Source organism: Poromitra crassiceps (assembly GCF_964638095.1).
Source record: "Poromitra crassiceps genome assembly, chromosome: 11".
NCBI lineage: Eukaryota > Metazoa > Chordata > Actinopteri > Beryciformes > Melamphaidae > Poromitra > Poromitra crassiceps.
Window position 1 is genome coordinate 51,133,873 of NC_139643.1, and position 143,604 is coordinate 51,277,476.

Sequence of the window (143,604 nt, forward strand, 5' to 3'; positions counted from 1 at the left end):
CCCCCAACCCCCCTCTTCTTGTTTCAGTTTTATTATTCAAGTCGTCACAGCTAACATAGACCCTTCTCACGGGGGGCAATTTGTGTCAAAAAGGCAGGGTAAACACAGGTGCAACTTGCAAGCAAAACACTAATGAGGGTTTCAAATGTCCACAAACTGCCACAAAATGGCCCCTGTGAAAAGGGTCTATTCCCCTGTCTGACCTGCCTCTGACTAGCTGGCTCCCATACTCCTGCCTGCTAATAATATCACACTCATATTACTCATCCTTGCTACTACTAGACATTTTTCTATCAAAACGGTTATATTGTCATAGACACAATGTTTACCTGAATGAGGAGGAAAATAATGTTAGCTTAGCGCAGTGGTTCCCAACCTTGGGGTCACGACCCTGAGTGGAGGCGCCTGGAATTCAAATGGGGATCACCACACGCAATTTAAAATTATCACAGAGAATTAGGGCCACTTACACATTTTTTTAAGCTCTGAGTTTAAGTCAGGATTCTGAAAAAAGAAAGTTAAATAGCTCAATTTTCTGACAGCCATCAGGTTGTGGGGGAAGCCACCTGTCACAATGTCTCTTTTTGTCCTTTTCCCCCACGGCTTTAAAGGAAGTGACGTGGCGTTCCCACACAGACCGGCTGTATCTATACAGAAAATACATTTTCTGGGACCCCATTTTTATCCAATCAGGAGAGAGGATTCTTCAAATTTCTTTTCTGTTTACTACAGAGTGGAGGGACTGGGAGACCCACGTTACTGACCAAACACTCTATATCATGAGGCAATAAGGCAATATAGTTAAATAGGGCAAACAATGTAAACAGTGTATTTAAGGCAGTTGGGGCAAACAGTAAAATAAGAAGGGTAATAAAGGATTAATAAGGTATTAAAATAGAATAAGATATAATAAATATAAAATGTTTCCAAATGTGCAAAGAGGTGTGCAAATGTCAATAATCGAGGTGTTTGTGTTATTTATTGAGGAGTCTCGTAGCCTGCGGAAAGAAACTATCTAATCTATAAGAAACAGTTTGTGCGTGCTTTTGGGACCCTGTATCTTCTGCCTGAGGGCAACAGGGAGAACAGGCTGTTGTCCGGCTGGTTCGTGGTTCGATGATCTTCTGGGCCTTCCTGAGGCACCGCTTATTGTACAGTTCCTGCAGTTTTGGCAGCTCACCACACAGAACAGGAGCATTTTTACACAAGGAGGAAGTGACATACCAATGTAGATACCGACCATGACACTTTTGCAGTTTGTTCCTACTTTATAGACCGTTTCTAAACCATTTTGAAAATCATAATGAGTGTGCATTGTCTTTATAGGTAATGCTGGAAGAATACAGCTGAAATGAGTATCTGTGTGATGACTGGGTGGTTTGCTTGGTTTTTGGAACACAATGCAACCCAGTTTCCACACAACTGACCCAGATAGGTGACCAGTGCACCACAACATACGCCCATAATAGGGCATCCTGGCTGGCTGACTGGCTGCTTCACCACCTGGTACGGGAACTGTACCACCATGGACCGCAGGGCGCTACGGAGAGTGAGACGCGCGGCCCAGCACGTAACAGGATGTGAGTTGCCAGAACTGCATGAACTGTATAACCAGCGGTGCCTCAGGAGGTCCCTGAAGATCATCAAAGACACAAACCATCCCCACAACAGCCTGTTCTCCCTGTTACCCTCAGGGAGGAGATACAGGGTTCCAAAAGCACGCACAAATCGCTTGAGGAACAGTTTCTTCCCGCAGGCCACGAGACTCCTTAACATACACAAATAGTGTAGTAGCCGTACTGTACCGTACATAGCTGCTACCATTACGTATGTCTAATGTTTAATTGTATGTTTAATAAGGTATATGCTATTTGCACCTGTATGTCAAACACGTCAAATTTAAGATGTAGAAGCACGTCTAAAGTATGCACATGACATGTGCACCTATGCGCACTGTCTCTGACCTGTCTTACATTGTAAACGGAGTCCACAGCACAAGAATTTCACACGTGATACTTGTACCATGGAGTGACAATAAAAATCTTGAATCTTGAATCTTGAATCCGGGTAGTGCAACAGTAGATTCCCTGCCTAACACCACAAGGGTCGCAGGTTCAAGCCCCCATGTTCCAGCTTGGTCAGGCGTCCATACGGGCACAATTGGCCGTGTCTGTGGGTGGGAAGTCGGATTAAGGGTATGTGTCCTGATCGCTGATCTAGCGCCTCCTCTGGTCGGTCGGGGGACCTGTACCTGTGACCTGTAGGGGGGAATCGGGATAGCGTGATCTTCCCACACGTATGTCCTGCTGGTGAAACCCCTCGCTGTCAGGTGAAAAGAAGCGGCTGGCCACGGCAGATGTATCAGAGGCAGCATGTGCTAGTCTACAACTCTCCTCAGATCGGCAGAGGGGGTGGAGCAACGACCGGGACAGTAGGGGGAATTGGACAAGTACAATTGGGGAGAAAATTTGAGAAAAATCAGAAGAAGAAAAAATTGGTTATTTCTTAATTAATACATTTGACATTTGTTCTTTGACATGAAGTTAATCTTTTTCACTTTGTCATCTTTTTATTTCTCTATGCTCTTTTCTTGTATCTATTTGATGTAAAACACTTTGAATTGGCTCTATATGAAAAATGTTTTAGAAATAAACTTGCCTTGCCATTGTTAGTTTAGCTTGTTAGCTTCACTATTGGATATTTTTTGTGAAGTGGATCTGCTAGTATCAGTTTAAAAGCAGGTGACTAAAACAGTAGTGTCACAGAAATAGATCAATGACAGAAATAACAGGAAGTTCCAAACTTACACCCTGACAGAATAAACTGTTTGTGGTTTGTGGATTTTCTCTGGATTTGTGTGTGTGTGTGTGTGTGTGTGTGTGTGTGTGTGTGTGTGTGTGTGTGTGTGTGTGTGTGCGTGCGTGCGTGCGTGCGTGCGTGCGTGCGTGCGTGCGTGCGTGCGTGTGTGTGTGTGTGTGTGAATGCACACATCAATGAAGACAATGTGGTTGACTTTTGATGTGAAAAACCAAAGAAATTAGATTTTTGTGAATTTCTTTGGCATACATTGCTAAATAGGTGCACTCTATGACCAGGGGTGTGATCTAAACTAATTAAAAAGTGAATTTTCATTTCAGCTTGACTTTAAGTCAAAGATCTAAATACAGACTTCATATTACCTCCACCAACAGAGTTGACCACGCCAACGTGTATGTGTGCGTGCGCTGTGTGTGTGTGTGTGTGTGTGTGTGTGTGTGTGTGTGTGTGTGTGTGTCGTGTGTGTGTGTGTGTGTGTGTGTGTGTGTAGGTGTATGTGTGTAGGTGTAGGTGTATGTGTGTGTGTGTGTAAGAGACTCTCTCTCCCTCATCCTTTACTTTACTTTACTTTATTGCATTTAGCAGACGCTTTTATCCAAAGCGACTTAATATACAATTACAATTTATGAACATATCAGATAAGAACAAATTAAAGAGAGAAACATAGGTAACAGTCAAATGTAAACATTAAGATAAGTTAAAAGCAACAAATGTAGCAGTGAGATGTAACAGTAGCATTAACCATTATGGAAGACCCAGGTGTCGTCCAAAGAGGTGGCTTTTCAGCCTCCGGCGGAAAATAGGAAGGGTTTGGGCCAGCACGACCGAAGGGGGAAGCTCATTCCACCATTGTGGAGCCAATGAGGAGAACAGGCGCGAACGGGACAGACGACTACCAGGCGTCATCCTCGTCTCCACTCACTCACTCTGAGTGACATCACAGGAGTTTCCCTCCAGAGGAAACTCTTGTTTTAAAAGCTGCTCACAGACTCAGTCAGTCACTCAGAGCAGCAGAGCACCTGGAAGGAGAGGAGCGATCAGAAAGCCTTTGGATAAGTCTGATAGAAGCCTGATAGAAGCCAGACTCTTTTGCTTTTGACCAGCTTGAATCGACTGTTAGAAGCCATGGAAGGAGACTGTGTAGTGCAGCTGGAAGCCTCAGTTTCAGAGGCCGGGAAACAAACAACACACGGCATCAACAACAACAACAAAAACAACAACAAACACGTGTGGAAGCTGGCTGGAGCCCTGCTGGCCGTCACGCTCTGCCTCGCCGCTGCCATCCTCTTCAGCGGCCACGCCACAGAGTCACACGCTGACAACGCTGACGGTGAGAACTTCCTCCAAAGTCATTTCTCTCACAAGTTCAACACTGCCTCTCTCTGGAGTTCAGACCAGGGTTCAACCAGGATGGGTTTTAAACTGGATACTGATCGCACCAGAATCTGAAATAGGAAGCTTTGGGGTTACTATGATGGACTGGATGTGAAAACCAGTCTGCAAGTTCATTCACATTTTCTAATCATCTGTCTTCTCTCCTCTCCAGACCTTCACCATATGTTGAGACAAACCTCTGGGAACCTAAGTCTAAGAGCTGCCATTCATCTAGAAGGTAAATACAAACTCCACATATTCTGCATAAGAACACCTTGCTGGAAATTACTTTGTCTGACAGACTGTAAAATGCCAGGAAAAAGCAGATACTTTCTAGACTGATAGTCCAGTCAAAACCTTATGTTCATTAAGATGCCATTATTTTACTCCAGTGGTTCTTAAGGGGGATCTAGGGTTTCTTGAGGAGCTTCTATGGGTCCTTGAGAAGGTTTCCACAGCAAAATGATGAATAGTTTAATTTCACTATGTAATTAATCAGAAAGGATCCTAATTAGAAATGTATGAGAATGAATGTTATCCCTCCATAGTGTAGACAGCACTACAATTCAATACTGAATCTATAACAACTGAAATCTTTCCATATGTACAGTAGGACTAAATCAAGGGTCAAAGCAGGATCCACGGCCTAATTTATTTATATGTATTATTTTATTTATTTTAGGTTACAATGATGATGATATGAAAAGGTTTCTTATTGCTCACTGTATGTATTGTATGAACTCCACATTCACCTCCATCACCACCTCTCTCTGCTCGTCCCACAGGAGAACACAACCCTGAGCTGAAGACCTCTGTGCAGTGGAAAGATGATGTCGACCAGTCCCACTCTCAGGGAGGGCTGAAGCTCAAACACAACCAGATCGTGATCCCTCAGACCGGCCTGTACTTCGTCTACAGCCAGGCCTCGTTCAGGGTCAGCTGCCACAGCCACGCCGACGCCACCGCCACGCCCCTGGGCCACAGGTCCGAGCCCCTGGTGCACCTGGGCCACAGCGTGCAGCGGTGGTCCAGGTCATACGGGAGAGACGACGAGAAGACGTATGAGACCATTCTGCACTCTGTTCGCACCGCCTGCCAGAGGACGGCGAGCCAGGAGCCAGACGCAGAAGGAAAATGGTTTGGTGCCGTTTACATGGGAGCAGTGTTCCACCTGAAGAGAGGGGACCTGCTGAGGACCGTGATGGAGGAGGCACTGCTGGGACAACTGGAAGAGGGGGCGGGGAAGACCTTCTTTGGGGTGTTTGCCTTGTGAGAACACACAAGGTTGTAACAAAACAGCCAGTAACTGTAAAGCAAGCTACATGAACCTGTAGCAGTTTTATTAGTGGGCTCACTGTGTAATGATGTACAACCATAGAAATGTCTATAGGTCTACATTATCATGTGATGTACTATGTACTACCTTCTTAGTCTCAGTACCTTTTGCTGTACTGCAATGCACTTCTCAGCCAAACTACTGTCTTTGGAATGTTTTTAAGAATGTATTTACTGCATATTGAATGTCACTACAGTCTGACAATGTGGAGGAGCAGATATATTTAATTTTAATTTTGTCTATTTATAATACATAATTTATTTGTATCTGTGTATTTATTTATTTATTTGTTTATTTGTCTATTTGTGTATTTATTTATTTATGTATGTATGTATGTATGTATGTATGTATGTATGTATGTATGTATGTATGTATGTATGTATGTATTTATTTATTGCAATGAATGTCCTGACTAGCCTATCATTTATTGCAATTGTTTTTTGATTGTAGCCTTTGACTTTATTTGATGTTCTCAATCTGTACAGTCTTTTATACATTATTTATTCGATTATTTATGAATTTAATTAATTTATTGAAATTTGTACACTAAAAATTTGTCATGGTGCCTAATTAAAAAGAAAAAAAAAACAGTTGTACTCTCAGTATATCAAGATTAGAATTTCTCCCCTCTGGTGAAAGCCACCGCACCTCCAGGTCCCTCCTCTCATGTAGAAGCTCCTCTGTAGTGTGGGCTTTCATGTGGTTGACACAGTTGTGCGAGTGATGCACTGCTCCATTCCACTGGAACGGAAGTGAAGACTTGATGGAGTGCAGAGTCAGACCACATGGTGATAGTAGTATGCATACTTATGCATAGCTACTGTATATGCTAAGTATTATCATGGAAGCTGCTACTATCACTCAACTATTAGTATGGAGGCCACTGTCACTTAACATAGTTTATGCTAAAATGTTAGCATAGAGGCTACTGTCACTCAGTGCATGCTAAAGTGTTAGCATAGAGGCTACTGTCACTCAACATAGTGCATGCTAAAGTGTTAGTATAGAGGCTACTGTCACTCAACATAGTGCATGCTAAAGTGTTAGCATAGAGGCTACTGTCACTCAACATAGTGCATGCTAAAGTGTTAGCATGGAGGCTAAGTAGCCTATCACTCAACATACTGCCCTATATGAAACCGCCTACTAGCAGTATACTGATTTGGCACACAGTCAGGACGCTGAAGTGGTCTTGTAAGATCATGGCTGTCCCCTCCCACCCCGGACACAAACTCTTTGAAAAACTCCCCCTTGGCAAGAAACGTCTGTCAGCCCTAGTCCCGCTTGCCAGACTCCCTCTCTGCACCGGGAGAGAGTCTGGCTGGTAATACCCCCACTCTGGTATAGATATAAAAATATATATAAGATATAAAAAAGATATAAAAATGCACTGTTTACCTTTACAACCATCCACCGAAAGTATCAAGCAGGCCGGCTTCATTGCACAATCCACATTCAGCGTGTAGCAACAAGCTAGTGTTGTTGTTGTTTCACAGCGGCGCAGGCATTTCAGATAGACAGATTCAACACAGAGGAAGCGGAAAGGAAATCCATAAATGGTCGCAGCCGGTCAGTCAAAGCGGGTCGTAGCCAATGGCAGAGCTTTCAGGAGCGGAAAGGGATTTTCTTCAGTCAGTACCTAACCTCGCGTCACCAGGCTCTTCTCGGCGAGAAAGAGCCTGGCTTCCGCTCACAATTGATTTTGTCACCCTACCTGGTTCCGGCCTAGAGCCCGCCCTAGACCGGATGGGCAGCGTTTCTAGCTCGTCAACTTTTACGTTAACTTGACAATTTGACCCAAGTATCAGAACGGCAAACAACAAAACAAAAGATGGACGTACCGAACGAAGTTTTTGAAGAAATTATTTTAGAAACATTGCGGATTCACAATCTCACATCTTTTAAGCCAATACAGGAGCTTTGCATCAGACAATTAATCGAGGCAAGAGACGTCAAGCTAACGGCAACAAATACGTTTTTTGGCGCACTGCCTTCCGGTGTTCATTCTGGTTCCGTGGTTTACGCCCCATGACAAAAAGCGGGGTGAAAGGTGCCCAGACTAGTCGGTACCAATGGCAGAGCTCTTACCAGCAGCAGCCTGCTCCCATGAAGTCAGACTTATGAAGACCAGACGATCTCACCACAACAACAGCTTCTACCCAACTGCCATCGGCCTCATCACCAAGGCCCCAAAACAAACCTCTACCAAGGAGCCTCCCTACCAGTCTTTGTGTCTCCCATTTCCTGCAGGAGCTGTTGAAGCAGCTACAGATCTTAGAACACATCTATGACTATTTTAGTCCTGTTCTTATTACAGCTGCTACTGTTACTACTGTTGTAACTGTGCATCACTATTACTGTTATGCTCTTACTTATTATAGTTGTTACTGGTATCATTATTACTGCCATTACTGTGCATCTCTCTTTCTCTCTCTCTCTCTCTCTCTCTCTCTCTCTCTCTCTCTCTCTCTCTCTCTCTCTCTCTCTCTCTCAACCCACCCACTCATGGCAGATGAACGCCCACCAAGAGCCTGGTCTGCTCAAGTTGGTATTCCTCGTTAAAGGTATTTTCCGTGCCTCCGTCGCCAAGTGCTGCTTTGTTGGGTCATTGTTTCAATTGTCACATGACCTCACAGTAAAATCGCCAGCGCATAATAATAATAATATAATAATAATAATAATATAATAATATAATAATATAATAATATAATAATATAATAATAATAATAATAATAATATAATAGCAAAGGCATGTGAGAATTGTTTCAATTGTTGGGTCTAAAATAAAGAGCCTGGTCTCCTACCTGCTCTATAAAGCACCTTGGCATAACTCCTGTTATGATTTAGTTCTAGATAAATATATCAATATGAAATTGATTGATTGATAGAACACAGTTGAATCCCCTACTGACATAAGCCCCCCATAGTCAGAGTTGTGACTTTAATCTCAGAGTTTAGAATTCTGAGTTTAAAGTAGATAGGCTACTGCATAGGTGTTTCTTTGGTAGGTTAGTAGGTGGTTCCGAATGCTAAAGTGTTAGCATTGACCACCAGAGCCAACCATCTACCAAGCAGGGAGGGGCACATGGGTGTCTCTGGTGTCTCTGGAAAAAATGAAAGAACAGAAATGGAGATCAGGTGGAGTCCAAGCTGATATGACAGAGACCACCATAACCACATGAGCGGATATTCATAATCATATCCTGCAATATGAGATATTACAGAGCAGCAGTGAGAGGAGGAGGGGCATTCAATGTTCCTCTAATCTCACACTTCCCTTCCATCTCACTGTAGAATGCTCTCCTCCTACTCTACTACTACATCTCCCTCGCTGGAAAGACCATGAAGGAGAGAGGTGTGAACTTAGTCATTCTCTCTGAATGAGATGTCAAGTGAAATGCAGAACTTCATTAGCACTGAGCAATAACATTCTGCTTATGAAACATAACATATTTTTTGGACTATTTACCACCAGGAACTGAAAATACTACTAATGAGGGAAGTTTGCAGCCTTTTTCTTACTTTTAGTTCCTATTTCTACTTAACACATTCAGCTCCTGTTAACATGGTCAGTTCTGTTATTCATAGGTGTAGTGCCGGTAGAACGCGGGGGAACGGCGTTCCCATACTTCTCCAACGGGTGTTTTGTGTGTGTCAGTGTGTGTGTGCATGTCGAGCCAATAAAACGAGTGAAACTTGGCAACGTTGTCATTCGTCCTATATTTAAGGTGGGCTGAATGATTCACACAGCATCAACTCGCGGCTTGAAGAAAGAAGCAAACATTCCACCTTAACTATATTTAAGGTGGGCTGAATGATTCACACAGCATCAACTCGTGGCTTGAAGGAAAAGGAAACATTCCACCTTAACTAGCTACAGCGCGGGGGAAACCTCAGTTTAATAAAAGCTATACTGAAACAGCTACTGGCTGTTTCAGCATCAAAATATTTTTTTTCCCCCTAGTAGCCTACATCACTTTAACAAGTAAAGATGAAAAAGGCAGCCAAACATCCTTTCATTTTTCAGACAAGCTGTTAAAAAGGTACGTTTACAAACATGAAGAAACTGTTAAAAGCGTGTTTCTTTTCAACACGGTTGAATCAAAAGTTAGCGTTAATCACCCCATTGCAATTTGCATCCAGAAAATCACACAAGTTGCACAAGGCATTGATCATCATTTGGCACGGCGGCCGGCATTTTTAGAATTTTGTGGTGAATTAATTCACCACAGAATTCTGTGGAAATGTAGTGGAGTAAAATTAATTCACCACAAAATTCTAAAAATGCCGGCCGCCGTGTCAAATGATGATCAATGCCTTGAGCAACTTGTGTGATCGCTGGTTGAGAGATTGTTTAGCTGTTTGTGTTGATAACTGACTGCTGAGTCTGCTCTGCTCTGCCCATATACGTCTTTTAGTTTCAGAGCTGCAAATGTCATGGGCTACAGACACAATTAGTTAAGTCGTGTGTCAGTGAGGTGCGTTCCCCCACTTCTCTAGATAGCACTACACCTCTGGTTATGTTTAATATATATGTGTGTGTGTGTGTGTGTGTGTGTGTGTGTGTGTGTGAGAGTGTGTGTGTGTGTGTGTGTGTGTGTGTGCTATTTACTCACAGAACTGAATAGACATGGTTAGACTCGTTCATTTCTGTGGTTTTTGATGGAGGGCCAAAAATTCAGTCTCCTTATATAGGTATGCCCACTTTATGCTAATCCCATGCAGATTTGTTTTTGCATGCAGTATAAATGTGTTATTTCCACCTATTCTAGTAGAATATTTCAAATATGGTGTCACTGCAAGTTGGAGAATCAGTGGGTATTGGCTGATCCGGTCTATATTAGACTTTCCTTTGCTGCTGTGGTTGTTTGCTGCCGTATGTCCCAACCTCCCCCCGGAGATCATCTCTTATCGTTATATCCTGTCATTTCATTTTGATCGGAAAGATGAGCGGCTGACGTAAACCGTATTCTTGTTTGTTGTTTGTTGTTTACTGTTACAGCCGGAAATGTAGGAAGATGTTCCTCTTTTCGGTGTGTGGGTTAACACAGTGATGATGAACTGATGGCGTGTCAACTCAAGACCATGTTTTTATATCACATTCTATTATTAGATCAACATGTAGTCATCTCAATCTTCCTTCAAGTTGTGCTAATCCCCCCCCCCCCCTCTTCTTGTTTCAGTTTTATATTCAAGTCGTCACAGCTAACATTGCCCTGTCATCATCTCCGCTCGTCTGAGTGGTTCTCTGTCTGACCTGCCTCTGACTACCTGGCTCCCATACTCCTGCCTGCTAATAATATCACACTCATATTACTCATCCTTGCTACTACTAGACATTTTTCTATCAAAACGGTTATATTTTCATAGACACAATGTTTACCTGAATGAGGAGGAAAATATGTTAGCTTTTCGCGCAGTGGTTCACAAGCGTGGCGGCCATTTGAGTGAGTTGTATATTGTACAGTGATGAGTGGTGAAGATCCGAGTACAAATCTACAGAGGTTCATGTATGCTATATTCAAAGGTTGAAGATCAGTTTTGGATGCATTTTGATAAACAACATCAGCATAATCAAAGAAAGGTAAAATAAGTTGAACACCAAGTTTATGTCGTACAGAACGTGTAAAACAGTTTCTTGATCTAAATAGAACGCTAGTTTCAAACTTAATTTCATCAAGTACATGATCAATATGAGGTTTGAATGTAAGCTCAGAGCTCAAGCCAAAGACCAAGATATTTAATTTGATCAACTTAATGCAGAAAGGTACCATCACTATACATTATAATTAAGTTATTCGAATTTGATTTAAGGGTATGTCTTGAACCAACGACCACGGTGAAAGATTTTGTTTTGTTGAGCAATGATTTGTTCGATAAAAGCCAGTTTTGTAGTGAATTAAAATCAGATTGAAGGGCAGTTTGAATTTGTAGCAGATTAGGTTTAGAAGTATAAATGACAGTGTCGTCTGCATAAAGTTGAACAGAAGAGTTGGAGCAGATTAAAGGTTCTACAGTTCCTGCAGTTTTGGCAGAACAGGAGCATGTGGACCCACCCTTGTTGCACTTGGCCTATTTTTACACAAGGAGGAAGTGACATACCAATGTAGATACCGACCATGACACTTTTGCAGTTTGTTTCTACTTTATAGACCGTTTCAACTCTACAACATCAATATTTGAAACAGACCCTAATGCATGTTGCACTTATTTTATTTAAGATTTATTTGACAGGGACAATACACATCAATCCACACTACAGTGTAAATGTGTCAGATATAGCCAAGAGGCTAGTTTGCATCTGTAGTCCCTGGACAAGTTAACAATATGGTCAACAGGTCACAGTATAACAATAAAACAAATAAAATTAAAAACAAAACAATATCAAGTCAACAATATAGCAATTATGATTAAAAACAAAGCAATGGGTTAGAAACAATGTGGGATTAAAAATACAAAGTGAGAGCAATGTCCACACATACAGTAGATAGATGACAGTGGTGCACTGTCATCTATCTAGAAATGAGTACAACTCTGGTGTTCTTTAAGCCAATTTTTTTAAGTATTTTTAAATAGTCCAAATGTTGGGCAGCTCCTTAAATTGAGAGGCAGACTGTTCCAGTACTGTGTGGCTCGGACAGAGAAAGCTGAACGACTAAAAGTGCTCCCTCTAAATGGAACCACACATTCCCCTCTTGAGACTGACCTCGTGAGTCTGGTGTTATTTTTTATTACGACAAACTGATTCATTGGTGGAGGGGCAAGTCCATGCAGGATTTTAAAAACAAGACAGGCATCATTGTATATTTTAAGACTGTCCAGGGTGAGTAAGTTATACTTTTTAATGATGTGACAGTGGTGGTAACGGCGGGGCTTCTTGTCCAAGATCTTTATTGCTTGCTTATAGAGGGACTGGAGTTGGTGGGAGGTTGATGATCCTGCTTGTGACCAGCTAGTTATACAGTATGATAGGTGGGAAATAATCATTGCATTCATGTAAAGCAGGGCTGCTTCTGTTGACAGGAAAGGACGGATGAATCGGAAGTTGGCGAGGCCAAACTTCACTGTATGGGTGATCTTTTTTATGTGTTTTTTAAATGTTAAGTTGGAGTCCAGAGTGATGCCGAGGTATTTAAAATCAGATACTACTTTAAGTTTTTCACCATCGATGAACACATCCGGCTGATGGACCTCTGTCGTTCTTTTGGAGAAAAACATGCAAACGGTTTTGTTGACATTCAGGTGCAAGTGTGATTGGTGCAGCCAGTTGGAGACGTTAATCAGTGCTTCAGAGAGTTTGCATGCAGCCTGTTGACGATTTTTTGCGTGAGTATAGAGAACGGTGTCATCGGCATACATTTGGAGACTGACAGATGGGCATGAAGATGGGAGATCGTTTATGTATAAACTGAAAAGGAGCGGGCCCAGTATGGATCCTTGGGGAACACCTGTATCCACAGTGAGGGCCGCTGACAGAGTGTCTCCTATGCGGACAGCTTGTTTTCTTTTGAATAAATACGAGGTCATCCAATTAATGGCAGCAGGAGAGATATTAAAGGATGATAGTTTGGATAGGAGGACCTTATGATTCACTGTGTCAAAGGCTTTCCTGAGGTCTAAAAAGACAGCGCAGACTACTCCTCCTTTGTCCATTTTAGATTTAATACATTCCAGGAGATAGCAGTTTGCTGTGTCTGTCGAGTGGTTGGACCTAAACCCAAATTGCATAGGGTGCAGGGGGTTGTGGCCCTGACTCAGGTGTACTGTGAGTTGTTCTGTCACCCACTTTTCTGCCACCTTGGACAAGATTGGCAGGATACTGATGGGCCTGAAGTTCCCAACGTCAGTTGGGTCTCCGGACTTAAATATGGGAGTGATGGCACCAAACTTCCAGGCATCAGGAAAGATTCCCTGCTTGATGGAGAGATTTACCAAATGAGCAATTGGACGGACGAGGGTGTTTTTATGTGTTTTCAGGAATGCAACATCTAGGCCATGGACATCCTTTGATTTTGAATTCCTCAGTGAGTTGATGATTTTCTCCACTGCTGTGTCAGATATTTCGGGGATTGAGAAGACTGGTTTTGTAGTGTCAATAGGTGTTGGTTCAGTGGCTGTGGTGGTTTGAAAGCTTTGGGCCAGTTCCTGAACAGACTCTATAAAAAAATGATTAAATGTATCTGAAATAATAGTAGGGTCTTGGGTTAAAGTTCCATTGATTTTGATTTCTAACTGTTTTGTGGACTGAGACTGATCTTTCCCAGTTAGTTTTTGAAGGTTTTCCCAGATCACTTTCCCATTTCCTTTTCCCTCGTTAATCACTTTTATGAAAAACCCAGCTTTGGCTTTTCTGATGTTTCGAATGACCTTGTTACGTAGGGATGTAAATACAAGTCTATCGGTGCTGAGCCCTGACTTAATTGCGCTTTTCAGGGCAAGATCTCGTTCTTTCATTTGCCTCCAGAGGTCCTCGTTGAGCCAGGGTAAAGAGGCCTTTTGTCTGGGTGCTTTTTTGGATTTTCTGCTGAAAGAGTTAAAAATATTGTCTATGGTTTTCAGAAATGTGTTGCTGCCTTTGTCTACATCTGCAAGGGATAAGACATTGGACCAGTCAATTTCCATGATAGTGTTATTAAAATTATGTAATTGATTTTTGGGAATATTTTGCTGATAGCATTTCTTGGTGGGGTTGCTGAAACGTTTTTTGTTGAGTTTCCTTATCAGCAGTGTAGTATTGTGGTCAGATAGTCCTGTCAGCAGGTTATGGGACTTAATGATTCGCTCTGGTCTGTTTGTGAACATTAAATCAATTTGGGTCTTGGATGACTTTGCTATTCTTGTTGGGCCTTGGACGATCTGGGTCAGGTTAAAGTGATCAGTGATCTCCTTTAGTTTTTTCCTAGATGGTTTATGTTCCCAGTTTATATTAAAATCTCCCATAAGGAGGAGCTCTTTCTTACCGTCACATGATTTGAGGATACTATTTAACTGTTCATAAAATAGGCTGTCAGATGAAGGGGGGCGGTATAATCCAATAAGAATAAAAGACATATGAGGGGACAGTGTAACATTAAGCCCAATACATTCAAGCATGGTTTCTTCTGGCCATTCAATGAGACTGCATTTAATGCTGTCTTTGATATAGATCAACACCCCTCCACCCCTGCCTTTGTCTCTGTCCTTTCTGAAGATCTTGTATCCAGGAACATTAAGGACAGACACAGGAGAATATTCAGTCAACCATGTCTCTGATAGACAGAAAAAATCAAGGTTTGAGTCATTCATCAAGTGTTCAATTTGATCACTTTTGGAGAGAATGCTCCTTATATTTAAATGCCCACCCAATAATCCCTTTGGTTTAGAGCGTGGGTCCCAGATAAGTTTAGCATGGTTTAGTGTTTGAAAGTAATTCCATTTACGGTGTTTCTTTATTGCTGGGTTGAGAGAAGCAAGTTTTTGTTTGATCGGCTGCATGTAAGCAGATGATTTGAGTAATGGAGTTAACACTCTGTGATCGACACGGCGTGTGTCATACAGACGGGGTGCCCTGTGTCGAATGACAGTCTCTATGGAGAAGGTGTTAGGTGTAAGGGTAGATAACAGATGTGGCCGGTAGGGGGAGCTGGCGGGAAAGGCTGTGCTCTGAGGTGACTGGGAGGAAGTGGTTAGTGGTCAATGATGTGGAGCAGAATGGGCAGCAGCGTACTGCATGTTAGCCGCTAGCATGCTACTCCCTAACCTATTTGGGTGAAGACCGTCACGGGCAAATAATGAAGGACGGTCCCAGAATAGATTAAAGTTGTTCATGAAATTAATGTAGTGGAGGCTACACTCTGACTGGAGCCAGGTGTGAAGACTGAGGATCCGACTGAACCGTGCGTCCGAGCGGCCCAGCGTGGGGATAGGGCCAGAGAGGAAGACGGACTTTCCGCTACAGTTCAACAGGGCAAAAAGGCGGAGAAAGTGGGCTTTCGTCAACTCCGACTGCTGGAGGACAGTATCATTGGTGCCGACATGCACGACTATTTTGGTGATGGTTTTCGGGAGTGTGGACAAGAGACCTGGAAGTTTTTCAATGATGTTAAATGTTGTGGCACCAGAAAAGCAATGTGTGACCGCGTTGACGAAGCGGATGTTTCGCACGATGGAATCCCCAACTATTAATGTAGTTGGGGGAACGAGTGGGGGCAGAGTGCGTGGACGTGGGTGATGCCGTATTTGAGGGCTTGGGGGCTTTGAGGACCGGGCGGCGGACTGATTGCGGATGGACCGCGATTCTGGAGACTGGGCCGGGGGACTGTTTTGAGGACGAGGGGTAAACCATACCTGACCAGAACGTGTGGGGGGTACGTGATGATGGCGGTCAGCTGGAGAGACGGCGGACAGTGTGTGCGGACCACCCGAGGGGGGTGCAGGCGACGGCGGGGGGACATCAGAGTGCGGGGGGGCGCCCTGCTCCTGCAGGATGGAGTATTTGTTGGTGGTGGTCAGTTGGGGGGCATGGGATGGACTGGGGCGAGAGAGGAGTTTACCCCCATGCTTTCCCCTACGGGCAGCAGTCCATTGCTCCCTACAGTCAGGGGTGGAGGTGGCCAGGACCTTGGGCTTGGCTCCTAGCTTTGGCCAGTGGTCATTAGCCTGGGCAGAGTTGACATTTAAACACGGGGCAGTCACGTCCTGATCCCCATTGGCTGAAGTGGCTGCACCACGGCCCACGATGACCACCATGGAGTCCGTTGAATCCAACTCGGTGGCTGCGGTGCGGACTGGGGCGCATCTGGAGACCATCGAGTCCATGATCTGCTCCTCGTCCCTGAGTTGGTGGAGGATGGAGATCCTCTCTTGCAGATCGGACACTCTCTGGGTGAGGCGATGACAGTTGTTACAGGCGGATGGTGAGGTAAGTGAAGGCATGATTTAACGGGAGTCCGGTGGTGGTTGCTGAGGAGAGATAGACAACTATGGCCAGTAACGGAGTTGGGACTGGGTAGCCTCAATAATAATCTGTAGTGTAACGTTATAGATCTAACGTTAGGCAGGTAGCAGCAGCACAGAACAAAACTTACACGCGAGGGCTACACAAGGTAGCCCACAGCGGTTGATTGGTACACACGGGAGGTCCAACAGGGAGAGAGACTTACCGGCACAGGCCCAAAGACTGGGCCTGCTGCGATGTATCAGCCTTCGGTAAGAGCCCGTGGTTTCCTCCCGGTAGATGATGTTGGTGGTAGTAGCGATCGTGTGTGTGAATGGTGTTTGTGAATTGTGTGTGTGTGTGTGTGTGTGTGTGAAAGGTGCGTGTGTGTGTGTGTGTGTGTGGGGGGGGGGGGGGGGTAGCTGGGTTAGATTGTGATTTCTGGGGAAAAGAAACAGAAAGTAGTGGCCAGTACGGGTATCTTGTAGACAGCAAAACACTAGAGTAATATTAATGATGTGTGATAGCAGGACAGTGCTAGGGCTAGACAGGAATTCAGGCAGGGATTGATCACTTACCGGCAGAGGCCCGTATAACCGGGCCTGCTGCGATGATATTGCTTCGGCAAGTGATCATGCATCCTCATCCAGGTCATGCAATCCTCCCAGTTGGTGTTGTTCAGCTAGACTGTGGCCTGGTGGAAAGCTAGGCTGTAGCTTGGTGGTAGCTGGGCTGTAGCGTGGTGCTAGGCTGTAGCCTAGAGGTGGCTGGGCTCTAGCCTGCTGGTAGCTGGGCTGAGACCTGGTGGTGGCTAGGCTGTAGCCTGTGGGTAGCTGGGCCGTAGCTTGATGGAAGCTGGGCTGGAACCTGGTGGTAGCTGGGCTGTAGCCTGGAGGTAGCTGAGCTGGAGCCTGGTGGGCTGTAGCCTGGTGACAGCCGGGCTAGTAGCTGGGCTAGCCAAATGATGGCTAGGCTGCTGGGGCCACAGCCGAGGCAGTAGGCCGGGGTTTGGTAAATCCACCAGATATCAAATGCGACGAACACCATCCAACACTTTTGGTTGAATTTCACAAAGACTGTCAGATGATGTTGAGTAGCACTCTGAGATTACAAACTAGTAAGATTTAAAACTGTAGAAAAAAGTTAAAACAGACTAGAGTGTCAGGAGCTCTCTCTGTGTGCTGCTGCTCCAAATTAACCAAATTGCTCTTGATAGCGGACATTGAAAATAAATTACTGTAATAACGCCAATGAAAACGTAACACCCTTGTTGCAGTGTTTGCTAATACAATAGCTGACAGGAAATAAAATAGGGTCCAAAAATCATAATGAGTGTGCATTGTCTAAAAGCATTGTCAATATGACTAATTATAGGTAATGCTGGAAGAATACAGCTGAAATGAGTATCTGTGTGATGACTGGGGGGCTGTTTGCTCGGCTTTTGGAGCACAATGTAACCCAGTTTCCACACAACTGACCCAGGTAGGTGACCAGTGCACCACAACATACGCCCATAATAGGGCATCCGGGTAGTGCAACAGTGTGGTGCCTACCACCACAAGGGTTGCAGGTTCAAGCCCCCATGTTCCAGTTTGGTCAGGCGTCCATGCGGGCACAATTGGTGGGTGGTAAGTTGGATTAAGGGTATGTGTCCTGATCGCTGCACTAGCGCCTCCTCTGGTCGGTCGGGCGACCTGTTCGGGGGGTAGGGGGGATAGCGTGATCCGCACGCGCTATGTCCTGCTGGTGAAACCCCTCGCTGTCAGGTGAAAAGAAGCGGCTGGCATATGTATCGCCGGAACATGTGCTAATCTACAACTCTCCCCAGATCGGCAGAGGGGGTGGAGCAATGACCGGGACAGCAGGGAGAATTGGACAGGTACAATTGGGGAGAAAATTTCAGAAAAATCTGAAGATTTTTTTAGGCTATTTTCTTAATACATTTTGCTTGTTCTTTTACATTAAGTTGATCTTTTTGTCATCTTTTTATTTCTCTATGCTCTTTTCTTGTATCAATTTTATGTAAAACACTTAGACACAGTAGTGTCACAGGTTCAGAATACATGCTACAGCATGTGCTGGGACGCGTCATCAGTGATGTTGACTGGGGTCGTGGGGTGTTTCGGGTCTGACAACATCATACACCCTCGCCCAGTAGACCCAGCCGAGGCCGATTACGACCCCGACCCGCGTCCCAGAAGCAGCCGCTCACGGATCAGCCTTCCTACTCTGTCTGCAACGTTGCCCGCGGAAGGGTTGATCACGCCCAATCCGCTGCAATAGAGTTTAGTGCTACACCGCAGTATTGAGAGACCTTCGGTGCATGGAGGGTCTAAGGCCCTGTGGGGTCATTCCAGGCCGGGCACCTCCTTCGTCTCATCAGAACCTCCGGCGGAAAAAGGCAATCCTACCATGCCGAAATTGATCAATGACAGAAATACAGTAACAGGAAGTTCCAGACTTGCACCCTGACAGAATAAACTGCTTGTGGTTTGTGGATTTTCTCTGGATTTGTGTGTGTGTGTGTGTGTGTGTGTGTGTGTGTGTGTGTGTGTGCGTGTGTGTGCGTGCGTGCGTGCGTGCGTGCGTGCGTGCGTGCGTGAATGCAGACATAAATGAAAACAATGTGGTTGACTTTTGATGTGAAAAACTAGGGATGTCCGATATTGGCTTTTTTGACGATATCCGATATGCCGATATTGTCCAACTCCTAATTTCCGATTCCGATATCAACCGATACCGATATATGCGGGCTTTTTTTCACATCACATATCTCCTGTTGTGGAATTAACACATAATGCCTACTGTTATTGTGATGCCCCACTGGATGCATTCATAAATGCAACAATGCTTTCCAAATGTAAACATTCTCCGTGCAAAATAAGAAAACTACTCCAAACAAACATTAATATCTCAAAAACTATACATCACATCGCTTATATTTTGACATTTTGAGTGAGAGCAGAAGTAGCTCAAGAGTTTGATGGCGTGTTTAAGTTGTGTGTCATTATCTCTCTTCCTCATCCTCGTATCCTCACTCACTCTGAGTGACATCACAGGAGTTTCCCTCCAGAGGAAACTCTTGTTTTAAAAGCTGCTCACAGACTCAGTCAGTCACTCAGAGCAGCAGAGCACCTGGAAGGAGAGGAGCGATCAGAAAGCCTTTGGATAAGTCTGATAGAAGCCTGATAGAAGCCAGACTCTTTTGCTTTTGACCAGCTTGAATCGACTGTTAGAAGCCATGGAAGGAGACTGTGTAGTGCAGCTGGAAGCCTCAGTTTCAGAGGCCGGGAAACAAGCAACACACGGCATCAACAACAACAACAAAAACAACAACAAACACGTGTGGAAGCTGGCTGGAGCCCTGCTGGCCGTCACGCTCTGCCTCGCCGCTGCCATCCTCTTCAGCGGCCACGCCACAGAGTCACACGCTGACAACGCTGATGGTGAGAACTTCCTCCAAAGTCATTTCTCTCACAAGTTCAACACTGCCTCTCTCTGGAGTTCAGACCAGGGTTCAACCAGGATGGGTTTTAAACTGGATACTGATTACACCAGAATCTGAAATAGGAAGCTTTGGGGTTGCTGTGATGGACTGGATGTGAAAACCAGTCTGCAAGTTCATTCACATTTTCTAACCATCTGTCTTCTCTCCTCTCCAGACCTTCACCATATGTTGAGACAAATCTCTGGGAACCTAAGTCTAAGAGCTGCCATTCATCTAGAAGGTAAATACAAACTCCACATATTCTGCATAAGAACACCTTGCTGGAAATTACTTTGTCTGACAGACATGGAAATGGAAATGAGGTCTTGAGCACATGAAACGCAGATACTTTCTAGACTGATAGTCCAGTCAAAACCTTCTGTTCATTAAGATGCCATTCCTTTAGTCCTTTAGGGTTTCTTGAGGAGCTTCTATGGGTCCTTGAGAAGGTTTCCACAGCAAAATGATGAATAGTTTAATTTCACTATGTAATTAATCATAAATGATCCTAATTAGAAATGTATGAGAATGAATGTTATCCCTCCATAGTTTAGACAGCACTACAATTCAATACTGAATCTAGAACAACTGAAATCTTTACATATGTACAGTAGGACTAAATCGAGGGTCAAAGCAGGATCCACAGCCTAATTTATTTATATGTATTATTTTATTTATTTTAGGTTACGATGATGATGATATGAAAGGGTTTCTTATTGCTCACTGTATGTATTGTATGAACTCCACATTCACCTCCATCACCGCCTCTCTCTGCTCGTCCCACAGGAGAACACAACCCTGAGCTGAAGACCTCTGTGGAGTGGAAAGATGATGTCGACCAGTCCCACTCTCAGGGAGGGCTGAAGCTCAAACACAACCAGATCGTGATCCCTCAGACCGGCCTGTACTTCGTCTACAGCCAGGCCTCGTTCAGGGTCAGCTGCCACAGCCACGCCGACGCCACCGCCACGCCCCTGGGCCACAGGTCCGAGCCCCTGGTGCACCTGGGCCACCGCGTGGAGCGGTGGTCCAGGTCGTACGGGAGAGACGACGAGTATGTGCCCATTCTGCACTCTGTTCGCACTGCCTGCCAGAGGACGGCGAGCCAGGAGCCAGACGCAGAAGGAAAATGGTTTGGTGCCGTTTACATGGGAGCGGTGTTCCACCTGGAGAGAGGGGACCTGCTGAGGACCATGATGGAGGAGGCACTGCTGGGACAGCTGGAAGAGGGGGCGGGGAAGACCTTCTTTGGGGTGTTTGCCTTGTGAGAACACACAAGGTTGTAACAAAACAGCCAGTAACTGTAAAGCAAGCTACATGAACCTGTAGCAGTTTTATTAGTGGGCTCAATGTGTAATGATGTACAACCATAGAAATGTCTATGGGTCTACATTATCATGTGATGTACTATGTACTACCTTCTTAGTCTCAGTACCTTTTGCTGTACTGCAATGCACTTCTCAGCCAAACTACTGTCTTTGGAATGTTTTTAAGAATGTATTTACTGCATATTGAATGTCACTACAGTCTGACAAAGTGGAGGAGCAGATATATTTAATTTTAATTGTGTCTATTTATAATACATAATTTATTTGTATCTATGTATTTATTTATTTGTGTATTTATGAATTTAATATTTATTTATGTATTTATTTATTGACTAGCCTACCCATTTATTGCAATTGTTTTTTGATTGTAGCCTTTGATTTTATTTGATGTTCTCAATCTTTTATACATTATTTATTTGATTATTTATGAATGTATTTAATTAATCTATTGAAATTTGTACACTAAAGATTTGTCATGGTGCCTAATTAAAAAGAATATAAAAAAAATAACAGTTGTACTCAGTATATCAAGACTAGAATTTAGGAAACGATTATTTTTGCAAACTCCTGCCAGGAAGTGTTTTGTAAGAGCCAACAACTAAACCACAGGCTCAATTTAAAAATGAAAATAAAAAAAGTAACAGCCAGAATGAGGGAGGAAGTGTTATCTGCTACTGGTGGGGAGGAAGTTGCAGTTCAGAATGAACTTGTGCACTGTGAAAGAGGCTAGCTATATAGGCACAAGACTAACATGTTGGTTTTAAATGCAGCAAATAATAAACTGCGTATCAGAAATGTTTTAAGCTACAAGATAACTTTACCCAGAAATCCTGAGCATGCAATATGAGGCTAAGTTCAAATCCTGCCCTAATTCAAAGTGTTTGAGGAACATCATCTAATGCAAGTGAAGATCATCCCAGATGAGATCAGTCCACAGTTGATGAGCTCTGAAAGGCAGCAGGCCGTGGCAGTGGACCTGTCAGCACACTATGCACACTGTTGTAACCCTAACCCTAACCCTAACCCTAACCCTAACCCTACTAACCCTAACCCTAACCCTAACCCTAACCCTACTAACCCTAACCCTAACCCTAACCCTATAACAATGTCATGATGGAATAATCTGATTGTGTCAGTGGCAAAAACGAGCTTGTTTAGTGCAGGAGGGGCATGCGTGCAAAGCAGCTGCTAATTGGTCAATACTGCACTCATAAAAACCCCCCTGCTCAAATGAGTTAGTTATAGGCTACATTAAAAATGATGAAAGTAGTGTCCAGGTTGAAAAATAGCTAAATTCTCCTTTAAAGGTCAAGGTCACTGTGACCTTACCTTTATATCCAAAAGTTCAAAGGTCAACTTCACTGTGACATCATAATGTTTTGCTTATATTGTAGTTGAAAAGATATTCTACAAAAACAGTGGAAGTGCTGTCACTTACTTTTGCAGACACCAACAGGTGTTACAATACATCATGACGTTTCAAAACATTGTGATACTCAGTGAAAACCATGCTACTCTGTCTGTCTGTCCCTTCCGTCCCCTTGACAAGTTTGCTTGCAGTGCCACCATGTGGTCAAACTGGCCAGTACTAGATCCAGTATGCAATCATTCTCATCTAGTCCAGCCACAGTTTCGCATTAGATTATATTTTGCCCCAGAACCAAATCTGAGAATATTTCTCCCGTTAGATATGATTTGTGCAGAATTCCATGACTATTTGTATTGTAGGTGGAAAGATAACTGTGAAACTATCATCAAAACTATGGTTATTCTTCTACATTCTCTACTGTGTGCAGTTCTTGTAAATTAATTGATGGTGAAGTTCATATAGACAGTTTTAACTTGACAACAATAACAACCGTCACAACCCACCTGAATATCCGGTTTACTTCCTGTATACATAGCTGAGCGCAGGCTGATATTCGGCTCATATTAAATGTTAACGTTAGGCCGTGTCTCCGACAGACACATTAACAAGGTAGCCTATTTCGGTCTTTATGTCTTGTAGTAGTTAGTAGTAGTTGTTGTTGTTGTTGTTGATAGTTGCCATAACAACCACCCCTGTCGGAAAGACGTGCACACGCTGGGTAGGAAGCGTTGTTGTCCCGGAGGCGATATTTTTTTTCGGATGATGGCGAAGGCTATGGAAGGCATAACCCGCCCCTCTCTGCCTCTGATTGGCCTAGCGTCAAACTTCCATCAAAACACATTCGCTTGGCTATCCTGCATTACATCTCTTTCTACAGTCTGTGGTCAGACCGTCAGACTCAGTGGGTCAGACAGACATACAGCAGTTACGCTTGCTAGCCTGCATGAAAGACCCCAGTGTGTTTATGTTTTTAATATAGTCATATCTATGGTGTATAACGCTGCCACTAATCAGAGGCAGAGAGGGCCAGGGGTGGGTTATGCCTTCGCCATCATCCCAAAAAAATATCGCTTCCGGTAAGCTAGCTAGCTAGCTAAAGTTAGCTGCTGGTTGGTTGGCTAACTAGCGAATGTTAGCCGTTAGCTAACGTTCGTTAACTAGACAAACACAGACATGCAGAGCTCCAAAAACAGAGCAATTCGTGATTTTGTTACTGTAGTTTCTGCAGAGTAACGTCCATGTACCTTGCAAAGGGATCTGACGGATAGTGCAGTAACAGTCAGCAGCTATGATAGCGCAGCCAGGGGGGGGAGGAAGTCGGGGGGAGGAAGTCCATATATGGTCCATCCGGTCATGGGACATTACGTCATCACAGGATAACGCGATTGGCTGGCTCAGATCTGTTCAAATCTGAGCCAGCCAATCACGTTGTCCTGCGTTGTTTGGGGCGTGTATAAAAGGCGACCGCAGATGGGGGTGGGTGGGGGGAACCAGAGGAGAGGAGAGAGGGGGAACCAGAGGAGAGGAGAGCAGAAGGGGGAGCGGAGGAGAGCAGAGGGGGAGAGGAGAGGGGGAACCAGAGGAGAGGAGAGCAGAAGGGGGAGAGGAGAGAGGGGGAACCAGAGGAGAGGAGGGGAGAGAGGGGGAACCAGAGGAGAGGAGAGCAGAAGGGGGAGAGGAGAGGAGGGGAGAGAGGAGGAGAGCAGAGGGGGAGAGGAGGAGAAGAGAGGGGGAGAGGAGGAGAAGAGAGGAGAGGAGAGGAGGGGAGAGGAGAGGAGAGGAGAGGGGGAGAGGAGAAGGGGAACCAGAGGAGAGGAGAGCAGAGAGGGGGAGAGGAGGAGAAGCTGAGACGGTATGGTTGGACCTGGCTGCTGCTTCGTAGCTGATCAAGTATGATGATATTTTTATGGTTAAAAAAAACTTTATCGTGCTTTTACTTTGAAGGCAAAATCACTAAACCCGAGTGAAATTCCTGCTGGCCGGAAGTGAAATTCCTGCTCATTTGATGCTCGTCCCATTTCTCGCCTATATGGGCATTTTACCGTAAAACACAGATAAGATGTTCCCGTTGAAAATAATATTGAAAATATTGGTAGGCTATGTATTGGGCAGTTTGGTGCTATACAAACAGTTATATGTATCCGTATCAGTATGTTAAAGAGAGATGTGTTTTAAGGAGTCAAACAAACAGGACAAGGTGGGGTACTTATTTTTATTGATGTATTGTAGACATTACGGTTGCTGTAACCCGGGGAGTGACTCACAAGACTCACAACCGAGACACAATAGAGCTGCAGTAACAATGTAGAGACTGATAGCATCATGTGCCTGGTGTCTGCAGCACACACAGCTTTCATTATGCCAATGATGCATTGTGTTGACGTGTTGTTTTCAGCAGGGTGCTAGCAGCTAGCAGCAGCTAGCCCGGTGTGTTCTGTGCAGAGGAATCAGCCTAGCTTGCATGCTAGATAGATAGCGAATAAAGTTAGCAAAGCGCCTGAGATCTGCTACTGGGCTTGGCTTGATCTCCCTGGCTAGCTCAGCTAGGCTGCTGTCAAGAGAGATGGAGTTTCCTTTTGATCTGAACCAGCTGTTCTCTGAGAGGGTCTCCGTGTTGGACCAGAACCTGGTGGTCAAGTCAATGGGAAGGTAAGTTAGTGAAGCTGTCTCCCTTTTCTCTGTGTTGTTTTAGCTCGACGGTCTCCCCCCTCTCCCCTATGGAGATAACGGGATACCAAACCCCATTTAAAAATCTGACAATTTAATGGTGCCCTGGTTCGGAAAGGGTACACATTTGTAAGAAAATTACTAAAGCTCTGTTATGTATCACCAACAACAACCGTCTTCAATTCGAGATACTTCCAATCATCAAGCAGTGCGTGTTTCAATAGATTCCACTCTTTAAAAACAACCTTTTACCATTAAAATACACGTCAGTGGAGGGCGGTAGTGATGAGCATATTGAACCGACGCTGAATTTATCACAACACCAACTAGTCATCAAACATCTAAGCTAACGTTACGCTGTGACAGCGTACTGTGCAATATGCAATGCCACATTAAATTGCCATATTTCTAAATGGAGTTCGGCGTGCAGAACATGCCGTGAGTGGCGACAATGTAACATGCAACACACAAAAGAGCATGGTGGTTGGAGACCACACAACATTGGGTGTAAATCACACATAGCTGCATCTTCTAGACCAAACTGCAGGGGGCACTGTTCCTGAAATGGAACTCCCTCTTGTGATGTCCAGGGATGCAAAAGTCACCTTTAGGTGAGTGGTTTTATGTCTGCCCTGGTATCTGTCATAGAGATGAAACAATATGAACATTTCATCTCACAATTATAGTGACCAAAATTCTCACGGTTATCAGTATTAACACGGTATGAACATCATTTTCAAGTTGGTTAACGTGATATCTCAGGAACGCCTTGACTGAATTTCGTCACATTGATGCTTTTAGATGTTTTATTGCAGAAAGTGTATCAACCCATGACCAAAATAGTCATTGTGTTACTTATGAATGGAATTATAGCAAAAATAAATTACCCCCCTTTTGGCCGAGGACCCCTGGGTCCCCGGACCCCCATTTGAGAACCACTGGTGTAAAGGGCACGGGTGACCTGACGGAGCCAGATTTTTTAAACGGGCTAATTAGCTAATGATGTGATGTCTTCAGTGATGTCAAAAGTTATGTCACAGGGTGTACACACACACACACACACACACACACACACACACACACACACACACACACACACACACACACACACACACACACACACACGCTGTGGGTGAAATGTAATCCTACTCTAATCTATTGCATCCATTTCTCTTTGTAGGTCAGATCTCCACGTCCAGATAGCTACAGTTATTGATGAACTTGGGACAGCCTCAGCAAAGGTGTGCCTCTTTATGTTTGTGTGTGTGTTGAAGTTGTAGCTTGTGTGTGTAGTGTTGTGAATATATTATTATAAGATTTCCCCTGGATAAAGAGTCGAGTGGAACCTTTAATATACTGTCTATGGGAGCCTCCTTTTTCCTTCCCTTTTCATCTTTTTTCCCTTTATTTTTCTCTCCCTCCCTCTTTTTCTCTGAGTAATTTATACAATTATTTGATTGTCTTAGTATAACTGACCTTCCTTCGCCTACATATTCTCCGGAGTCTGTAAGCCTATGGGTGGTGGGTAGAGAGCCCAACCGATACTGGATTTTTGAGGCCAATGCCGATACCGATATTAGGGAGTAAAAAAATTCCGATATTGATATTTCGGCCGATATTCTTATATTAAATATACACATTATGTTACACTTTTTTTTGCAATGATCCCTCAAATATCAAACACTGGGCAAATGTATGACGTGACATGACTTGAGATATGTAATGTATAGGCAGGATATTTTACAGCTTATCAATAAACTTTATTGCCCAAAATGACATCAGTGCAATGAAACAGTAAACTGAACTGGGAATTTAATAATTATAAATAACTAGAAATCCAAAAACACAAATAGAACAAATATAAAATGTATCTTGAATTAAGAAAAAAGATCAAATATACACAACATGCTGTCTATAACTTAAAAAATACCAAATAAAAAAATATCAGCCAACATATCGGCCGATACCGATATATCGGTTATTGGCCAATATCGCCTGATAATATCGGTAGACTGATATATCGGTCGGGGCTCTAGTGGTGGGTGGGTCTGTGGGGTGGTAGGGATGAAGAATGGGCAATGCAATTTGTGAGCATATTTGATGATTACGGTAGTGCTTCGTTGTATTTGAGAGACGAATAGGTGAACTGAAGTCAAAATATACAGTTATATGTTTTCTATTTTCTATTCCTCGTGTGGGATGAACACTTGGAAAATCAATAAAAAAATATTGACAAAAGAAAAAGAGAAGCCATGTTGTCTAACAGTGTGGATGTGTTGCTCTCTGCAGGCCCAACAGCTCACAGCTCCAATAACAAGCGCCTCCAAGCTGCAGTCCAACCAGCACCAGCTCTACCTACTGAAGGATGGAGAGAGCAACGGGCACGCACACACACACACACACACACACACGCATGCACGCACACACACACGCACACACGCACGCACACACGCACGCACGCACACACACACACACACACACACACACACACACACACACACGCATGCACGCACACACACACGCACACACGCACGCACACACGCACGCACACACACACACACACACACGCACGCACGCACGAGATTTCCCGGGGGTCCGTGAACATGTCGTCAGCTGAGTCTCTGTGAAGCACATCAGATACCTGCAGAGAGCAGATATGAGCAGATATGAGCAGATATGAGCAGATATGAGCAGATATGAGCTGATATGAGCAGATATGAGCAGATATGAGCAGATATGAGCAGATATGAGCAGATATGAGCAGATATGAGCCGATATGAGCAGATATGAGCAGATATGAGCCGATATGAGCCGATATGAGCAGATATGAGCAGATATGAGCAGATATGAGCAGATATGGACAGACTGCGTGCCTGTGAGTGGTGGAGACTGAGTAGCGGTCCAGTGGGGCAAACAAGACTGAAACACTTGATCACCTACAAATGAGTCTCTGTCACCGGCTCTGACAGCCTCCCATCTGATAAGATTTTGTCCCAGAGTCCCCCCATCTGATCAGATTTTTGCTTTTAGATGTTTGTTTATAGAAAGTGTATATGAAACCCATGACCTAAATAGTCATACATTCTGTCATTGTGTTACTTATCGATGGAATTATAGGGAAAATAAATGATTGACCCTTTTTGCTGGGACGTCCTCAATGACCCCTGGGACGTCCCCGGACCCCACTTTGAGAAGCACTAAATCCATGAGGTGTGGACTCACCGCCTCACATTACATGGAAATTATATTACGCATCTTTGAAAATGTCCTGGAGGTTTTTCTCCCTGAAGATGTGTGGGGGGGGGGAAGTTACCCTGTGGTCTTCTTCTGAGTCATAGTGTACTCACAGAGTGTGTGTGGTGTAGCATTCTGAGTCATATTGTACTCACACAGTGTGTGTGCTGTAGCAATCTGCTGAGAGATGCAGTGTTTAACACTCATGATGGCATCAGTTGACAGGAAATCACTCACATGGAAAAGTGTGTTCATAATGTGTGATGAAAGTTGTTCTTCTCTCCTGCATACAGAGGCTGTGGTGTCGCCCTGGGCTTTCTCAAGGTCGGCTACAAGAAGTTGTTTCTGCTTGTGAGTCGCCATGTTTTTCCCTGCTTATTTTCTCTGGTCTTGTCTGTCATATGTTCAATCTGATCTGTGCAACGCAATTATGGCTGCGTATCGGTACTCAATACCTTTAGGTACCAGAAGAACCAAAATATTAGGGCTGTGCGATAAAATCGATACGGCAATATATATCGCAATATTTTTTTCCGCAATACTGGATCGATATTTCCGAAAAAATATTGTGATATATCGCCATATCGATTTTTTGCACAGCCGTGTGTTCAGTGACACAATAATAATACTTTTTCCTCGGAATGTAACACACTCAACAGTAGTTTAAACTTTTGACTCAATTTGTCCACTAAATTATCATTATAAGGTGATGTACATATTATTGCACTACCTGGGTGGTACACAGCGTGTTGTATATTTAGCTCTATTTTTTAAAAATGTCAGTCAATTATGTACAGTATCGCAATATCTATTGTATCGCAATGTATCGTGATACAATCGTATCGTGATACGTATCGTATCGTGAGGTCCTTGCCAATACCCAGCCCTACGAAATATCCCAGTACCAAGTAATATCAAAAGTTCTACAGTCAAACGATACCTGCTCAATCCTTTTTGTACACAGATCTAGAAAAAAATGTACGCAAACATTCTTCTTGGATTGAATGTGACGTGTGATTGGCACATGACCGCAGCAGATACAACCCGTACAGTCTGTGGTGGTGAAGTCACATGACCGCAGCAGATACAACCCGTACAGTCTGTGGTGGTGAAGTCACATGACCGCAGCAGATACAACCCGTACAGTCTGTGGTGGTGAAGTCACATGACCGCAGCAGATACAACCCGTACAGTCTGTGGTGGTGAAGTCACATGACCGCAGCAGATACAACCCGTACAGTCTGTGGTGGTGAAGTCACATGACCGCAGCAGATACAGTCTGTGGTGGTGAAGTCGAGCGGTGTGTGAGTGTGACGCAGTTGGCACTTGGCAGTTCAGCGTGCCGAGATGCCAGCAGCAAAACATTGAAAAGCAGGTCTAAACTACACGCCTGTGGTGTCTGATACAAATCAAAATAGATGCATAAAATGCGTACGGATTGTCGGAGGAAAAACTGAGAATATGAGTAATACGATAAAGCGCGAGAAAACGTCAGCGTGGACAGCTGCACCGTGTAAAAGAAAGAAAGAAAGAAAAAGTACCGAATGATGTACTCTATTGGTATCGGTGTCACTTTAAAGGGTACTGGTATTGGTACTCGTATCATCGTAATTTTTTTAACGATACCACCACGATACTAAATTCAATGCTCTTTCCGTTTGCTGTGATTTGTGTCGATTCATATAATCCTCCCCTAATCGGCTTGTAATGCCTCCTCAGGACCAGCGGGGGGCGCACGTGGAGGCGGAGCCGCTGTGTATTTTGGATTTCTACATCACAGAGAGCCTGCAGCGGCACGGCTACGGCCTGGAGCTGTTTGACTTCATGCTGCAGGTGAGGCGCTGCGTGTGTTCAGTGACCTGTCCTGCAGGTGAGGTGCTGCCTGTGTTCAGTGACCTGTCCTGCAGGTGAGGCGCTGCCTGTGTTCAGTGACCTGTCCTGCAGGTGAGGCGCTGCCTGTGTTCAGTGACCTGTCCTGCAGGTGAGGCGCTGCCTGTGTTCAGTGACCTGTCCTGCAGGTGAGGCGCTGCCTGTGTTCAGTGACCTGTCCTGCAGGTGAGGCGCTGCCTGTGTTCAGTGACCTGTCCTGCAGGTGAGGCGCTGCCTGTGTTCAGTGACCTGTCCTGCAGGTGAGGCGCTGCCTGTGTTCAGTGACCTGTCCAAGCAGGTGAGGCTAGAGACTGTATATTATATATCATGAGTAGGGCTGGGCGATATATTTAAAAACAGGGGCGGACTGGGATCATAATTCAGGCCGCGCATTAGATACCAAGCAGGCCAGGCCGATATGGGCCGATGCGCGTGAAATTTGGGCCGTTTGAAGCCAGATTTGGGCCGTTTGAAGTCCAATTTTACAATGAGATGCACCCACTTTAACCCTGAAGTGTAATTATTACTTCAGACTAACTAATAAAGTAATAAAACCACTAGTAAACCAGTAGGCGGCGCCTGGCCTGCTGTTCAGTGAGTGGCCTGACTGCAAGCACCCAATTTTTTTTTTTTTTTTTTTTTTTTATTATTTGCGATTATCGATTCTGGAATAAAAGATCGATCCAAAAAATCGTGACATTAAAAATCGCGATACTTAGGTGAATCGATTTTTTCCCCCACCCCTAGTGTTCAGTGACCTGTCCTGCAGGTGAGGCGCTGCCTGTGTTCAGTGACCTGTCCTGCAGGTGAGGTGCTGCCTGTCTTCAGTGACCTGTCCTGCAGGTGAGGCGCTGCCTGTGTTCAGTGACCTGTCCTGCAGGTGAGGCGCTGCCTGTGTTCAGTGACCTGTCCTGCAGGTGAGGCGCTGCCTGTGTTCAGTGACCTGTCCTGCAGGTGAGGCACTGCCTGTGTTCAGTGACCTGAGTGTCCAACCAGACCTCTGGAGGGAAAAACACACTGGATCTGTGGGCTTTTTCATTTAGGGGTTTGGATCGATATATATATATGTTTATGACTTGGATCTGTCAGCCTGTTCAACATGTTTCTCAAAGTGAAATCCAAGTTGTGAGGTGACGTAAGGGTCCCACGCAAAACCGACCCCTCTCTCAAAACACCCCAACTATGTGACTTCCCCATACCGTTTTTAGCCTAATAATGTTCATTATGACATGTAACCAGCAGACTAACGTATACAGACACAGTTCATTAGGACAGGTAACCACCAGACTAACGTATACAGACACAGTTCATTATGACATGTAACCTGCAGACTAACGTATACAGACACAGTTCATTATGACATGTAACCAGCAGACTAACGTATACAGACACAGTTCATTATGACATGTAACCAGCAGACTAACGTATACAGACACAGTTCATTATGACATGTAACCAGCAGACTAACGTATACAGACACAGTTCATTATCACATGTAACCAGCAGACTAACGTATACAGACACAGTTCATTATCACATGTAACCAGCAGACTAACGTATACAGACGCAGTTCATTGTTGTTGATCTGTCTTCTCCTTATCTGTTGCAGCAGGAGCATCTGGAACCTGTGCTGATGGCCTACGACAGGCCCTCCCCCAAATTCCTGTCATTCCTGTCAAAGCACTACTGCCTGACACAAAGTGTTCCTCAGGTACCTTCTGCTCTGACACATAGTGTTCCTCAGGTACCTTCTGCTCTGACACAAAGTGTTCCTCAGGTACCTTCTGCTCTGACACATAGTGTTCCTCAGGTACCTTCTGCTCTGACACAAAGTGTTCCTCAGGTACCTTCTGCTCGGACACAAAGTGTTCCTCAGGTACCTTCTGCTCTGACACAAAGTGTTCCTCAGGTACCTTCTGCTCTGACACAAAGTGTTCCTCAGGTACCTTCTGCTCTGACACAAAGTGTTCCTCAGGTACCTTCTGCTCTGACACAAAGTGTTCCTCAGGTACCTTCTGCTCTGACACAAAGTGTTCCTCAGGTACCTTCTGCTCTGACACAAAGTGTTCCTTAGGTACCTTCTGCTCTGACACAAAGTGTTCCTCAGGTACCTTCTGCTCTGACACAAAGTGTTCCTCAGGTACCTTCTGCTCTGACACAAAGTGTTCCTCAGGTACCTTCTGCTCTGACACAAAGTGTTCCTCAGGTACCTTCTGCTCTGACACAAAGTGTTCCTCAGGTACCTTCTGCTGGCTGCTGTCATACTGTCTGCTCATGTGACCTATTAGTTCTGTCATAGCAAAGCTTTGCGAAAACAACTTGTCTTGACTTGTCATGTGATGACTGACTGTATCTCAGACATCAGCTTTCCTCACGGGACCCCAGGAAGATGACATCTCCTTTTATCTGATAGTGTGAGATGATGATGATGATGATGATGATGATGATGATGATGATGATGATTGTTGTTGTTGTTGTTGTTATTTATGTCCGAGTGTGATTGCACTTGCTGTTATAACTTCTATTTGGACTTTGCCTCAGGCTCCTTCCTTCTCCCATCTCATCTTGGGTCGTTTGTTATTCATATTTCTACATCATTATTTGAAAGGTTATGTCTGAAGCACTTGTGACTAGCCTCGCCCTATTGGCCAATGGCCTATATAGCAGAATTCAATTATAAGCCAAGTGCCATGCTAAGGAGGACATGGGAATTTCTTTCTTTTTATGCCACCGCCAGCGATAGCTGCGCTGGATGCATTATGGTTTCGGGTTGTCCGTACGTATGTCCGTCCGATTTGCGTTAGCACGATATCTCAGGAACGCCTTGACAGAATTTCGTCAAATTTGGCTCAAACGTCCACTTGAACTCGAGGATGAAGTGATTCAATTTTGGTGGTCAAAGGTCAAGGTCACTGTGACCTCACGAATGCCATTTTCTAGCTCGTTAACGCGATATCTCAGGAACGCCTTGACGGAATTTCTCCACATTTGGCTCAAACGTCAAAGTCTGGACAGACATGGGTGTCGACTGCTCACTTGTTGGCGGAGGCATATATCCGCGGTGCGGTCGTTTTAGTTTTTCTTTTTATTTCTTCTTCTTCTTCTTCTTGTCATAGTCTCTGACAACACAGGCGGTAAACAAGCCACTGAAGGCAGCGAATCCTCCGATGGTGGCAATCCGAGATGATACAAATCTAAATTCTCAGTTTTATTTGGACTAATTTGCACGTTTAGCATCGCTGTTCTTTTCTTATTACCTTCCTCCATTGTTGTTGCTGCTGTGAATTCCCAGATGTGCGCCTGCTAGCCTCAGCTTGACAGCCACACCCATGTGACACAGCAAATGGCACATTCCCTAAAACATCACTGAAAAGCCTATTTTATGCAAATTCAGTAAAGAACACACATGGTCACAGACAGACACAGACTGATCATATGTAATATATCCTATTGTTATTTTAATAAAGAAAAAAGTTCCAGATACTATATGTATATTATGACATTTTCTTTCTTTTCTCTCTCTCTGTAGGTCAACAACTTTGTGGTGTTTGATGGCTTCTTCCTCAACAGATCAGGTGAGCTTCCAGCCTGTCTTCAGTCAGTCGCATGTTAGGTTGAGTCATGTTTTGTTTTGGAAACGATGGTTACGTCACCACGGTAACCTGAGCCGCGCGGCGTGGGCGACTGCGTCTCCGTACAGCCGTTTCACGTCACGCCTGATGTGACGTGGGCGGCCTGGGGCCTTAGGATACGCTTATTTGACTCAACCTGTTCTCAGTTGGTGTTCCTGTTCTTAGGTCTCTATACCAACCCCAGGTCACCTGGGCCACGCCTTTTTACCTGTTCTTAGGTCTCTATACCAACCCCAGCTCACCTGGGCCACGCCTTTTTACCTGATTGCAAAAGCTGCACGTTGTTAAAACAAGCACATATTCTTGTGAGTTATAGTGTCAAGAAGTGTGGTTGCGACACATATTTTCCATGCTGTAGATTTACTTCAAATGAACTCATGATTTTTGGTAGCACAACAAATCTTTGTTTCTTTGCTAAATGCACTTTCATTCTCTTAAAGCCATTCTGATCTAAAGGCTTCTGATCTAAAGGCTTCTGATCTAAAGGCTTTTGCAGAAATGCTTGAACTTAGTTTTTTTTAGACAAATAGAAACCATGAAGATGATCCTTTTGTGGGAATTTCTCTCCAAAGCCTTTGCCTTTCCAACAAGGCAACTTTAAAGTCTATGGTCTAAAGTCTAACATAGTTTGGATTTTGGCGTCCGGGTAGTGCAGGAGGAGGGTAGGAGGGTAGTGCAGGAGGAGTGTAGTGCAGGAGGAGTGTAGGAGGGTAGTGCAGGAGGAGTGTAGGAGGGTAGTGCAGGAGGAGTGTAGTGCAGGAGGAGTGTAGGAGGGTAGTGCAGGAGGAGGGTAGTGCAGGAGGAGGGTAGTGCAGGAGGAGGGTAGTGCAGGAGGAGTGTAGGAGGGTAGTGCAGGAGGAGTGTAGGAGGGTAGTGCAGGAGGAGGGTAGGAGGGTAGTGCAGGAGGAGTGTAGGAGGGTAGTGCAGGAGGAGGGTAGGAGGGTAGTGCAGGAGGAGTGTAGGAGGGTAGTGCAGAAGGAGTGTAGGAGGGTAGTGCAGGAGGAGTGTAGGAGGGTAGTGCAGGAGGAGTGTAGGAGGGTAGTGCAGGAGGAGGGTAGTGCGGGAGGAGTGTAGTGCAGGAGGAGGGTAGTGCGGGAGGAGTGTAGTGCAGGAGGAGGGTAGTGCGGGAGGAGTGTAGTGCAGGAGGAGGGTAGTGCAGGAGGAGGGTAGTGCAGGAGGAGGGTAGTGCAGGAGGAGGGTAGGAGGGTAGTGCAGGAGGAGTGTAGGAGGGTAGTGCAGGAGGAGGGTAGTGCAGGAGGAGTGTAGTGCAGGAGGAGTGTAGGAGGGTAGTGCAGGAGGAGTGTAGGAGGGTAGTGCAGGAGGAGTGTAGTGCAGGAGGAGTGTAGGAGGGTAGTGCAGGAGGAGGGTAGTGCAGGAGGAGGGTAGTGCAGGAGGAGTGTAGTGCAGGAGGAGGGTAGGAGGGTAGTGCAGGAGGAGTGTAGTGCAGGAGGAGGGTAGTGCAGGAGGAGTGTAGTGCAGGAGGAGGGTAGGAGGGTAGTGCAGGAGGAGTGTAGTGCAGGAGGAGTGTAGAAGGGTAGTGCAGGAGGAGGGTAGTGCAGGAGGAGTGTAGTGCAGGAGGAGGGTAGTGCAGGAGGAGTGTAGTGCAGGAGGAGTGTAGTGCAGGAGGAGGGTAGTGCAGGAGGAGTGTAGGAGGAGTGTAGGAGGAGGGTAGGAGGGTAGTGCAGGAGGAGTGTAGTGCAGGAGGAGGGTAGTGCAGGAGGAGTGTAGTGCAGGAGGAGTGTAGGAGGAGTGTAGGAGGAGGGTAGTGCAGGAGGAGTGTAGTGCAGGAGGAGGGTAGTGCAGGAGGAGGGTAGTGCAGGAGGAGGGTAGTGCAGGAGGAGGGTAGTGCAGGAGGAGTGTAGTGCAGGAGGAGTGTAGTGCAGGAGGAGTGTAGTGCAGGAGGAGGGTAGTGCAGGAGGAGTGTAGTGCAGGAGGAGTGTAGTGCAGGAGGAGTGTAGGAGGAGTGTAGGAGGAGGGTAGTGCAGGAGGAGTGTAGTGCAGGAGGAGTGTAGTGCAGGAGGAGGGTAGTGCAGGAGGAGGGTAGTGCAGGAGGAGTGTAGTGCAGGAGGAGTGTAGTGCAGGAGGAGGGTAGTGCAGGAGGAGTGTAGGAGGAGTGTAGGAGGAGGGTAGGAGGGTAGTGCAGGAGGAGTGTAGTGCAGGAGGAGGGTAGTGCAGGAGGAGTGTAGGAGGAGTGTAGGAGGAGGGTAGGAGGGTAGTGCAGGAGGAGTGTAGTGCAGGAGGAGGGTAGTGCAGGAGGAGGGTAGTGCAGGAGGAGTGTAGTGCAGGAGGAGTGTAGGAGGGTAGTGCAGGAGGAGTGTAGTGCAGGAGGAGGGTAGTGCAGGAGGAGTGTAGTGCAGGAGGAGTGTAGGAGGAGTGTAGGAGGAGGGTAGTGCAGGAGGAGTGTAGTGCAGGAGGAGGGTAGTGCAGGAGGAGGGTAGTGCAGGAGGAGTGTAGTGCAGGAGGAGTGCAGGAGGAGGGTAGTGCAGGAGGAGGGTAGTGCAGGAGGAGGGTAGTGCAGGAGGGTAGTGCAGGAGGAGTGTAGTGCAGGAGGAGGGTAGGAGTGTAGTGCAGGAGGAGGGTAGTGCGGGAGGAGTGTAGTGCAGGAGGAGGGTAGTGCGGGAGGAGTGTAGTGCAGGAGGAGGGTAGTGCAGGAGGAGGGTAGTGCAGGAGGAGGGTAGTGCAGGAGGAGGGTAGGAGGGTAGTGCAGGAGGAGTGTAGGAGGGTAGTGCAGGAGGAGGGTAGTGCAGGAGGAGTGTAGTGCAGGAGGAGTGTAGGAGGGTAGTGCAGGAGGAGTGTAGGAGGGTAGTGCAGGAGGAGTGTAGTGCAGGAGGAGTGTAGGAGGGTAGTGCAGGAGGAGGGTAGTGCAGGAGGAGGGTAGTGCAGGAGGAGTGTAGTGCAGGAGGAGGGTAGGAGGGTAGTGCAGGAGGAGTGTAGTGCAGGAGGAGGGTAGTGCAGGAGGAGTGTAGTGCAGGAGGAGGGTAGGAGGGTAGTGCAGGAGGAGTGTAGTGCAGGAGGAGTGTAGAAGGGTAGTGCAGGAGGAGGGTAGTGCAGGAGGAGTGTAGTGCAGGAGGAGGGTAGTGCAGGAGGAGTGTAGTGCAGGAGGAGTGTAGTGCAGGAGGAGGGTAGTGCAGGAGGAGTGTAGGAGGAGTGTAGGAGGAGGGTAGGAGGGTAGTGCAGGAGGAGTGTAGTGCAGGAGGAGGGTAGTGCAGGAGGAGTGTAGTGCAGGAGGAGTGTAGGAGGAGTGTAGGAGGAGGGTAGTGCAGGAGGAGTGTAGTGCAGGAGGAGGGTAGTGCAGGAGGAGGGTAGTGCAGGAGGAGGGTAGTGCAGGAGGAGGGTAGTGCAGGAGGAGTGTAGTGCAGGAGGAGTGTAGTGCAGGAGGAGTGTAGTGCAGGAGGAGGGTAGTGCAGGAGGAGTGTAGTGCAGGAGGAGTGTAGTGCAGGAGGAGTGTAGGAGGAGTGTAGGAGGAGGGTAGTGCAGGAGGAGTGTAGTGCAGGAGGAGTGTAGTGCAGGAGGAGGGTAGTGCAGGAGGAGGGTAGTGCAGGAGGAGTGTAGTGCAGGAGGAGTGTAGTGCAGGAGGAGGGTAGTGCAGGAGGAGTGTAGGAGGAGTGTAGGAGGAGGGTAGGAGGGTAGTGCAGGAGGAGTGTAGTGCAGGAGGAGGGTAGTGCAGGAGGAGTGTAGGAGGAGTGTAGGAGGAGGGTAGGAGGGTAGTGCAGGAGGAGTGTAGTGCAGGAGGAGGGTAGTGCAGGAGGAGGGTAGTGCAGGAGGAGTGTAGTGCAGGAGGAGTGTAGGAGGGTAGTGCAGGAGGAGTGTAGTGCAGGAGGAGGGTAGTGCAGGAGGAGTGTAGTGCAGGAGGAGTGTAGGAGGAGTGTAGGAGGAGGGTAGTGCAGGAGGAGTGTAGTGCAGGAGGAGGGTAGTGCAGGAGGAGGGTAGTGCAGGAGGAGTGTAGTGCAGGAGGAGTGCAGGAGGAGGGTAGTGCAGGAGGAGGGTAGTGCAGGAGGAGGGTAGTGCAGGAGGGTAGTGCAGGAGGAGTGTAGTGCAGGAGGAGGGTAGGAGTGTAGTGCAGGAGGAGGGTAGTGCGGGAGGAGTGTAGTGCAGGAGGAGGGTAGTGCGGGAGGAGTGTAGTGCAGGAGGAGGGTAGTGCAGGAGGAGGGTAGTGCAGGAGGAGGGTAGTGCAGGAGGAGGGTAGGAGGGTAGTGCAGGAGGAGTGTAGGAGGGTAGTGCAGGAGGAGGGTAGTGCAGGAGGAGTGTAGTGCAGGAGGAGTGTAGGAGGGTAGTGCAGGAGGAGTGTAGGAGGGTAGTGCAGGAGGAGTGTAGTGCAGGAGGAGTGTAGGAGGGTAGTGCAGGAGGAGGGTAGTGCAGGAGGAGGGTAGTGCAGGAGGAGTGTAGTGCAGGAGGAGGGTAGGAGGGTAGTGCAGGAGGAGTGTAGTGCAGGAGGAGGGTAGTGCAGGAGGAGTGTAGTGCAGGAGGAGGGTAGGAGGGTAGTGCAGGAGGAGTGTAGTGCAGGAGGAGTGTAGAAGGGTAGTGCAGGAGGAGGGTAGTGCAGGAGGAGTGTAGTGCAGGAGGAGGGTAGTGCAGGAGGAGTGTAGTGCAGGAGGAGTGTAGTGCAGGAGGAGGGTAGTGCAGGAGGAGTGTAGGAGGAGTGTAGGAGGAGGGTAGGAGGGTAGTGCAGGAGGAGTGTAGTGCAGGAGGAGGGTAGTGCAGGAGGAGTGTAGTGCAGGAGGAGTGTAGGAGGAGTGTAGGAGGAGGGTAGTGCAGGAGGAGTGTAGTGCAGGAGGAGGGTAGTGCAGGAGGAGGGTAGTGCAGGAGGAGGGTAGTGCAGGAGGAGGGTAGTGCAGGAGGAGGGTAGTGCAGGAGGAGTGTAGTGCAGGAGGAGTGTAGTGCAGGAGGAGTGTAGTGCAGGAGGAGGGTAGTGCAGGAGGAGTGTAGTGCAGGAGGAGTGTAGTGCAGGAGGAGTGTAGGAGGAGTGTAGGAGGAGGGTAGTGCAGGAGGAGTGTAGTGCAGGAGGAGTGTAGTGCAGGAGGAGGGTAGTGCAGGAGGAGGGTAGTGCAGGAGGAGTGTAGTGCAGGAGGAGTGTAGTGCAGGAGGAGGGTAGTGCAGGAGGAGTGTAGGAGGAGTGTAGGAGGAGGGTAGGAGGGTAGTGCAGGAGGAGTGTAGTGCAGGAGGAGGGTAGTGCAGGAGGAGTGTAGGAGGAGTGTAGGAGGAGGGTAGGAGGGTAGTGCAGGAGGAGTGTAGTGCAGGAGGAGGGTAGTGCAGGAGGAGGGTAGTGCAGGAGGAGTGTAGTGCAGGAGGAGTGTAGGAGGGTAGTGCAGGAGGAGTGTAGTGCAGGAGGAGGGTAGTGCAGGAGGAGTGTAGTGCAGGAGGAGTGTAGGAGGAGTGTAGGAGGAGGGTAGTGCAGGAGGAGTGTAGTGCAGGAGGAGGGTAGTGCAGGAGGAGGGTAGTGCAGGAGGAGTGTAGTGCAGGAGGAGTGCAGGAGGAGTGTAGTGCAGGAGGAGTGTAGGAGGGTAGTGCAGGAGGAGTGTAGGAGGGTAGTGCAGGAGGAGGGTAGTGCAGGAGGAGTGTAGGAGTGTAGTGCAGGAGGAGTGTAGGAGTGTAGTGCAGGAGGAGTGTAGGAGGGTAGTGCAGGAGGAGGGTAGTGCAGGAGGAGTGTAGGAGTGTAGTGCAGGAGGAGTGTAGGAGGGTAGTGCAGGAGGAGTGTAGTGCAGGAGGAGTGTAGGAGGGTAGTGCAGGAGGAGGGTAGTGCAGGAGGAGTGTAGGAGGGTAGTGCAGGAGGAGTGTAGTGCAGGAAGAGGGTAGAGTGTACGATTCCCTGCCTACCGACACGAGGATCGCAGGTTCGAGCCCCCGTGTTGCCTCCGTGGCGGTCGGGCGTCCATACAGGCACAACAATTGGCCGTGTCTATGGGTGGGAAGCCGGATTAAGGCTATGTGTCCTTGTCACTGCACTAGTGCCTCCTCTGGTCGGTCTGGTCACTGCACTAGTGCCTCCTCTGGTCGGTCTGTGCGCCTGTTCAGGGGGGGGGACTCGGGGGAATAGCGTGATCCTCCCATGCGCTATATACATCCTGACGGTGAAACTCCTCGCTGTCTGGTGAAAAGAAGCGGCTGGCGACTGCACATGTATCAGAGGAAGCATGTGCCAGTCTACAATGCTCCCCAGATCGGCTGAGGGGGGGAGGGTGGAGAAGGTGGTTTTTGATCATAATTCCATTTGTGTTATTTCATAGTTTTGATGTCTTTACTATTCTTCTAAAATGTGGAAAATAGTAAATAGTATTTTCACCTAGAGTACATCATCTTCACATTTGAAAGTGCTCTTCACTGTGACTTCCATTTCCAAACGCTTTTGTTTCACCAAACCCTCTCAGGCGGGCCTCCCTCTCCTCTGACGGATCAGGGGATGTTCGGATTTTTGTAAGGACTCTTCTATCTCTCTTTCTTTTCCCATACATCCCTCCCTCCTTTCTCTCTGCCCCTGCATTTTATACAGTGCACTCCTCTCATAGGGATCACGTTAAGACATTTATACAGTGCACTCCTCTCATAGTGATCTTACAGTGATTTATTGTTGTGTCTTGTAAAGCCATGGGGGTTGGGCACCTAGAGTGCATGACACATAAATAAATCAATCAGATCAAATCACTTTGGGACATTTATACAGTGCACTCCTCTTATAGTGATCACTTTGAGACGGCTCAAATTGATCACTATAAGTGGATGATCATTATGACCGATTTTCTTCTTTTTCTTTATTCCTCATCCAGATTACCGTCTAATTGACATTTGTATATTTATTGCATGAATACATTACATGTAAAGTCAATAAATCGACAGCTTCGCTATTTACTGAATGTTATTGATATTGACTTTCAACATACATACAGTAAGTTAGTAAGTTAAAGGCTTCCAGCTGTTTCAAACACAGCGGTCTCGCATCGACAGAGACAGACAGAAACGTTGTGATCTCTCCATACAGACAGACATGCACCAAGTATCGCTGCTGTATCTCGTTTGCTCATTTTTGGCCGTTTGTAAGTTTAAAAAAATCAAATGGAATGACTGTAGTTTTAGACATTTTTTCCATTGTTCTCATGTATGAGAAGACCCAAAATGATCACTGTAAGTGGACTCCTGATCGCTATAAGTGAATTATACAAACAGCATGTGTATAGGAGTGATTCTGTGTACCAAGCTTTTTCATCCATATAAGCAGTTGATCACTATAAGCGGATTCCACTGTATGAGGGCCACCTGTTCATGTCACACTCTCTCTCTCACCAGCTTTCCTCTCACTTCCTCTTTCCCAATATTGATATTTCCTCTCCTATCTAGGTCCTATATGTATATATGTACTGTTGTATATCATGTGATACATAGGACCCACAGCCCCTAACACCCCCCCCCCCCCTAACCACCTCACTGATAGGAGGAAAGCTGCCTGTTGTTTGACCCTCTGAAGTCTAAATAAATGTCTGTCCATTGGTATAGAGGCAAAGTGACCGCCTACTTCCTGCTTCAGCACTGTACCAGAGATTTTCATCCGCCATTTATTTTCCCATAGACATTTCGTAAAATGCTTATAAAAATAGTTTTACTTGTTCAAACCAAACGATTCAGATATATTTAGAAACAGGAGAGACCACATAACATTTCACTCGGACCAAAACGTAAAAAATCGCGGATTTTTTAAAGTTTTGGTCGGATTGAAATGTTCTATGGTCTCTCCCGATTCTAAATATAGCTGGACCATTTAGTTTGATGAAGTAAAACGATTTTTATAAGCATTTTACGAAAGGTCTATGGGAAAATAAATGGCGGATAAAAATCTCTGGTACAGTGCTGAAGCAGGAAGTAGGCGGTCAGTTTGCCTCTCTAATCACGAGTTTCCTGGTGAGACAGTGGGCGCTTCCATGACACCCTCCCTCCCTGTTTCCACCTGCCGGTTGCCTGTTTCCGCCCAGGACCGTTCATTGCGAAAGAGACTGAAAATAATCATAATAATTGTTGTGACTTTGTACCTATACCTATGTCTTGTAATGATGCCCCCAGCACAATAATTTCGCATGTGCATAATTGTACAACGAGTGACAATATCTTGAATCTTGAAAGAGAGAGACCGCTAAAGCTACGTTCAATGACCAAATAATAAGAGTTCCGGTTTGGACGTTTAGCCTTCAAAACAAAAGCGGCCGCTATGCAACCACATACTATTTTTAGCCATTTCGGCTAAAATAAGCCCGTACAGTACGAGTGAATTGACATTGACCTCGTTTTTGTAAAATATCGCCACTATGCAACCACACAACGTTACTATTTTTAGCCATTTCGGATCAAATAAGCCAAACGTTCCCACTCTTTGACAGCGGCGCGCACCTCCTTGCTAGTGAATTTTTTTTAAACAGGAAGTCGACAACCGGCAACCGCTGAGAATCATGGGAAACGTAGGTCCAGGAATAAGGTGAATAGCTCCAATCCTAAATGCTACATGTGTTGATGCTACATGTGGCATTTTAACATGAATAAACTATCACCACATTAATTTGGAGACATTAGTGTAATTACTGTAAACAAACAAGACCATCACTGGGAATGTGACGTGTTTACGTGTTTGTCCACATTAGCTTAGTTTACTGTTATTATAGTGCTAATGGGAATACTAACTGTGTAAACTCATGCTGGGTAAGTCAGTCTGCAGACCCAGGATTAGTTTCTTGCAGGGTCCCTTTAAAAGCCAGAAAAGCATTATTATTATGATGATGATTATTATTGATCTGAATGGGATCAGCAGGTGTTTGCTTTATTTTCTGTATTACATTACGGCACTTCTAGTTGCTCACTTCTAGTTGCTCTCAGTCAGTTTGACCCACATGCAAATCGTTCATCCAGAACAGGGTCAATACAATATGACAAACATGTCAACTCGGGCTGTCGCGCTGAAGGAATCTCCCCTGCGCTGGTTTAGGGTGGCTCAATAGTGTGCTATGCGGTGAATATGCGATAACTGTCAGAAAAGTGGCCGGATGACGTCACATGCTAATATCAATATATAAGCTACAGTCTCCGCTTGCAGCGGAGGGAGGCGGGCTTTGCTGTGTGGGGGAAGCGCTGTGATCATCAGACCTCTCTGGATGACAAGCAAGTAGAGGGAGAAACCAACATGGTGGAGAGGGAGAAACCAACATGGTGGAGAGGGAGAAAACACAGCAGCCTGGCTTCACTCATAATGAGTTGAATTCACTTGAACAGGTTGTACTCACATTGCGTTGAAAACAGGAAAGAATGTATAGATTCTTCACATTTCTCAGCTCGGCAGCTCAGAGTCAACTGTCTTGCTGTTTGAATGTTGAGTGATGTTTGCCGTGTTTAAATCATCCCGTTCACGTGAACCCATGTTTTTTTCCGTTCTGCTGTTCCATCTGGACTCCAAGCCGTCCACAGTGATTTCAGTGGGCGGGAGTACTTGCCCTTGACAGACAACTCCTTCAGCCAATCAGTGTAGCCAAATCCAGTCCTTCAGCCAAACGGGGTTGGATCCAGTCAAATCTAAATCCACTCGCAAAGAACGTTGAAAACATGTTTTCTGCGGAGACGCTCCGCTGGTGCATAGCGGTACTCTTGTTCCTGTTGAATTGTTGGTTTTGGTTCTATTTCTGCAATAACTGCACTTCTGCCTGTGTAAACTCTACCAACGTTGACGTTGACAGCTGTTACTGTTGGTCCAGCCGTTAGGTTGTCAACTTACGAGGCAGGTCCCAGATTGGGCCGTGCACTTTGTAATTTCTGAAAAGCCCCGAGCTGAGAGCAAAACAAAATGTGAGTTCACGTGATTGGATGGTTTACCAGGCTAACGTTTAAGCACCGTGAATGGATAATTGCATGAATAAGCAGGTAATAATACAGGTGTTCCTATTAATAAAGTGCTCGGTGAGTGTGTGTTAAGCTAAGGTTCTTTAACCTTCCACCAGGTTCTGATGGCGTTGTGTTCTTGTATCCATGTCCTCTCTTCCACAGCGGCCCAGTTGAGAAAGGTTCCCCCCAAAAAGCCAGACGGAGAGATCAAACCTTACTCACTAATGGAGAGAGAAGGTGAGCGCTGGGCACAGAGTAACATCATCACTGCTTTGTTTGATAGCTGCTGCCTAATTAGTTTGGATTTCCCACTTGACTGCTGGCGTTTTCAACTGTCGGCCATTTTGTTATTGAAAGAACTTGTGTAGCAGCCATTATAACTGCTTTCATGTCAAGCTATTCACTTAATTTAGGGCCATATGATTTTTGCAAAAAACTGAAAAAACGGACGGAATCATGGAATTTGGTAATAAAAAAATCAACTGTAAAACAGGGAATATTGCAGAATTGTCCATAATTTGACGGAAATGGATAAGAAGTAGGCCTAATTATCAAAATCAAAAGTAGACCTAATTATTGTAGTAACCTAAATTATTTCATAATTGTAAAATAGGCCTAGAGAAATGATTCCATTTTCGATCCTAACCCCTAAATTCAAATGGAAAAACTGAAAAAATCAAACCGCTTTCATATGGTCGTACTTAATTGGAGAAGTCTTTGATGCAGCTTTAGAGAGAGTTATGCCTCCTCAGGCCCTCCTCTGTTGTCTTGATTGTGTGAACAGGGAAGTAGATCATATTTGGTCTCTCAGCAACACATGAATGAAGTTATGATAACATTCACTCAGGGTGAAAATAGAAACTATGCATACTTGTCTTTTGAAAAGCAGCAGAAAACTGTACAATGCACATGTCTATTTGATTATTATGGAGACATTTTATGCAGTTTATCGTAGTGACTTGTGTTCTTTACACGAGATACATTTCACACTCACTACTATTGTGATTTTTTTTTTAAAGTGTTGAAATGCATTGCATATTTATTTATCTGTTAAACCCGGTAATGATGCAACTATGGGCATGGGGCTAGAAACCCAACCCCGTAAAAACCCACTTGCCCCAGAAACCGCAATAGCAGTCTTCCTCTGTATGGGGGAGACTGCCCGGAGCCTGTTGGCAGTCTTCCTCTGTACTCTGTATGGGGGAGACTGCCCGGAGCCTGTTGGCGTTGTGTGGTTGCGGTCCTATGCTCCAGGAGCCTACAGGGAAGAAGATAAGATAAAGGATGTTGCTACTAGATCACAGGACTGGTTAGTTAGTTGGCTTCTGGAACTATGAGCTTTATAAATGCAATAGAAATTATAAAAAAAAATATATATATGATTTTAAAGCAATGAAATCTCCCGTTTTATATGATGTTTGCGATTATTTTTGTGTATTTTGTATTTTGGTGTATTGTGTATCTTTTGTCAGTTTCACGACACTTTGTATTCTCAGGTTTCTCATGAAAAACAGATGTTTATCTCAATGAGATGACTTTGATTAAACGATATATGATCAATGAAATCCAAATGAAATGCGACTTTGTGATCGCCCTGTTTGGCTCTCCAGTGGTACATCGGGAACAGAGTGCTCGCCCCTGGCCGTTTGCCCCGCACCTCTCCCCCCAGCGGTCGGTATCCTCCCAGTTCTCCCGCTCCCACAGCCTGGGATCGTCGCCCAGCCGGGCGGCCCCTCAGCCCGACCTTGGCGCCCTGCCTCCTTCCCATGGGGGCGAGAGGGGCCAGACCCCCCACTTACCTCACATCGACAGCTGCAGGGCAAAACGCACCAGGTAAGTCATGAGGGGCACATTCAGCACTTTCCCCCTCTTCACAGTGGCACAAAGTACAATGCAGTGTAGAGACTAACACAAAGTACAATGCAGTGTAGAGACTAACACAAAGTACAATGCAGTGTAGAGACTAACACAAAGTACAATGCAGTGTAGAGACTAACACAAAGTACAATGCAGTGTAGAGACTAACACAAAGTACAATGCAGTGTAGAGACTAACACAAAGTACAATGCCGTGTAGAGACTAACACAAAGTACAATGCAGTGTAGAGACTAACACAAAGTACAATGCAGTGTAGAGACTAACACAAAGTACAATGCAGTGTAGAGACTAACACAAAGTACAATGCAGTGTAGAGACTAACACAAAGTACAATGCAGTGTAGAGACTAACACAAAGTACAATGCAGTGTAGAGACTAACACAAAGTACAATGCAGTGTAGACACTAACACAAAGTACAATGCAGTGTAGAGACTAACACAAAGTACAATGCAGTGTAGACACTAACACAAAGTACAATGCAGTGTAGAGACTAACACAAAGTACAATGCAGTGTAGACACTAACACAAAGTACAATGCAGTGTAGAGACTAACACAAAGTACAATGCAGTGTAGAGACTAACACAAAGTACAATGCAGTGTAGAGACTAACACAAAGTACAATGCAGTGTAGACACTAACACAAAGTACAATGCAGTGTAGACACTAACACAAAGTACAATGCAGTGTAGAGACTAACACAAAGTACAATGCAGTGTAGAGACTAACACAAAGTACAATGCAGTGTAGAGACTAACACAAAGTACAATGCAGTGTAGAGACTAACACAAAGTACAATGCAGTGTAGAGACTAACACAAAGTACAATGCAGTGTAGACACTAACACAAAGTACAATGCAGTGTAGAGACTAACACAAAGTACAATGCAGTGTAGAGACTAACACAAAGTACAATGCAGTGTAGAGACTAACACAAAGTACAATGCAGTGTAGAGACTAACACAAAGTACAATGCAGTGTAGAGACTAACACAAAGTACAATGCAGTGTAGACACTAACACAAAGTACAATGCAGTGTAGAGACTAACACAAAGTACAATGCAGTGTAGAGACTAACACAAAGTACAATGCAGTGTAGAGACTAACACAAAGTACAATGCAGTGTAGACACTAACACAAAGTACAATGCAGTGTAGACACTAACACAAAGTACAATGCAGTGTAGACACTAACACAAAGTACAATGCAGTGTAGACACTAACACAAAGTACAATGCAGTGTAGAGACTAACACAAAGTACAATGCAGTGTAGAGACTAACACAAAGTACAATGCAGTGTAGAGACTAACACAAAGTACAATGCAGTGTAGAGACTAACACAAAGTACAATGCAGTGTAGAGACTAACACAAAGTACAATGCCGTGTAGAGACTAACACAAAGTACAATGCAGTGTAGAGACTAACACAAAGTACAATGCAGTGTAGAGACTAACACAAAGTACAATGCAGTGTAGAGACTAACACAAAGTACAATGCAGTGTAGAGACTAACACAAAGTACAATGCAGTGTAGAGACTAACACAAAGTACAATGCAGTGTAGAGACTAACACAAAGTACAATGCAGTGTAGACACTAACACAAAGTACAATGCAGTGTAGAGACTAACACAAAGTACAATGCAGTGTAGACACTAACACAAAGTACAATGCAGTGTAGAGACTAACACAAAGTACAATGCAGTGTAGACACTAACACAAAGTACAATGCAGTGTAGAGACTAACACAAAGTACAATGCAGTGTAGAGACTAACACAAAGTACAATGCAGTGTAGAGACTAACACAAAGTACAATGCAGTGTAGACACTAACACAAAGTACAATGCAGTGTAGACACTAACACAAAGTACAATGCAGTGTAGAGACTAACACAAAGTACAATGCAGTGTAGAGACTAACACAAAGTACAATGCAGTGTAGAGACTAACACAAAGTACAATGCAGTGTAGAGACTAACACAAAGTACAATGCAGTGTAGAGACTAACACAAAGTACAATGCAGTGTAGACACTAACACAAAGTACAATGCAGTGTAGAGACTAACACAAAGTACAATGCAGTGTAGAGACTAACACAAAGTACAATGCAGTGTAGAGACTAACACAAAGTACAATGCAGTGTAGAGACTAACACAAAGTACAATGCAGTGTAGAGACTAACACAAAGTACAATGCAGTGTAGACACTAACACAAAGTACAATGCAGTGTAGAGACTAACACAAAGTACAATGCAGTGTAGAGACTAACACAAAGTACAATGCAGTGTAGAGACTAACACAAAGTACAATGCAGTGTAGACACTAACACAAAGTACAATGCAGTGTAGACACTAACACAAAGTACAATGCAGTGTAGACACTAACACAAAGTACAATGCAGTGTAGACACTAACACAAAGTACAATGCAGTGTAGAGACTAACACAAAGTACAATGCAGTGTAGAGACTAACACAAAGTACAATGCAGTGTAGAGACTAACACAAAGTACAATGCAGTGTCGACACTAACAGGCAACGTACACCAGATGCGCTACGGCTGCGTTGCGGATCTGGCAAAACTGCTGGATCGACTCTCGCTCTTGTTAATTGATGGGCGATACATGTTAATTGATGTGCGATACATGTTAATTGATGGGTGATACATGTTAATTGATGGGTGATACATGTTAATTGATGGGTGATACATGTTAATTGATGGGTGATACATGTTAATTGATGTGCGATACATGTTAATTGATGGGTGATACATGTTAATTGATGGGCGATACATGTTAATTGATGGGCGATACATGTTAATTGATGGGCGATACATGTTAATTGATGGGTGATACATGTTAATTGATGGGTGATACATGTTAATTGATGGGTGATACATGTTAATTGATGGGCGATACATGTTAATAGATGGGCGATACATGTTAATTGATGGGTGATACATGTTAATTGATGGGTGATACATGTTAATTGATGTGCGATACATGTTAATTGATGGGTGATACATGTTAATTGATGGGTGATACATGTTAATTGATGGGCGATACAGGTTAATTGATGGGCGATACATGTTAATTGATGGGCGATACATGCGGTACGGAAAAATTACACACCTGTTCTATTTTTGTCGGATCCCGCATACAGATGACATGAGTGTGGGTCTGTTTGCAGTCATACCGGAGCCGTACCACATCTGTTCCGGACGCGGTGTACATTAGCCCTAAGAATCTTCTCAGTTTTGTTTCTTTACAGTAATTCCACTCATGTCTCAAAATTAAAGCGATAGGTCAGATGTTTGGAACCCTAGCCTTATTTGTGACTTATCAATGATGCTGTTGATTCGTAGATTTCCTTTCTCAGCACAATCCATGCTGTTCTTCATAGTAGCTCCAGATAGTTAGCCACAAACCAACCTACCTCAATTATGATCTTCCTCAGTCTGTGCCTCTAAACAGTTTCTCTCTCTGTCTCTCTCCCCTCCACCTGTCCGTGTCTTTCTGTCTGCCTGCCTGCCTGTCTGTCTGTGTCTGTCTGTCTGCCTGTCTGTCGGTCCGTCTGTCTGTCTGTGTCTGTCTGTCTGTGTCTGTCTGTCTGCCTGTCTGTCTGCCTGTCTGTCGGTCCGTCTGTCTGTCTGTCTGTCTGTCTGTCTGTCTGTCTGTGGCCTCTCTAAACACGGTTTATCTCTCTCCCGCTTCCCCTCCACCTCTCTGTCTGTTCACATCGAAAACCCCATTTAACACTTCCATACATCGTGATTACTCCCGTCTCCTGCTTTCATTAATATCTTTGTGTGGGAACATGTCAATAGTTCCCTTAATAGACCTTAGCTTAGCTTCCACTGACCACCCTCTTGACTGCCACATTGCCTCTTCCATAAAGGAATGGCTATCGTCTCCTAGCCTGATAGATCGATAGCCTATCTCTCTGCCTGATAGATAGCCTATCTCTCTACCTGATAGATAGCCTATCTCTCTGCCTGATAGATAGCCTATCTCTCTACCTGATAGATAGCCTATCTCCTAGCCTGATCGATAGCCTATCTCTCTACCTGATAGATAACCTATCTCTCTACCTGATAGATAGCCTATCTCTCTACCTGATAGATAGCCTATCTCTCTACCTGATAGATAGCCTATCTCTCTACCTGATAGATAGCCTATCTCTCTACCTGATAGATAGCCTATCTCTCTACCTGATAGATAGCCTATCTCCTAGCCTGATCGATAGCCTATCTCTCTACCTGATATATAGCCTATCTCTCTACCTGATAGATAGCCTATCTCTCTGCATGATAGATAGCCTATCTCTCTGCATGATAGATAGCCTATCTCTCTGCATGATAGATAGCCTATCTCTCTGCCTTGGAGAAAGGCGGTTTGGTGTTATTAGAATGACTATTTGACTAAAAGAAGAAAGAGCATAGACCTTTTTAATACGTCGCTGACTGACTGTATCTTTCCAGCAGAAGCGAATACGACGGCTGTATCTTATCTGCTTGCCTTTTTTTAGAATCCATTAAAAGTTTCTCCCACAAAACCGTGTGAGATCTGCCTCTTGTTCACATCATATAACTGTCCTACATGAATTACTATGAAGCAAACACACTTGTACAAACTGATAGTGGGTGCTGGGTGGTAATATACCATAAAGCTGTTCCTTCTATTCCAAGCTCCAGCTTCCACTCTTGTTTTCTATTGATTTTTACACATTTAATTACAATTTTAATTCATTTATGATTTATGATCAATTTTACGATACAGTATTATTATACAGTATGCATTTTACCCCTCTTGTTTTGCTTTGACATTTTGTTTATACTGTTTGCTAATTATGATTTACTTGTCTTTTTTCCATGTCATTCTTTCTCTCTTTTTTTTGTACAACTGTCCTCCTGCTTGCACCTCCATTCCCTCTTTACCCCTATTCTCTCTCTTCTTTACTCTGGTCTTATGTCCTCTGTTGGGGGGTTCACCCTCCTCATCTCCCTTGCTCCTGTGCTAGCCAGCAGGGTCTGGTTGGTAGCCAGCAGGGTCTGGTTGGTAGCCAGCAGGGCCTGGTTGGTAGCCAGCAGAGCCTGGTTGGTAGCCAGCAGGGTCTGGTTGGTAGCCAGCAGGGCCTGGTTGCCAGGCGCAGCCTGTACAGTCGCCACATGGACAGAAAGGCTATTGGGCTCCTGGAAGAACAGCTAGCAGGTAAGCTTCAGTGTTGAGCTTAATGGCATTGGGAAATAGAGTGTAGACTGATATCTGGATATTAGGGGTGCACCGATCACGTTTTTTGCCACCGATCACCGATTGCCGATCGCCTATGGGAAATATCTGCCCGACCGATCACCGATTACCGATCACCGATATATAAACTCCTCAAAAAAAGTTTGGAAACGTTATTTCGGTCGATTATTTCTCCCCTTTAATAATACCAATTGGCATTGTATTTTATATCGTTTGAAAGCCTGATTAGTGATAGGGCTTTTTTTTATTAATAAAAATAAAAGATTAATATAAAAAAATATCGGCAATCAGCCGAAATATCGGCAATCAGCCGATCGCATATTTGAGGTCAAAATCAGCCGATACAGATTGCTTGCCGATCGATCGGTGCACCCCTACTGGATATTGGTCTTGTATTAAATCAGATCTGGTCTCGTGATGCAAGTTTGCAGTTTGATTGATTACATATTGATTATTACATAATCAATCAATACTACTACACTGGTTTCGGCATCTGGGAAGTGCAGCGGTAGATTCCCTGCCTACCAACACGAGGGCCGCAGGTTCGAGCCCCTGTGTTACCTCCAGCTTGGTCGGGCGTCCATACAGGCACAATTGGCCATGTCTGCGGATGTGTGCGCTGCACTAACGCCTCCTCTGGTCGGTCGGGGCGCCTGTTCGAGGGAGGAGGGGAACTGGGGGGAATAGTGTGATCCACGCGCTACGTTCTGCCGGTGAAACTCCTCAAATCAGAAAAAAAGGATTATTGTCATTATCCTGGAAAAATAAATAAAAAAATAGATTATTGTCATGATCATCTTGGGAGGAAAAAAAAAGGAGATTATTGTCATCATCCTGGTTTTCAGTTTAAGGTGCGTTCACACCGACCTATTAAAGTTTTTCGCTGATATCGAGTTTACATACAAAGTCAATGCAAACAAGCGAATGAGTGTACAGTATATTCGCCCGGGAGAAAAATCGCTGGGCGTCCGAGCGACAGAAACAGAGCAATAGGGCGAAAATTCGCTCGTCGCCCGAGATGAAATATCCCAACTCAAGCGAAATTTTGGCTGCTGTGTGAGTCAAGGATCACACTGGCTTGGAACAAACCGCTGGTTTATTAGTGTGGCAACAAACCGCATTGACAGGCTGACAGCTGACATCAAGTGAAGTCTGTACTACCGGTATAGATACACAAGCTCGCGTTAGGAGCACGCTGATAGGCTTAGCTTGTAAACAACTACGGTGGCTCGTAGTGGACAAACATCATGACATTGCGTTTTCATCCTGTCTGACGTTAGCCCCCAGATGTCCGTCAATTCTTGTGCCTGTTGACGAGCGATTTAAACACAGCGACAGAGCGATTCCAAAGGGTTGAATCGAGCGACAGGGAGAACAATAAATATCTCGGTGTGAACACAGCTTTAGCGTTTTAGTGTCCCATCGTCTAAATGCTATTTCAGAGACTTTTCCAGCCTGTGAAGAACAACATTCTGGACAAAACACTGAATATTGATATTTGCCTTCAAGAAATCCATACTGTATCAACCCATATGAACCTGTGTTAAAGGCCTTCAAAAGCTTCTATTGGTCAAATCCTGATGTGAGTTGCTGTATGCTACCTACCTGCTGAGGAGTAGGTATCAGTCCAGCCAGGCACTGATACCTACCTACCTGCTGAGGAGTAGGTATCAGTCCAGCCAGGCACTGATACCTACCTACCTGCTGAGGAGTAGGTCTCAGTCCAGCCAGGCACTGATACCTACCTACCTGCTGAGGAGTAGGACTCAGTCCAGCCAGGCACTGATACCTACCTGCTGAGGAGTAGGTCTCAGTCCAGCCAGGCACTGATACCTACCTGCTGAGGAGTAGGTATCAGTCCAGCCAGGCACTGATACCTACCTACCTGCTGAGGAGTAGGTCTCAGTCCAGCCAGGCACTGATACCTACCTGCTGAGGAGTAGGTCTCAGTCCAGCCAGGCACTGATACCTACCTGCTGAGGAGTAGGTCTCAGTCCAGCCAGGCACTGATACCTACCTGCTGAGGAGTAGGTATCAGTCCAGCCAGGCACTGATACCTACCTACCTGCTGAGGAGTAGGACTCAGTCCAGCCAGGCACTGATACCTACCTACCTGCTGAGGAGTAGGTATCAGTCCAGCCAGGCACTGATACCTACCTGGTGAGGAGTAGGTATCAGTCCAGCCAGGCACTGATACCTACCTACCTGCTGAGGAGTAGGACTCAGTCCAGCCAGGCACTGATACCTACCTGCCTGCTGAGGAGTAGGTATCAGTCCAGCCAGGCACTGATACCTACCTACCTGCTGAGGAGTAGGTATCAGTCCAGCCAGGCACTGATACCTACCTACCTGCTGAGGAGTAGGTATCAGTCCAGCCAGGCACTGATACCTACCTACCTGCTGAGGAGTAGGTATCAGTCCAGCCAGGCACTGATACCTACCTACCTGCTGAGGAGTAGGACTCAGTCCAGCCAGGCACTGATACCTACCTACCTGGTGAGGAGTAGGTATCAGTCCAGCCAGGCACTGATACCTACCTACCTGCTGAGGAGTAGGTATCAGTCCAGCCAGGCACTGATACCTACCTACCTGCTGAGGAGTAGGTCTCAGTCCAGCCAGGCACTGATACCTACCTACCTGCTGAGGAGTAGGTATCAGTCCAGCCAGGCACTGATACCTACCTGCTGAGGAGTAGGTATCAGTCCAGCCAGGCACTGATACCTACCTACCTGCTGAGGAGTAGGTCTCAGTCCAGCCAGGCACTGATACCTACCTGCTGAGGAGTAGGTCTCAGTCCAGCCAGGCACTGATACCTACCTGCTGAGGAGTAGGACTCAGTCCAGCCAGGCACTGATACCTACCTACCTGCTGAGGAGTAGGACTCAGTCCAGCCAGGCACTGATACCTACCTACCTGCTGAGGAGTAGGACTCAGTCCAGCCAGGCACTGATACCTACCTACCTGCTGAGGAGTAGGACTCAGTCCAGCCAGGCACTGATACCTACCTGGTGAGGAGTAGGTATCAGTCCAGCCAGGCACTGATACCTACCTACCTGCTGAGGAGTAGGTATCAGTCCAGCCAGGCACTGATACCTACCTACCTGCTGAGGAGTAGGTATCAGTCCAGCCAGGCACTGATACCTACCTACCTGCTGAGGAGTAGGACTCAGTCCAGCCAGGCACTGATACCTACCTACCTGCTGAGGAGTAGGTATCAGTCCAGCCAGGCACTGATACCTACCTACCTGCTGAGGAGTAGGTCTCAGTCCAGCCAGGCACTGATACCTACCTACCTGCTGAGGAGTAGGTCTCAGTCCAGCCAGGCACTGATACCTACCTACCTGCTGAGGAGTAGGTATCAGTCCAGCCAGGCACTGATACCTACCTACCTGCTGAGGAGTAGGTCTCAGTCCAGCCAGGCACTGATACCTACCTACCTGCTGAGGAGTAGGTCTCAGTCCAGCCAGGCACTGATACCTACCTACCTGCTGAGGAGTAGGTATCAGTCCAGCCAGGCACTGATACCTACCTACCTGCTGAGGAGTAGGTCTCAGTCCAGCCAGGCACTGATACCTACCTACCTGCTGAGGAGTAGGTCTCAGTCCAGCCAGGCACTGATACCTACCTACCTGCTGAGGAGTAGGTATCAGTCCAGCCAGGCACTGATACCTACCTACCTGCTGAGGAGTAGGTCTCAGTCCAGCCAGGCACTGATACCTACCTACCTGCTGAGGAGTAGGTCTCAGTCCAGCCAGGCACTGATACCTACCTACCTGCTGAGGAGTAGGTCTCAGTCCAGCCAGGCACTGATACCTACCTACCTGCTGAGGAGTAGGTCTCAGTCCAGCCAGGCACTGATACCTACCTACCTGCTGAGGAGTAGGTCTCAGTCCAGCCAGGCACTGATACCTACCTGCTGAGGAGTAGGTCTCAGTCCAGCCAGGCACTGATACCTACCTACCTGCTGAGGAGTAGGTCTCAGTCCAGCCAGGCACTGATACCTACCTGCTGAGGAGTAGGTCTCAGTCCAGCCAGGCACTGATACCTACCTACCTGCTGAGGAGTAGGTCTCAGTCCAGCCAGGCACTGATACCTACCTGGTGAGGAGTAGGTCTCAGTCCAGCCAGGCACTGATACCTACCTACCTGGTGAGGAGTAGGTATCAGTCCAGCCAGGCACTGATACCTACCTACCTGCTGAGGAGTAGGTCTCAGTCCAGCCAGGCACTGATACCTACCTACCTGCTGAGGAGTAGGTATCAGTCCAGCCAGGCACTGATACCTACCTGCTGAGGAGTAGGACTCATGTGTGAACACCTTGTGCCTCCTCAGGTGTGAGAGCCGTGTGGGAGGAGCCATACGCACTGGGCCACACAGACAGATCGGCCTGCATTCACACACCACTAAGCAGGTATCCACACTAACACACTGCTCACTGTCAGGTCCACACTAACACACTGCTCACTGTCAGGTCCACACTAACACACTGCTGCTCACTGTCAGGTCCACACTAACACACTGCTCACTGTCAGGTCCACACTAACACACTGCTGCTCACTGTCAGGTCCACACTAACACACTGCTCACTGTCAGGTCCACACTAACACACTGCTCACTGTCAGGTCCACACTAACACACTGCTCACTGTCAGGTCCACACTAACACACTGCTCACTGTCAGGTCCACACTAACACACTGCTCACTGTCAGGTCCACACTAACACACTGCTCACTGTCAGGTCCACACTAACACACTGCTCACTGTCAGGTCCACACTAACACACTGCTCACTGTCAGGTCCACACTAACACACTGCTGCTCACTGTCAGGTCCACACTAACACACTGCTCACTGTCAGGTCCACACTAACACACTGCTGCTCACTGTCAGGTCCACACTAACACACTGCTCACTGTCAGGTCCACACTAACACACTGCTGCTCACTGTCAGGTCCACACTAACACACTGCTCACTGTCAGGTCCACACTAACACACTGCTGCTCACTGTCAGGTCCACACTAACACACTGCTCACTGTCAGGTCCACACTAACACACTGCTCACTGTCAGGTCCACACTAACGCACTGCTCACTGTCAGGTCCACACTAACACACTGCTGCTCACTGTCAGGTCCACACTAACACACTGCTCACTGTCAGGTCCACACTAACACACTGCTGCTCACTGTCAGGTCCACACTAACACACTGCTGCTCACTGTCAGGTCCACAATAACACACTGCTCACTGTCAGGTCCACACTAACACACTGCTCACTGTCAGGTCCACACTAACACACTGCTGCTCACTGTCAGGTCCACACTAACGCACTGCTCACTGTCAGGTCCACACTAACACACTGCTGCTCACTGTCAGGTCCACACTAACACACTGCTCACTGTCAGGTCCACACTAACACACTGCTCACTGTCAGGTCCACACTAACACACTGCTGCTCACTGTCAGGTCCACAATAACACACTGCTCACTGTCAGGTCCACACTAACACACTGCTGCTCACTGTCAGGTCCACACTAACACACTGCTCACTGTCAGGTCCACACTAACACACTGCTGCTCACTGTCAGGTCCACACTAACACACTGCTGCTCACTGTCAGGTCCACACTAACACACTGCTCACTGTATCTTTAGTAGGGCAGGTCTGGACTTTACGGAGGCGACCTGCCACAGTAGAAGGGGAAACACTGGTTGGACATAATGCTGAATCATGTGTGCTGACTGAAACACAAAACGTGTTTGTATGACAGCAGAGACGTGCTGTGATATATGAGGTTAAAAAGAACATCGCATTTGGTCTTTGCAAACGGACGTCATCTAGCTTACGTGTTTATTTTCATAATCCGATCTGTTCAGACCTGGTATTTAAAAGGCTGAGATCGGAGCTTGGGCAATCCGACCATAAAGTAAAGCTTTTCATTGTGACAGATTTCTTTTCCTGCATTTTTGGCTGATGTCTTCCTGCCATCTGACGCTTCTCATCATACAGCTCTTCATCTCCCACTCCCCATTGTTCTTCTAGGTCCCAGGCTATCTGGCTTCCACCGCTGTCTGCATCCAAGATGGGCCACACCTGTAGCCAGACCTCCACAGGGCCCAGAGAGGTGGACCAGGACCACGAAGCCCGTGGTGTTCAGGAGGAGATGGAGGCGCGGTGCCCGGCGGGAGGCAAAGCTGTGTGTGACCTGGAGAAGGACAGAGCCAGGAGAGGCTGGTCGTGGACTGTGGGAGAGAACTGCTACACAGCCCTCTGGGTGAAGCACAAGCAGGAGTACAGGAGCACCCGGCCCTGGTGACGTGACGGGGACTCCAGTGTCGTCACGATAACCAGAACTTTGATACGTCAGGACCTCTGCAAAAGAACACTAGCTTCAATCCTCTCCAATTAACTAGCTTACTGTGATTAAATGTGACTCTTATTTGTGTCAACAGGCCAATTATGTAAGCAGTGCCAGACATCTGTCGCTGTTGTTTTTGGTTTTGTCTACACTTTGGTCTGAGCCATAATGAAAAGGTTTACTTTATTGTGCTTTTGTATTTGCTTGGTTAAGGTTCACACTGCTCAATTACAGGTGAACAAGGGCTTGTAAACAAAGGTCACATGGGCACATGCAGAGTATGACAGGAAGCTGTCAGGTGACAGGAAGCTGTCAGGTGTTTTCAGGTGTTTTGGTGGCACCAGAGTTCAAGTGGCATTGTTCTCGCCAGTGTTAATTTTGACAGTAAATTTCCATTTCATTTTAGTTCATCGTCTTTTGGCTAAAATGCCATTTCATTTGAGTCATATTTCAGTCATCTGAAATGTTTAGTTTTAGTCTCGTTTTAGTTGACTATAAGATTGTAGTAATCGACAAAATCTATGAAGAAAATGTCGATAGATTTCCTCGTAGATTTTGTCATGATAACTTTGTTTTTATTTAGTTAACGTCTAGTTTTTGTCGGTGATTTTTGTTTTGTTTTAGTCTAGTTTTAGTTAGTCAACGGAATTCACACTGGTTCACACCTGGCAATATGAACCAAACTTACAGCAAATGCTTCTGAATTTGAATAAACGGCTCCATACTTGCTTGGTGTGAATGCACCCTTAGAACTATCCAAGTCCAAATATTTAACTTGCCTCCATCTTGGCTGGACTGAGAGCTCCGCCCCCTTCATTCACTGAAGGAGGAGAGAGCAGGCTGGACTGAGAGCTCCGCCCCCTTCATTCACTGAAGGAGGAGAGAGCAATAATGACAGTCGTGCTGAATCCAAATGTCCACCCTCTGGACTTCAGATGTACTTACCATGAGGTTATATAAGCAGCTTTATTAATATACAAGATAATAGACTATACACATGTCACACGTGTTTGTAAATAAGGACCGGACTATGATTAAATAAATCTGCTATTTCTTATCACCCGCAATGTCTGAGTCTGCAAGTGTGGTGAAGTCTGGACATTTGGATTCAGCCTAATATAGTGACAGTAATGGTGACACAACATGGCAAAACTGCTCCAAAATGACATCATTATGACATCATTTGGACCTGGAGGTTCTGTGAATAAACAGGGAGCTCTTGGTCCAGGCAAGATGGAGGGAAGTGAAACATGGTTTCACTTCCTCCCTCCCTCTGTGCCTGTTTACAGGAAGTCAAATCCTGGTTCACCTCCAATTTTCTCAAACTCAACAGTGACAAAACAGAGGTAGTCCTCATTGGTTCCAAGTCCACACTCTCCAAGCAACCCAGTTTCACCCTCACCATAGACAACTCCCTGGTCTCCCCCTCCCCTCAGGTCAAGAGTCTGGGTGTCGTCCTCGACAGCACCCTATCATTCCATACCCACATCAACAACACCATCCGGTCCGCCTACTTCCACCTTCGCAACATCAACCGCCTCCGCCCTTCACTCACTCCCAACAGCGCCACAATCCTGGTCCACTCCCTTGTCACCTCCCGCCTGGATTACTGCAACTCCCTTCTTTTTGGTCTCCCCCACAAACTCCTCCATAAGCTCCAACTGGTCCAGAATGCTGCTGCCCGTATAATCACCAGAACCCCTGTCATCAGTCACATCACCCCCGTTCTACACCAACTCCACTGGCTCCCCATCAAACTACGCATAGACTACAAAATCCTGCGCCATACATTCAAGGCCATCCACAACCTCGCCCTCCCCATACCTGTCCGACCTCCTCCACCTCAACATCCCCACCCGGTCCCTCAGGTCTGCCTCCTCCATCAACCTCACTGTCCCCCCTGCCCGTCTGTCCACCATGGGGGCAAGAGCATTCAGCCTCTCTGCCCCTCGCCTCTGGAACTCCCTCCCCCCCCGACATCAGGAACATCGACGCCATCAACTCATTCAAAACAAACCTCAAAACACACCTGTTTAGGCAGGCGTATGTCTGAGACACTTTTCCCGTTGGTTGCTCTGCTGCAAGCTCTGTGCTTTTTCTGTCATGTAATTTAACTGTTTTGATTGTAATTTTGTAACTGTTTTTACTTGTTGTACGGCGACCTTGAGTGCCGTGAAAGGCACCTTATAAAATAAATGTATTATTATTATTATGGTTATTTTGCATACTATAGCCTACAGAACTACAGTATCTATTTGGCCCAAGCTGGTGGAACTTGCTGTGCTGAGTTGGACTCAGCTGGCTGATGACAGAGGGATGTAATGGCCGGCCTGGTGCAGAATGACAGGAATGTAAGTGCTGGCTGTTGAGTTAACTGGACGCTCTTGTAAACCATTTGATCTGCCATCTTCTGTAAACAGACCTTTGCTGGAGGGAGGCGAGCGCTGTTCACCCTTTTAGACCCTGAAACTGATACCCTTTTAGACGAGTGAGAATATTTGGAGGTCAAGAGTTTGACCTCAGTGCCACAGTGGGGACCCTGAAAGACTAGTGCATTTTGTAACGTTTTGGTAACACTTTATAATAACGTTCAGTCATAAGTGATTTATAAGCCTTTAGTTAATGAACTAACCATTTACAAAACATGAATATACATTTGTAGATGATTAATAAAATGCTATGTTAACATGTTTTTAATAGCCAGTGTTTATTATACATGAATTTGGGGTCCTATTGCCGCAGCGTTTCTCTCCCTCTCTCCCTGCTTGCTTGTAGACTAGGACGGCTTTGAGTCTTTTCTCTTTCCCCCCCCCACGAGAACGATACACCGGGTCATACCAAAATGATTGGCCAGGAGGGTTTGTTGTTGGGTATAGTTGCTGAATTCCAAAATGCAAAAATAAATAGATAAAATATTAAATATATATTTGATCCATTCAAATTTGTATGACCCTTCTCTGGACTCAAATTAATAAGTGTACCCTCCCTGAGTTTTTTTTTTTAAAGCATCACCCTCGCCTATTTTCCTCCAGTGACCCCTTCCATAAATAATGAACGGTCCCGAAGGACAATGCACATTAATGAACATCAAACCAGATGTAAATTTAGCAAGGATGCTCATTTCCATCTGTAGTCCTGGGCCAAGCTTGACACTACACTCCCCCCCCACCCAGGCACACACTTTTCCCCAAATTGTACTTGGCCAATTGCAGGATTATGCTATCATCTCAGTCCCCCAGTCCCCCCCCCCCCCCCCCACAAACAGCCGCCCTGACCGCCCAGAAGAGGCACTAATGCAGCGACCAGGGTAGACCCCAACAGCTTCCCACCCACAGACACAGGAACATCTGACCAAGACGGAAGTACCGCTGCCGGGAATTGGACCCGGGTCTCCGCGGTGGTACTGTAGGAGAGTGCTTTTACCTCGACACTACCCAGATGCCCTGGGGTGGATATTTTTTATCTGATATGGGCCTTGAAGCTCGGGTGTGGCAAGATGGCTCGATAGCGCCCCCACGTCGGTGATGGCACCGACGTGCACAAAGGTGCGAGGGCCGCAGCGCTGTCGTCATGTTTCCTCTGGTCCACAACACATCCTCCATCTGCCTCAGTGTCACAGCAACCCGTCCAGAACCGGGTCCCTTTAAGCTCTGCACAGCCCATCGCAGAACATGCTACTCTCCAAGGCTCTGCCTGTGTGACCACTGAAGAATCTCACAGGGTCCAACTCATTCTCAAACTAATTCAAAACCTGATGAACGCTTTAGTGAACTTAAATACTATTCTTTGTTTTTTATTAAATGTCCCATTAGGCATACATGAGGGAGTTTTAAGTTTTACAAGATCAACATTCAAGGAAATGACACTCAACATTTACAAACGCCATCAAATAAACCCACATAAATTGCCTGTTTGGTGTTTTCCAGGAGGCCATTACGTGTGTCGTACATAGTTTGTTTTTGTGATTTGTTTCAGGAAGACAGTGGAGAGGTTTCGCCTGCCAGAGTCCATTTCCTCAGGTTTCCCACCTTTGTCATATAAGTAACTAACATAGTACTTTGACCTTTTCAGCAAAGAGCTCATTCTTGCTCAACTTGTTTTTCCTTTCAGTCAGTGAAGGAAAGTGGCAGCGTGCTTATTGGAGCGTGGAGACTGGAACCAGGATGTTTAATCATTAAAAGATCTGCGTAGTTTCACGGGTCACAAACGGAGGGAACCGACTGCCGTCGCCTCCATTTCCATTTCCACTCACTTGAGTCAAACCTCGACTACGAGCCTCTCCACTCGCACTTCCTGCTTCGCTTCACACGGTGTCCAATGTGCAACGTCGTTTGCTCCTGACATTTTCCCACACACCGCGGACAGTATGTCCCCCACAATGCAACACTGACAGTACTCCCCCCCCCCCCCCCCCCTTCCCTTTTGAAACACACAGTTTAAAGGATAAGTTCACCCAAAAATGAAAATGCAGTCATTATCTACTCACCCCCGTGCCGCTGGAAGGGCGGGTGAAGTTTATTTTAGTCCACAAAACATTTGTGGACTTTCACAGCAAAACACCGTTGCAGAATTCTCCTTAAGTAAACTTAGTGAAGTGGATGGTGACCAACTTTCAAATGTAAAAAAAATAAGGCGTAATCCAAGTCTCCTCAAGCACAGAGATGCCAAGTTGACTTGAAAAGACATGATTTACATCATTTTCTCCCCAATTATACTTGGCTAATTCTCCCCCTGCTGCCTCGGTCGCTGCTCCACCCTCTGCCAATCTGGAGAGAGCCATAAACTAGCACCATGCTTCCTCTGACACATGCACAGTTGCCAGCCGCTTCTTTTCACCTGACAGCGGGGAAATGTAGCACGTGGGAGGATCAAACCCTTCTTCTAGCTGTGAGAAGCAAGAAGAAGGGCAGTTGCTACTGTAGCCTGCTACAGTGACGATTTCACCTAAGAACTAAATGACGTCTGTTCAAGTCAACTTGGCATCTCAGGGCTTGTGGAGACTTGGATTACGTCAGGTGAGCAGCATGGAAGCTTTTTCTTTGTACGTTTGAAAGTTGGTCACCGTTCACTTCAATTGTTTAGGAGAATTCTGCAACGGTGTTTTGCTGTGAAGCTCCACAAATGTTTTGTGGACAACAAAAAAACGTCACCCGGCCTTCCACCAGCAGGGGGCGTGAGTAGATGATGCCTGAATTTTAATTTTTTGCTCAACTTATCCTTTAACTTTACAGTGTAGACTGTTCAGTAAAAACTGTAGTGTCCAAACTCGAATGTCCGGAAGTCTAGTCTGCCTCTTTGAGCAGGGAGAGGTAGATGGTGGACTGGAGGAAGCGGGGGTAGCAGTCTGTGTCCAGCAGGGAGTAGATGCGTTTCTGAGCGTGGGAAAAAGAGGTGTGAGAGGGAGCCTGCAGCAGCTGGAGCGTCAGCTCTCTGGTCTTGCTGTCCAGGTTCACCTACAGGACAAGAACACGCAATGAGCTCTTCAAACAAGAACCTGCAATATGCAACTTTTTACACATGACCCTAGAGACCATGTCTGCTCAATTAGGTTTGTTCATAATCCAAAGAGGTTCATAGTGTCTATACTTTACTTAGATCGTTAGATTTTCTTCTACATCAGACACAGGTTTTCATTCCTAACTGACATGTTTCGACGGCAATACTTCCGTCTTCATCAGAGGTGTCACTAGATGGTGTGTGACGTGTCTTCATCAGAGGTGTCACTAGATGGTGAGTGACGTGTCTTCATCAGAGGTGTCACTAGATGGTGTGTGACGTGTCTTCATCAGAGGTGTCACTAGATGGTGTGTGACGTGTCTTCATCAGAGGTGTCACTAGATGGTGTGTGACGTGTCTTTAACAGAGGTGTCACTAGATGGTGTGTGACGTGTCTTCATCAGAGGTGTCACTAGATGGTGTGTGACGTGTCTTCTTCAGAGGTGTCACTAGATGGTGTGTGACGTGTCTTCATCAGAGGTGTCACTAGATGGTGTGTGACGTGTCTTCTTCAGAGGTGTCACTAGATGGTGTGTGACGTGTCTTCATCAGAGGTGTCACTAGATGGTGTGTGACGTGTCTTCATCAGAGGTGTCACTAGATGGTGTGTGACGTGTCTTCTTCAGAGGTGTCACTAGATGGTGTGTGACGTGTCTTTAACAGAGGTGTCACTAGATGGTGTGTGACGTGTCTTTAACAGAGGTGTCACTAGATGGTGTGTGACGTGTCTTTAACAGAGGTGTCACTAGATGGTGTGTGACGTGTCTTTAACAGAGGTGTCACTAGATGGTGTGTGACGTGTCTTCATCAGAGGTGTCACTAGATGGTGTGTGACGTGTCTTTAACAGAGGTGTCACTAGATGGTGTGTGACGTGTCTTCATCAGAGGTGTCACTAGATGGTGTGTGACGTGTCTTTAACAGAGGTGTCACTAGATGGTGTGTGACGTGTCTTCATCAGAGGTGTCACTAGATGGTGTGTGACGTGTCTTTAACAGAGGTGTCACTAGATGGTGTGTGACGTGTCTTCATCAGAGGTGTCACTAGATGGTGTGTGACGTGTCTTCATCAGAGGTGTCACTAGATGGTGTGTGACGTGTCTTCATCAGAGGTGTCACTAGATGGTGTGTGACGTGTCTTTAACAGAGGTGTCACTAGATGGTGTGTGACGTGTCTTCATCAGAGGTGTCACTAGATGGTGTGTGACGTGTCTTTAACAGAGGTGTCACTAGATGGTGTGTGACGTGTCTTCATCAGAGGTGTCACTAGATGGTGTGTGACGTGTCTTTAACAGAGGTGTCACTAGATGGTGTGTGACGTGTCTTCATCAGAGGTGTCACTAGATGGTGTTGTGACGTGTCTTCATCAGAGGTGTCACTAGATGGTGTGTGACGTGTCTTAAACAGCTGATGTTGTTTACAGAGGCGTGATCGTCCTGTCAGATTTGACAGGACGACCACGCCCCCCGCTGTCATTTGGCCGTTTGAGAACGCTGCTCCAGGTGGTGGAAAGCATGTAAGCCCCCTCGTCCCGGTTCATCGTCGTTTGCGCCCGCTTCCTGATCTCCACCGCCTCCATGATCCAGCGCTGGTGTTTGTTGTCCTGGGTGCGGATGACTTTGGCCTTATCCCAGTCCATAATGTGGTTCTCCCTTTTGCAGTGATCTGTGATTGCCGATTTGAGATTTTCTTGTAGTGCTCCACCACCTGGAGCAGCGTTCCAGGTGGTCTCACACAGGACAATCGTCCTGTCAAATCTGACAGGACGATCACGCCTCTGTAAACAACATCAGCTGTTTAAGACACGTCACACACCATCTAGTGACACCTCTGATGAAGACGGAAGTATTGCCGTCGAAACATGTCAGGTAGGAACGAAAATCTAACGATCTAGGTTAGTTCATATTAGGGAGGGGGGGTATTGTGGGCTTATATCAAGGATTTGCACACTTGAGTACCTACAGGTCATTTCATTCCGACTTATATATGATCTGTTTATTGGGCTTAAAAACAATAGACAGTATTATCATATCAAATCAGTGTCATCCAGAGATGGAGACTTGGACTTGGGACTTGGACTTGAGTCATACTTAACCCGTGCAACTCGAGACTTTAATTTGGCGCATTAACATTAAGGGGATGTCTAATAATGATGTCAACTAATCAATGCTGATACTGTATTTTAATAGATAAGGGAGTGAGGATAATACAGTAGCCTACATGCTACATAATTCATTCGTTTTAGCTATGCTGTGTTTTAAGCAGACCTGACAGCATGCAGCAGATAATAGAATGCTCATCCATAAGCAGTGATGGAACATGGCCAGGTTTGACTCCTGCCTCAAGGAGGGACGTGGCACATTGGATCAGATGTAAAAGGCAGCATAGCCGACATAGAAAGTAGGCCTGTACCTCCCGCGGGGCGCCGGGCTGGATGTAGGTGGCACAGATGTCCTTGCCTCGCCTCTGCAGGCTGAAGTTGTTGGAGGATTGTCTGTACTGCTCACAGGCCAGATAGAACTGGAGGTTCTCCTCACTGAACTCAGAGCGCAGGAATGCTCCAAACACAGACACACCAGCTGAGACAGAGAGAGAGAGAGAGACAGGCTTTACCTCAGCACACTCACTCGCTCTCTCACACACACACACACACACACACACACTCTCACACTCACTCACTCACTCACACACACACACACACACACACACACACACACACACACACACACACACACACACACACACACACACACACACACACACACACACACCTTCTCATTCTTAATATAGGATTTCAGAGCCTGTACTTTTTTGCTTGAGCAAACAAGTTGAATCAGTACTAATTTTACTTTTTTTTTTTTACAAAAGTAACTGCACTTCTACTTAAATAAAGAATATGTGTATTTTTCCCATCTGTAGGTTTACAGCATACAGCATACACTGCGTCACATGACAAGGAGGACACACGCACACACACACCAAACGTTCACACAGTCCCACAGTCCTAATAAGGACAAGCAAACGTTTGCAGGATGCTTGTGAAAACACACTTTTTGGCCACACCCCTCATGTTAGTGCTGCAGCTGGCTTGTTGCTCACGCGCTCATCACACACCCCTCATGTTAGTGCTGCAGCTGGCTTGATGCTCACGCGCTCATTTCAACCACTTCTGGTTTTTTGGGTGTTGAGTTTGGTTTGTGATGTTGCGTAAAGGAAGGGAGGAGGGAGGCTGAAGAGCACTGACACCACAGTTGCAACATGTCATAGTTCACAGAACTCCAAATGAACACAGGCCTCAGACAAGCACTAATACTGTACAGTACAAAAGAGTCCTCACAAATCAATGCAATGAACCACCAAAACAATGCAATTACTGATGCTTAAAAGGAGAACTTCAGCGAAAAACAATGCCGATTTATTTTGCACGTGATCTCACACAAATCAGAAAGGTTTGATTTGTGTGGCTTGCAGCCATTCATTTAGTTTGAGAGTTAAAGGAACACTCTGCCCATTTTCAACCAGCTTTGTATCATTAGAACATCAGTAGTATATCAGAAAACTGTAAACTGTTTTGAAGTCTGTCATTTAATTTGACAGTTATTGAGTGTTAAAGTGTGGACCAGTGACATCACTGGTCCACACTAACTCAAATTAATAACTCATTAACTCAACTCAACAACTGTCAAACTATTCATCATTCATCTAGTTTGACAGTTATTGAGAGTTGATTTGAGTTAATGAGTTATTAATTTGAGTTAGTGTGGACCAGTGATGTCACTGGTCCACACTTTAACACTCAATAACTGTCAAATTAAATGACAGACTTCAAAACCGTTTACAGTTTTCTGATATACTACTGATGTTCTAATGATATAGGAATATGCTATTTGCACCTATATGTCAAATACGCCGAATTTAAAATGTTTAAGCACGTCTAAAGTATGCACATGACATGTGCACCTATGTGCAGTGAATATGCCACTGTCTCTGACTTGTCTTATCACTATACTGCCTTATTGCTTGTTGTGTCTCTTGTTGTTTTTGCACTCATATGCCCTGTCACATTTGTACTATGTTGTAAACGGAGTCCTCAGCACAAGAATTTCACACGTGATACTTGTACCATGGAGTGACAATAAAAATCTTGAATCTTGAGATCTTGAATCTTGATACAAAGCTGGTTGAAAATGGGCAGAGTGTTCCTTTAAGTTGTGGACCAGTTCATTCATTTAGTTTGAGAGTTACGTTGTGGACCAGTTCATTCATTTAGTTTGAGAGTTACGTTGTGGACCAGTTCATTCATTTAGTTTGAGAGTTAAGTTGTGGACCAGTTCATTCATTTAGTTTGAGAGTTACGTTGTGGACCAGTTCATTCATTTAGTTTGAGAGTTACGTTGTGGACCAGTTCATGCACAAATGACATCACTGGTCCACAACTTAACTGAATGCCTGCTAAACTCTTGATAGTTTACGTGTGAGAGCATGTGCAAAATAAATCAGCATTGTTTTTTTTGCTGAACTCCTCCTTTAATGCACCTGATTTTCTACCCACAACTGAGGACCTTTCTGCATAAATTATTTCTCGCGATTTATTTGCGGATTAGATAGAAGACGTATTTGCCAACAAGGCCCGCCCCGGGCCATTTCTTATCTTATCCATTCATATACGTGTGTGAAGTATTTCAACTGAAAGAACTCAAACATCAAGGAGTTGCTGAATATACATGTTGAGCAGCTTTGACTTTGAAGGTGAACTGGGGAACTGTTGCAGTTCTCAAGACTTAACACAAGATCTATTTGATGTTTCCACATTATGGTACCATGTCATCGAGTATATCACGTCATCTCCTAGAAGTATTCTTGAGGCATATGATGTTGTCTGTGCTGTTTGTTTCTCTGTCTGTATGTTAGACGGATTTAAAAAAAACGACTGGGCCGATTAATTAAATTTCAGAGCGGATCCGATCCGACACACGAATCATAGCAGATTGGACTATGGCCATGGCAGTGGTCTGAGCTCTCCAAGTGCCCTTCTACTTAATACTGATATATGGGTGACGACAACATCTCACGACTGAAGGAACAACAGACGTAGATAGAAAATGCTGTGAGGAAACAGAGAAGTGATTAAGGAATCTTCTTGCGTAGACATGTATGTTTCCCCAAAACCTAAACCCTTGTGAGTTCTTAGACAGCACCGAATGTGCCTTTACTTTAACCCATTGATACCTGATGCAGCATTTGCGTGTATATCCCTCATTTGTGTGCGTATCCCTTTAAGACTGCGAACCGCGTTCGCAGTCTTAAAATGATACACACAAATATACACAAATACACACAAATGCTGCATCAGGTATCAATGGGTTAAGAGGCTGTCAGAATAGTCAGACCTTACTCCCTGTAATGGCAGTGAGTGATTTATACTCTGCTTGTTTACAATCTGTTCTATTCATAGCAGCAGCAGCTCTCTGCTTTACTGCACAGCACACAGAAAGCTCTCTGCTTTACTGCACAGCACACAGAAAGCTCTCTGCTTTACTGCACAGCACACAGAAAGCTCTCTGCTTTACTGCACAGCACACAGAAAGCTCTCTGCTTTACTGCACAGCACACAGAAAGCGTGACGTCAGCTGAGACGGCTTGTCACACAGCACAACAGCAACATGCCAGGTCAGATAAACACAGAGAACTGGAGGCAGTGCTGCTGGAGTCTTAGTTCCACAAACACTTCTCAGAGACAGAGATAATCAACTTGAACGGGAGGAGCAAAAGACCTACAGTATTTCTGGCTAAGTAACATTAGACTGAAGTCTCCCCCCTGACTTGAATATTACGTTGAATCCGGATGCTACATAAATCAGTATGTGCCAGTTTGCTGCTGTTTGGGGGGCGGGTCTAGGGGTCGAAATTGAGAGAGTGGTTCCTTTTCAAAAGTCAACAGAGTCAGGTTTGGCAGGCGCGCCTGATCGCTAAAGTCATAACTCGGAGGTTTGAAATGCTTGGAGGTCAGAAATCAGAAACTGCGAAATTCCGACCTCCAAGTTGTCAGGAATGCAGCAAGAGAAGCACATCTTGATAGATAGGTAGCACATAGATAGGTAGCACATCTCGAGAGGGAACACAAGACATGACTGTTCTCAGAGGCTGTAGCGGGCTCCGTTTTAAAGCCAGGGTGAAGTACCGTACCTGGTATCATATGAAAGATGAAGAACTAAACTAAAGCATCTATTGGTACCATCCATGTCATGCTGGCTTGACGGGGAGGGGGCTATGCTCCAAAAGGTAGACACAATGTTGGTGAGGGGAAAAAACATTTTCAAAGGGGTCCCTTGACCTCTCAGCTCAAGATATGTGAAGAAAATGGGTTCTATAGGTACCCACAAGTCTCCCCTTCACTGATAGCATTTAGCAAAGGTAGCAATTTTTCAATAGGGTAGTCTCCCCTTTACTGATAGCATTTAGCAAAGGTAGCATTTTTCAATAGGGTAGTCTCCCCTTCACTGATAGCATTTAGCAAAGGTAGCATTTTTCAATAGGGTAGTCTCCCCTTTACTGATAGCATTTAGCAAAGGTAGCATTTTTCAATAGGGTAGCGCGAATCATTAGACTCTGATATCGATTTGTGCTGCTGTCGATTCGTGCTAGGGAAGAGCACATCTGGATAGGTAGTACAGATTGAAGCACATCTGGATAGGTAGTACAGATTGAAGCACATCTGGATAGGTAGTACAGATTGAAGCACATCTGGATAGGTAGTACAGATTGAAGCACATCTGGATAGGTAGTACAGATTGTCAGAACAGCGGCTCAGATGCTGAGGGAACATGGATGGGGCTGAGGGAACATAGGTACGACCCGGACCTTTCACTTTCAAACTAGCCCATAGCTATCTAGGTCAGCTTGTTAGCTAGCCTGCTGACATTCCAAGAACATGAATACAATGGTTTCTATTTTTATTTTGACCAGAATTCCTTCTTTGCCATTCAGGTTTGCCAGTTGGCTAACTTGTGCTACAACAATGTGTGGTCCTAGGCTCCGTCCAATGATGTTTAACTCGACAAATAGATCATTTCTGTTGTTTCTGTAACTAAAACTAGTTTGCCAAGTAAAGCAGAACTTACTTCGGCTGGCCAGGAGGGCGTTCAGGCACTCGGCCCATTTCTCCAGCTCTTCCCGACTAAACTTGCCCTTGCTGTGGCCCACCTGGCTCCACTGGCGCATGAACAAGAGACGAGACCTCCTCTCTTTAGCGCTGTGAGGAGCAGAGATGAGAGGGAGAGGTAACACAAACCAGGAAATACAGATCAAGAAGATTACGTTATCGGAAGATCTAATTTCATGATCCCACACCTACTCAGTCAGTAACTTCTCAAAACAAACCTCACAGCATTCTCTTAAGGGTGAGATATTCATTCGGTCTTCATAATCAAGTACAATATTTAAATGTGTGCCATGTTAGGCTTAAGTCTTAAGTCCTACGACTGAAGACCAGTTGAAAAAATAATAATACTGTATATGTCAAGTTGGCTGACTGAGTTAATGTCATCTATCTTTGGAAAGAATGAACAACGCGTGCAACAGAAATGAAATGTGATAATCACCTGTCTGTCTGTGCTGCGTTGAATAGATTAGAGTTTGATGAATGGGGACTCTGGAAAGGAAACAAAAAGGTTGACTGGAACATTTCTCCTCCTTCCCCAAGTGAATGAAACTCCAGCTAATGACAGTTCAGAAGCACATGAACTTTAAATGAAACTCCAGCTAATGACAGTTCAGAAGCACATGAACTTTAAATGAAACTCCAGCTAACGACAGTTCAGAAGCACATGAACTTTAAATGAAACTCCAGCTAATGATGACAGTTCAGAAGCACATGAACTTTAAATGAAACTCCAGCTAATGATGACAGTTCAGAAGCACATGAACTTTAAATGAAACTCCAGCTAATGACAGTTCAGAAGCACATGAACTTTAAATGAAACTCCAGCTAATGATGACAGTTCAGAAGCACATGAACTTTAAATGAAACTCCAGCTAATGACAGTTCAGAAGCACATGAACTTTAAATGAAACTCCAGCTAATGACAGTTCAGAAGCACATGCACTTTAAATGAAACTCCAGCTAATGACAGTTCAGAAGCACATGAACTTTAAATGAAACTCCAGCTAATGACAGTTCAGAAGCACATGAACTTTAAATGAAACTCCAGCTAATGACAGTTCAGAAGCACATGAACTTTAAATGAAACTCCAGCTAATGACAGTTCAGAAGCACATGAACTTTAAATGAAACTCCAGCTAATGACAGTTCAGAAGCACATGCACTTTAAATGAAACTCCAGCTAATGACAGTTCAGAAGCACATGAACTTTAAATGAAACTCCAGCTAATGACAGTTCAGAAGCACATGAACTTTAAATGAAACTCCAGCTAATGACAGTTCAGAAGCACATGAACTTTAAATGAAACTCCAGCTAATGACAGTTCAGAAGCACATGAACTTTAAATGAAACTCCAGCTAATGACAGTTCAGAAGCACATGAACTTTAAATGAAACTCCAGCTAATGACAGTTCAGAAGCACATGAACTTTAAATGAAACTCCAGCTAATGACAGTTCAGAAGCACATGCACTTTAAATGAAACTCCAGCTAATGACAGTTCAGAAGCACATGCACTTTAAATGAAACTCCAGCTAATGACAGTTCAGAAGCACATGAACTTTAAATGAAACTCCAGCTAATGACAGTTCAGAAGCACATGCACTTTAAATGAAACTCCAGCTAATGACAGTTCAGAAGCACATGAACTTTAAATGAAACTCCAGCTAATGACAGTTCAGAAGCACGTGAACTTTAAATGAAACTCCAGCTAATGACAGTTCAGAAGCACATGAACTTTAAATGAAACTCCAGCTAATGACAGTTCAGAAGCACATGCACTTTAAATGAGCAGTCTAAGAGAAAGGACAGCAGGAAATGAAATGTGCAAACTGACTGTGATAAGCTGGACGTGCAGCAATGCAACAAAGTGTAAGAAAGGAAAACAAACACTCCTGCTGCTGGCTCCATTCACACTGTTTGGTGAAACTACACAATGTGTGACCTTTGCTTATCTTACTTTCCAAATCAGCCTAGGCTATAGTGAGGAATCTGTCAATACCAGTATCTCGTGTTATAGTTACGTCAAAAGGAAACTTACAATAAACCTGCCTTTACATGGTGAAAAAGAAACACCTCTAATACTGTATTTCTATATTTGAATACTTCTTAACATCTTAGCTTTAGACAATTTAAATGAGACTTTCTGATAGGACCTGTGTATACCGTGCTCTGGGTCTTCAGCAAAAAGGGGGATCATTTATTTTCACTATATTTCCATCCATAAGTAACACAATGACAAAATGTATGATTATGTTGGTCGTGGGTTTCATACACTTTCTGTAATAAAACATCTAAAAGCAAAAATCTTATCAGGTGGGGGACACTAGGACCAAATGTTATCCATTGAATATTTAACACTGAAGTCAACATTTGGACGGGGGTTTCACCTGCCCAAACAGACTCTTCAGGTGCAGTTTGGCTGCTGCCAGTTTGGCTTTGGCGTGTTGTCTGTGTTGTGGCTTGAAGGAGAAGGTGCCCGTGGGGGACGAGGGGGAGAGAGGAGGCTGGTCGTCCCTCTCCACGCTCTCCACGCTCTCCACGCTCTCCACGCTCCCCTTGGCGGCTGGGGCCAGCTGGCCATCACTGTAGGCCCTGTAGTCAAGTCAAGTTTATTTGTATAGCCCTAATTCACAAGCATGTCTCAGAGGACTTTACAGACTTTACAGAATGTGTCTAGCTAGGTCTAGCTATCGACAATCATGAAACAAAAATTCTACAACTTATATAAAGCTTATATTAAAACTAGAGCGACCGCACCGTGGATATAAGCCTCCGCCAACAAGTGAGCAGTCGACATCCGTGTCTGTCCAGACTTTGACGTTTGAGCCAAATGTGAAGAAATTCCGCTACTGAGATAACGCGCTAACGATCTTGAAAATGGTGTTTGTGAGGTCACAGTGACCTTGACCTTTGACCACCAAAATCTAATCAGTTCATCCTTGAGTCCAAGTGGACGTTTGAGCCTAATGTGACGAAATTCCGTCAAGGTATTCCTGAGCTATCGCGTTAACGAGCTTGAAAATGGCGTTTGTGAGGTCACAGTGACCTTGACCTTTGACCACCAAAATCTAATCAGTTCATCCTTGAGTCCAACTGGACGTTTGAGGCAAATTTGACAGAATTCCGTCGAGGCGTTCCTGAGATATCGCGTTAACGAACATCGGACAAGCGGACGTATGTACGGACAGACAACCCGAAACCATTATGCCTCCGGCTCGGCTATCGCCGGCAGAGGCATAAAAAGAAAACCTGGCAAGAGAAGATAGGAGAGGGTGAAAAGAGTGGAGTGGAGGGAGAAGAGGACAAGACCGGAGAAGGAGAAGGGAGGAGAGAGAGGAGAGCAGAGAGAGGAGAGGGGGAGGAGAGCAGAGAGAGGAGAGGGAGAGGAGAGCAGGGAGAGGAGAGCAGAGAGAGGAGAGCAGAGAGAGGAGAGGGAGAGGAGAGCAGAGAGAGGAGAGGGGGAGGAGAGCAGAGAGAGGAGAGGGGGAGGAGAGCAGAGAGAGGAGAGGGAGAGGAGAGCAGAGAGAGGAGAGGGAGAGGAGAGCAGAGAGAGGAGAGGGGGAGGAGAGGGAGAGGAGAGCAGAGAGAGGAGAGGGAGAGGAGAGCAGAGAGAGGAGAGGGAGAGGAGAGCAGAGAGAGGAGAGGGGGAGGAGAGGGAGAGGAGAGCAGAGAGAGGAGAGCAGAGAGAGAGAGAGCACAGAACAAGAAACCCCAGACACTCTAAAACTAACCTGTAGCTTTCGCCCATGCTCCCCACTCGCAGCCGGTGCTTCTCCTGCTTGCCCAGCTCCGTCAGGTTCTCCACGCTCACGCTGTGCTCCTTGTCCAGCTCCTTGTCGGGACTCGCCACTAAGACAGCGGGGAGGGTCACCGGCCGCCCGTCCCGCTCGTCCTCCGGGTGAGGGGTGTAGGTGCCCGACTCCCTGTCCCGCGCACAGCCCGGGTCCTTTAGCACCACGCGCCTCCACGGGAGAAAGTCCAGGTCCAGGAGGGACCCCTCTGAGCTGAACCGACGCATGGCAGCTTGACAAGGAGGGACGACAGGTGGACAGACAGGAAGGGGACAGGAAGGACTGAGACTTGTCTAAGAACAGAGCTGCAGTGATGCACAACCTATTGAGAGAAGAGGGGCTGGGGGGAGGAGATGGAATTGGACAATTAGAAAAGTTGGTTTCACATAGTGAACTGCTTCACATGACTGTATGGTAGGGATGGCACAATATATCCAAATGTAATAGTGTATATTGCAATCCAAAATTGTGGGCGTGGGCGTGGCTAGCAACCCCACCCGTGCTGCAATCACAGTCTTCCTCTGTATAGGGATTAGGAAAGACTGCCGGAGCTTGTTGGCAGTCTTCCTCTGTATGAGGGAGACTGCCTGGAGCCTGTTGTTATTAGACATCCAATCTGGGAACCCATCGGTAAAAAAATAAAAAATAAAAAAATGTTTTTCACTAACTAGCAGCTTAGAGGGAACATGACATGAGTCCTGATCATGCACTCTATGTGGTTTAATTGTTTTTAGATACTGCAGTAGGTGGCTTCCAAATAGATTTCTACCCATTATAACGTTAATGGAAAGAGCAAGATCAGACTTGCATACACACACAGTAGTAGGCTACCTAATTGACGCCTATGGGAGAGACTTTACCTCCTCGTCCTGATGTTACTCGGCGGTGTCCATGCTCGGTGTGTGGCTTCCAACAACAGGTCCCATGGGCGGCATGTCCTCCTGTCCCACCAAGTCAAGGCTCCGGGGGGGGGGGAATCAATACAGCAGCGCCGATTTCAGTCCGTTCAAAGCGAACTCCAACCAGGAAAAGTTCCACCGAGTTTTCTCCCTGAAGCCGACAAGACGCATGACTCCTGCTGCTGCTGCTGCCACACCTTTGCCTCGGTACAGTCTGTCTCAACGTGCCCGTTCAGCCCGAGCTGAGCCGCCTAGCTGCCCCACCACCACCAGTCACTGTCGATTATTCATTCATAAAATAGGTGTGTCCCATGGAAACGGGTGTGTCCTGGAAAAAGACCTCCAGCCAGACTGTCTGGGGAAGTTTGACGAAAACTGTCTGCCCCCCCCCCCCCCCAGAGGAGATGAACAACAACACAACAGCAACAATAATACTTTTATTAATGTTGTTGTTATTAATAAGTAAACATCCAAGAAGCAGTAGCCTACACCTAGAATTTCCCAATTTGAGGGAGGGAGTATTCTTTTTTAATGAACAAGTTATTTCTTTATTTAATGTTTTAATTGAAATGTATCACAATGATATGGTAAAAGAAAGGCGAATGACTATTTGAATTTTCAACACGTTGGTTAGTTGAACACATCATCAGCCTCCAGATACAAATACAAACCCCCGTGTGTAATCATCATCAAAACATAAAAGCGCTCAGGCATTTGGAATGGACGCTCCCTAGTTTGCGTCATACGGGTCCTTTAATACTTTGCATTGATGTCGCGCTAAGCTAGCTAGCTAATGATCCATTGGATGGATGCTCACACACACTAGCACGCAAACCAAGAGTTTATTGCAAAAATAAACTCGCCTTGTCAGTCCGTATTTCGTCAGTAATCAGGAAAAACAAAGCTTGTACCCAGTCTTCCGTTGAATGTGGATAACGAGCTCCCCCGGGAGATTATCGGCACCGTTAGCTGGTTAGCTCCGTTAGCCTCCTGCTTCTGGGATTAGCTACCTTAGCTAGCTGGCTAACTAGCTAATAACAACAACAAGGCTACAGCGCGGTCTACAAGGTACTGCCTGCCTCTTTACTTCATGCATTTCTTTTGATGGTGGATTCCCATTCCCTTCTCCCAAATCCAGTCTTTGTTTTGCTGTGGTTTTCTTACCGTACGGTAGTATAACAGTGTCTGGTATGTTATTTAACACATTCAGAAATATGGCCGAGTCGGATACCATGATTGAGGTGACTGTCAAGACTCTGGACTCCCAGAGCAGGAGCTACAAAGTTAGAGGCGAGGTAATGCTTTTATAACTATTGTGCTGTATCTGCATATAATCTATAACCTCTATAATCTGTATACTTCCACGGTGTAGCCTATCAATTGTCCAGAAAATTGTGATTTCCCCCCATCTCATCATTGCTGTTGCAGGAAATGTATTAAGCTTGTGTTTCCCTCCCAGCTGACAGTGAAGGAGTTCAAGGAGCACATAGCCTCCTCCGTGGAGATCCCAGTGGACAAGCAGAGGCTGATCTACCAGGGCAGAGTGCTGCAGGATGACAGAACACTCACAGAGTACAGTGAGTAACAGGGCAGATAGAGTGCTGCAGGATGACAGAACACTGACAGAGTACAGTGAGTAACAGGGCAGATAGAGTGCTGCAGGATGACAGAACACTGACAGAGTACAGTGAGTAACAGGGCAGATAGAGTGCTGCAGGATGACAGAACACTGACAGAGTACAGTGAGTAACAGGGCAGATAGAGTGCTGCAGGATGACAGAACACTGACAGAGTACAGTGAGTAACAGGGCAGAGTGCTGCAGGATGACAGAACACTCACAGAGTACAGTGAGTAACAGGGCAGAGTGCTGCAGGATGACAGAACACTCACAGAGTACAGTGAGTAACAGGGCAGATAGAGTGCTGCAGGATGACAGAACACTCACAGAGTACAGTGAGTAACAGGGCAGATAGAGTGCTGCAGGATGACAGAACACTGACAGAGTACAGTGAGTAACAGGGCAGATAGAGTGCTGCAGGATGACAGAACACTGACAGAGTACAGTGAGTAACAGGGCAGATAGAGTGCTGCAGGATGACAGAACACTGACAGAGTACAGTGAGTAACAGGGCAGATAGAGTGCTGCAGGATGACAGAACACTGACAGAGTACAGTGAGTAACAGGGCAGATAGAGTGCTGCAGGATGACAGAACACTGACAGAGTACAGTGAGTAACAGGGCAGATAGAGTGCTGCAGGATGACAGAACACTGACATAGTACAGTGAGTAACAGGGCAGAGTGCTGCAGGATGACAGAACACTGACAGAGTACAGTGAGTAACAGGGCAGAGTGCTGCAGGATGACAGAACACTGACAGAGTACAGTGAGTAACAGGGCAGAGTGCTGCAGGATGACAGAACACTGACAGAGTACAGTGAGTAACAGGGCAGAGTGCTGCAGGATGACAGAACACTGACAGAGTACAGTGAGTAACAGGGCAGAGTGCTGCAGGATGACAGAACACTGACAGAGTACAGTGAGTAACAGGGCAGAGTGCTGCAGGATGACAGAACACTGACAGAGTACAGTGAGTAACAGGGCAGAGTGCTGCAGGATGACAGAACACTGACAGAGTACAGTGAGTAACAGGGCAGAGTGCTGCAGGATGACAGAACACTGACAGAGTACAGTGAGTAACAGGGCAGAGTGCTGCAGGATGACAGAACACTGACAGAGTACAGTGAGTAACAGGGCAGAGTGCTGCAGGATGACAGAACACTGACAGAGTACAGTGAGTAACAGGGCAGAGTGCTGCAGGATGACAGAACACTGACAGAGTACAGTGAGTAACAGGGCAGAGTGCTGCAGGATGACAGAACACTGACAGAGTACAGTGAGTAACAGGGCAGAGTGCTGCAGGATGACAGAACACTGACAGAGTACAGTGAGTAACAGGGCAGAGTGCTGCAGGATGACAGAACACTGACAGAGTACAGTGAGTAACAGGGCAGAGTGCTGCAGGATGACAGAACACTGACAGAGTACAGTGAGTAACAGGGCAGAGTGCCAGACACACTGGGCCACCGATCATTGTCTGGCCGTCTGTATACTCTCCCATCAGTGTTAATTTTGGCAGCTATTTTAGATTTAGTTTTAGTCTTAGGCTTTAGACTAAATGCTTATTAGTTTTAGTCACATTTTAGTAATTTGTATCCTTCTCTGATGTGTGTTTGGTGTCCGGGCCCTTGACCCTCCTCATGCTCATTCTGTCTCTCCTCATCCACCCTTTCTCTTCTCCCTCAGATGTGGACGGCAAGGTGATCCACCTGGTGGAGAGAGCCCCGCCCCAGACCAGCATGTCTGGCTCGGGGGGTGGAGGAGTGTCCAGCGGGGGGCCAGACGGTGGACCCAGCACCAGTCACACCTCCACCGCCTCCCAGGGGGCGCCGCACGACCGCAACGGAAACAGCTATGTGATGCTGGGCACCTTCAACCTCCCTGTCAACATTATGGATCCTCAGCAGATACAGGTGTTGCTAGGGATGTCAATTTTCGGTTAATTTCACTTTCGATTAACCGACGCTAATAATCGATTAACCTATCGGTTAATTCATAATTTTTTAATAAAAAAAAAAAAAAATGTTTTTTTTTTTTTTTTGTGTCTATTTACTCAATGAACTCATGCCCAAACAAGGCGTGTCTATTTAGATGCTGAAATGTTAATGCTTTTTGTGTTAGAATTTCTAACACAAAAAGCATTAACAAGCATTAACAAAAAGCATCAACATTTCAACACAAATTCTTTTTGTGTTAGAATTTCTAACACAAAAAGCATTAACATTTCAGCATCTAAATAGACACGCCTTGTTTGGGCATGAGCTCATTGAGTAAATAGACCAAAAAAAAAAAAAAAAAAATTTTTTTTTTTTTTTTTTTTTTTTAATATTAACTGATAGACCGACAGCAATAACCGAACAACGACGTTAGCGACGGTTAATCGATTAACGGTTAACCGTTGACATCCCTAGGTGTTGCACTTGAAAACTAAATTTTAATGGGAATATATTCAATGTGCTATGTGTATTGTTCTTTAACCATCAATATACCAGTCAGTGTTAGATTAACTTCCACACCTTGGTATGATTGCAGAAAATCAGTGAGAACATCGTCAAGATTATTGGTAGCCTCTATCTCACACCAGTAGTGTTGTCATTGCTATGGTTTCTCAAATTTAAGACTACATTTCCCATAAACCCTGTTGCTTCCACATCTTTGACTGCATAGGGAGCCAAAGGCTTGGCTTTCTACCTCAAAATAAGTATTTTCATCGTCATCGCAATATGAACATGCGCAATGAACACGTCGCAAAGACTGCCTGAAACGCAATGAATAACAAAAGTGGTTTTATTTACATGCGTCATGCATTCCCACTCAGCATCTGATCATTTTGTCTTGTGTTGTAAATCCAGCGTACACCTTTCCCTTGCAACAGTGCACTCCGCCCCTCTGCCAAAGCCCAAACACGCTGTGTGTAGTTTCAGCTAGAGTCAGTGTGTATTTCATTTATTTATTCAGTGGGCACAGGCTATGTTTGGGGTCTATGTTAGCATTATTAAAGCAGAAAGACATAGGAACTGTATAGCTAATATGCATACTTTAATATTTGTTTATTTATCGCAAGTCGTATCGTCATCGCTATATTGAACAATGTTATCGCACATCGCAGATTTTCCTCATATCGTGCAGGCCTAGTGTAAATTCATGTCCATCAGTGAAAAAAAGTTGCAACTTCTATGTTTCAGAAAACGTGCACACTATTGTTCACAAATGTCCTCAATGGAGAATGAAAATTAAACGGACGGAATGGACACCGTCATGGGCAACCCTGTAACATGTTCAGTTTAAAGTGGTCTTAAACAATATAGTAGTATTGCTTGTTCGTTTATGGTAATTATACGAATGTGTCAAAATGAATGTGCTAATGATTTATTTATGTTGAAATAATCTAATTGTATTTCAGTATATCAGTGATGGGACCAAAACAGCAGGCTTGCGCACCAAAAGTGACTGTGTTTGCGGATAAAAATCCAGACCTAGTTAGTGATGATTGGGATGTGTGTTTCAGATGTCAGTTCAGCAGATGATGGCAGGAGTGAGTGAAGCAGGAAGGAATACCAGGGTCAGCAGCAGCACTGGGGTAAGTAAGGCTCCTTACTGTCAGGATATAACCGCTCCCTGTTACACAAACACTGGACTATAGTGTGTAGGGATGGGAATTGATAAGATTTTAGCGATTCCGATTCCATTTTCGATTCTGCTTATCGATCCGATTCCTTATCGATTCTCTTATCGATTCTCATTGGGCAAGGGAAAAAAAAAAGAGTACAAACGGGTTTATTAACATTAATTTTCTTTTATATTATTATCATTATAATTATGTATTCTTATTCAGCTCTGAGATCAGATTGCTCTTTTCAATCCCATACCAAGCAGGGATCAGTGTCTGTTAAACTGGCTTTGTTTGGGGGTTTGTATTTAGGGTTGAGCATCTTTGTCATCTCCCTATAGAAAATATATAGTGGGAATGAATGAAACAGAACTAGTGGTTAGAATGACAACATGCAACTTTGACATTTTACTTTAGCTGGCATGTCAGACAAACTAGTCACTGCTCGGTGACATTCGTTTACCCTCGCCTCGGTCATTTTACTCTTCCCTGCCTGGGTGAATGGAGGGGCTAGAAGTGCGCAGCACAAGAAGTACTCGCTGCAGCTTCTGACCCAGGCATTCAAAAAAAAAAAAAAAAATTCTCCAAAAAATAGACTAAGAAACGTCTTTGTTTGTTGAAGTTCAATGTGTGGAAAGTAGTTCAGTTGAACAATTCTCTGAAGAGACACATGAGAAGTTATACAGGAGAGAAACCATTCAATTGAGTTTCTGGCAAAACTGTTTACTTGACAGGAAAAACTGAAGATGCATAAAAAATAGATTAAGAAAAGTCTTGTTGTTTGAGTTTGAAGAAAAACTGAAGATGCATGAGAATTTATACTGCTGAGAAACCTTTTAGTTCAAAGTAAATCTAAGTGACGGTGTAACTCATTCTATTTCAAGATAAGCCTTATCTCCAATCTCATGTTTTTTCTAGTTGTTATTGTAATAACAATTTCCCACAACAGCATGTTTTGTATTTGTGCATTTCAAATAAAATACTACTTTTCCAGTCATATATTGTCATTATTCAAGTTTAAAAAAATATTGTTAAAATCGTATCGTATCGTATCGTTATCGTGAACCCAGTATCGTGATACGTATCGTATCGTGAACTGAGTGTATCGTGACACCCCTACTATTTACAGTAGTCCACTATATACCCACAATGCACTGCAGTTGCTACTGAACAGTGAATCATTCACATTCATTCGCTGCGAATGTAACCTACATTTCCGCCCATATACCAACACTACACAACACTACATATACTTCACTATATGATCAACACTACATATAGTTCACTATATGATAAACACTACATATAGTTCACTATGATAAACACTACATATAGTTCACTATATGATAAACACTACATATAGTTCACTATATGATCAACACTACATATAGTTCACTGACTATATGATCAACAAACACTACATATAGTTCACTATATGATAAACACTACATATAGTTCACTATATGATAAACACTACATATAGTTCACTATAAACACTACATATAGTTCACTATATGATCAACACTACATATACCGGTAGTTCACTATATGATCAACACTACATATAGTGAACTATATGTAGTGTTGATCATATAGTTCACTATATGATCAACACTACATATAGTTCACTATATGATAAACACTACATATAGTTCACTATATGATAAACACTACATATAGTTCACTATAAACACTACATATAGTTCACTATATGATCAACACTACATATAGTTCACTATATGATCAACACTACATATAGTTCACTATATGATCAACACTACATATAGTTCACTATATGATAAACACTACATATAGTTCACTATATGATAAACACCACATATAGTTCACTATATGATCAACACTACATATGGTTCACTACATATAGTTAACTGACTATATGATAAACGCTACGTGGGGAATAGTGAGGGAGTGAACCATTCTGAACTTGGCTCATATGGTTGCCACCTTGGCTCATATGGTTGCCACCTTGGCTCATATGGTTGCCACCTTGGCTCATATGGTTGCCACCTTGGCTCATATGGTTGCCACCTTGGCTCATATGGTTGCCACCTTGGCTCATATGGTTGCCAACTTGGCTCATATGGTTGCCACCTTGGCACTTGGCTCTGTCATCCAGTAACTTAATGGAAGCTGTTTCTCATTGTAGAGCAATGGCTTGGTGGATGTGCAAATAAACTTGGACCAATCCCTGCAGAGCGAGCCGAGGATGAGGCTGCAGTTGGCTGAGAACTTGCTGAGAGATATGCGGTCTTTGATCCAGAGGCTGGAGGTACGTTTTCTGCTTCATTGAAGGTTTTGGGAGATAGGCCTGCTGGTGACGGTCAGCTTTCGTTGTGAAGTAATGAGAACATAGACATCTGAAATATCTGTCCTTGGTAGATTGTTGGCGTGACACTCAACATAGTCTATGGTAAGTGTTAGCATTGAGGCTACTTTCACTCAACATACTCTATGGTAAGTGTTAGCATTGTGGCTACTTTCACTCAACATAGTCTATGCTAAGTGTTAGCATGGAGCCTACTTTCACTCAACATCATGTATGCTAAAGTGTTAGCATGGAGGCTACTTTTACTCAAACAGTGTATGCTAAAAACTTTTTAGCATAAAGTCAGCTAAAGTGTTAGCATGGTGCAGCAGAGGAGATGATCTACTGGGGACACAGATGATTTTGGTGTATCTGGCCAGAACTCAGTGTATTTCTTAAAGCAGCTACGAGGAACTTTTAACTGGTTATGAAACATTCAAAATGTCATACTAATGCCTCAATTCTTACAGTACCTACAAATGCAAGGAGATCAGTGATTTCTAGATTGGTTTTCTAAATGCCTGTGCACGACCAGTGTACAGCGGGACTTCCTGTGTTCATGTCTGTGTGATGTCATGTGACTCTGTGTGAAACTGGTTGTCATTTTTGTTCCGGCCGGTAAATTGATTGCAGATTTTTTATTTTTGGTCATCCAAACACCATGTACAATACCTCTTTTTCATATAATCAAAACAATAGACATAACACATTTTACATGGATCTTGACCAAAAAAAGGTATGGGCTGAAGCTAAAAGCTTATTTTGCCCACCCTATTCACATACAGCACATGACAAAGAAAGAAAAACAAGTGTGAATCTTTATAAGAAAAGAAAACAAAAAAGGAGAAAAACAAAAAAGAACATGCTTCCTGCTCATACTTTATAATGCATATTTAATAGTTGTACATGATTTATTTATTTATTTATTTATTTTTTACTTTTTTTTTTTTTTTTTTCTTTTTAATTGTCTTTGTTTATTTATTTATGTATTTATTTATTTTATTTTATTTTATTTTTTTTCCATATTTTTTTCCTGCTTCATGATCCATAAATAATAACAATAATACATGATTAATCTGCTTCATGATCCATAATTATGACTATAATACATGATTAGTCTGCTTCATAATCCACAAATAATGACAATAATACATGATTAGTCTGCTTCATAATCCACAAATAATGACAATAATACATGATTAGTCTGCTTCATAATCCACAAATAATAACAATAATACATGATTAGTCTGCTTCATAATCCACAAATAATGACAATAATACATGATTAGTCTGCTTCATAATCCACAAATAATGACAATAATACATGATTAGTCTGCTTCATAATCCACAAATAATAACAATAATACATGATTAGTCTGCTTCATAATCCACAAATAATGACAATAATACATGATTAGTCTGCTTCATAATCCACAAATAATGACAATAATACATGATTAGTCTGCTTCATAATCCACAAATAATGACAATAATACATGATTAGTCTGCTTCATAATCCACAAATAATGACAATAATACATGATTAGTCTGCTTCATAATCCACAAATAATGACAATAATACATGATTAGTCTGCTTCATAATCCACAAATAATGACAATAATACATGATTAGTCTGCTTCATAATCCACAAATAATAACAATAATACATGATTAGTCTGCTTCATAATCCACAAATAATAACAATAATACATGATTAATCTGCTTCATGATCCATAATTATGACTATAATACATGATTAGTCTGCTTCATAATCCACAAATAATGACAATAATACATGATTAGTCTGCTTCATAATCCACAAATAATGACAATAATACATGATTAGTCTGATCCACAAATAATGACAATAATACATGATTAGTCTAGCTCTCTATACCTACTTATCGTCTTGTTTTTAAACAATCTTTTGAATGCACTGATCGAACCACACATCGTCAAGTCCCCCTCACAGGAATTCCACAAGCCTACCCCTTTCACAGACACACAGTGTTGTTTAGTGTTTAATCTTGCCCGTGTTGTTTCAAAATTGCCAGTGCTTCTAAGATCATACTGGGTATTTTTAATCTCAAACAGCGTCTGAAGACATTCTGGAAGTAAATTATGTTTAGCCTTGAACATTATTAACAAGGTTTGAAGCTTAACTATATCCCAGAATTTTAGTGTGTTTAAGTTTATAAATAAGGCATTGGTAGGCTCACGGTACTCTGCTCTTTTGATTATTCGTATAACTCTTTTTTGCAAGATAAAAATTGGCTCAATGTTGGTTTTGTAAGTGTTTCCCCATATCTCCACACAGTATGCCATATATGGGACTATAAGGGAACAATATAGTAGGTATAATGAGTTTTGGTTCAAGATGTCTTTTGATCTGTAAAGTATAGCAATGGTTTTAGACATTTTTCTTTTGACAAGATTTATGTGAGATTTCCAACTTAATTTATGGTCAATTAACACTCCCAGAAATTTATATTCATATACTCTTTCAATTTTGATGTTGTTTATCCTCAGTGTGACTTCATTCTCTATTTTTTTGTTTCCAAATATCATGAGTTTTGTTTTACTTATATTCAAAGATAATTTGTTTACATCAAACCAAGCCTTAAGTTTGTTCAATTCTCTTTCCATTGTCTTCAGAAGCTCTTCCAGATTTTCCCCATGGCAGAATAAGTTTGTGTCATCCGCGAACAAAACATAGTTCAAAAGGTTTGACACATTACAGATGTCATTAATGTATAAAATAAAAAGTTTGGGACCCAAAACTGATCCTTGAGGAACTCCACATTTTACTTTCTGCATATCCGATTTATCATTGTTAATTTGTACATGTTGATATCTATCTTCAAGATAACTTTTTAACCAGGAATGTGCTACCCCTCTAATACCATAATATTCCAGTTTTGTCAGTAATGTTTCATGATGAATCGTGTCGAAAGCCTTTTTAAGGTCTATGAACACACCAGCTGTATATTGCTTATTATCAATGGCAGTGGAGATCTGTTCTGTCAGTTTCATCACTGCCATGGAGGTGGACCGATTTGCTCTGAAGCCATACTGTTGGTTACACAATAGATTGTTTTTTCCAATGAAATCGTCCAGTCGGTGGACAAATAATTTCTCTAGAATTTTTGAGAACTGTGGAAGTAGAGAAATGGGTCTGTAATTTGTGAATAAGTGTCGATCTCCATTTTTATAAATTGGAATTACTTTAGCTGTTTTCATGCTGTTTGGGAATATACCTGTTTGGAAGGATTGATTACATACATAAGTCAGTGGTTTTACAATATATTGTATAATATCTTTTACTAATTTCATGTCAAAACCCATCCAGTCAGTGGACTTTTTGTTTTTGCATTTTTTCACGATATCAATAATTTCCTGTTCCTCAACCCTACTAACAAAAATGGAGTGTAGATTGTTTTGCATGGTGTCTCCAATTTTCCACGTTCCAGCCCCATCACTCTGCTCCACAATCTCATTTGCTAGGTTGTTACCAACATTGACAAAAAAGTTATTGAATTCATTTGCTATATCTATAGTTTTATTTATAATTTTATTATTATCTTTAACAAAATAGTTTGGTATCTCTACTTTTCCAGCACCATTTTTTATTATGTTATTTAACACTTTCCACATACCCTGGGTGTTACTTTTATTTTGCTCCAATAATTTATGATAGTAATCTTTTTTGTTTGATCTCATAATACTTGTTAATTTATTTTTATATATCTTATATTTATTTTCAGCTTCCTTGGTTCTTAATTTTAAGAATCTTCTATATAGGACATTCTTCTTTTTGCATGCAATTTCTATCCCCTTTGTGATCCAAGGTTTGTCCACTAGGAGGTGCTGTCTGGTGTGTTTTCTTAGTGGGCAGTGTTTATCATAGGCCATCCTTAATGTGGTCAAAAACACTTCATATGCTTGGTTGGGATCGCTAATTACATATACCTCATTCCAGTTTTTAGTACTCAAGTCCAGCTCAAGGGCAGCAATGGCTTCAGGTGTTCTATGTCTAGTGAAATTGCATGTATTTATCTTTTTTTCCGTCTTTGTTTTAAAGACATTCTGGAAAACTGCAAATACAGGAAGATGGTCACTTATGTCATGTAAAAGTAGTCCTGCTTCGATATTTAATTCAATCTTATTTGTAAATATATGATCAATCAGCGTGGCAGTATCTGTTGTGATTCTACTAGGTTTTGTTATGACTGGAAATAGATTATGGCTGTACATTGTGTTAATGAAGTCTGTTGTGTTTCTGTCCCCATGTAAATTCAAAAGATTTACATTGGTATCGCCACACAATATCTTGACTTTATTATCACTCACTTTATCCCATATGCTTGCTAACTGTTCATTAAAAGTGTTCACAGAAGTTCCTGGTGTTCTATATACACAACTAATAATTATGTTTGATATTTTTTCAAGTTTTATTTCAATCGTTACGCATTCCAAAATGTTTTCTATAGTTTTTGACATAGATTTCACCTTACTGCATCTAAAAGCAGTGTCAATATATAAGGCCACACCACCTCCTTTACCTTCTCGATTGGTAGTGAACAACTCATATCCATCTAGTTGCATATCATTAACTTTTTCCTCGTCCAACCAAGTTTCAGATATTGCAATTACATTAAATTTTTTAAACTTACTCAAATAATCCTTCATGTCCTTTAGTTTTGTGTATAGACTTCTTGTGTTAAAATGAATTAATGATAAGGCACCATCCATTTTTATATGATTATTGAAACCCTCCTCTGTATAGTACTCACATTTTATATTTATATTACTGTAGAAATGGCTTTCAGGGTCAATGTCATTTGCTATATCATACATTTTATACTCGTTCTGGTGCTCGTCATCATACCCATTTATAGAGTTCTCGTGCGTGCTGCCTACAGCCGCATCAGCAAAATCCTCTTCATCGTCGTCTGACTCGTTTCCAAACGGAAACAATAGGTTGGCATCATTTTCAGTCATTATAGTCAATGTTTTATTTACCCGTCAGATTCCTCATTTCCAGCCAGCTCTGCAGGCATCACCACGGACGGTAACCCGGTAGACCAGACCGCCTGCAGGTTCTCTGCTGGTGCGCTGATCCGTGTCCAAGATAAGACCAGTCCGCTCGTCTGGACAATCCATACCAAACATGTATCCATCGTCCAATAATCCGATCTTGATAATAGGAAAAAGAAGAAAAAAGAAAAAGAAAAAACAGACAAAAAAAGCAATTTGTCCAAAAGGGGAAAGAAAAATAATTGTCCGTAGGCTACATCAACACTGGCATAACTCATCTGTATGGGTCCAAGTCCTTGAGCTCTCGTATCGTGATGATTTTGGCCTCCTCCGGCGATCCATTTAGCCTTATCATCACTTTACAGTTGCGCGTCCACGTTCCTTGAATCTTGTTTTCTTTCCTTAGCAGACGTGCATGCCAGGCGATGTCTGAATTCTTCTTGGTGAGGTGCTCGTTCATGTACACTCCTGTGTGCTTCAGCTTCTTGCCCTGCTTCATCAGCTCAGTCTTGTCCTTCCGATTTACAAAACGAATGATTATGGCAGGTTTTGTGTTTCTGTCCCTCCTTGGGAGCGTATGGCAAGCCGCAACATTGGTACTCTGTATCGTTATATTTTTTGATTCAAAGAACTTTATTACTTGCCGTTCCAACGTTTCCAGCTCTTCGGGCCGGGATTCCCCGGCGGATCCCTTTTCTCCAGCCATTGAGGCATATGAGCGATGCCTCGTTTCCAGGCCTGTTACAATCACGTCCTCCATTCTTGTATATTGCTCCAGTTCTTCCATTCTTCGCTCCAGACCATCAATTCTCGCATCTTTTTCCTTCACCAGCGTCTTTAGTTGCTTAACTTCCTCCATGAGGGTAAGCAGCGTAGCTTGCTGTTTAGCAACCACGCTAAGCTCCTCCGACAGGTTGTGAAGAGATTTTTTGATCTCCTCCAGCTCTCCTTCGACTCCGGATTTAGTTTTTGCGGGCATTTTTGCTTTTTCGTCTTTGTCTTCCTCTGTGTCACTTCTCAAGTTCCACCCTTTTGTTTCTCTTGGCTTTGTCATGCTTTGCTCTCAGCGTGGCGTCTGCACCTCTCCTGTGCTCCATCCGCCATCTTGACACGTCACGTGTGTCAAGATGTGACGAAAGACAAATGATGCGGCTGTAGACGAAAGACAAATGAACCAATAGCGTTAACCTTCTGCAGTAAATACAACTCGCTGACTCGGAGAAGCCGCTCCGACAGCCCGGTGAAGACAGGAGACTCGGTGTTCAGGAAATGCAGTTCTTCGTTCCGTGAGAACACTACCGCTTTTGTCCACAGGAGCCGCTAAAATAACCCAAAATGAAAGTTCCTCATAGCTGCTTTAAACTTCATATCACTTACCCAACAATGTATGTTTATTCGTGTGTAAAGTGCTGTGGTCGTGGGTTGTAGGGTCCGTCCAGTGACGGCAGCTCTCAGGTGGAGCCAGAGTCGTCCTCTCCCCCTGTGCCCTCCTCTTCCTCCTCCTCCTCCTCCTCTTCCTCTTCCTCGGCTGTGGGAGGTGCAGCATCACAGCCCATGGACACCAGCCCCCCCACTGCTCCAAACTCCTCCACCTCCTCCACCCAAACGGAGGGACCACCCCACTCTGCTGCAAAGTAAGTCACAGCACAATGACTTCCCTTTCATCTTCTACTTCCCTCGTTAATCTTTCTAACACATAACCTGTATTCCTCGTTTTTAGCTCGCAATCAAAACTGATGATGGTTTGTGCTGATGATGCTAATCAAACCAAACTTCTCAGGGTGACTTAAAAATCATATTTAAAGCTGGAAATAAGGTCCAGGTTGTAAAAAAAAACAGAATTCTCCTTTTAAAGGCCAACAACTACGGAAAGATGTGTCAGCAGCTCAATTATGAATTAGTATTAATAATGTATTATTAATAAGAATATTAATGTATTTATTTATTATGATTAATTATTAATTGCATACATTTTGAATTGCCGTGCTTAAATTGAACAAAATAGCAAGTGAACAAAAATTCAGTAACCGTAAGTAAATCTTAATCCTGGTTATTACCTGTGTTTTACTTGATTTCCTAACATTCAGTCTGCCACACTGCAGTTTCTAGAGGTGAGCTCATCCCATTCTGTGTGTGTGTGTGTGTGTGTGTGTGTGTGTGTGTGTGTGTGTGTGTGTGGTCAGTCACCCGAGCCCTGCAGAGTTGGTGGAGGTTCTCTCTGAGGTGAGGAGGGTGGAGGAGAGGATGCGTCCCTTCATTGAGAGGACCCATTCCATTCTGGGCGCAGCCACCTCAGCAGACTACAACAACAACGTAAGGATGGGTAGAAGTAGAGCTGCCGAAAATAATCGATTCAGAGATGCATCACGATGCTTAATAGGACGATTCTGAATCGATTAACAAATATCAAAAAACGTTTTTTTTTTTTTTTTTTTTTTTTTTTTTATAATCAAATAAAATAGAATGTAAGTACATGCAGTTGTTTATTTTAATTATGGATCATAATACAATGCAATTCCAAATGCACTTTTATTTTAAAAGTAGCCACACAGTGAGAAAAAAGAAAGTGAGAAAAAATAAATCATGTATTGCGGAAAAAGTGATGCATCGATTTAAGATGCATCGTATAATCGAATCGAATCGTAGACTTGTATAATGGAATCGTGAGATCAGTGAAGATGCACAGCTCTAGGTAGAAGTGGCACTGTGTGTGTGTGAGGCAGAGAACTGCACTTCATCAGTATCAAGTAGGGGTGGGTGGGTATTGAACCCCGGTATCAAACGGGTCCCGGGGCCGAATTTGTAAATACCGGAGGATCAATAAGTTCCCTTATCGGTACTGGACAAATTAAGAAAATAATTTCCTATTTATAATTGCTACATAAACGTTATCTTTCACATTCTATCTCACCAACTCCGTAAGACATGCCTATGATGTGTTTTTTTTGCGATTTCTGAACGAGAAAAGAGATCCTCTTTTCCGGGTTGCTCCGTCAGCTGCTGCCAGCGAGCACTGTGGATCAGTGGTTGTTAGCACTGTTGCCTCACAGCAAGAAGGTCCCGGGACGCAAGGGAAACATGCTTGTTTGGTACAGACCCCACCCAGTAAAAATCACATCACATTGATATATGTTTTTTTCTTCAGTGAAAATGAAATACAAACAATTGATATTCCCACTAAAATCGTATCACAATATCTCTCGGTATAATCGTAATATGATTTATTTATTTTTATTTATTTTTTGCATTATTGTGCAGGCGTAGCGTCGAGCCGCTTATTATGAACTCAGTCTGACTCTCTGGATTGCCAGGAGTTGTGTGAGAATCCACAGCGTGTGTTGTCGCTTGCAGACCCAGGAGAGAGAGGAGGACCAGCGCGTGCTCAACCAGGTGGGCGATGCCCTGCGTCTCCTTGGCAACAGCTTGGTGGTCCTGGGCGAGCTTCGCTGTAACCTGACCACGCCTCCACCGCGCCACCTCCACCTGCTCCGCCCCATGGCCCACCTAAACCCCCCCGTCCTGCTGCCACACATGCCCATTCCAGTAGGTGGTTTTTCTGTGTTCTGATGGTTGCTTTCATTTGTTAGAGCTGCTTCAGACGCTCCGTCTCTGTGCTCCACCAGTTCTTTCAGGCTGGCTTCGTTTAGCATGCCGATGTATCTAGCGTGTTACTTACCTCTGAGTCTGTCAGTGCCTGATCCATCAAAAGTAATGGTTCCACTCATTTCAGTGTTTTTAAGCTGTAGTCAACACAAGTCAATGTTACAAGTCACAAGTGTTCAACTGTAAGTCGCTCCATTAAGCTACATGGCCAGACTATCTCTGTTTCGCACAGTATAATTCACGTAATGTTACGTTCAACACATGAATCTAATGTTATTCGGTCGTAATCCTGTCTGTTTTCTGGGCAGCTACTTAAATTCAACACACACGTAAAGTTACTTTGCTCTGGAAAGTAGATGTAGATGTGCAGAATTTCTTAAAGGGCATTAGACAAATTTCCACAACACACAGTTCTTGTTACTCATAACTTTATATTTACATGCCCTTTGTGAAATAAATCCAAGAGATTTGTAATTGTCATGGTATTGGACCTGTAAGCAAATCTGAGTTTTCCCCCCTACAGATAAACCTAGGGACTACAGTGACTATGACATCTAATGGGAGACCAGCAGCCGAAGGGCAAGCCCTGCCCTCCCAGCCCCCCGGCCAATCAGGTCAGCAGGGTCAGGGCCAGGCACCGCCTCTTCAGCCTAACGGAACCAATCAGCAGCCGGGACAGGGAGGACCACGAGTGATCAGGATCACCCACCAAACCATGGAGCCCGTGGTCATGATGCAGATGAACCTGGACGGAGGTGTGTTTCCCTGACCTCCACTCGCTCTGAAGCACGTGACTTTACATGACGAGTTTCCCCCTGCTGCTGCACAGAGCCATGTCCGCTTGTTTATCAAGTTTATTCATATATTCAAATTGCACAAAATCTGACTCTGCACATCCAATAGCATACATATTGTTTACCTGCCAAAATAATACATTGCGTTTTTGTGTCATATCTATACATTCGTTTCAGTAAACCTACTACATTTCATTGAGATAATAAGGTATTAAACCCATGAATGCCTTTTGCATGCAAACAAAAAAGTCCACTTTACGTTGATTTCATTCTCATGGTCTGTTCAGGACAGTCAGCCTGTTATCGTTGCCTCGTAAAATTTGAAACGCCAAAACCGTCGTGTGAGAGCATGGAGTCTATCAGTTGTCATGGTGATGACTGTGTCCAATTCTTGCGGTAGAGTGGAGAGGGCGTCCCATAGTTTGTCAAGAGAGTTCGCCTAATGTTGCCTTCACACCCAGAGCCAAAATCGTGTTACTCGCTCGAGTTTGACTGAGCGAATTATTTGCCCAAGTTAAAAAATGTCAACTCGAGCGAACTTGGCGAATTTCGTGTCACACAGCTAAATTTGCTGCTCACGCTGTGTGATGAACGTGTGTCTCTGTGGTCAGTCAGTCAGTTTCCTGTGTGATGAACGTGTGTCTCTGTGGTCAGTCAGTCAGTTTCCTGTGTGTTGAACGTGTGTCTCTGTGGTCAGTCAGTCAGTTTCCTGTGTGTTGAACATGTGTGTCTGTGGTCAGTCAGTCAGTTTCCTGTGTGATGAACGTGTGTCTCTGTGGTCAGTCAGTCAGTTTCCTGTGTGATGAACGTGTGTGTCTGTGGTCAGTCAGTCAGTTTCCTGTGTGATGAACGTGTGTCTCTGTGGTCAGTCAGTCAGTTTCCTGTGTGATGAACGTGTGTGTCTGTGGTCAGTCAGTCAGTTTCCTGTGTGATGAACATGTGTCTCTGTGGTCAGTCAGTCAGTTTCCTGTGTGATGAACGTGTGTCTCTGTGGTGAACAGATGAAGCAGCCGTTGGGTCTCAAGCTGCAGGACAGACACACGCTGCAGGTGCAGGACAGCCTGGTGAGTCTGTTAATCTCTGTGATCAAACATCCCTCAACACATTCAGCAACAGTCATCATCACCTTGAAGGAGAACCTCACAATGCTGATTTGTTTTGCATATGATTTCACACATATCCCAAAACTGTAAACAGTTTTGTAGACATTTAGTTTGACAGTTACTGAGAGTTGATTTGAGTTAAGCTGTGGACCAGTGATGTCATCTCCTTTAACCCCTAGCTATGAGATGATAGGTTTATCTCTTGATATGATTCAATCTGCAATATGGGCTTCATCATGATTCAAAACAACGAGGATATAATGTAATCAATAAAATTCCTATGACAACAAAGTATAACTGGGCAGAATTATGTTAATCCCTTAGCCACAAATCTTTCTAGTGATGGTATTGGCTTACTACAAGGTAAACGTCAATTTAAAAAATGTCATTTCAAATCGTAAATAATATGATTTGGATGGAGAGCTTGTGAAATGGTGATGGTCAAGCGTCTCATCTGTGATGTACCCCATAATATATAACATCATCATTCTGGTCACGGGCCTGCTTCTCTAACATTCTACTGCCGTCCTTTTTCCAAGATCTCTCTGTGTAAGAATGCATTTCCTCCATGTCCAGGAGCTCCACCTGGCCACTCGCACGGAGTTCCTCCTGAGTTCATGCAGCCCATCATGCAGGCCATCCTCCACGAGATCTCCCACCAAGCCACAGCCAGAGGCCTGCTGGGAGCCTCCCCCAGCCCCGCCTCCACACCCGAGCCCCCACAGGCGCCTCACCCCGCCCACGCCAGGGTGCTCATCACCAGGCCCGCCTTCTCCCCCCGCATCCCTCAGCCCGTAGGAACCAGGGGAACCACCATTAACCTGAGGGCCACAGCGCCCCCTACAGCAGGGCTGCAGCCGGGACAGGTAAGGCAAGAGGAAATCTAGAGAGAGGCTAGTAGTGATGCGCGGGCTACTCGGATGAGTTTGTCCTTTTCATAATGTTGTTGTTCATGTAGGTAATGCCATAACCTTCTGATGTGCATGCTCTCTCCCACCTTGAGCAGGGCACACCGCTGGCTCCTTCCCCTCTCACCCAGATGATCAGTGGTCTGGTGGGACAACTGCTGATGCCGGGTGCAGCACAGCCAGGTGAGCGGCCCAACTTCAGCCCAACTTCATGCGTCCTTCACATTTGTTTCTCAAATGTCACATTAGTTTCAATCAAACTATGGCCTGGCAACATATCGATATTATATTGATATTGTGATATGAGACCACAGATATCTTCTCAGATTTTTGATGATATGGCTTAAGTGTCGTCTTTTCCTGGTTTTAAAGGCTTATATAAAGTGATGTCATTTTCTAACTGTTCTGGCTGTTCTATTATTTGCCTTTACCCACTTAGTCATTATATCCAAAATCTCGTTGTGTAAATTAGGGCTGTGCAATTAATTGAATTTGAACTCAATTACAATTTTGGCTTACCACAATTATGAAAACAAGATACTCGAGATAAAACAATTATTTTTTTACATTATTTATTCTAGTTAGCCTGTTTATCTACATTTCTACTTTTCTTTTGATTTATTTCTTTGTTTTTCAGTTCAATTGTTTTTTCAAGTTCTATAATGCAAAAGTCAAGTGAGTAATCGCGTGAAATAATCGTGATCTCATCAAATCATTCAAAAATTATGATTATTATGATTTTTGCCATAATCGAGCACCCCTCGTGTAAATATTTTGTGAAAGCATCATCGATATTGAGGTATTTGATCAAAAATATTGTGATTTTGATTTTGTCCATATCGTCCAGCACTACATGTGACTTTGACTAGTTACAACAGAACATTTGGCCGACTTCGTAGAAAATACCGAGATATACTTATACATACATATACTGTATATCGTGCATCACTGTTTCTAACTGCCTGTTAGAAATAGCAAGATATTATTTTTGGTCCACTCCACATCCACCAGGCCTAAATCAAACATGACACGGCTGACTTTGTCCTGGTTGTCCAATCTCCCCAGGTGATCCCACATCCACCTCCTCTTCCACGCATTCCCACTCCTTCTCCTTCTCCACCTCCTCTTCGTCTGACTCTTCCTCCTTTTCCACCACCCCTCCTCCCCCTCCCTCCGCCAACACCTCCGGACAGACCTCCACCCCCACCACCAACACCACCTCCGTGGGCCAGCCGGCGGAGGGGGCTCCTGAGGGAAACCTAGCCCAGCTCCTGGGCTCTCTGCTGGGGGGAGCGGCGGGGCCAGGTGCCCCAGGCTCTGGAGCCGCACCGTCCATCACTGTGACAGTGCCTGGGATGCCAGGCTTCTTCCAGGGCATGTCACACTTCACACCGGTGAGTGTCTGTAATGGGTTTGTAAATACAAAGGTGGCTCAGAGATGTGACTTGAAATGGATGTGCTGACTTCCTGTCTCACTTCCTGTCTCATCTGCTGAATCTTTTGAGTAAAAAAGGAGGAAAAGTCATTGACATGATTGAGTGAAGAGTTGTTCAGGGGCTACTTTCACTTGGGGGATCATCAGCCTATCGACAGTGTTGTTGATGAGGTCTGAGAACAAATATTGTCTCTTCAATTCCAACCTGTAGGTGCAGAGTTGTTCTTTGTAAATGTCAGGATTTAGAATGAAGGAGCAGTTTTGCCTGAAATGAACATGAACATTTGACAGAATCAAAGTATGGGTCCAGAGTGTCAAAGCCACGCCCTCTTCTGGGTTCGGCATGCATGGGGCCTAAGGGATTTCATTCCCCATTCATTTTCCCCATAGACGTTTTGTAAAATCCTTATAAAAAGAGTTGCTTTATTATGCCCTCTGCTGGTTGGATGCATGCATTGCACCAAAGTCAAATAATGGGAAGCAGTGTTTGCTTTTTAGTTTATAGTTTTTTTCCTTCAATTTGGCACTTTTCATTCCGCCAAAAATGCCTCTGCAGGACAAACACTGGAACATGCAGAACGAGTACAAGTCAGGGGCCAGTTGCACCAACAGGGCTTAAGACTGGGTATAAGCTAAGTCGGTCATAACTTTACGACCTAACAGCTACGCCGGTTGCACCAAGAGGGCTTAAACCTTATTTTCACTAAGCCCAGGCGTAACTCTCCTCTCAGGAGGAGGCGTAAAGTGCCTGTGCCTGTAAGAGATCTCCGTGGTAGTCTATCAGCGGAGACCTGCTGTGATTGAGTCCTCACGGTCCTCATCGTCATAAAGTCGCCTTCGAAGCATGACGTTCGATTATAACAAACTAGTTGTGTGGCTTAGCCTTCCCAAATGTTGAGGGTCGTTTTTTAGAATTTAATACATAGAATTGGGAACGTTAACATTCAATTTCATTCAGACTGCCTGGCACTCAATCGCCGCCATTTTCCCCCGGAGCTTCCACAGGAGGAGGGAGGATGGGAGGAGGGAGGGTGGGAGGAGGGAGGGTGTAGTGACGCACATACAGTAGTGGCCATATGGCACAGTGATGCTCCAAGCAGGTCGCGAGGCACATTTTTGGGCCAATCGGGGGGCATTCCCCAGCAATTCACATGGACGCGCATTGCTGTTAGCCGTCATGGATGTTCTCTCTCTCCCTCATTATGTAACCTTGCTGCGCATAACATTACTTATTTGCGGGAGTGCATGGGAGAAGTCTCCCGCTAGTGTTGTTGATGCCCAGTGTGATGGCACATGGTTGGCAGAGAAACGTATGTTTGCTGCGTCGCGTGTAACGTTAGTTTAGAGGAGGCTCTGCCTCTGACCAAACTGACCAGACAACCGCATGCATTAGGCGCGCATGCGTGAGCCCCGTTTCCATGGATACGCGACTGAAAACATGGGAAGTTACCAGACAACAGCGAACAGCGAACAACGCCGGATTGAACAAGTCGAATCCTGGCAAACATGACAGAACATCGCCGAACATCGCCAAACACGAACAGACAAGGACAGACAGCTATGGCACACCAAACGAACATTTGTCCTTGTTCGTGTTTGTTTGAGAATGTTCGTTTGGTGTGCCATGGGCTTAAGACCGACGTAGGAGTTACGACCAGGCGTAGTTAAGACCAGTTGGTGCAACCGGCCCCTGTTGTTTAGCAAGCAAGCGAACACAGACCACACAATGATACAACATTGTTGAATTTGTTTGAATTGACTCATAAAATGTGTTTGTTGATGGCGACCCCGGCCAGCAGCCCCCTGCCGCTCCGGGCACTCCGACCCCCCCTCAGACCACTGGCCCTCAGGCCCCTCCCCCTCCTCAGGCCGGAGACTCTCTGAGCCCGGAGCTGTTCACCGGCATCGTCCAGGGCGTGCTGTCCACCATGATGGGCTCTCTGGGGGCCCAGCAGGGCACCGGAGAGAGCATCGCCCAGTTCATCCAGAGGCTGTCCCAGACCAGCAACCTGTTCACGCCAGGCTCCGGGGACGCGGTGGGTGAGTCACACATGTTTGGCAGGTTACATCATTCAAATGTTGTCAATTAATCAGAAGCTTCTAAAGCTGCGACATCATTTTCTGTTCAAAGCCACAGTCTGGTGTATGTAAACATCTGACCAATGGAAGTCAGTGTGATATAGTGAATTATAAGTGAAATAATCTGTCTGTAAACAATTGTTGGGAAAATTACTTGCCATGCACAAAGTAAATGTCCTTGTCAAACTTGTTTGGGAACATGAAATCTGTGCAGTGGTTTTAATGACCTAAGTGTATGTAAACTTCAGACTTCCACTGTATCAGAGGTGGACTACAGTGACTGGCTGATATCAGATTTTTATGAAAGGGAAAATTAACAGACAAAAATGTCTGTTAATTAACAGACAAAAATGTCTGTTCATTTTAGGGCAGGGTATTGCCACTGATTCTCTGATTCAATATCAATATTTCAGTTATAACTATTTTTGCTTGGATATGAAAGAGATGATCAAAGAACTAATGCTGTTGTACAAGGAACCTTCTGCCCTGCTGCGTTATTAAAAACATGAATGTTTACAGATGTTTATGAGATCTCGTTGCACGAATAAAAACCAAACCACTAACAGGATTCAAGCTTCAAGCATCCACGGGAAAAGCAATTACATTAAAATATCGATATTGGGATTTATGAATCGATATTAGTCCCTTCAAATGAATATCTATTCAATATCGATATATAGATTGTTTTTTAACCCAGCCCTACAGTAGTTAATTGACCTGCTCAAATCCATATTTCTCAACCCCTGACTGTGCTGTGGGTCTCTGGCAGGCTTCTTTGGTGACCTGCTGTCCCTGGTGTGTCAGAGCTTCTCCATGGTGGACATGGTGCTGTTACTCCACGGGAATGCCCAGCCGCTGAGCCGCATCCAGCCCCAGCTCAGCGCCTTCTTCACCGAGCACTACCTCCAGGGCCGCGAGCCCACTGATGCTAACATAGCTGTAAGCACTACCTCCAGGGCCGCGAGCCCACTGATGCTAACATAGCTGTAAGCACTACCTCCAGGGCCACGAGCCCACTGATGCTAACATAGCTGTAAGCACTACCTCCAGGGCCCGCTAGCCCACTGACGCTAACATAGCTGTAAGCACTACCTCCAGGGCCCGCTAGCCCACTGACGCTAACATAGCTGTAAGCACTACCTCCAGGGCCCGCTAGCCCACTGATGCTAACATAGCTGTAAGCACTACCTCCAGGGCCGCGAGCCCACTGACGCTAACATAGCTGTAAGCACTACCTCCAGGGCCGCGAGCCCACTGACGCTAACATAGCTGTAAGCACTACTTCCAGGGCCGCGAGCCCACTGATGCTAACATAGCTGTAAGCACTACCTCCAGGGCCGCGAGCCCACTGATGCTAACATAGCTGTAAGCACTACCTCCAGGGCCGCGAGCCCACTGACGCTAACATAGCTGTAAGCACTACCTCCAGGGCCGCGAGCCCACTGATGCTAACATAGCTGTAAGCACTACCTCCAGGGCCACGAGCCCACTGATGCTAACATAGCTGTAAGCACTACCTCCAGGGCCCGCTAGCCCACTGACGCTAACATAGCTGTAAGCACTACCTCCAGGGCCGCGAGCCCACTGATGCTAACATAGCTGTAAGCACTACCTCCAGGGCCGCGAGCCCACTGACGCTAACATAGCTGTAAGCACTACCTCCAGGGCCGCGAGCCCACTGATGCTAACATAGCTGTAAGCACTACCTCCAGGGCCGCTAGCCCACTGATGCTAACATAGCTGTAAGCACTACCTCCAGGGCCGCGAGCCCACTGATGCTAACATAGCTGTAAGCACTACCTCCAGGGCCGCGAGCCCACTGATGCTAACATAGCTGTAAGCACTACCTCCAGGGCCGCGAACCCACTGATGCTAACATAGCTGTAAGCACTACCTCCAGGGCCCGCTAGCCCACCGACGCTAACATAGCTGTACATAGCTAAACTAGGCCGTGTTGGGTCCTTGAGTTTGAACGAATTGGGCCTGGAAAGTCTGGAAAAGTCATTGAATTTGATGTTTAAGAAGGTGCGGGAATCCTGTTATTTATTCGCTGCCTTTCATGATGCTACATCGACAATGTGACAACCTTGTTGACTGTCCACACATCAGCCAAGTTTCCCCAGTCCATCAGCTCCATCAGCTCTATAGGAAATTAATTGCTCACGACTTCATGGTGTTGCTCACTATGTGAATGCATGGTCGAGTTGGTCTCACAGTGAAGAGTTTAACAAGACGTTCTCTCTGCAGACAGCAGCTGAGGACCTCATCAACGGCCTGGAGGAGTACATAGCCGAGAGCTTTGTAAGGCCAACTTCATCATGCACACACTCATTCAGACCGTTGCCAGCCATCTGATGTCTGTTACTAATGGTGAATGCTGTGTTGTGTCCAGGCCACAGTGACGGTGCGAGAGGGAGTGGAAATCGTCCAGACCAACATGTCCTTCCTCAGACAGCAGTTCACACGAATGGCCTCGCACATCCTGCGCTGCAACGGTAAAAACACTGTGGGGAAGTCACTGGCCACTAGGGGGTCTAACGGGTTCACACAATTCACAGTTCACTTCGGACACAGTGGTATGTATGTGACGCGCAGTGGGCAAGCTGCAGGGTGGGCCAGGCCGCGAGCCCGCGCAGCAGGCGAGCCTAGGAATCGATTGCTAGTATATATAATAATATATATTTAATTATTATATATTTTAATTTATTCTACTTATGTATTTTATTATTTTCACAGTCTAGTTTAATTTTTTATTTCAATTTACAACAATGTTTTTTAACACCTTTCGTCTTTTTCATCTCAGTTTTAGTTTTTCATGGTATCCTTAAAATCTTGCGCTGTTCATTAGTTAATTTGCAATGCGTATTGAACCTAAAGCTTTGTACCTAAACGGTTCATATTGTCACACCCCTACTGGCCACACTTGCGATGCTAGAGTAACCCAGTTATTGCCCATACCCTGGTTACAGGTCTTACTCTGGTTCAACTGTTTCCCTGAACCTTGGATCCCCTGTCTCTTCCTGTAGATCACACGTTTGGGCCGCGCCTGCTGCTGCTCTGCACCCAGGGCCTGTTTGAGTGTCTGGCCCTCAACCTCTACTGCCTCGGAGGCGAGCAGAGAGCCCTGACCGCTGTCATCAACCACCGCATTGTTAGTGTTCAACATTTAGAGCCCTTAGCTTTATGCACACTTCCTTCCATACAAGTCCAACTGTGATTTACTGTATGCCACCATGCATGGTCAATTTGATCCATTTATGTAATTTAAGGCAGCTACTCTATACTGAGCTTTAAAAACACTCGGACTGGGACACAGTTTTTGACATTTTAAATGTGTACTTTGATATAGTTTGAGTAGAGTGAAGTCGCTATTAAATCAATCAATTTAACTACATCGTTGAAGAGGACATGAAACATGACTGTGACATATGAGGCGTTTCACCTCAGACAAGACAGGACACTGCTTTCAAGTCAGAATTTTTTTTACCGAGATTTGCTAGAAAGATGAACAACATTTCAGCTTTTCAACAACTAAAAAACGAGGGCGCTGCTAGATCATGTCATTATGTTGACTGTACAGTACCGTATAAGTATTTTGAACATTTTGATGAATCAAAACAACCACAAACCAAGTCAGAAGACAAGACAGGAAAGATAGGGAGGGAGAGAAGAGATGACATGCAGCAATGGGCCACGGGTTGGTTTTGAGCCACCAGGGGGCGCCCCTGTTAGCTGTGTTTTAACGTCACTCTGTATCCCACTGTTTACAGAGGAGGATGTCTGCAGAAGTCAACCCCAGTCTGGTGAACTGGTTGACCAGCATGATGTCTATGAGGCTCCACATCATACTGGAGCACAACCCAGTTACCGAGGAGCAGATCCAGCACTATGTAATCTACACACAGGTAGAACCTGAGACTTTGAATTGAGATCCAGCACGATGTCATCTACACACAGGTAGAACCTGAGACTTTGAATTGAGAAAATCAACCCAAAGTGGTCTTTAATAAAGCAGATAGTAAGTACATACAGTTTGATATATCACATGATAAAATGCCCTTTCATTCAGTAAGGAGGGGTATTGCTAAAAAGGATTTAAATGATCAAAACCAGTATAGGTGACAAAAAAGTCCACATTGTCCAGCCCTAATAACACAGTATAACACAGTATTGAAGAAAGGTTTCAATGTTTAGGCGCAGATTCATTTGGGCGTTTAAACTAATGGTGTGATACTTGGGTGCCGTTTCAGAGCGAGTCCAGCCAGAGGACAGAGGCTGAGGCTGAGCAGCAGGCACAAAGTCACAATGTGGAGGTGCCTTTTTTTTAAACACTTTAATTGTAGATTTTTCATTTGTCAGACAGGACCTTAATATGAGTCAATGACAGGCTCCTCTAATCATTTACCCTCTTGTCTGTCTGTCTCTTTCTGTCTCTGTCTCTCTGTCTCTCTCACCCCCAGATGGAGGAGAGTCTGTCTCCAGCTGTGGGCTCCACGGCGGAGGAGGCCATGGCGTCGTCGGGTGACGGCGGCCAGACGGGGGCGTCGCCCGGAGAGAACACGCCCGCCTCCTGCAGGGTGTTGTCAGGGGAGACGCAGGGTTCCGCCCCCACGCTGCGGGAGGCGGAGCCCTGGGCTGCTGCTGTACCACCTGTAAGGAGCTGATACTGGTCTTTTGTCACTTTCATCCACCTCTTCATACAGTAGGAGGATATGATGCAGTCATGTGATATTTAGTGGAGAGTTGGTCAACAGTTCACTGGTTGGAAATGGACAGAACATGACGTTTCCCAGCGAGGTCAAGATGAACTGTTTAGGAATAGCAGTTAGGAGTTTTTTCAGTCAAGGGGGATAGCCGCCTGCTATTGGTCCGCGATCGGCGAGTTGCGCGATCACTGGACAGGTGACTTGTCAATCACGCCCCAAAGCATAGTCTGCTTCATCATTCATTTTGCCTCATTTACTCTAAATGGGGCCATAATTTACCAAATGAACATCAGAATGTATTGAAGAAAACTTGAAACTAGCGATCGAGGCCATAAACTCACTAGAGTGTTTACTGAGGTCTGAAGTTCAGTTAACACATTCACTGCCAGCCGTTTTTTTTTTACTGTAGGTAGGTTCTGCCAGAGGGTTTTTTTGAGGATTCTGGCTCATCTTTCAAGACCCGAGGATTCTTTTCTGCTAAGATTTTGTGAACACACAATATCTCAAAAGAACTAATAGAATGTGTGCGTTCTCTGTCTAAAAGAGTTAGTTTGTACAGTTAGTAGTTATGTAAGCATTAGCAGTTGAATACAGCATGGTTTCAGCGTCTGAAAAATTATTCTGAGATAAACGGCTTTTTGTGAAATTCGATAGAACAGTCACTTTAACCATTCATTTTTGGCATCAGTAAGACGTCAGACATCTAAACAATAGTTTTGAACAGTAATTTCGTCCATAACAGCAGGAAACACCCCTCTCCTTCAAACTCCTCCCTCCGTGTGTGTTCTTCTTGGCTGCAGCGGGCATGTCACAAGCTTGTTTCTGTTGCTGCTGTAACTTCGCGTCACCAGGCTCACTGCTGCTGCTGCCTGTCTGCTGGCGGCCGCTGTGCAAGTCTGGATCGGCTCGCTCGTTTCTTGTGGTTTGTGTTGAGAGCTTTGATGAAGCTTTTGCGATTCTGGTCTTATTTATGCTGCGTGTTTCAAAGTGTGTTCCACCCGTAATCTATTATGCAAATTTGCAATCCCGCACCGCCAGCAATCAGCGCGAAAACCATTTTCACGAGAATGGCTTCCTCACACTGCTTTTTGCTTGCCTTCCTCTAGTCTGGGAGAGCACTGTCGCCACTTAGTGGGTCGGTGGAATGGGTTGTACATGTTCGGTGGCTCCAATATTGATATAAGAGATGTAAAAGGGTTAGATGCACATCCCACGGTCAAAAAAAAAAAAATCATTTTTTTGACGTATTAACACATTGAATGCCAGCCATGTTTTCATTCCTGTAGGTAAGTTGTGCCAGGGGTGTTTTTGACGATTCTGGCTCATTTTAGAACAGCCGAGGATTCTTTTCTGTTAAGAATTCATGAACATCAATCATCTAAAAATAACTAATAGAATGTGTGCTTTCTCTGTCTAAAAGAGTTAGTTTGCAGAGTTAGTAGTTATGTAGATATTAGCCGTTGAGTACAGCATGGTTTCAGCGTCTGGAAATGTATTCAGAGATAAATGGCTTTTTGTGAAACAGTCACTTTAACCATTCATTTTTGGCATCAGTAAGACCGTCAGACATTCTAAACAATAGTTTTGAACAGTAATTTCCTCCATAACAACAGGAAACACCCCTCTCATTCAAACTCCTCCCTCCGTGTGTCTTCTCCTCCTTCCTCCTGGCTTCAGCGGGCGTGTCAGAAGCGCGTTGTGCTGCCTGCCTGTCTGTCTGCGTGCCTGCCTGCCTGCTTGCCTGTCGGGCAAGACGAGTCTGAAATGGAATACTGTAAAATCGCGTCGCCATTTCCTTGAATGGCTTGCTTCCGCGGTGTGTGTGTGTGTGTGTGTGTGTGTGTGTGTGTGTGTGTGTGTGTGTGTGTGTGTGTGTGTGTGTGTGTGTGTGTTCGCGCGTTGCTGCGCGGCTCTGGGGGGAAGGGATCTCTGTCCGTTCTGTGTGCCGCGGGAGGCGGCTGCTTTTGTGGCTTTTGGGTCCCGTGGCTGTGACTTCTCTCGGTCTCTGTCGCCACTTAGTGGTCGGTAAAATAGATTACACACATGCTCTTGCTCCAAATAGTTAACTCGAAGATGTAAAAGGGGTTGATTGATGTCCCACTGTCAAAAAAAAAAAATCTTTATGTAAGACGAGTTAGTCCGTCCTTGGCACTTAAGCGTTGGATTATGTAAGACGAGTTAGGTCGTCTATGGCACTTAATGAGTTAACACGTTAATTGCCAAGAACGAGTTGAGTCGTCAAACACAATCCAGCTGTTCACTGCCAACGACGAGTAGAGTCGTCAAAAAAATGATTTTTTTTTTTTTGACCGTGGGATGTGCATCTAACCCTTTTACATCTCTTATATAATTATTGGAGCCACCGAACGTTTACAACCCATTCCACCGACCCACTAAGTGGCAACAGTGCTCTCCTGACTAGAGGAAGGAAAGCATTTTTTTTAACTTGTCACGCCATTCTCACCCCAGCCATTCTCATGAAAATGGATGGGGGAAAACGCTTTCTTTTTCGCGCTGATTGCTGGCGATGCGGGATTGCAAATTTGGAACACACTTTGAAACACGCAGCATGAATATGACCAGAATCGCAAAAGCTTCTCTCAACCAAAACTCCAAGAAGCGAGCGAGTCCATGCCGACTTCCTCAAACAGCGGCCGTGCAGACAGGCACAGGACAGCAGCAAAGCACTGAGACTGTGACGGCCGCTGCAGCCAAGAAGAGGGAGGAGTTGAAGCAACTCTCCCTCTCGCTCTCTCCCTCTCTCTCTCTCTCTCTCTCGCTCTCTCTCTCTCCCTCCCTCCCTCTCTCTCTCTCTCTCTCTCTCTCCCTCTCCCCCTCTCACTAGGATTAAACCTAGTGCGTCTCCCTCCCGAGAGGGAGGGAGAGAGAGAGGGAGGGAGAGCGAGAGAGAGAGAGAGAGAGAGAGAGGGAGGGAGAGCGAGGGGAAGGGAGAGAGAGAGAGAGAGAGAGAGAGCGAGAGGGGGAGGGAGAGAGAGAGAGAGAGAGAGAGAGAGAGCGAGAGGGGGAGGGAGAGAGAGAGAGAGAGAGAGCCAAAAATGAATGGTTAAAGTGACAGTTCTATCGAATTTCACAAAAAGCCGTTTATCTCTGAATATTTTTTCTGACGCTAAAACCATGCTGTATTCAACTGCTAATGCTTACATAACTACTAACTCTACAAACTAACTCTTTTAGACAGAGAAAGTACACATTCTATTAGTACTTTTGAGATATTGTATGTTCACAAACTCCAAGCAGAAAATAATCCTCGGCTCTTGTAAAATGAGCCACAATCCTCAAAAAACGGCTTGGCAGAAGCTACCTACAGCAAGAAAAAAACGGCTGGCAGTCAATGTGTTAATACGTCATTGGCAGTCAACCGTTGGATTTTCTTTGACGGATTAATACGTCATTGGCAGTGAACATGTTAAGTGAGATGTAGGTTGCTTTCCCCATTGACTTCTATACAATCACACTTCTTTTTGGAGCTAGTCAAGTTGCTCCCTGTACTGCAGGCCATTTCAAAGAATGCCGGTTTGAGGCACTTCCGCATTGCCTTCATTTTTCAGAACCATTTCCACACACTGTGTTCAGTGTAGAGTTTTAGTGCCCCGTGAGCTAAATGCTGTTTCAGAGAATCTTTCACCCTAACAAGAAAACACACACACACAGACACACACACACAATACACAAGTGTCACGGTACAAGTTGAAGATATTGATATGATCAGCTCTCTGCTGGTACATCTCCTCACCAGCAGCTTGTGTGATTAACACTGGGTCGTCTGTGACAGGAGTGTGTGTGTGATTAACACTGGGTCGTCTGTGACAGGAGTGTGTGTGTGATTAACACTGGGTCGTCTGTGACAGGAGTGTGTGTGTGATTAACACTGGGTCGTCTGTGACAGGAGTGGGTGTGTGATTAACACTGGGTCGTCTGTGACAGGAGTGAGTGTGTGATTAACACTGGGTCGTCTGTGACAGGAGTGGATGTGTGATTAACACTGGGCCGTCTGTGACAGGAGTGGGTGTGTGATTAACACTGGGCCGTCTGTGACAGGAGTGGGTGCTTGTGTGATTAACACTGGGCCGTCTGTGACAGGAGTGGATGTGTGATTAACACTGGGTCGTCTGTGACAGGAGTGGGTGTGTGTGATTAACACTGGGTCGTCTGTGACAGGAGTGTGTGTGTGATTAACACTGGGTCATCTGTGACAGGAGTGTGTGTGTGATTAACACTGGGTCATCTGTGACAGGAGTGGGTGTGTGTGATTAACACTGGGTCGTCTGTGACAGGAGTGGGTGTGTGATTAACACTGGGCCGTCTGTGACAGGAGTGGATGTGTGATTAACACTGGGTCGTCTGTGACAGGAGTGGATGTGTGATTAACACTGGGCCGTCTGTGACAGGAGTGGATGTGTGATTAACACTGGGCCGTCTGTGACAGGAGTGGATGTGTGATTAACACTGGGTCGTCTGTGACAGGAGTGGGTGTGTGATTAACACTGGGCCGTCTGTGACAGGAGTGGGTGTGTGATTAACACTGGGTCGTCTGTGACAGGAGTGGATGTGTGATTAACACTGGGTCGTCTGTGACAGGAGTGGGTGTGTGATTAACACTGGGTCGTCTGTGACAGGAGTGGGTGCTTGTGTGATTAACACTGGGTCATCTGTGACAGGAGTGGGTGTGTGATTAACACTGGGTCGTCTGTGACAGGAGTGGGTGTGTGATTAACACTGGGTCGTCTGTGACAGGAGTGGATGTGTGATTAACACTGGGCCGTCTGTGACAGGAGTGGGTGTGTGTGATTAACACTGGGCTGTCTGTGACAGGAGTGGGTGTGTGATTAACACTGGGCCGTCTGTGACAGGAGTGGGTGTGTGTGATTAACACTGGGCTGTCTATGACAGGAGTGGATGTGTGATTAACACTGGGCCGTCTGTGACAGGAGTGTGTGTGTGATTAACACTGGGTCGTCTGTGACAGGAGTGGGTGTGTGTGATTAACACTGGGTCGTCTGTGACAGGAGTGTGTGTGTGATTAACACTGGGTCGTCTGTGACAGGAGTGGGTGTGTGTGATTAACACTGGGTCGTCTGTGACAGGAGTGGGTGCCCATCATCAGGCATGACATGCTCTCTCAGAGGAAGATCAAGGCGCAGCCTCCGCTGTCTGACGCCTACCTGCACGGCATGCCCGCCAAGAGGAGGAAGGTGAGCTCTGACATTCATGCTTCACTCCCAAATCAATAATGCCCTTTTCCTCTTATCTGTATACTCATCCATTTAGACTCTAAATGGATGAGTATACAGATCTATTTTAGAGTGACAGTAGTTTTGAACCAGTTCAGAATAGATGTTAGTGTGACAGTTTTGTAGAGTCCTGGAACAGGCTATAACGGGCAAAAACGGGGCATGCATAATGCACTCTGTAAACAACATATTCTATGTCACACTGCGAGCTCAGAGCAGTGGATCTACAGATCTACAGATCGAGCTCAGAGCAGTGGATCTACAGATCGAGCTCAGAGTTCAGAGCAGTGTAGATCAACTGCTCTGAGATGTTAGAGCAGTGATACTCAACTTGCGGCCCCCTGTGTGGCCCACAATGGAATTGCATTTTTTTTTTTTTTTTTTTTACAGTGCATCTGAAATGCATGCATGCAAAATACCAGCTGAATAAGTGTCCACATGTTCATGTCATTCTGGCCAAATACTCCACTTCTGTTATAGCATTTCAGTCTGGAATATGGAATATCTTTCAATAATCTATGATTTAGCTGCTAAATTATCAAATACTGCCGTCTGCTCGCTACCCAGGCACTTATGTATGTACTTAACCTAACTAACTTAACCTAACTAACTATCCGGTGTGCACAACATTGTCAGACTAAACTCCGACACCTCAAAAACCTACAATCCGCTACAGAAAAATGTATATTTGTTTATTAACTTCTATCATTTCACGAAAGTGGCCCCCGGGCAAAGCAAGTTGAATATCCCTGTTAGAGTGTGACAGTAGTTTTGCCATTCCCAGACCAGCCAGTGTGAAGGACCCCACCTCTCCCTGTCAGACGCAGTGAGTCGAGCCGCCCGCACCGCGGGAGTCCAGCCCGTCACCGCTCCCAACAGCCTGCAGGGGGAGCTAGAGAGGCCAGAGCTGCAGGACGCATACACAGACCAAGTAATGCATTGTTACTAAAAAAGAGCCGGAATGTCACATGGTTACATCCAGTCTCTCCTCGAACATCCTTGTTTACGACTTCTCCCCCCCACCTCTCTGCTCAAGGTGAAGAGTGACATCAAGGAGCGAGTGAGAGACGATCCGGACTACAACTCCCAGCGTTTCCCCAACACACACCGGGCTTTCTCCTTCGATGACTTCTAATCCCTGTAGTCCACATCATACTGTAATGTCAGCTACTGCTTCTGTCCACTCATTAGTCATCCTTACACACACACACACACACACACACACCCCTGATGGACTCAACCATGGAATTGACAAGTTAGGCAGTGTGTCCGCCAAAGTGCTTTTGTTTTTGTTGTTTTTACAGCTGAAAAAGTCCAGCAGGGGGCGCCTGAGAGCGCTTTTGGAGGCGCAGTGTTGCTCTGATACGGAATATCCGCATGATTGAACAAGCTACGCTACTTTGGACGTTTTTCCTATGCTTTTTTCAATCAACAGGCTGCGGACTCTTGCCAACCCGATAGTCGAGCACAACGTTTTACCCAAAGTGGGAATTTTTTCCACTCTGCGACCAGAGAAAAAAAAAGAAAACGCCTAACGTGAACGTGCTCAGCGCAGAATAGCCGCTCAGCGCCTCGTCATCTGCAGCATGGTGTAAATCCACGGCGCTCCCGTTGCAGACAATTCCAAAAAGACATAAATGAATGCTTTGGTGGACATGCAGCCTTTAGGTATTGAAGTACTAAATAATCACTGAATTGAAGAGTGAACCTCACCGACAGGTAGCATCTCTGAACCAGCATCACAGCTTGTAATTCTATCCTATGTTGCATAATTCATTTGTATAATATATTATGTATAAGGCTAAATTGTAAATTAGCGTGTTGTTATAGATATTTCATAGTGTCGGTCATGTAACTTATGTTGGTTGCCATGGCATCAAGATTTTAATCATGGGCGGATTTAGTGGGCGGGGGGGGGGGGGGTTTAAAAAATAAATAAATAAAAAATCCTCCCCATTGTAAATCTCCATCTCACTGTCTGGCTGAATATGGTGATAAAATGTATATCCACTTTGACAAGAATCACAGGTATCTCTTTTCTAAAGCTGTGACAGGGCCTTACTGCACCAGCCCATCCCTCTGAAATGCTCTCCTCAGTCACATCTGACAGGCCAAAACTCATTGTCTTTCATACTCGTGATGTCATCTTTCCCCCTCAAAATGCACCTTTTCACTGTTGCTTTTGACCTATAATCTTTTTTCTCTTATCTATTTTAATATGTTTCTCTCTTTATGAACGTTGTTTTATCCTGTGTTTGTAAAGTGTCTGAGCACGGTCAAAAGCAACAGTGAACAGTGAGTATTACTGTTCTGTGATTCTACTCCTATTCAAATATTTCTTATATTTCCATTCTTATACTTATTGAGTAATAATTACAAGAATTACTCTCTGATTAATAATACTAACAATGATAAAACAACTATTGATTTCATTATTATTACGGTAGTAGTAGTAGTAGTAGTAGTAGTAGCATTGCCTAGTGGTAGTATCATTGGTATTATTATTCAGAGTAATTGTAATTATTGTGGGTGAATGTAGGCACATTGTAAAGCGCTTTGGATAAAAGCGCTATATAAATGCAGTCCATTTACCATTTTGTACAATAACCAGCCCTGACTGGTGCCCCCCCAAGTGTGAAAGTCCAAATCCGCCCATGTGACCAGGCTAAAATGTTAGATCCAGCTGTAAATCAACATGAGTCAAAAAGTCTCTGAAAACCTTTAATGGTTAAAGAAAATGTTTTTTTTTTTTTTTTAAATATGCACAAGTGATTTTGCTTATCCATCCCCATCTTTCCCGCCAGGTATTTGATGCTTTATTGACAGACGTGTAGTGAGAGAAAGACACAGGTGTGGGAGAGAGAGAAAACATGCAACAAATGACCACAGGGCAGATTTGAACCCGGGTCACTGAGAAGGACTGAGCTAAACACACTGAACCCAGTGAGCCACCGGGACACCTCGGGCTGCGGTGGCTCAGAGGGTTGAGTGAGGTCCGTATCAGGTTCCTTCCCTGCAGAGACCTGGGATCGAATCCAGCCTGTGGTTATTTGCTGCATGTCTCTCACCATACATCTGTCAATAAAGCATGAAGATATACAGTATATATTTTTAATTGAGGATGGGAGACAGAAAAAAGCATAAGTTAAAGGAAAATAAATAAAGTATGTGATGATCGAGAGCGCGACTTTATTGTGAATTTAATGTATTACTTAAGTGTTATTATTACAACACTATGATCAGTGTTGGGGAAGCTACTTTGAAAGTATAGCTTAGGAAGCTACCAACTACTTCACCATGGAAGTAGTTGAACTACAACAGCAAAGCTACCCTGGGAGAAATGTAGTTTAGGAAACTAGAAGCTACGCAGGAAAAAGTCATTCAAACTACTTTAAAAAAGCATTAGATTGACAATGTGTGATATGAAATAGAATATAATGGCCTACGAAAAAGTCACATGCCAGCCAAAAATATGCCTCTCAATTGAGTTTATTGCAATAGCTGACACCCAATATATTCAGTGTTATATTTTCTGTTGTAAACAAATTCTGGGGTTTGTTTTTCAGACAAACAGTAAAGACTTGAGCACGTGTTAAAAAAAGGTGATCTGTTGTCTTACTCATCACCCCCCCCCCCCCCCCCAAATAGAACCAGATATGGCACACAGCACATTCAAAATAAATGTAGTTTTTAAATGAATAAAGAATGAAAAATGTATATCACAAAATATATAGCTATACTACAAGTGACCACAAGGCAATGACAAAAACTTTCACATGCAAAGGTTTAGACCGGAGTGATTGGTTGGCTTTAGGCATGCAGAGTGATGATTGGTTAGGTTTAGGTAGGACTGAGTGATGATTGGTTAGGTTAATATCAGGGTCATACAAAGTCCACAATGGTGCTGGACAACATTAAATCTAGCAGGCACACCAGTCATAGTTAATCACTAGTTTATTGAATTTTATTCACACAACCAGAATCCACACAGTACAGCAATACATGTGAAAAGAAGCGACAGAACCAGCCAAGAGTCATGTTTCTATACAGATTTGACTCATACATACACAGCATAGAATATGACTTGATGTATTACAGCACTTGTAAAATGGCCTGCTTTTGACCGTGTAGTTTGAAGAAGCACAAAGCGTTGTCAAGCTGCTGTGTGAAACATTACAGTGAGTGAAGGAGCATCCTGACTCAAATCATCTTCTCCATCTCCAGCTACCAGAGGACTTGACAAGCCCACGCTCAAAATAAAAAATGGCTTTCATCAATTCAATGGACGAACCTCCGTATGAAATACATGGAGTAACTGGGACGTGTTGACCAGAATGAGACCAAAAGTGCTTTGACAGAACGGGCATGACGTTAAAATGTAGGTTAAAGAAACAATCCAGAGCAGAAGGTCACAGGTACACCAGACACAGCACTGGTTTGCAGAGCAGACAGTCACAGGTACACCAGACCAGAAACAGCACTGGTTTGCAGTGGGTTTTTTTCGCCCCTCTAAACTGGCATAGAAGATGATCGCCATTTGTCAGAACAAGGCCCACATGGATACAGTCATGGAGATGGGAGTCTTCATAGAGAGAGACCCTGGGCTGGGCTGGCCTTAACATGGCAACCATGAAGCGGTTGCGACACCCAACCCCCCCCCCCCCCCGTTTTTTTTGTGTGCCCCCCACCACCAGTGAACTGATTTCCTTAAATGGTCAAAGCTAGGGCTGTACGATATTGGTACGGGCATCAATATCAGCCAATAATGGCTTTAGAATGAAATATCGGCCCAAAACGAAGGTTTCTGCTGACATGACAGGCCGATAAATTTGTAAAATCAGTGTATTTATGTGTGAATCTGCCAGTGGGCCATATTACAATAAAAGTAGGTATACTAATGTGTTAATTCCACTACAGGACAGACTTGATCTATGAAATTAGGTTGGGGGGCGGGAGCGTGCATATATCGCATCGGCCAAAAGAGTTGTAAAATATCGGCATATCTGCAAAGAAAATCCAATATCAGTTTTAACACAACCAGCATGCCATCACCCTATTCCCATTATTGTACCTTTCAAACGGTTTCCCTAATATCATTCCAAATGAAGTATAAACTGAGTTTTTTTGCCAGTCTATGTATAGTCAAAGTTCACTAGTACCAGGCTATGTAGCTATAGTCAAAGTATGTTCTCACTCGTGCCAGCTAGGCTGTCAGGCTATGTACAGTCAAAGTCTAGTGCCAGGCTGTATAGACTAGTAATCAATAAAATAAGTACTAGTCTGCTCTACTAGCCTGCTCATCAAGTGGATGTGCACGTTTTACTTTTTATCTATGTAGAGACTAGTGCCAGGCTGTGTATAGTCATAGTGCCAGGCTGTGTATAGTATAGTGTCAGGCTGTGTATAGTCAAAGTTCAAGTCATGAATGTGCACTGTGAAGCCAAGATGAAAACTAAAGGATCATCCATTTGTGCGTTCAATTACAGCAAACCATCTTCTGTGCATCATATTTTAATGCATAACTGCTTTTCTACATCTGCTGGGATCACAGAGAACGGTGTCTGAGTTTGACATGTTGTTGCTGCCGCGTAAAAAAAAACTGAAGTCCAATTAGAGTTTTCTTTCGTACTTGATTTCAGATAGCTTGGTTGTGTTTCATGACGCACATTAAACATGGCAAACACCCCAATGTGTGATTTTTACAATACAGTCAATGACAAATTGATCATTCTAATTTGTTGGATCTCTGAAAGATGTACTTTTGGGTGATTCGGCTGTTTTCTTCCATTATGGCGTTTTTCTCAATATACAGGATGTCTTCAAAGTTTTGGAATCAAGGATAACAGACAGGAAAGAGAGGGGGGGAGCGGGGGTGACGTGGACCACCGAGTTACCATGACGACGATGCTTGGAACAAGCAGTTTTGATAGTCATTATGTGGAGAATTTTTGAACACCCTAAATTGTTTTTCAAAGCAGGTATACTGAGGAGAATGCTTCAAGTGATTGGGGGTTAAATCCAATGCACCACTCCCATGCTACATGCTACATGGCTATTCCTCTTCCATCTTCGTATGCACTTCCCATTTTGGACAGTCAGTGTATTTGTTTATTTGTTGAGTATTTGAAATCAAGATCGAAAATGAAAAAGCAGAGTTCAATATCCTAAAATATGAATTTGTTGACCCTTGGATAATTATGCAAAATTTGAAATAGACCTTCCACCCCTTAAACATTGAAGTGTTCATCTGAAACATGAAAAGGGCATATACCCATGCAATGGCTGGATAATTGGATAACACAATTGCAATTTTATATTTTTTGGGATAAAAAAATAAGAAAATCTCAAATTTGCATTTATCCAAGGAGCAACAGGTGTTTTAGGAATATACTGCACAAAATGTTATATTTTTCTATTTTCATACTTCAAATTAGAATATTAAAGTGGTAAGCGTTACATGGACCATACATAGCACACACTAGTCTCCGCTCGACCCTGTAGGGCTTGGGTCAGTCTCTGCCTGACTGTCTGGCCTGGAGGGAGGACAGGAGGGGGGGCAGCAGGTTGAGGGCGGGCCGGTGCTCCTGCACCCCCAGAGCCACCAGAGCCCCCGCCAGCAGAGAGGTCACCCTGGGCAGGACGGGGGGCGAAGCCTGCATCACCTGCACAGCAGCAAGACACACAGAGCAAAACTCAATATAGCAACCAGGTAACTTCCTGGATATGTAACAATACAGAACAGACAGCAGCTTACCTTTTCTACCTTATGACAGTGAATGAGTCCGTCATGGCCGATGTAGAAAGTGGAGAAGGCATCATATGACCTGTGACAGACAACGTTTGGACAAGTGTGTTACCACAAAAACTATTGTGTTCAGAGCAATGAATGAGGCTGAGATGAGCCTACTCAGCTATCAGTCCATCAATGTTATGTTATGGATATGATGCAGCTTGTTGGATTCACATTTATTGTATTGGGAGACCTCAATTTGACTACAAGTTGCAGAGAGGAAAACTGAATATGTATGTGTGTGTGTGTGTGTGTGTGTGTGTGTGTGTATATGTGTGGGTTTGCGTGTCTGTGTGGGTGTAGGCATACGGTACGGTATACTGAATGGTACGGTATACTTTTTGTTTCTTTCTTTTTACACACAGAAAATGGATCAGAAATCGATCGATCGACGATCGACAGATTTGTCCTAAGTATGAATGTAGTACTGTATGTTACCTATAGAGGACAGATTTGTCCTAAGTATGAATGTAGTACCGTATGTTACCTATAGAGGACAGATTTGTCCTAAGTATGAATGTAGTACCGTATGTTACCTATAGAGGACAGATTTGTCCTAAGTATGAATGTAGTACCGTATGTTACCTATAGAGGACAGATTTGTCCTAAGTATGAATGTAGTACCGTATGTTACCTATAGAGGACAGATTTGTCCTAAGTATGAATGTAGTACCGTATGTTACCTATAGAGGACAGATTTGTCCTAAGTATGAATGTAGTACCGTATGTTACCTATAGAGGACAGATTTGTCCTAAGTATGAATGTAGTACCGTATGTTACCTATAGAGGACAGATTTGTCCTAAGTATGAATGTAGTACCGTATGTTACCTACAGAGGACAGATTTGTCCTAAGTATGAATGTAGTACCGTATGTTACCTATAGAGGACAGATTTGTCCTAAGTATGAATGTAGTACCGTATGTTACCTATAGAGAACAGATTTGTCCTTGCGGTAAAAGCGCAGCAGCAAAGTGTGGAAGGGGAGGCCTTTCACCCTCCAGCGAGCCTGAATGGTCCCGTCCTCCACATGCTTGGTCAGCTTCAGCACCTCCAGCCGTGCCTCTGCATAGTAACAGAAGCACAGGATCCTCCACAGGGAGAGGCTGAGCTGGTACAGCAGACGGCCTCTACAAGCAACCAAGAGACAGGGAGGGACAGTCACTTACAATGCTCAACAGTCACCATTAGTGTCAACGATCAAAGAGTGTTTCAAAATAGGAAGAGATGTCACCGTGTCATATGACTTCCATCCTGAGTCTGAGCACAGCCCATTCCAAACTTTCAAACATCTTGACCGCATATTGTGGCAACAAGTTGCTGGTTGAAGATGGTTTCTGATGCAAATCCTCTCTGAGCATAATTATGCAAAACAGATGAGAACTAGAAATAGCGCACGGCGGTTGTATCCCTCCGCCAACAAGTGAGCAGCCTAGATCCATGTGTGTCCAGACTCATACAAGCACAAATACCTTGAAGCCCACAGCGCCGTGGTGTGGCCATTCAGCCTCATGGCACTTTAGGCAATGTTTGGGAGTACCTCAACAACATGGCTAATCATTTTCAACATGGAAAGTGGTCCTACCCCAAAACCACCCACATCCCCCCAACCATTCCCCCTACCCACCCCTGGAACTCTGACTCTCTACGACCTTCCTATCCCTAGCAACAGCCCCTTTTCCCTAAGCCCCACCCCTCACCACAGTCCCTCCCACCACCCAGAGCCCGTATCCACTCCCTCTACCCACCGCTCAAACCCTGTCTCTGGATTTTAACAACAAAAGTTTTGAGTGTCTTCTCATATCTATCTGTGTTGTACATACTCAAGGAGGAAGTCATCACATGACCTCCCATCATTGACCAGCCGCTTCGTGCCACATGGTATGTAGTCGAGGTTTTGAAGAAGTCGCCTTCAGACTCACAATGCAAGAAAACACAAACGACTGACAGCTCCATGTTGAGGCTGTTCAGGCTCATAGTGACACAGAAGATAAAGATGAGCAGATTCACCTGGTCTTGGTATTTAAAAGGCCGTTGATGAATTCCAGATCGTCTGAGTACATGGTGTAATCATGGCTCTTCAAAAGGAAACTCGGAAGCTGCAACACAAACGGTCAGAATGTATTCTTCTCTGATCATCATATAAAATTGAGTAAGTGGGCTCTGTTGATTTTTGTCCCACATTGTGTAATGATGTCACTGATGATGTCACAATGTCTATGACATCATCAGTGATGTCACTCGAGCACTTGATGTCATCAGTGCACTCATCAGTGATGGTCACTCAAGCAATTGTGATGTCAGAGATGATGTCACAGTATCTATGACATCATCAGTCAATGTGCCGACTCTACTTTTCTCACTACTGATCACTCACTGACGTCATCAGTGATGCGAAGTTGAGCAATTGTGCGCTGAGTGATGTCACTCGAGCACTTCATAATGTGATCAGTGATGGTCACTCGAGCAATTGTGATGTCATCAGTGAGTGATGATTCTTCTTACCTCTATCCTTAGTCTTTCATACATCAAGGCCAGTTTCTGCTCTCCTTCGCTCTCTCTTTCCTTATCACCCCCCCCTGCTGTCTTTGTGTGGCTACACAGAGAGGCAGGCAGCAACAGAGACGCCTCCGAAAGCTTGCTCTCAAGTTCCATACCGTGCCTCGACCCCGCCCCGCAGCCAGGCGCAGGCTCCGTGCCCGGGCAGTGAAAACAATAAAAACTAGAGCCGTACATGAAGGGTGCCGGACAGCCTTCTGCTTGGAAAAGGCTTCTGAAACAGCCATGTTCTCTCTGTGCAGCGCCGGCGTTCTTCCTCTTCAGACTGACGCCTTTCGTCCCCACGCTAATGTGGTCCTCTCTGCTTGTCCCCACGCTAATGTCGTCCTCTCTGCTTCCGTCCACAGTGGTCAAGGGGAAGAGAAACTCCAGAGGTTTGTTTGCCCCCGGAGCCAGGAGCTCTCCCATTTTAGTCTGGGCAAACAGAGGGATGTCCACCAGGGTGCGCTGGCTGTGCGCCTCCCCCGGGCGCAGCAGCACGCACACGCAGACAGCAGACTCCTCCCACTCCTCCTCGCAGCAGCTGGCATGGTGGAAGGGCTGAGACAGAGACGGCTGCTTAACGCTTTGATATCTCAGCCCGTTGGGGGGCACGAGGGCCCATGATGCACTGCTCAGCGGTCGAGTCTGAACAGTCCACTGCCAGTCTGCTATCTGGACAAGCAAAAACAACACGGTCCCATTATTTTCACATCAAATATGGTTGCACCACGCTCTTTAACATGATTATTCTTTGGGAACATCAGGTATGCATTTATTGAATTTGCAAAAAATAACACTGGAGTGGATTTCAAACTGTTATCTTCTACCAAGGAAGGTTTCAAAAATAAACGGACAAATGCGTCAGTTCTTGACGCGATCTGAAATGCACCACAGCGTGTTTGGGCTTTGGAGGAGGGGCGGAGCGCACCACTGAAGGAAAGGGGTGCGCTGGATTTACAACACAAGACAAAACCAGAGCAAACATGACTAAATTGATCTTCACTAATCATTAGTATTGAATATCAGCAGCAGCTTCAATCCAGAAACACTTTGGCGTCGGCCTTTATGAAGCCACTTTCTTGGGACCTGAAACAGCCACCCTGTGAGCGAGCACATTACCTGATCCAGACTCCACCCTGTGAGCGAGCACATTACCTGATCCAGACTCCACCCTGTGAGCGAGCACATTACCTGATCCAGACTCCACCCTGTGAGCGAGCACGTTACCTGATCCAGACTCCACCCTGTGAGCGAGCACGTTACCTGATCCAGACTCCACCCTGTGAGCGAGCACATTACCTGATCCAGACTCCACCCTGTGAGCGAGCACATTACCTGATCCAGACTCCACCCTGTGAGCGAGCACATTACCTGATCCAGACTCCACCCTGTGAGCGAGCACGTTACCTGATCCAGACTCCACCCTGTGAGCGAGCACATTACCTGATCCAGACTCCAGTGCCGATTCTTCATGGGTTGCCTTCTGCCATGGCTCCTGACACATCCCACCCAGAAGGCAATGCCCCCTCTGCTCACAGCCATTCACCACCAGGGGGCGCTCAACCCCAGTCACCAGCTGATCATCGCCCACAGCCAGGTGCTGATGACGACAAACCCAGAGAGACTTGTCCGCTTGCGATCGTGTGACTCTGGACGACTTCCAGCTATGATATTTCACTGTCTACCCTAAAATACCTGGGAAGACACAGAAAAGAGTGCAGAGCGAATTACGAGTGGATTGAACTAAAACAGCAAAAAAGGTGAAGTGGCAAATATTTGATGAGTTTGAGTTGATAAGAGGGTTTTGGAAGTTTTGGTGGCAAATTATATTTGATGCATAGGATTGTCGTAATTTAGGATTCAGGTGACTTGCCTGATCAAATCTAGTAGTTATTACTACACGCTTACCACAACTACATTTGAAGCAACAGTTTCTCTCAATTGGGACTGAATTTGCGCTTTCAGAGGCCACAGACTCTGCCAGCAGCACATGACATGCAGCAGACCTCAAGCTCGTAATCAAAGACTCAGACATCCAAGACAGCAGATCAACCAGACATGATGAACCTAAATGCAGCGCAAGTCATGTGTTATGCGACTGCATCCTCTCCAAATGGTTGATAGTGAATCAAGCTCTTATTCGAGTTTGTTTTGTTGCACTTTGTTCTTGCATGGTCATTCTGGGATTACAAGATCCATGAATAGCATTAAGGTTATTGTGATATGAGTTACATGAAGGATCAGTGTTGGTAAACAAACGGCCTACTGGGGTCTGGGGGGGCAACTGCCTGGTTATGGAGCCAGCCTTAAGCATTATGACAGTACTAATTATACCTTGATCAAATGACTTATAAGCACCTGCAAGCATGGCAACAATGCATGATTATTACATGTTTATAGCGTGACCATGGCTCAGTATCTGAGCAGAGATACATGTACATGGTCAATTACCGGTATATATGCACCATTAATGTAGTTTTACATAGCTGCTGTGACCTAAATACACCACTGCACAATTCAACTGTTAGCTTGCAAATGCATCTCATGATAGCATTTGTATGCAAGTTAACGTGCTGAAAGCCTTTGTAAACAATGGTCGTCTCTAGCCGAGATGACAGCCGACTCTGGTTAGCGTACGTAGCTAGTTACGCTAGCTGCCGTGCCAGCTGCTAGCTTGCTAGGCTAACTCCAGGCAGCTATCATAGCCAGACACCGGGTTGGTTAACATGCCCGTTACGTTACCTTTGTCAAACTAAAACCATGTGAGTGTGAGAGATGCAGCGGCTCTCCATTCCTCTCCGAGTGTGACGTTAATAGCAGCCTAGAACGCGTTAACGTTAGTGCACTTACACAAATGTCATTCCTACAGTGTCCTTGTCCACTCCAGCCCGTCCAGCGGCAGCCAACACGCCTCACAGAGCGTCATGCTGCCTTCATGTACTGTCGGAAATATCGTAATTTCACCTTACGAAGCTGAACGACCCAAAGATGTGTTCAAAGACAGAAGACTACCGTGGGAAAGTGGGTCATTTCTTCTTATTCTTCTGCAAAGCAAGTGGTGCAGGTTTTGCAGGTCGTGTTAACAGTGATGTCATAGACATTGTGACATCATCAGTCACCACTGGCCCACTCGTTGGGGCATGACACCAACAGCAACAGTGGGTATGACATCATCAGTCAGGGGCGTGTGCATGCTCAGTTGATGGATTGTGTTTGTTTACTAATATATGACATCATCAGTCACCACTGGCCACATGACAATGACGTCATCACTCTTAGCCATTTGTGGGGCTGGGGTCCACAGGATAGACATAGGCCTACGACGGCGCTGCCTTTATGTTGTAGCCTATGCGCACCCCGTGCTCATCCCATGCCAGAACGGTGAAGCCGCATCTGTAACTGACATGTGTCTGTTCGTAGCACGGGAGATGTCATAACCACTGATGATGTCCCAATGAGGCAATGATGATGTCATATAGACATTGGCTTGAGTGACATCACTGAAGACAAGAAATTGGCTCGAGCCAGAGAAACTCCGGGTGAGAGCCAAAGCGTGAGTTGGCGTTGGCATGAGTTTGTTCACACACACAAAAAACAAGTGTCGTGGCGCCCCCCCATGGGTGCATTTCTGTCTTTCTTTCTTTTTTTGAAAAAAAGGAAAGAAAAATAGACTATCTTTATTTCATTCAGACTCAACACATAGGGCCTACTGTAGATCTACGTACAAAATGGAAAAACACAACTTGCTGGGGGATAACACGTAGGCTAATGAAGTGACGCTGATTACAAAGGTTTACATTAAAACATGTTGCAGTACGTTCTGCATGGTTCTCACATGTCAAGTAGGCCTAATAGAAATGTGCGTGTGAATTTGATTTGACAGTAAACATAGGCCTACATCTACCTGTTCCTCTTCCCCCGTTCATCCTCATTCACCCCATGGGTAGTAGGCTACATTGTTTTTGTCCCCACTGATGATGTCACAATGTATATGACAGCATCAGTGATGTCATCAGTGAATTCATTATTGACCAAAATCATCTTATGACATCACTGATGATGTCATGGGCATGATATATAGGCCTCATACAGACATACAGACACTCCTGGAATATGGCACAATTATGACACACATGCCAGACATAGCCTACTGACAGACAGACAAACAGACGCACAGACACTGCTGGAATTATAGTAGGCTATAGATATATGGCATGCTACACACCAATATATAATAACAGCTTAAAATCTGGATGACAACACTTTAGCTCACCACAGTGGCATAATTCAGGGATAGCCTACATAACTTATGAGATATCATGAATCACTTGGGTTTAAGAAGCTTTCAGGACTTGAGGGAAACTTCTAAAATACCATCAAATTCCTTCTTCTTATATCAATTACGTTCTGCTATGCAGGCAGGTAATATTACGAGCAATCAGCGTGACGTCACAACAACAAATCACCGCAAAACACCCGGAACCGCGGCAGTTAACTCGTATAAGTTGTGCCAAACATATGTTAATATCTCAAAACTAGCCTACTGTATAGCCTACATAGGCTATCGCTTTATATTTTGACATTCTGAGTGAGAGCAGAAGTAGCTCAAGCATTTGATGTAGCTAATAGCCTATATAGGCTATGCATGTCGTGTTAAAGTTGTGTGAACTGTCGCAGTTTTTAAATGGTAAACACGGTCAGTCGGCTAGAGTCAGACGCTCAAACTCAGGCTCCATGGGCTCCATTGCCGTTGCCACCCAGTGACGCGGTTTGTTTAGGCTACCAAAATGCTGCTCGGCTGATTCCTCATATTAAGTTCCAAATTTTTGAATGTTATGATTAAAGTAAAAAAAAAAAAAAAACATTCTGATTAATTGTCCAATTTCAATTTAAACGGTTATGTTTATTAGTTTAATTCTCCATTTCTCGCTTATGGGCGTGCTCTGTAGCTAGGCTACTGGCTCCCTGGAGCTAGACCCTTCTCAGAAAATGACCTAATACGCGTGTGTGTGTGTGTGTGTGTGTGTGCGTGCGTGTGCGTGTGTGTGTGTGTGTGTGTGTGTGTGTGTGTGTGTGTGTGTGTGCGCGCGCGCTGCGTGTGTGTGGCGCGCGGGTGTGTGTGTGGCGCGCGCGCGCCCTAATGCTGCATTCCAGTGCTCCTCGGATGGTCCTCTTTTCCGAGCGGGGAAGTCATCCGACGTTTGTGTGTTCATGTGCTTGTGATGTCAGAATGATCAAAATGTGTACTGTAAACTATTCGTGTAGACCAAATCAGGATTAATGCTAATAGGTAACTTTTCCAACTAATCTAGGCCACTCTACAGCTACTAAAGGTCGTTTTCCCGAGTTGTTGCTCCGACTTGAATCTCGTTTTTCCGATGACGTGAACGCAGCCTAAATGACATCCCTCGGTCGCCATTTTGTATAAATATTATCAGCTAAATTTATATATCAAAGAATCTCTACAATCAAGTTAAAACGACAAAACTAGTGGGTGTTCTCTAGTATCCACCTGATCACGAAAAGAGATGTGACTTTGAATATGAAATGTGAGCACAGTTTGTGAAAACAGTTGCAGAGTGAGACATGCGCCATTAAGGCCTTGACCAGGCAGGGTAGCGTGTTGGGCACGTTGTGCAAGGCCTCAAGCCGCCATGATGGCATGATGCAACTCCTCCCCAAAAGACGCGCAGTGACGTCAAAAACGTCACGCACTATAAAACCTAAGTCCCTCCTCTCCGAGCTCATTCCTGGATTTGGTGAGAGGTAAGTAAAGTCTGGAAAATAACGGCGCTATTTTGATGATTTCCCCACGAATATAGTACGAAATCCATATTAATATTAATCAAAAACTCAGCCAAGAACGTGACATGGACGACGGACGACGTATTTCGTGAGAATATAAGTTAAATGTGTGTTTTATTGTGTGTTTTGCAGGTCTGAATTTGCCTTGGCGAAGAACTGAGCCGTCGAGGACTTTGAACCACCCTACTCAAATTCATATTTTTTTCTTCAAGTAATGGACATTTGATTACTATTTTTGCCTCCAGTTTGTTCCTGAAGGAAAAGCTAGCCTTTAGCTACCACAACCCCGCCCATAAGCAGTTTTTCAATTGCTATAAAACCATGAAGGTTGACGTTATAAACCTGATGAAAACAGAGAAATAAGTGCCTTAAAAGCACACTATAATATACCCGAGACGCTGAGGACCAATAGTACCAATAGTAAGTTGATTTTGAAGCTAAATTGGACCAAAATTTAATCAAATGAAATGACTCGTAGTTGGTAGGCTAGCTAGCGCTATGTTAGCTGGCTAGCAGTTAACAACTTAGCTTATTGTCTCTTGGCAAACAATTTGGAATGTAGACAATGTTAGAGTATGAGCTCACACAGGAAAGTGGACGGAGGCACAAGGCTCCGTTTCTTTGTGTGTGAGACGGAACTGACGAATTAATAACAGAATCAAAAGTAACCATAAGCAATCTACTCATAAAGATTGCCGTAGGCACAGACAGGAAACCGCTGCTTATGAAGTCGGATTTTTTGCCTGCCAAAATTGGCTGTTAGGGGGCTGCTCCTTGGAACAACGAACCCCCCACCGCAATCTACACATAAAGATTGCTTTAGTTTGAGGATTGTGGATTTGTTTTCTCTCCCTCTGCCGAGCATTGTGTGTTGTTGAAATGATGATGATAGTGCAGGCAGGGGCATTCTGACAAACTGCACCATACTACTCGGCAATCTGCGGATAAAGATTGCAGGACTCCAGGGAAGTGGTCTGTGTTTCGAAGCACAAACAGTCGGGATTGACAAAATGGTGGACTGGTTGTGGTTTGTTGTTTTCGTCCTTAACGACAACACCGGGGCAGCCGCGCTCTACTCGGGGCGACAATCTGGACTTTGCAGCCCCGAATAGACCCCCGATCCTCCTCGCTTTGTCTGGCCGCCAGCTGTGTATGCTTTGCTGCGTTTTAGATCGGTCTCTAGTCCGGTGCTGGGCGCCTTGTTTTGCTAACCAGCCGGAGCCGGACCAGGCTACTGTTATAAGGGAGAGTCGTCAGTCTACTGCTAGAGAGAGAGCCATTGTTCTTGTGTGCAGAGAGAGCGGTTTGCGTCGTGGAAGCAGTTAACAGATCAGAGGGAGGGCTCTCATATGTATAGCCGGCCTCCAGCGCCCTCCCTCCCCTTCAGGCAGCCTGGCTGTTGAAGCAGGCTCGGTCACAACAATGACACAAGTCAGGTTCAATGCAGGCCTTTTATAGGAGATGCGGACCGCCCTTATATAAGTGTTCATAGGAAGAACTCCCGAGGCGCTTCTGACAGAATGTCACTCTGTTCATTCACTGTTCCTCCTTTGATAAATATGCTATACTCAAATTAGGAACTGTAGTTGTGCATTTGTGTCTGTGAGACAAAAGACCTAGTAAATAACATTGTTGCAGTCTAGAACAGTTGGCTATAGAGCAGTACAAATAATTGATTAGTTTGTGGTTTAGTTCATTTACCAGTGGTAATTTTTATTAATTTAACTAAATTTTCAGTGTTAATTTGAACATAGATTTAAACAATTTAAACAAGAAACGGTCTGATGTCACATAACATTCATAGCCTAAGCTCATTTGCAATGTTTGTCCTTAGATATTATGTAATAACACCATAACATTTGCCTCACTCCAGGCACAAATCATCCCCCCCACTGAAGTAGCAGCCTGGGCCATGTTTAACATTGACTTTGTACATGTGTAACAATTGTGATATTTACAGGAATTGGGTAATTTGCAGTGTTGTGGAGGTCTGAGACTATATAAAACTTCTACTACAACAGTTATACGGGTAAGACCAAACTGATTCCTCACATCATGACACTTGAGATTAATTAATATCCGCCAATAGTGCAGGTCTTCTAAATACATTGAATCAATTGGCAATAAGAATAAGACCATTATCAAGTTCATACACATACGTAGTGGTAGTGATCTTAAAAATAAATGCATGTGGTTACGACTCAATCCAAGTAGTTTTATCAGAATGAGCAACATGAACCATGTGGAGATTATTCATAAAACATTTGGATATAATAATTGTAAGAAAACCAGAGCGGTAAAGGCAATGGACATTATGTTGGCTTACTGTTTGGGTCACATTTTTTCCTTACATAGACCTTTATTGACATAATGCCAACACCTTTGAGTCACTGGCCTGGTTTATAACCAGGAGCTTTGATATTTGTAAAGACAGATTATTTGCCATGTGATTTTGCACTAACAAATAAATGTATTAATTTGTAGGTCACTGCTCTGTTGTGTGAATGCACAGACATGGAGGATACATGATTATTGTGTGTAAACATCAACTGCCCTGCAGGTGGCAGTAAATATCCTTAAGTCATTTCCTCTGGCTGTGACAGAACAGTTGCCATAAACAACAGTAGACAGAAGAAATACTTTGAGTCTGGCATTCACCGGAGATTAACACACTTTAAGATGTAATTTATAGAAACACAAGTAGAACATTACATCCCACTGATTTACAAGCATTTCATATTTTTCATATTTAATAACCTGCAGTCATTTTAATTTGTCTTTGTTCATATGATCCAAATTCAATTCATTCATCTTTTCACCTGCTACTATATTAATGGGGGGGGGGGGTTATTGACATTTGTTAATCAGTTTACCATTTTCCTTGTTTAATTTCTGTCAAAGTGTATTAAAAAGGCTGTTAAATTCTAATCTTGTAAATATCCCAGTCTATGGCTATTTTCACTGTGACTTTCCTCCTTTTGTGTTTTATATTTATACAATAGTCAAATATAAATATCTGGTCAAAAAGAGCTCTGTTTACAGTTTTGACATGTTAAAAGTTTTAAATAAAATATAATCGTTTGATAATGAATACATTACTTTTGGAATGTCAGTTAATTTTTAGAAGCAGCAGATTGGATGTTTTGCTCACTGCATCTCTGCTGCCTCATTGACCTGAACTGGAGTAGACATCTTCACACACCAGAAATGAACCTGCTTGGAGACTGTTGTCCTGTAAGCCCTACAGAGGAGGACTGTTGGCCTGTAAGCCCCACAGAGGAGGACTGTTGGCCTGTAAGCCCCACAGAGGAGGACTGTTGGCCTGTAAGCCCCACAGAGAAGGACTGTTGGCCTGTAAGCCCCACAGAGGAGGACTGTTGGCCTGTAAGCACCACAGAGGAGGACCGCTGACATTTCAGTGTCCCTGCTCAACTGAAGAAGTTGGCTCTGTGAGACGGGGCAAACATCTTAAGTCTGAGGCAGCACACTGGAGTCGTGACACAGCGCCTATGTGTCGCTGCTGAAGCAACAACAAAGTGACCTTGTTAGCTGGCTCTCAGTGTAGATCTCTTCCATTTTTCAGCCTGGTGTTCCTGGGATTTCCTTGGTAGAAATGGCTTCAGTGGTCATTCTCTGAATCATTGCTTAGATGGTTGAAAGTAGAATCTGGGTGGTGATTGATGGCTGGAATGAATACTGCTGTTCACTCCCTCAGTGTTTACTTGAGGCGAACTTGTTGGGCCAGATTATGATCGTTAGATTCTTGCGATTTGGATGTTGTGGATTTGTTTGTTGAAGGAACCCTGACCAAACTGTTTCTGTAATAGAAATAGGTTGGTGTGGTCAACTCCTGAATCACTGAAGGGCCTTGAACGTGGAGTCTGGCTGCTGTTGATGTGACCTTGTTGGCAGATCATGGTGTAGGTGTCTGATTTGGATGTTGTGGCTCTGTTTTTTGTCATATTTCCTTGATAGAAAGGCGTTGAAGTGGTCGACTCTTAAATCACTTCTTAGTAAGGTGGTTTAGACTTTAGAGTTTTATCTTGTTCCACGGAGCTTCCCGGTCCATTTGGCAGGCAAAAAAAAAGAACTGTTGTAAATACCACATGAATACCTACTCATCCAGACAAATGATAGCATCTAAACGCCAGAATGCATCCTGTTGGCATGTATGAGTACTAATAAAGCACGCTGTGTGTGTCTTACAGATATGGCAGGAGGGGCGCCGGTGGACCCCAGAGAGGTTTTGAAGACCGTGGAGGCGTTGCTGGGGAAAGATGGAGAGCTCCGCAGCCTGGAGGGAGTACCAAAGGTGTACAGGTGAGGGCCAGATGATTGTACATCACACACCGCTCAACTAAACCATATGTATCTTACTCCAGGCACTAACTTCATACCATATTTCTTTCTATCCAGCTTGATGAAGGCTTCCACCAAGATGGTCAGTAGATGCATGTACATGAACATCCTGCTCCAGACTAAATCCCACGATGTTCTCAACAGGTAAGCCCACCTTTTGCTTTCTCTGTACTACAACTCTTGGTTTACTGTACTATGTTTTACACGGGTGAGGAAAAAATGCTGACATACTTTGCTGAAAGTTCACTTCTACTGGTATAAATGAAAGTAAGTTGCTATCAAGAGTTTTGACAAAAGAGAACATTCGTTCAAATGTCACCCCCCCCCCCCCCCCCCCCACGCAATGCTAAAAGGATGAAATGACAGGGTTCAAATTAGATTCTTCAATAATATTCTTAAAAAAATTCCAGCTTTATTTATGATGTTTAACTCACCCTGATCAGTTTGGTTTGATATTCATGCACTGAAACGATATATGCTTTGAGCTGCCACCTGGAAACCAGGAATACGGGGCATGTGTAATGTGTGTATTTACATCCTGTAAATAGCTTATTCTCTGATACACAGCAGCTCATATCCTTATTATATCATAGAGACAATGAGAAGATGAACAATCTATTTACCTTGGTGCAGCGTGCCCATCCTGCTGTGTTTGCTGTACGTCACATTAGAGATAGCATCTCCTCAGTTTGTAATCCATATGAGCTTATTCCAGCTCAAATAAATACGCTCACATGCATCATCTGTCATCTGGAAATCAGATCAATATCAGCAGTGTTTAGCATGCTGCTACGCTACAGATCCACTACTCTGAGCGCTCAAGTTGGCCTGCAAGTCCCTGGATGTGCTTTCAACTCACCCTGTTGAGAGACACATCTGAGTGGGTGACTTGCTTAGTGATATAGCCTCTGTCTCTTCCTCAGGTCTATCTGAGTGGGTGACTTGCTTAATGATATAGTCTCTGTCTCTTCCTCAGGTTTATCTGAGTGGGTGACTTGCTTAGTGATATAGTCTCTGTCTCTTCCTCAGGTTTATCTGAGTGGGTGACTTGCTTAGTGATATAGCCTCTGTCTTTTCCTCAGGTTTATCTGAGTGGGTGACTTGCTTAGTGATATAGCCTCTGTCTTTTCCTCAGGTTTATCTGAGTGGGTGACTTGCTTAGTGATATAGCCTCTGTCTCTTCCTCAGGTCTATCTGAGTGGGTGACTTGCTTAGTGATATAGTCTCTGTCTCTTCCTCAGGTCTATCTGAGTGGGTGACTTGCTTAGTGATATAGCCTCTGTCTTTTCCTCAGGTTTATCTGAGTGGGTGACTTGCTTAGTGATATAGTCTCTGTCTCTTCCTCAGGTTTATCTGAGTGGGTGACTTGCTTAGTGATATAGCCTCTGTCTCTTCCTCAGGTTTATCTGAGTGGGTGACTTGCTTAGTGATATAGTCTCTGTCTCTTCCTCAGGTCTATCTGAGTGGGTGACTTGCTTAGTGATATAGTCTCTGTCTCTTCCTCAGGTTTATCTGAGTGGGTGACTTGCTTAGTGATATAGTCTCTGTCTCTTCCTCAGGTTTATCTGAGTGGGTGACTTGCTTAGTGATATAGCCTCTGTCTCTTCCTCAGGTCTATCTGAGTGGGTGACTTGCTTAGTGATATAGCCTCTGTCTTTTCCTCAGGTTTATCTGAGTGGGTGACTTGCTTAGTGATATAGTCTCTGTCTCTTCCTCAGGTCTATCTGAGTGGGTGACTTGCTTAGTGATATAGCCTCTGTCTTTTCCTCAGGTTTATCTGAGTGGGTGACTTGCTTAGTGATATAGCCTCTGTCTCTTCCTCAGGTCTATCTGAGTGGGTGACTTGCTTAGTGATATAGCCTCTGTCTCTTCCTCAGGTTTATCTGAGTGGGTGACTTGCTTAGTGATATAGCCTCTGTCTCTTCCTCAGGTCTATCTGAGTGGGTGACTTGCTTAGTGATATAGCCTCTGTCTCTTCCTCAGGTCTATCTGAGTGGGTGACTTGCTTAGTGATATAGCCTCTGTCTCTTCCTCAGGTTTATCTGAGTGGGTGACTTGCTTAGTGATATAGCCTCTGTCTCTTCCTCAGGTTTATCTGAGTGGGTGACTTGCTTAGTGATATAGCCTCTGTCTCTTCCTCAGGTTTATCTGAGTGGGTGACTTGCTTAGTGATATAGCCTCTGTCTCTTCCTCAGGTCTATCTGAGTGGGTGACTTGCTTAGTGATATAGCCTCTGTCTCTTCCTCAGGTCTATCTGAGTGGGTGACTTGCTTAGTGATATAGTCTCTGTCTCTTCCTCAGGTTTATCTGAGTGGGTGACTTGCTTAGTGATATAGCCTCTGTCTCTTCCTCAGGTCTATCTGAGTGGGTGACTTGCTTAGTGATATAGTCTCTGTCTCTTCCTCAGGTCTATCTGAGTGGGTGACTTGCTTAGTGATATAGTCTCTGTCTCTTCCTCAGGTTTATCTGAGTGGGTGACTTGCTTAGTGATATAGTCTCTGTCTCTTCCTCAGGTCTATCTGAGTGGGTGACTTGCTTAGTGATATAGCCTCTGTCTCTTCCTCAGGTTTATCCGAGTGGGAGGCTACAAGCTACTGAACGCCTGGCTGACCTACTCCAAAACCTCCAACAACACACCTCTGCTGCAGCTCATCCTGCTCACGCTGCAGAAGCTGCCTCTCAAAGTGGAACATCTCAAACAGGTACGGTCTCACCACCACTCACCTCACTTCAAGTTCATTTGTATCACGAGCATGTCTCAGCTCAGGGGGCTTTACAGAAAACATGTCTAGCTAAGTCTCGTGAAGCACTACCAAGAAACAGGATTGAAAAATCTTATATCAGGGGGGGCAGAAGGGAGAGCACAGAACAAAGAGGCTATATTGGGGCAGTTGTGTCCAGTGTGCTGCTGTACAGACCACGGTGCGCTCAGCGTCTCACTTGTTTCTGTCGTCTTCTCGCAGAACAACACAGCCAAGCTGGTGAAGCAACTGAGCAAGAGTGGAGAGACCGAGGGTGAGTTTCCTCCCACGTCAAACCAGACCTTCACATAGTGTCGCTTGATTGTGGACGTACCACCTTTTGAATACACGGGGTTCCTACGCAGGTCTGGAAATGTCTGCATTTCTCACAATGTTGCTGGGTTGTATTTTCAGAGTTGAGGAAGTTGGCAGCGGTGCTGGTAGAAGGCTGGATGGCTATCATCCGCTCCCAGAGCGGAGTGAGCAGCGTGAACTCTCCTGCAGGTACCAACTTACAGCTTCACCTTTCTGCCCGTCGCTCCTTCAAGATGGCTTCCCTTTCTCCCTTTCTGTTTGTGAAAATTGTACAAAGAAAAAAGCGAGATGCCTCCTGTCTTCAACCCTCAGGCAGACGTTCTAACGCTCTCTCTCTCTCTACCTCCGTCTGCTAGATAAGAAAAGGAAGAAAGAGGAGAGCAAGGTGCTTAATGTGCGAGAGGTGAAAGAGAAGATCGTTGAAGAGGAGAAGAAGAAGGAGAAGCCCAAAGCTCATGCCCCCAGCCACGCTAAGATCCGCTCCATAGGTACATCTCCTTCCAAAACACTCATTGAGTGATTAGCTATGAGTTTGCCCCTGAACGTTAGCTTGTGAAGAGTGTGAAATGTCATCTAACAACATCTCCAAATCTGTTTTCTATAGGATTGGAGATGGACACGCCCAGCCCGGTCCCTCCTAAGAAGCCCCCTGTCGCCCCGCAGTTAGGCGACAAGTACAACATCAAGATGCCTGCTGTCCTGAAGAGGCCGAGGTACAGTCCCGTCTTCACTTTCCCTCCTGATCTCTGTGAGCTTAGCGCCGTCTTATGGCCACATTTTAAAATACCAGCCACTGATGTCTGCAAGGGGCTTGTATGCTATGCTGCCCTCAGGTGGTTGAAGAAAGTACTGAAATGTTTTCCTTTGCTGTTGCTTTCCCCCTGCAGCTCCGGCCTCGGCGGCCTGTTAGACGCTCCACCACTGGAGAAGAAGTATAAGCCTCTCAACATGCCGTCCAACTCTGCCAAAGAGATCAAAGTGAAGATCATCCCAGCACAACGTAAGGCTGAGCACAGTGCATGTGAAGATGCCATGATGTTTCAATCATCCCTGTGGAGAAACAGCTTCATCCTTCATGCAGGGAGGATGCCATTTCTTCACATTTGGCTCAAACGTTAAAGTCTGGACAGACGTGCATGTTGACTGCTCACGTATTGGCCGAGGCATATATCCGCGGTGCGCTCGTTCTAGTTTTTCATATCGGAAGAAATCTTCCTTTTGGGCCAATGATGATATTTAATTTTAAAGCCGTTATGGGTGCGATATCATCGTGCATCCCTATACACAAGGCACACGCTAACCATCCTGCAGCTGTCCAGTAACTAGATCATCTGAGTCATTCAGCAGCCACAGTGCTCACTCTCCTCCTGTGTCCTCACTGCAGCCATGGAGTGCACAGGGTTCCTAGATGCTCTCAACTCAGCCCCAGTGCCCGGCATCAAGATCAAGAAGAAGAAATCTGGTGCCGGTTCCAGTCCTACGGGTGCAAAGGCTGTGTCTCCCACATCCAACAAGGTACTGACTTAGTCCCTCTACTCACACCCAACAACTGACTTACTCCCTCTACTCACATCCAACAAGGTACTGACTTAGTCCCTCTACTCACACCCAACAACTGACTTACTCCCTCTACTCACATCCAACAAGGTACTGACTTAGTCCCTCTACTCACACCCAACAACTGACTTACTCCCTCTACTCACATCCAACAAGGTACTGACTTACTCCCTCTACTCACACCCAACAACTGACTTACTCCCTCTACTCACATCCAACAAGGTACTGACTTACTCCCTCTACTCACACCCAACAACTGACTTACTCCCTCTACTCACATCCAACAAGGTACTGACTTACTCCCTCTACTCACACCCAACAACTGACTTACTCCCTCTACTCACACCCAACAACTGACTTACTCCCTCTACTCACACCCAACAACTGACTTACTCCCTCTACTCACACCCAACAACTGACTTACTCCCTCTACTCACACCCAACAACTGACTTACTCCCTCTACTCACATCCAACAACTGACTTACTCCCTCTACTCACACCCAACAACTGACTTACTCCCTCTACTCACACCCAACAACTGACTTACTCCCTCTACTCACATCCAACAAGGTACTGACTTAGTCCCTCTACTCACACCCAACAACTGACTTACTCCCTCTACTCACATCCAACAAGGTACTGACTTACTCCCTCTACTCACACCCAACAACTGACTTACTCCCTCTACTCACACCCAACAACTGACTTACCCTCTCTACTCACACCCAACAACTGACTTACTCCCTCTACTCACACCCAACAACTGACTTACTCCCTCTACTCACACCCAACAACTGACTTACTCCCTCTACTCACATCCAACAACTGACTTACTCCCTCTACTCACACCCAACAACTGACTTACTCCCTCTACTCACACCCAACAACTGACTTACTCCCTCTACTCACACCCAACAACTGACTTACTCCCTCTACTCACATCCAACAACTGACTTACTCCCTCTACTCACACCCAACAACTGACTTACTCCCTCTACTCACACCCAACAACTGACTTACTCCCTCTACTCACATCCAACAACTGACTTACTCCCTCTACTCACACCCACTTGTAAAGGACACAGTTTACAGTCGTCTCCCATCTCTGGTGTTCAGACCAGTTAAGAACACACAAGGAAACAGCAGAGTATGAGCATCATTTTGTTATGCTAGGCTTTCTAAGAATGAGGAACTGCTGGCTCTCAGATATCAACATCAGGTGCATTTCGGGCTGGTTTCCAGCAGTTGGTTTGATTACATTCTCACTTTCAGGTGTCTCAGTGCAGTTATTTATTTGAGTTCCAGTGACATTGTTCTCACCTGGCCAGACAAACTGCACTCACAGTGACATTGTTCTCACCTGGCCAGACAAACTGCACTCAAGGAGGAAACGCAACAAATAAATTGCTCTGAATATGCTAAGATGTGAAATATAGGATAATAATAATGAGAAGCATATTCATACTTGGAAACTGATCATAATGTCCCATTAGAGCCAGTTCAGTACTACAGTGTAGTAGTGATCAATTCTACAATAGATATGTAATCAATCAAAAACTGCATAACCCTGGTCTCACCTTTATTATAAGCTGGAAGCTTCTGTATGTGCTCTGGTACTGAAGCTTCTGTATGTGCTCTGGTACTGAAGCTTCTGTATGTGCTCTGGTACTGAAGCTTCTGTATGTGCTCTGGTACTGAAGCTTCTGTATGTGCTCTGGTACTGAAGCTTCTGTATGTGCTCTGGTACTGAAGCTTCTGTATGTGCTCTGGTACTGAAGCTTCTGTATGTGCTCTGGTACTGAAGCTTCTGTATGTGCTCTGGTACTGAAGCTTCTGTATGTGCTCTGGTACTGAAGCTTCTGTATGTGCTCTGGTACTGAAGCTTCTGTATGTGCTCTGGTACTGAAGCTTCTGTATGTGCTCTGGTACTGAAGCTTCTGTATGTGCTCTGGTACTGAAGCTTCTGTATGTGCTCTGGTACTGACCCAGCTTCTGTATGTGCTCTGGTGCTGAAGCTTCTGTATGTGCTCTGGTACTGACCCAGTTGTCTCTAACACACTTTCTCTCTCTCTTATCCTCCAGCCAAGTCCGTTTGACAGCAAGCCGGTGTCTTACCCGTCACCATCTAAGCCGGCGTCTCCTGAAGCCGCGGCTGCTTCCAGCACGCCGCCCCACGAGACCCCGGAGCCGGAGCAGCCCGGGACCCCCGTCCCCTCAGAGGACCCCGAGGCCGCCGACAACGGTACAGTCCTCACAAGTCCTTCTCCTCACAAGTCCTTCTCCTCACGAGTCCTTCTCCTCATGAGTCCTTCTCCTCATGAGTCCTTCTCCTCATGAGTCCTTCTCCTCACGAGTCCTTCTCCTCATGAGTCCTTCTCCTCACGAGTCCTTCTCCTCACGAGTCCTTCTCCTCACGAGTCCTTCTCCTCACGAGTCCTTCTCCTCACGAGTCCTTCTCCTCACGAGTCCTTCTCCTCACGAGTCCTTCTCCTCACGAGTCTTTCTCCTCACGAGTCTTTCTCCTCACGAGTCCTTCTCCTCACAAGTCCTTCTCCTCACGAGTCCTTCTCCTCATGAGTCCTTCTCCTCACGAGTCCTTCTCCTCACGAGTCCTTCTCCTCACGAGTCCTTCTCCTCACGAGTCCTTCTCCTCACGAGTCCTTCTCCTCACGAGTCTTTCTCCTCACGAGTCCTTCTCCTCACACACACACTTTCAGGAACCTCATGGAATGTTTTAGAGGTGTGTTAATCCAGACAGGGAAAGTCAAGGAGCTTGAGAAATTCTCCAGGGCAAGTCGGGGAATATCAGGGAATTTACAAACGGCTCTAATGTGTGCCTTGAGATCATTATTGTTCTGATTTGGCACTTTATAAATGTAAAGTAGATAGATTGATATGTGTGCTTTCTAACATGTTTCTCTCCTCTCTCTCGTGTTTTGTAGGTGAGAAGCCAAACGCCCTGGCAGAGCCCCGCGGGGAGGACGAAGGCTTGACCAAGAAGGGCAAGAAGAAAAAGAGTGTTCGCTGGGCCGAGGAGGAGCAGCTCAAAGAGTACTTCTACTTTGACCTGGATGAGACCGAGAGAGGTGAGCAACTTTTCACATGAAAAAAGTTGAATAGCCATAGAGGCACTGCGGAGCGTGCCATCATTCAGAAACCACGTTCAAAACGGGGGGAAACAAAAAACCCCCCCCCAATCCTGGTGTTCTCCTATGTCACGTGTTGCATGTGTTCCGTATCATATATACGGAAGATGAACACTCCAACTTTATTCCTTGACAGCTAGATCAACATTTTTCTTCTCGCCAAATCTCAATGGCTTCCTTGTTTTGCTCGGGATTTAAAAAAAAACTTGAATTGACAATTTTTTACATTTGTTGTCTGCGCAGCCCACCACACCACACAACAGCTTTTAGCTATGTTTAATTCAAGGAAAATGCTGCTGGTGCATGGCAGTGAATGGAGAGCTTTCCCCCGTGATGGGCGTGGCCTATTTCATGCAGTGTCTCTTATTATTCATACAATAATTTTCTAATGATCATTTTTTCCCTCCTGTGCTTCACAGTCAACGTCAACAAGATCAAGGACTTTGGCGAGGCGGCCAAGCGAGAGCTGATGATGGACAGGCACACGTTTGAGATGTCCCGCCGGCTCTCCCACGACACCATGGAGGAGAGGGTCCCCTGGGCGCCGCCGCGGCCCCTCACGCTCACCGGCAGCCTGGTCACCACGGGGGCCAACAGCACCGAGAAGCTCACCCAGAGGGACCGTGAGATGGGCATCCTGCAGGAGATCTTCCTCACCAAAGACAGGTAGGAGAGAGAGGCGGACAACCTGGCATATCGTACACACCGAATAAAATATTCTGTAGCCAAGAATATCAAGAATCAGGCAGAGTTTCAGTCTCTTGTAAATATAGAAGTTTATGTGCACAGAGAGAGAACAAGCTTTTTTGCTCTCTGAATAAAGGCATGGGGTGGATAGAGGACCATGTGTGAGTTTGACATGTCCTTGACTTCTGATAAAGACGGGGGACACACAGCACAACATCTGGTGAACAATTTGACATGAAGTTTTCAGTCCTGCAAACAGAATGATAAAGAAATGATTACAGCTTAAAAAAGGGAACACTATCAGACAACACAAATGAGCCGACAAAATGTATGTGTAATCTTTGGACACTTGTCTAACTTGTTTCTTGCTCCGTCTGTCCTCCAGTGTTCCTGACAGTCCACATGAGCCAGAACCAGAACCCTATGAGCCTATGCCTCCCCGTCTCATCCCCCTGGATGAGGTGAGTACAACTAACCCCACCACAACTCTCTCTCTCTCTCTCTCTCTACATAAATATACATGTCCCTCGCCCATTCCAAGTTCAAGTAGATTCTTAGGTAAGGTTTCAAGTACCGTAGGTTCAACAGATTCTTAACAATAAAATGTAAATGAAATTATGCACACGACAGTAAAAGTAACTAAGGATACTATGCCACATTCTGATGGGTGGTGCAAAATGCTGTAAAGTAGCCGACAGCAGTACAGTAGTGATCGTAGCATAATGAAATAAAAAAATAAAATATGAGAATGTAATTGGTGTACCTACCTACAATATAATTACAATAGATAATAGTTAGAGAAGGTGCTATATAGAGTGCCTCATGCAATAGTAAGTCCAGTAATGAGCAGTTAAGGGTTCAGTAGGTGCACTGCCTGTGGTCAAAAGGGTTTCTGTGGCTAAGCTGTGTGTGCTGCGTGCAGGACTCCACCATGATGGAAGAGGGCTACGTGGAGCCCATGGACGGCACGCCGCAGCAGAGCACCCAGGCCGAGGGCTCCAAGCTGCCTCCCGTCCTCGCCAACCTCATGGGCAACATGGGCAACCTGGGTACCAGCAGCCCCCAAGCCACCAGCGCCGTCTCAAACCCTGTGGCTCCCACTGTCAATGTGCAGGAGCTGCTCTCATCTATCATGGTACAGTAAATAAGATTGTATTTGAACTTTGAGATGTTGTCAACAGAGGTTCTGCATGGCATGAAATAAGTATTCAATAAAGAGCCATGGAAACTAGGGATGCACACATTGCTTGTTAAGGATTTACTCGAGCAAAGAAATTACTCGATCAAAACAAAACATAAAAGAAACGCATTAGATGGTGTTTTCAAATCATTTTTCAATGATCCTCCAGAGGGCGCAATGATATCACTGTAACAGACTGTTCAGCGTGTATGCGAGGCTCTGTGTTTGTCCCCTCGAGACTTGCCGTACAATAGGAAGTGGTGGACTTTGTTGTTTACCACAGAGCTGGTGTGTGCTAATGCTAAGAGCTAACTGAGAATTAATGTGGGAAACGTGTTATAACGTTACAGCCTGACTCTCGTTTATTGTTTTAACAAAGTGTAAGTAATAGGCGGACCCGGACACTCGGCTACATCACTATAGCCCTTTTCAGACAAGTCATAAGATGCTGTTCAAGTAGAACAGTGTTCATTCGGATAAATTGGCTCGCCTGGAGTAACCTCGCGTCACAATCTGCGTGGGTAAGTGAGCCCCTGCGGCCGTGATGGGGATTCTCGGCAATTGTTGACATGTCTAAAAAGTTATGCCTCCACGTTTTTATGTGTTTCATAGCGTATGCTATGCAATGCTGTGAGAAATATACAATACGTTGCTGCTGCATAAAAAAAACGTTTTATTGAGGAAAAAACGCATTTGGTATGGTTTGGAAAATTTTGTATTTTTAATTACAATTACCGTAATCGATTGATTGATTGTTAACGTTACCAATGATCGAGTTTGGAATTTGTGGAAAATGTGCATCCCTAATGGAAACCCATTTTTGAATAGATCAATAGTTTTTTGTGAGATTTCACATGTTGGCTTCAAATTGGCTAGGCATTTGGATGGAAGCATGGCTGTTGTTAGTTGTGCTGTGTTGATGACCATAGTCTGTCTGTCCTCCAGGGTGCTCAGGGGAACCAGTCGACTGAGGAACTCATCAAACAGCCAGACTTCTCCGACAAGATCAAACAGCTACTGGGCTCCCTGCAGCAGACCCAGAACCAGAACTGCCCTCCACCAGGTAAACTCAGCCTCTACTCCATGGCTGCACGCGCTCAAATTGTCCCCACAAGCATTAGCAAGTTATGTTGATCTTTTGTTTTCGTGAAGGGCCGAATTATGCAGAATTGTGAGTCGCTGTGCCGGCACAAGAGGGTTGCCATTATCAGCTTTCTGTTCTTAAAGGATGCTGCAGTCAGTGTATCCTCTGCTGAAGGAGCCAAGTCAGGAAGAAGCATTGACGCTCTATTTTCCTTAGCACCTTTTAGAGAATTCCAACAGCTCTTATCATGGCTGCCACTGATGTACCAACAGGTCATTTCACTCAGTTAGCAACCTTCCTAAACAAAAAAAAGACTATTTGAACACAGCCCATCTCTTCTCCCACCTGACACAGTCTGATGTCCACCTGACACAGTCTGATGTCCACCTGACACAGTCTGATGCTTGTTTTATTGTTGGAGGTTTTTAACATGTTTTCTGTTCTTTAGTGAACCCGGGTGTGTTTTTAACATGTTCTCTCTGCGATGTTCTCTGGCTCTTTAGTGAACCCGGGTGTGTTTTTAACATGTCTTCTCTGCGATGTTCTCTGGCTCTTTAGTGAACCCGGGTCTGTTTTTAACACGTTCTCTCTGTGATGTTCTCTGGCTCTTTAGTGAACCCGGGTCTGTTTTTAACACGTTCTCTCTGTGATGTTCTCTGGTTCTTTAGTGAACCCGGGTCTGCTGGGTCACGGTCCTGGGATGAACAACATGAGCAACATGAGCAACATGAGCAACATGAACATGCAGATGCCGATGAACGGCTACCCGCCCGGCGCCCCCCCGCCCCCCGGAGGCCCCCGCTTCAGCCACCCACCTCCTCCCCACCACGCGCCGCCCTTCAACCCGGGCGGCGGCCCTCGTATGCTGGGCCCGCCCCCGGGCCAGGGGGGCCGTGGGGACGGAGGAGGGGGAGGCGGCTACTGGGGAGAAGACATGAGAGGAGGACCACCGGGACCCCACCGAGGAGGAGGCTTCCACAGGGGAGGCCGGGGGAGAGGGGGGGAGCAGGGCTTCAGAGGCCGTGGCCGAGGAGGACCCAGAGGAGGACACATGAACGGTACCTTTTGGTTGATTCTCTCAGGTCCAGGTTAGGGCTGCACAAGGAATCAAGTCCAAATCACAATATGGACACGTGTCCAAATCACACGAGCTGCACTGATTTGATAAAGGTCAGATGTGTCACAACATCACATTAAATGAAGCATTGTGGTGCTACAGAGATGCAAAGATGAAATACTAAAATTACCATTCCCACTAAAATCGTGTCACATACCACAATCGCAATATCTGTCGGTATAATTGCAATATGATGATTATTATTATTATTTAAAAAAAATGGCATATCGTGCAGCCCTATAGTGGAGGTATCTCTGGTTCTGCCTTGTGTCTGACAGCAGGTGTGTTGTATGGTTACAGATTGTAATTGTGTCCTGTGCTCTCTTGTCAGATATGTCCCAGAGGCCTAAGTGTCGGCACTTCATGATGAAGGGGAACTGCCGATATGACAGAGACTGTGCGTTCTACCACCCCGGTGTGAACGGACCCCCGCTGGACCACCCCGGCCACCAGCACAACAACCAGCACAACCAGCATCCTCAACACGGACACTAGGCCGCGCGCGGTCGGCCATCTTTGGAAAAACTACTTGAAGCGTTGCCTTTGGGCGGCCACTTCCGCTCCACCTACAGGGTATTGGGGACTTCTTCTGAAGACACGAGCAGGACGTCGGCCTTCTGTCAACAACTTCCCTCCACACTAAAGCAGTTATTGGACCCTGAAGCATTAAGCTACGATCGCCATGTCTCCTATTGAGGAGAGAGGGCGTGCGCGCGCGCACACACACACACACACACACACACGCACACACACACACACACACGTACATGTAGGGAATCAGCAGCTGTGCGATGATCGCTGATCATTTTGAACAGACTGTAAATGCGCCACACTTGACCACTATGTCTTTGTCACTGCAACCGGCTTCTTCTCTGCCCTGTGTTGTACATTTTGTCCGGTTGGGGCCCATCACTCCTCAAACCACTAATCTGGTCGACCAAAGGAGCTACATAGACTGTCGCAGGGCCAGGATGAAGAGCCAACACTGAAATAGGCGAGTGTTCCATCATGTCTCCTACTCAAGCAGAACGCTCACCAAATCACTCTTCATTCCCTTCTTAAAGGCACTACATGCAATGTTCTTCTTAGCCCACTAGATGTCAGACTAGAGCAACATCCTCCTCCTGGTCGCTCGCCATTTATAAATGCGCGTGGGGTTGCAACAACACGGGACAATGCAACATACAGACCGAGGGGGCGTGGCTTCACTCACCTGTCTCACTAGATTTATAGTATTTATATGTATATATATTTGCTGACATCTAGTGGGCTGGACATGGTGTTTAGTGCCTTCCACTGAGGCTGTTGCGTGGTTCCTTCCTCTTCGATTCCCACAGAACAGAAGATGTGGTCACATTTCAGCGTCTGTTCTCCGTGCTGCTATTCCTGATGAACCCTGAGATCAAAGACAGAAAACAGGGTTCTGTGTTTACCTACATTTCCGATGGCGCTTGTGAGTCGAGCCACTTTTTGTAAGTAAAGTTTCCTCCCGACTTTCATGGTTTTTAAGACAAAAGATTAGGAAGCACTTTAGAAAGATAAGGGCCAAACTGCAGCTGCCTCCTACAGACTCTGCTTTTTGCTGTGATCTAGCTATGAATTACTCAGATTATAAGGCCTCAACCTTTCCCCCAGGAGAAACATAAATATAACCACCATGTTAAATGTTGTGTTCTACTGCCCCCACGAGGAAGGCTGTGGCATTTTCTTTTCTTTTGGTTCCCTTCTATCAGCTGGTAAATGTCAAAAGAGATGTTGCAGTTTGTTTATGAATGAAGAGAAGCAATGAGGAGGGAAAGGCCAGCTTCTTTTTCCTAAGCAAACAATAAGTTGTCCCTCTGCGGCTTGCCGTAGTCTCAAAGCTTGTCCCTCTGCGGCTTGCCGTAGTCTCAAAGCTTGTCCCTCTGCGGCTTGCCGTAGTCTCAAAGCTTGTCCCTCTGCGGCTTGCCCTAGTCTCAAAGCTTGTCCCTCTGCGGCTTGCCGTAGTCTCAAAGCTTGTCCAAACATGCCGTCATCCTGTCACAAGTGCAGCTTTTCTTTCTTTCTGGCGTCTCCGCTCTCGCCCGCATGGCGTCGTCACTGTTAAAGAAAAAGAAAGATCAGCTATTCATTGATCTTTCTGTACTTTATGTGGTCGGCTCTATTCTGTACTTTATGTGGTCGGCTCTATTCTGTACTCTATGTGGTCGGCTCTATTCTGTACTCTATGTGGTCGGCTCTATTCTGTACTCTATGTGGTCGGCTCTATTCTGTACTCTATGTGGTCGGCTCTATTGTACTCTATGTGGTCGGCTCTATTGTACTCTATGTGGTCGGCTCTATTCTGTACTCTATGTGGTCGGCTCTATTCTGTACTCTATGTGGTCGGCTCTATTCTGTACTCTATGTGGTCGGCTCTATTCTGTACTCTATGTGGTCGGCTCTATTCTGTACTCTATGTGGTCGGCTCTATTCTGTACTCTATGTGGTCGGCTCTATTCTGTACTCTATGTGGTCGGCTCTATTCTGTACTCTATGTGGTCGGCTCTATTGTACTCTATGTGGTCGGCTCTATTGTACTCTATGTGGTCGGCTCTATTCTGTACTCTATGTGGTCGGCTCTATTCTGTACTCTATGTGGTCGGCTCTATTCTGTACTCTATGTGGTCGGCTCTATTCTGTACTCTATGTGGTCGGCTTTATTCTGTACTCTATGTGGTCGGCTCTATTCTGTACTCTATGTGGTCGGCTCTATTCTGTACTCTATGTGGTCGGCTCTATTCTGTACTCTATGTGGTCGGCTTTATTCTGTACTCTATGTGGTCGGCTCTATTGTGTACTCTATGTGGTCGGCTCTATTCTGTACTCTATGTGGTCGGCTCTATTCTGTACTCTATGTGGTCGGCTCTATTCTGTACTCTATGTGGTCGGCTCTATTCTGTACTCTATGTGGTCGGCTCTATTCTGTACTCTATGTGGTCGGCTCTATTCTGTACTCTATGTGGTCGGCTCTATTCTGTACTCTATGTGGTCGGCTCTATTGTACTCTATGTGGTCGGCTCTATTCTGTACTCTATGTGGTCGGCTCTATTCTGTACTCTATGTGGTCGGCTCTATTCTGTACTCTATGTGGTCGGCTCTATTCCATGTTTTCTGTGAAAACAATTGACCGTTGCGTCTCTTGTGGGACTGTAAAAAAAGTATTGTTTTTTGTTGCCTCCCCCCAGTTTTTTATTTTATTTTGATACAATGCTAACGTCCCCTTTTAAGATGGGCTCACTTTTTTGTCAGTATCAGATGTTTGTAAGGATGTGTTTGTGACGCACATTCATACACATTACTATTATCAGTATAATGTAAGTATTTTGTACACAGTGTATTGAATAAATGTCAGGAAATAAGTTGCTGTGTTTTGCTGTTTTATTTGAGTGTTAGTAGCTTTTTGATACATGGATGTAGAAATAGTCCAATTCACATTTATAATACAAATGAGGTAGAAACGGTTAAATCTTCGGAACAGAATTTGTTGTGCTTCTGCAAAAGAAGGCTGAAGATAGTTGAATTTCATGACCGAGTTTAAATGTCTTGACTGTTTTGAGATTTTGAATGGTTTCAAGTAGCTGAAGTTATAGTATCATCAGAAAGTCAGAGTACAAGACAGCACAAGTGTCTATAAATATGTGTATAATAGTACAGTATAAGAACTTCTAATACTGATAGTAAGACTGCTGCTGCTCGCCTACTACTTGAAGTTACTAGAATTGTTTGCTGGCAGTGCAAACTGTTGCTTAATATGTTGAAATCAATCAAATAAAATCTCATCAAAGGGGGGTCTACGGCCCTAATGTAGACTAAATTAATGTAGACTAAATTAGGGGTCCTTGATATGGGAAAAACTGAGCGAGCACGTGGAGAAATGCTGACGAGTCTCTATAACACCACATGCCTGTTCATATTATCCAACTTAATCTCTGCTCCGTCAAACTGCTCGTAAGGTGCCACAGTTTAAACCGGGTCGTCATTCTATTCAGCCCGCCAGCCAATCGCAGCGCGCGACGCAGAGAGCCGCGTCAGATCCGCGTTATCAGGGCGGAGCCGGCAGGGCAGCTGCTGAATGGGAAGTGTGAAGGAGTGGCCTTTAGTCACCCTGTTCAAATATTGACCCACCGCGGTGCTGCGACAACACAGCCCCGCACAGTGACGAGGACTAGAAGGACAGATCAGCACTTAACTGCCAACTGCTCCTACATCCTGGTTCAAAGGTCACAGCTGATGTTGTGGGAAAGAAAAGAGAGAGGAGAAAGTTTGTCGTCTAGGAGGACTCGAGCTCAGTTAAGATCTTTGTTGGAAACTCAACAAATAGGGGAAAAAAGACACAGACTTCCATAGAGATAATATGAGCAGGGGGTTATGAGAGAGGAAACAGACAGCAGACCTTTTACCGACATTGAAATTATTATTATAATTATTACATCGATATATTTCTCAGTTTGGCCTTTGACATCTGATTTGAAAGTGTAAAGAGTGAGACAGGTGGGATTTAAACATGTAAACAACTACACACCAAACAGCTGTTGATCTGAGTGAGCTAGAGTCAGGGACTGTTGAGTCTCTTTCATCAGCTTATTAATATCAGTGTTCAAACTACAGATGATTTAAAAACAAAAGGCATCACTGCTGCCATCGCACAGCTAGCAGCACATCATGTGAACATGTCTGAAGCCAGAGTCTGTCAGTTGCACTTTTGAATGTGGTGCAGGATGCAGCAGGATGCAGCAGGATGCAGCAGGATGCAGCAGGATGCAGCAGGATGCAGCAGTGTAAATGGACTGATTCATTGGTTCTGGGAGGCGTATTGGTTGTCAGAGGCCCGTCTGGCTGGAACAAAGCTGTCATTGACGGCAGCCGGGTCACATTACCTTGGGTCCACTCCGGCCCAGCTCTCTGCAGGACAGACAGACAGGGGGGATTGTTGAGCTGGATCAAGATAAAGCCTAGTGGCAGGCTACAGAAAGTAGCCTACAGCTTACATGTACAGTAGTTGGGGTTTTGGGGGAAATTCAGTAATGTGAACAAACCAGTGTTCCTACGCAGGACTAAAGTATTACAAAAAATCTATTTGATCATTTCCAGGT

General features: G+C 45.0%; 7 protein-coding genes across 10 annotated transcripts; 5 read left to right on the top strand and 2 right to left on the bottom strand.

The window, feature by feature from the left end:
- Window positions 1-3,942: 3,942 nt before the first annotated feature.
- Window positions 3,943-5,464, top strand: LOC310785099 (tumor necrosis factor-like; the record flags this gene model as incomplete). The annotated part of the gene is made up of 2 exons (XM_083646085.1): window positions 3,943-4,147; window positions 4,977-5,464. 2 exons carry the CDS (start codon window positions 3,943-3,945, stop codon window positions 5,462-5,464), a joined length of 693 nt encoding a protein of 230 aa, XP_083502211.1.
- Window positions 5,465-19,683: 14,219 nt separating this feature from the next.
- On the top strand, window positions 19,684-21,197 carry LOC310785100 (tumor necrosis factor-like; the record flags this gene model as incomplete). The annotated part of the gene is made up of 2 exons (XM_083646086.1): window positions 19,684-19,888; window positions 20,716-21,197. The coding sequence occupies 2 exons, from the start codon at window positions 19,684-19,686 to the stop codon at window positions 21,195-21,197; spliced, it is 687 nt and encodes a 228-aa protein (XP_083502212.1).
- Window positions 21,198-25,019: 3,822 nt separating this feature from the next.
- LOC310785266 (alpha-tubulin N-acetyltransferase 1-like) lies at window positions 25,020-59,615 on the top strand. The gene is made up of 12 exons (XM_083646283.1): window positions 25,020-25,275; window positions 26,474-26,534; window positions 27,583-27,674; window positions 28,821-28,878; window positions 30,247-30,360; window positions 32,006-32,107; window positions 33,926-33,971; window positions 44,037-44,111; window positions 45,485-45,707; window positions 50,765-50,955; window positions 55,326-55,404; window positions 57,034-59,615. The coding sequence occupies exons 1-12, from the start codon at window positions 25,190-25,192 to the stop codon at window positions 57,305-57,307; spliced, it is 1,401 nt and encodes a 466-aa protein (XP_083502409.1). The 5' UTR covers window positions 25,020-25,189; the 3' UTR covers window positions 57,308-59,615.
- A 1,212-nt stretch (window positions 59,616-60,827) lies between these two features.
- Window positions 60,828-74,945, bottom strand: LOC310784648 (uncharacterized protein). The gene is made up of 7 exons (XM_083645666.1): window positions 74,656-74,945; window positions 73,736-74,135; window positions 72,392-72,596; window positions 70,444-70,493; window positions 69,964-70,094; window positions 65,255-65,421; window positions 60,828-62,802 (listed from the first exon to the last, which is right to left on the bottom strand). Exons 2-7 carry the CDS (start codon window positions 74,020-74,022, stop codon window positions 62,632-62,634), a joined length of 1,011 nt encoding a protein of 336 aa, XP_083501792.1. The 5' UTR covers window positions 74,023-74,135; window positions 74,656-74,945; the 3' UTR covers window positions 60,828-62,631.
- A 628-nt stretch (window positions 74,946-75,573) lies between these two features.
- On the top strand, window positions 75,574-109,059 carry bag6l (BCL2 associated athanogene 6, like). Of its 2 annotated transcripts, none has more exons than XM_083645750.1 (25): window positions 75,574-75,762; window positions 75,905-75,989; window positions 76,154-76,271; window positions 78,001-78,227; window positions 79,823-79,894; window positions 82,092-82,214; window positions 88,717-88,922; window positions 89,472-89,601; window positions 90,640-90,831; window positions 91,415-91,646; window positions 92,687-92,749; window positions 93,365-93,654; window positions 93,795-93,879; window positions 94,762-95,090; window positions 96,928-97,171; window positions 97,980-98,149; window positions 99,458-99,511; window positions 99,603-99,705; window positions 100,237-100,361; window positions 100,981-101,115; window positions 101,461-101,523; window positions 101,671-101,862; window positions 107,022-107,129; window positions 107,953-108,099; window positions 108,205-109,059. In XM_083645750.1, exons 2-25 carry the CDS (start codon window positions 75,909-75,911, stop codon window positions 108,301-108,303), a joined length of 3,588 nt encoding a protein of 1,195 aa, XP_083501876.1. In that variant the 5' UTR covers window positions 75,574-75,762; window positions 75,905-75,908; the 3' UTR covers window positions 108,304-109,059. The 2 variants fall into 2 exon arrangements, with proteins under 2 accessions (XP_083501876.1, XP_083501877.1); XM_083645751.1 differs by having other exon boundaries at window positions 96,931-97,171.
- A 2,813-nt stretch (window positions 109,060-111,872) lies between these two features.
- cUnh6orf136 (chromosome Un C6orf136 homolog) lies at window positions 111,873-119,405 on the bottom strand. The gene is made up of 7 exons (XM_083646947.1): window positions 119,349-119,405; window positions 117,942-118,193; window positions 116,463-117,170; window positions 115,968-116,056; window positions 114,887-115,087; window positions 113,923-113,992; window positions 111,873-113,830 (listed from the first exon to the last, which is right to left on the bottom strand). Exons 2-7 carry the CDS (start codon window positions 118,038-118,040, stop codon window positions 113,678-113,680), a joined length of 1,320 nt encoding a protein of 439 aa, XP_083503073.1. The 5' UTR covers window positions 118,041-118,193; window positions 119,349-119,405; the 3' UTR covers window positions 111,873-113,677.
- Window positions 119,406-122,441: 3,036 nt separating this feature from the next.
- Window positions 122,442-140,747, top strand: ppp1r10 (protein phosphatase 1, regulatory subunit 10). 3 transcript variants are annotated; one of them, XR_014553145.1, is made up of 19 exons: window positions 122,442-122,723; window positions 126,512-126,623; window positions 126,720-126,806; window positions 129,229-129,364; window positions 129,626-129,677; window positions 129,818-129,907; window positions 130,075-130,206; window positions 130,323-130,431; window positions 130,606-130,718; window positions 131,103-131,233; window positions 133,359-133,518; window positions 134,219-134,362; window positions 134,842-135,088; window positions 135,495-135,570; window positions 136,032-136,244; window positions 137,235-137,352; window positions 138,042-138,431; window positions 138,822-140,319; window positions 140,452-140,747. XR_014553145.1 is itself a non-coding variant. In XM_083646125.1 (18 exons), exons 2-18 carry the CDS (start codon window positions 126,514-126,516, stop codon window positions 138,983-138,985), a joined length of 2,472 nt encoding a protein of 823 aa, XP_083502251.1. In that variant the 5' UTR covers window positions 122,442-122,723; window positions 126,512-126,513; the 3' UTR covers window positions 138,986-140,747. The 3 variants fall into 3 exon arrangements, 2 of the variants coding, with proteins under 2 accessions (XP_083502251.1, XP_083502252.1); XM_083646125.1 differs by having other exon boundaries at window positions 138,822-140,747; XM_083646126.1 differs by having other exon boundaries at window positions 122,442-122,514; window positions 138,822-140,747.
- Window positions 140,748-143,604: the final 2,857 nt, after the last annotated feature.

Coding starts and splice junctions, on each gene's coding strand:
- bag6l (XM_083645750.1), top strand. CDS start 75,909: ATGGCCGAGTCGGATACCATGATTGAGGTGACTGTCAAGACTCTGGAC. Junction 88,923..89,471: donor CCACCCCACTCTGCTGCAAA/GTAAGTCACAGC, acceptor GTGTGTGGTCAG/TCACCCGAGCCCTGCAGAGT. Junction 99,706..100,236: donor GCACATCCTGCGCTGCAACG/GTAAAAACACTG, acceptor CTCTTCCTGTAG/ATCACACGTTTGGGCCGCGC.
- LOC310785266 (XM_083646283.1), top strand. CDS start 25,190: ATGGAGTTTCCTTTTGATCTGAACCAGCTGTTCTCTGAGAGGGTCTCC. Junction 25,276..26,473: donor GTGGTCAAGTCAATGGGAAG/GTAAGTTAGTGA, acceptor TTCTCTTTGTAG/GTCAGATCTCCACGTCCAGA. Junction 33,972..44,036: donor CTTCTTCCTCAACAGATCAG/GTGAGCTTCCAG, acceptor TCTCTTCCACAG/CGGCCCAGTTGAGAAAGGTT.
- cUnh6orf136 (XM_083646947.1), bottom strand. CDS start 118,040: ATGGCTGTGAGCAGAGGGGGCATTGCCTTCTGGGTGGGATGTGTCAGG. Junction 117,171..117,941: donor GGCACTGGAGTCTGGATCAG/GTAATGTGCTCG, acceptor TTGCTTGTCCAG/ATAGCAGACTGGCAGTGGAC. Junction 115,088..115,967: donor CTTTTAAATACCAAGACCAG/GTGAATCTGCTC, acceptor GGTTGCTTGTAG/AGGCCGTCTGCTGTACCAGC.
- ppp1r10 (XM_083646125.1), top strand. CDS start 126,514: ATGGCAGGAGGGGCGCCGGTGGACCCCAGAGAGGTTTTGAAGACCGTG. Junction 130,432..130,605: donor GCTGTCCTGAAGAGGCCGAG/GTACAGTCCCGT, acceptor TTCCCCCTGCAG/CTCCGGCCTCGGCGGCCTGT. Junction 135,571..136,031: donor GTCTCATCCCCCTGGATGAG/GTGAGTACAACT, acceptor TGCTGCGTGCAG/GACTCCACCATGATGGAAGA.
- LOC310784648 (XM_083645666.1), bottom strand. CDS start 74,022: ATGCGTCGGTTCAGCTCAGAGGGGTCCCTCCTGGACCTGGACTTTCTC. Junction 72,597..73,735: donor AGCATGGGCGAAAGCTACAG/GTTAGTTTTAGA, acceptor ACTTGACTACAG/GGCCTACAGTGATGGCCAGC. Junction 62,803..65,254: donor AGCCCGGCGCCCCGCGGGAG/GTACAGGCCTAC, acceptor CTTGTCCTGTAG/GTGAACCTGGACAGCAAGAC.